General features: G+C 32.9%; 10 protein-coding genes, 3 non-coding genes and 1 pseudogene across 18 annotated transcripts; 6 read left to right on the forward strand and 8 right to left on the reverse strand.

Annotated features, from left to right (window-relative positions):
• Positions 1-14,162: 14,162 nt before the first annotated feature.
• On the reverse strand, positions 14,163-15,312 carry LOC133682269 (uncharacterized). The gene is made up of 2 exons (XM_062105553.1): positions 15,153-15,312; positions 14,163-14,970 (listed from the first exon to the last, which is right to left on the reverse strand). Exon 2 carries the CDS (start codon positions 14,920-14,922, stop codon positions 14,365-14,367), a length of 558 nt encoding a protein of 185 aa, XP_061961537.1. The 5' UTR covers positions 14,923-14,970; positions 15,153-15,312; the 3' UTR covers positions 14,163-14,364.
• Positions 15,313-21,107: 5,795 nt separating this feature from the next.
• Positions 21,108-31,332, reverse strand: LOC133682954 (uncharacterized; annotated as a pseudogene).
• Positions 30,957-34,118, forward strand: LOC133682688 (uncharacterized). Its single transcript, XM_062106163.1, has 2 exons — positions 30,957-33,102; positions 33,618-34,118. The coding sequence occupies exon 1, from the start codon at positions 31,366-31,368 to the stop codon at positions 33,064-33,066; it is 1,701 nt and encodes a 566-aa protein (XP_061962147.1). The 5' UTR covers positions 30,957-31,365; the 3' UTR covers positions 33,067-33,102; positions 33,618-34,118.
• Positions 34,119-51,433: 17,315 nt separating this feature from the next.
• On the reverse strand, positions 51,434-53,320 carry LOC133682264 (clathrin coat assembly protein AP180-like). Its single transcript, XM_062105548.1, is given in 2 exon segments — positions 51,434-51,756; positions 51,934-53,320. Coding segments are annotated over 2 exon segments (1,710 nt in total).
• A 9,519-nt stretch (positions 53,321-62,839) lies between these two features.
• On the reverse strand, positions 62,840-65,569 carry LOC133682589 (glucan endo-1,3-beta-glucosidase 12). Its single transcript, XM_062105993.1, has 3 exons — positions 65,076-65,569; positions 63,678-64,997; positions 62,840-63,128 (listed from the first exon to the last, which is right to left on the reverse strand). The coding sequence occupies exons 1-3, from the start codon at positions 65,131-65,133 to the stop codon at positions 63,094-63,096; spliced, it is 1,413 nt and encodes a 470-aa protein (XP_061961977.1). The 5' UTR covers positions 65,134-65,569; the 3' UTR covers positions 62,840-63,093.
• A 9,058-nt stretch (positions 65,570-74,627) lies between these two features.
• On the forward strand, positions 74,628-76,230 carry LOC133682758 (small ubiquitin-related modifier 1-like). The gene is made up of 3 exons (XM_062106272.1): positions 74,628-74,824; positions 75,713-75,862; positions 75,979-76,230. Exons 1-3 carry the CDS (start codon positions 74,738-74,740, stop codon positions 76,051-76,053), a joined length of 312 nt encoding a protein of 103 aa, XP_061962256.1. The 5' UTR covers positions 74,628-74,737; the 3' UTR covers positions 76,054-76,230.
• A 788-nt stretch (positions 76,231-77,018) lies between these two features.
• LOC133682757 (uncharacterized) lies at positions 77,019-82,799 on the reverse strand. Of its 4 annotated transcripts, none has more exons than XM_062106271.1 (10): positions 82,257-82,799; positions 82,015-82,097; positions 81,050-81,181; positions 80,673-80,954; positions 80,447-80,594; positions 78,687-79,625; positions 78,344-78,582; positions 78,182-78,255; positions 77,687-77,798; positions 77,019-77,341 (listed from the first exon to the last, which is right to left on the reverse strand). In XM_062106271.1, the coding sequence occupies exons 2-10, from the start codon at positions 82,045-82,047 to the stop codon at positions 77,309-77,311; spliced, it is 1,992 nt and encodes a 663-aa protein (XP_061962255.1). In that variant the 5' UTR covers positions 82,048-82,097; positions 82,257-82,799; the 3' UTR covers positions 77,019-77,308. The 4 variants fall into 4 exon arrangements, with proteins under 4 accessions (XP_061962255.1, XP_061962253.1, XP_061962254.1 ...); XM_062106269.1 differs by having other exon boundaries at positions 81,050-81,191; XM_062106270.1 differs by having other exon boundaries at positions 82,194-82,799.
• Positions 82,800-94,258: 11,459 nt separating this feature from the next.
• LOC133681726 (AUGMIN subunit 2-like) lies at positions 94,259-98,407 on the reverse strand. 2 transcript variants are annotated; one of them, XM_062104844.1, is made up of 6 exons: positions 98,154-98,407; positions 97,897-98,016; positions 97,698-97,802; positions 96,951-97,019; positions 95,500-95,613; positions 94,259-94,803 (listed from the first exon to the last, which is right to left on the reverse strand). In XM_062104844.1, the coding sequence occupies exons 1-6, from the start codon at positions 98,274-98,276 to the stop codon at positions 94,462-94,464; spliced, it is 873 nt and encodes a 290-aa protein (XP_061960828.1). In that variant the 5' UTR covers positions 98,277-98,407; the 3' UTR covers positions 94,259-94,461. The 2 variants fall into 2 exon arrangements, with proteins under 2 accessions (XP_061960828.1, XP_061960827.1); XM_062104843.1 differs by having other exon boundaries at positions 97,897-98,022; positions 98,154-98,405.
• A 6,749-nt stretch (positions 98,408-105,156) lies between these two features.
• LOC133684403 (small nucleolar RNA U49) lies at positions 105,157-105,220 on the forward strand. Its single transcript, XR_009837904.1, has one exon. It is a non-coding gene; the product is annotated as a small nucleolar RNA U49 (small nucleolar RNA).
• A 189-nt stretch (positions 105,221-105,409) lies between these two features.
• Positions 105,410-105,556, forward strand: LOC133684402 (small nucleolar RNA snoR2/U65). Its single transcript, XR_009837903.1, has one exon. It is a non-coding gene; the product is annotated as a small nucleolar RNA snoR2/U65 (small nucleolar RNA).
• Positions 105,557-105,675: 119 nt separating this feature from the next.
• LOC133684398 (small nucleolar RNA snoR77Y) lies at positions 105,676-105,761 on the forward strand. The gene has a single exon (XR_009837899.1). It is a non-coding gene; the product is annotated as a small nucleolar RNA snoR77Y (small nucleolar RNA).
• A 321-nt stretch (positions 105,762-106,082) lies between these two features.
• Positions 106,083-111,933, reverse strand: LOC133682579 (nucleobase-ascorbate transporter 1). The gene is made up of 14 exons (XM_062105975.1): positions 111,579-111,933; positions 110,590-110,687; positions 110,157-110,333; positions 109,513-109,613; positions 109,352-109,427; positions 108,788-108,847; positions 108,514-108,701; positions 108,343-108,439; positions 108,011-108,097; positions 107,743-107,801; positions 107,552-107,643; positions 107,119-107,196; positions 106,866-107,026; positions 106,083-106,671 (listed from the first exon to the last, which is right to left on the reverse strand). Exons 1-14 carry the CDS (start codon positions 111,655-111,657, stop codon positions 106,459-106,461), a joined length of 1,566 nt encoding a protein of 521 aa, XP_061961959.1. The 5' UTR covers positions 111,658-111,933; the 3' UTR covers positions 106,083-106,458.
• A 1,912-nt stretch (positions 111,934-113,845) lies between these two features.
• Positions 113,846-121,036, reverse strand: LOC133682580 (uncharacterized). 2 transcript variants are annotated; one of them, XM_062105977.1, is made up of 11 exons: positions 120,704-121,036; positions 119,905-120,058; positions 118,234-118,408; positions 117,738-117,853; positions 117,572-117,631; positions 116,660-116,810; positions 116,414-116,480; positions 115,262-115,333; positions 115,050-115,115; positions 114,490-114,652; positions 113,846-114,323 (listed from the first exon to the last, which is right to left on the reverse strand). In XM_062105977.1, exons 1-10 carry the CDS (start codon positions 120,896-120,898, stop codon positions 114,518-114,520), a joined length of 1,191 nt encoding a protein of 396 aa, XP_061961961.1. In that variant the 5' UTR covers positions 120,899-121,036; the 3' UTR covers positions 113,846-114,323; positions 114,490-114,517. The 2 variants fall into 2 exon arrangements, with proteins under 2 accessions (XP_061961961.1, XP_061961960.1); XM_062105976.1 differs by lacking the exon at positions 113,846-114,323 and having other exon boundaries at positions 114,424-114,652.
• Positions 121,037-136,721: 15,685 nt separating this feature from the next.
• LOC133681698 (endoglucanase 11-like) lies at positions 136,722-140,392 on the forward strand. Its single transcript, XM_062104805.1, has 5 exons — positions 136,722-137,271; positions 137,364-137,576; positions 137,690-137,890; positions 138,234-138,488; positions 139,516-140,392. The coding sequence occupies exons 1-5, from the start codon at positions 136,975-136,977 to the stop codon at positions 140,176-140,178; spliced, it is 1,629 nt and encodes a 542-aa protein (XP_061960789.1). The 5' UTR covers positions 136,722-136,974; the 3' UTR covers positions 140,179-140,392.
• The last annotated feature ends 2,753 nt before the right edge of the window (positions 140,393-143,145 follow it).

The raw sequence follows: 143,145 nt of genomic DNA on the forward strand, positions 1-143,145 counted from the left end.
GAGCCCTGGGGGGTATTAAAAAGAATAGCGTCCTTTGTATACGGTGGAGGCGCAGCATCCTTGTCAAATTTATTTCCCTATACCAAACTATACTGGTGGCTATAAATTTAGCCAAACTATCTTCTGATTCCTTAACTTATAATTAATAGTTTATTAATTAATTTCCTTGGTCACAATTAGGCATTTAAATATAAGTTTTGATGATATTCTAAAATCTAATATATATAATATTATTTAATGTTTAAAAGAGTAGTTAATGAATATATTCACATTCACGTACTTGAACTTTTTTTTTTTAATCTAAGGAACTCCAAGCTTATAATAGAAATTTTAAGTAACTGTAAAAATAGTTCTAATTAGAGGGACTTAAAAACTTCTCCGATGATAAAATTAATATCTTTATGAGAAATGTATTAAATATATTAAATAATTTAAAATAGCCTTAAATTTTAGGAACAAAAATATTTGTTCTTGAGTTTTAAGTTTGTTAATGCTCTGAAATCTAAGTATTTTTATCTTAAGAGATAAAAAAAATTATGAAGATTTTACTTGGATGATTCAAGGGGTGTTTTTTACCCTTTGAATCTTGTTGTTTCCATAAAACAAAAAACTTGGAAAGTCTTTTACTTTTGGTGATATTAATGGGAGACAAATATCTTTTACATTACATTAATGAGATTGTAACTATGGTGGATCTATATAGATCTTATATACACTTATAAGTATAGGAAAATTATTATTTTAATATGAACAATTATTCTAGATGGAGAGACATGACAATTTATTATGTCTTTAACACTTATTTTGTAGAAGATTGTCTAGGATCAAGCATAAAGCCTTATAATTTGGTAATGTCTAAGTTCTTACCTACGTTACCTTAACCGGTTTATTTAAGCCATGAGAACTAGGTCAATATTTCAAAAATTCTAAAAAAATCTTTTTGACTTCTTTTAGTATATGGGATTATGAATTTATACGTAGAACGTATTCCTGATTAAATATGTTTTTTTGCATAGACGTTAGAACGGTTAGGCTTTACCCGATAAGATAAGGATCTCCTTATTGAGGAGGACTTTTCTTGAACCATAGACGGACTTGGCTGATTGTCAAGTTCAAGTGCCTTGAACTAGGCAGATTATAAAGGTGAAGTGCTTTAGGTTTGACATGTTTGCTAGATCCACATTACCTTAGACTCGGCTGACTTCCAAGTCTAAGTACCTTGGGTCTTACATGTTGGTCAGACTCACGTTACCTTGAACTTAGCTGACTATCAAATCTAAGTACCTTGGGTCTAGTATGTTTCTCAAGCCCACATCATCTTAGACTTGGCTGATTGTCAAGTCTAAGTGTATTGAGTCTCGCATGTTTGCCAGACCCATTTGATTTAAAAAGATTTTTATTTATAAAAATCTTAACAAAAAGTTAATTCATCAAGTTTTATACTTCTAAAAAATATACAACAAGCTAGTTGTTTTAATAATGGAATGAGTTTTTATACTAGCGGTTGTGGATGAATACTTTTAGTGATGGTAGGGTGAGCTAATACAAGAAAAAAGAAAAAAAAACTTGTTTTTTTCTATAAAAACAAACATATTATTTCAAAAACAAATGTAAAAATTAATCTTCTCTTATAACTATTGAGGATTTTAGACAAGGAGCCTTCAATCAGGGTATTGAGACATTTTTTACCCTAATTAGTAACGTTGAAGAAGGGGTCTTCAATCTCTTTGTTCTTTACTTCCATCAATAGACAAAATGGACTTATAAAAGATACCAATTTGGGGTTATACCCACTATAGGAGAAAACCCCTAGCGGGTGTAAATGAAAAGCCTTTCCTAGGCATAGAGGATGAAAGGGTTTGCAATAGGTTGGCCAACCTTCATACTGAATATGACATCAATTGTATGGTTAAAAGGTTATATGGCATTTTAGGTAATTTTGATTTCATATATTTGTTTTTTGATTTCAAAATAATTTATTCCCTAATTCTTTCCTTATTCAAGGTCTTTACGTGGGACTGCTGGATCCAAATACAGTGGATCTATCCCATCAATGCCTAGTTACGTCACTATGCCTTCTCCTAGTAACGACTCATCTTTCAAAGAAAATCAACTATTAGAGCGAAGATAAATGGTTAGGTCTTCTATACAAATGAATATTGAGGAGATTTCTATAATCCAATCCAAGTTGAGGATGTCTTCGAAGACATCCCTGTAACTAACCTTCTTGCTAACAAGATTACTCAAAAGACAGCAAGGGAACCTTGCTTCTTTAGAGAAGAAAAGGGTCATGAAGGAGGTCATTGAGTAGTATCGAGCTGACAAGTCTAAAATACGCAAACTTAGAGAAGAAAAGGCTACTCAAGATGTTGAGATAGACTCTTTTAGAACTGTTTATTCCAGGCTACAAGGGCATATGACAACTTAGACCTATACCTTGGAATCAACTGAACAACAGCTAGCCGAGGTATATAACCATATTGATCTCTTGAAGAGAGAGATGACTAACTTAGAGAAAGAGGTAGTTGGGCTTAACGGTTAAGAGATACCCTAAGAGAGGAGCTAAAGATAACTAGGGAGGGGGTTTAGAAATCTTGTGCAAGAATGGAAAACCTAAAGAATTCTTTCTACGCTTTTTGGTTCGAATATGGGGGAGTCTATATCTTTAACGGAGAAAATAGGAGACAAGCTTTTCTTAGCCATGTCAAACCTGTATTTTTTTAACTTGTCTAGATGAATACAAGTTAACTTTAGTGAGAGTTTTCCAGATGGCCAAGTCCTAAACTTTACTAATGTTTTTCGTATTAAAGATGCCTCAACCAAGAGTAGAGTCTTTTTGGCCTAGAAACTTGGCATGAAAATGTAGGTTCCCGAGCTTTTCAAGCCTTAAATTTGGTCGTGAAGCCTATGTTGTATTTTTAGAATTATTAAAATTTATGATATATTACTTGCATATGATTCAATATTTATATTATTATTGTACTTAAAGTGATAACAAGTTATGTTATACATCTATAAATAGGTCCAACGCCAAGTATTAAAAGGAGTAGATCTCTCATACATAGAAAAATCTCTTATGAACCAATCTCTAAGAAGAACTATATTGAAACAATCACCACATTAATATCATAGGTGTTCATCATAGTTGAGATTATTATTCTTAGGGAAATTGCCGAACAATCCCTTAATGTGAATGTCTTGGGGTAGAATACATAACATCTTACGGTGAGTGGTGCATATAGCACTTGAGAGATCATATCTCATTTGAAGAGTGCTCATGAAGAGAAAACATAACATCCTTTAAAAAGTAATGTATATAGCACTAGGGAGACCATGTCTCCATTGGGGAGTGCCCATATGGAAAACATATACTATCTGCTAGCTGATGGTGCATATAGCACTAGGGAGACTGCGTCTCCCTTGGAGAGTGCCCACATGGAGAACACATACCTTGAGTGGCATTTATTAGGGCTACACAATGATAAAGAAATGGAAAATATTTATATATAAAAATATACGATCCTATCCATTATGATACATTTTTAGATGATTTAAATGTCAGGCATAAGGAAGATTTTTCCCCTCCATATCTTATAAATGATAAGTATTGACTTTGATAACTTTTATAATTTTAAAGGAGTTATCTTATTTTAAAGCTAATTTGCTTGCCCTTATTCTCTTTGTTGCTTATTGCCTTTAATTTTTAAAGTACCAAGTCTTTAAGTTTAAATCTTTTATTCTTGACCTTTATGTTGTGATATTGAGTATTTTGAGCCTATAGATCTCATTCCTAACTGTAACTATCAAACATGATTCTTTTAGGATGTCGAGATTGGTCCTAAGACCTTGTTCACTGCTTTTAAGGTATAGTGAACTACTCAATGACAAAGACACTTAATTTTAGCTAGGATCATGACTTCTATCCTATATGTGAGAAGAAATAGGGTTTCACCAGTTGATATTTTTTGAGTTGTTCTGTAGGCCCATAAAATTCCACTCAACAATTATATCCACTTTGACTTGGCTTATTTTATCTTTTTCTTAAGTCTATTAAGTAGAACCCTGCAAGTCAACTCGACTTGACTATTTATCTAAGGGTGTGATACTAAGGAGAAACAATGATCTATATAAAGCCTCTAACAATGTTCTCTCATTTTATAATTATTAAACTACGTTCTATTATCAGTGATCAAAACTCCGGGGAGCCCAAAATGACATATGAAATTCATCCAAAAAAAATAAAGGACTTTGTTAGTAGTTATCTCTACTAGAGCTTCTACTTCAACTCACTTGGTAAAATAGTGTACGACTACTAGGACAAATTTTCTCTTACTTATAGCCTTAGTGAATGGACCTAGAATATCCATTCCTCATTGTGAAAATGACCAATGGAAAGTCATAGCTATCATTTCTACAAATGGCTGTCAGGTAAGGTTGTAGCAAATTGACCAGGGTTTTCTTTATTTTGCTTAGGACGAGAATCTTTCTTTAGAAATTAATGAAGATAGCCCTTAGCTATAAGTCTTTTAATTTTATTTTTTCAAAACATAACAATCATTTATATCATGTCATTTGTCTTTATGAAAAAAAGCAATATTTTTTATATGTGTGTGTATTGGGAGGAAACTTCATGAGCAAAGGATATTTGACAAACTCTTTACCTTGGATGGATACAAGGACTTCAGTGAGAAAGGCGTTTAATGGAGAAGCACGTGCTTCAGGATAACTCAGACATTCTTTGAGTGGTTTCTTTTAGTTCCTATTGAGATTGTTGTCTCTTCTGAGAGAATGGTCTCCCTTTCTAATTGTTTGTCCTTGGTAAAACGGGGAGGATCATGGCGTAGTGTACTCGTCTTATCTACTCAAATGTGACTTTATATAGCTTATTTTACCTTCAGTAACCTTGTATCTAGTAGAGCGTACAATTCTCTCCACAAGGTTTTTTCTCTTACCATACTAATAAGGGTTTCAGAAGCTACCTGTTCAGTCAAGTCTTTGACCTTAAACATTTCGCATTTCCTCATTAAATATTTTAAGGTATGTTCTTGTAGACTCATTCTCCATTTAGGTGATTCCAAAGAATTTATTGAAACTTTATTTGGTTGAAATACTTGTACTAAAGTGTCCTACTAGCTTGACATAGAGGTCATTGAAGTTGGCGATTGAACCTGGTTCTATATTGTTGTACCATGCTCTTACTACACCTTTGAAAGTCATCGAAAGGATCTTCCACATAGTATGGTTGTCTTGAATGACCAACTCCAGACTGTTACATACATTTTGTATATGTTTAGGGTTATTTTAGTGGGGATATAATCTATAGGTATGCGTGTGTTCAACATATGTTTGGAAATAAGGGAATCTATGATCTGATGATAAATGTAGACATCCTCATGGATGAGTTCTTCTTTTAGTTGTTTGCCACTATTATACCTATTAGGCTTAGGGGAACTTGATGTCTATGGTGTAGGATGATGTGATAAATGAACCACATCTTTCTTATGTTGTCCAGATGGATGCTTAGAATAACCATTTCACGCCTGAGTAGCATAAGGTCGTGTATGCTCTTGGTATGGATTGAAGACCTTTGAGGTTAAGGGTCCTCTACTAGATTATTTTGTTCGTATCTTTCTAGATAATGTAGATGTCTATGAACACTAGGTGGGGCCTGTTGTCATGGAAGTGAGTGTAAAGATGCAATAATTTGCTGAAGATGAGCTGAAATTTGAGGTGGTGAGCTTTTTCTAGCTTGTTGATTCCCCCAACACTACCTAGGCGAGGAGTTGTATTTGTTTCATTAATTGCTAAAGAATTGGTTGTGCAGGGATTGGAGTATCTGTCGCGACAGGAAGACTAGTTACTGGTCCTATTCCATAAATGTTCTAATTATTTGCAATTGATAATGATAATAAGGGAAAAACAGTTATATAATAAAGCTATATACAACTTTTTGTAAAGTTTCCCACAGACAGCTACTAATAATATCTTAAAATCTAATATTATAAATAAAAGGTTATTTAGTGTATGAGATAATGATTAATCAATCACATAGTTGGATTTCTTTTTCTTCTTAATTTAAGGAACTCTAGGCTTACAATAGAGGTTTTGAGTACCTGCGGAAACAGTCATAATTGGAAAGACTGAAAGACTCTCTGATGATAAAGTTAATATCTTTATGAGAAAGATATTTAAAAACTTAAAAGAGCCTTAAATTCTTGGAGCAAAGATGTTTTTTTTTTTTAAGTTTTAAGTTTGTTAATGCTATGAAATCTAAGTATTCTTATCTTAAGAAATAAGAAGTTGTGAACCCTTTACCTAGATGGTTCAGGGGATATTTACACCCTTTAAAACCTTGTCATTTCCATAAAAAGGAAAAGTCAGAAAGTCCTCTACTTTCAGCGATATTAATGAGAAACAAATATCTCTTACATATTATTAATGAGATAGTAAGTATATACACCTATAAGTATAGGGAAATCATTATCTTAATATGTACAGAGTTATTCTATATGGAGAGGTATTATGTCTTTAACACTTATATTGTAAAGGATTGTCAGGATCAAGCATAAAGCCTTAAAATTTAGTAATGTCTAAGTACTTTGGATCTAGTATGTTTATCAGACCTATATTACCTTAAACTTAACGCACTACCAAGTCCAAATGCCCTGGACTCGGTAGATTGTCAAAGTCCAAGTGTCTTGGGTCTTGCATGTAGGTCAGACCTACGTCACCTTAGACTTGACTGATTGTCAAGTCCAAATATCTTGAGTTTAGCATGTTTGTCAAATCTATTTAATTTTTAAAAATTTTATTTATAAAAATCTTGACAAAAAATTAACTCATCAAGTTTCATACCTTAAAAAAAATGCAAAACATGCTATCTTTTTAATAATGGAATGAGTTTTTATGCTGCTGTCATTGTTGTGCTGTCATTGATGAGTACTTTTGGTGATGACATGGTGAGCTATTATAAGGAAAAAAAAAAGAAAAAAAAACTTGTTTTTTTTCTTAAAAAAAACAAATATATTATTTAAAAAAATATAAAAAATAATCTTCTCTTGTAATCATTTAAAAGAAATAATTTCTTACAAGGACAACACGACCAAATAAATCCTAAACGCCATTAACAAAAAAACAGGCTTTATCACAAAGGTTTGGTTGCATCCTCTTTTTTCTTTTTCGGATTACGTGGTTTGCACTTACTCTGACCACAAATTAGTAGGAGAATCTAGCGTTCTTACCTTGCAACTTCTCCTGTCACATTGATCATCGTTGGTATTGCGTATCCAGTCGGTCAGATTAGGACAGTCAAACATTTGAATGGATTTTCTTTTCGTCTGTCAATGTGTCGAATTTGAATTTACTCGGAACTTTTTATCACGACATTTGAGCTACTATCTATCCATCGTCGAGAAGGTGATGAATAAGAACACAATGGTTCTTAATTTAATATTCCACCGAGCTTTGTTTTTAAAATATTTTTTATTTTTTTAAATTATTTTTAATCTTAACATATTAAATATATATATATATATAAATTAATTTTAAATAAAAATTTTAAATTTTAAAAAATGCAATTTGAACCGAGTTTTCAAACATAAAAGGAAATTTAAACACCTATAAGATTGTTGAATTGAATATTCTCCCCATATTTAATCATGATTTTTCAAGGTTAAGAATACATAATAAGAGTTCTCATATTACATATGCATTTTCTAAAAAAATATTCATTGTCAAGGCATTCAAAACTGGGGACAAATTAGGATTCAACATCGGGGACCAAATTAAGAGCTTCAGCCTTCAAGGAAAATACAGATGAAGATTAATGCGATAGTTACTCTAGTGATGGATCCTTCCCTACTTGATAGAGAAGCAATGTGGAGGCTATGGAGGCATTATTCACATTCGGGACCATATTTCGATTATGATCGTTCATAACCACTTGTTTTTTTTTTCTTTTTTTTTCTCGTATTATTGTGTGACTACTGAAATTTGAAAAGGAAATTAAAACATTCCTTTTCCTTCTTCCTTTTTTTTTGGATCGGAGATGGACCCGAAATATTAACGCATATCCATTTCAAGTCCCTATTGACACCGCCATATCAATCGGGAAGGGACATGAACTTTAACCAGTGCATGGAGCAGTAAAAGTCGGGTGAATTCTAGCAAGGAATTTCCTGGATGTATCATGTGCGAATCATTAGTCCTCCCTTCTACGCAAGTTAGATCGGACAATGTGTTTTTCATGCAAGCAAAGGTTAATGCGTGCTAATGGGTTTTGAAAACTACTACACTATTCACGATCATATACATATATATATATATATATATATATATATATATATATATATATATATATATATATATATATATATATATATATATAGACCAATTTTGCTATTTCCAGCAAATATTCTTCAAGTCTTTTCGTAGAAGACCCCGCTCATCACGGCTTCTGGCAAGGACCACGCCTTGAATTATTGCTTCTTTACCAGCAATGTTTGGACCTAGATAGCTGGAGACGACGTGCGTGAATCGTTCCATCGACTATGATAGTCGGTCTGTCTTCTTCTCATGAATGATTTTAAGAATAGTCAATTATATATACAAAGTCCAAGAAAACCTAATTCGTGAAAACCCACGTTAAATATCGGCTTCACAGCCTCCATCCAATTCCAAGTCCTGATTGGAAATCCCTGATCATCATTAAGAGAGTTGATGATCTGTTAATCGATTTTTAAATGATCTTTTCCTCTAGAAGTCTCAAAAGTAATCAGCAGTATTTTACTCCTTTTAAACGCTGCATTATAATTTACAGTGAAAGGGGAACAAAAAACATCCCAAATGAACTGAGCCAATGGGATTCCTAAGATTTGCTGACAGTTGTGAGTCTGGCAATTTGGATCTACTGAAAAAGTAAAAAAAACTGACGGGAGTGCTGGATTAAGAAATCGTGTTTTCAAAAAATTTAATTTTTTTTTTGTTAAAATTTAATATAATTTATATGTTTTGGATCATTTTAACATGCTGAAATCAAAATTAATTTTTAAAAAATAAAAAATTATCCTTAACATGTATTTCAACACAAAAAATCATTTAAAAAATAATCGTTATTATATTCTCAAATACACTTTAAATTGCTGTGTACAAGTGGCTCAACATGAATTGGTTAATACCATAAGCCCACAATAGAAACTTGGATCGTGAAATGGAAGGCTAAACCCATTGAACGAGATTGAGTTGAGCCGATCTCCAGAGAAAAGATGACCCCATTTATACTTTGCCCAATCAAATTGGATCAAGCACTTCCACTCAGATCAATGGCAATTTGGCAAGTGATTGTTTCCATCAAGCATATACTATAACAGTCCCGAGTCTTGATTAGGCTTGTTGTAAAACTATATAAGTGGATCGTACCATATTATTGTAAGTTATGTTATATTAAGATATTATTTTTAAAGGAGTGCCTCGCGCTCTACTAACTTAAATTACTTTAAATATTAAAAACAAAATTTAAGCGAAGTTATTATTTTTAAAGGAGAAAGAAGAATTTAAGACTCATTTAAATGAGTTTAATAAGTTTAGTTAATTTAATATCATGATTATTTAAAAAACCAACTACAAAAAAAAATATGAAACTCAATTACCAACAAATCAAACATTAAAAGATAGATTGAAATTGTTTTAAAAAAAATGGATAACAAACCCTAACTCGAGTCAGTATGTCAAATTTGCGCCTTGATTATGAGGTTAAGATGACCCCATATAAAAGAAATTAAATAAAACAATGTAGGTTAACTCGAAAAATAATGAAAGCTAAAAATGAAAAAAAAACCTCAACTCAACCTGAGTTAACTCGACTAACATGCCACTCAGGATATAAGAACAGAATAACTCCATTAAAAAAAAGCAACAAAAAACATGAAGTTGAAGGCCTAATAACCAAATTAAAAATTAAAGGATAAAATTAAAAGAAAATCAAATTTAAAAAATAACTTTAAAAAAGACCAAAGTCAAATCAGGTTAATCTTCAAAACTCATGACCCGAATCATGAGATCAAGTTACCCTATAGAATGCAAACCCAAAAAAATCACGAAGTAAAATTTTCAATCATCTAAAATAATAAATAAATAAATAACTATTAAAAGAATGAGGACCAAATATGGTATTAAACTAAATGAAATAAAATAATGAGAGAACAAATTGAAAAATAAAGTAAACCAACATAAGGATAAAAAATTAAAAAATAGCAATAAACAAATAAGCACCAAATATGAAAGAGGAAAAAAAATTAAAGAATGATGAAATTGAAAAAAAAATTCCAATTTCGTAATTTATCTCAAATAAAATAAATAGTAATAAAATAAACATGGATGAAATTTGAACGAAAAACAAATAAAAGGACTGCTTTGAAAAATTACAATGGTAGACGAGGAACTCAAGAGGGAGAGAAAAGAAGGGAAAAATAAGAAGAAAAAAAGATCATGGATGAAATTTAAACCAATGGTCTGTTGGTCACACACCTCACCCTGGGATAAAGGACCGTCAAGACGATTCAAATGATGTCTTAGAAGCCATCGCCAGGCTGCCAGAAGACACTTCATACACTACCTAAATGACCAAGGCCTCTCTCACCCCAACCATTTTTCTTTTTAAATAATATTTATATAAAATATTAAATTGTTTGTATTTCAACTTGATTATAACTAAAAAAATAAGTTGAAAATACAAAAAAGCTCTTACACATCTATCATTTCACTATGCGTTTTTTAAATTAAAAAAAAAACAAAGGGATGAATAAGCCCCTAGAAACTAATTTATTCCCTTTTTCTACATTTAAAACTAATTATGTAATTTTATTATGCTGAAAAAGATGAAAAAATTGATTTGTCCTAATCATTTTGGTAATGACTAATAAGTCACAGGAAAAAAACCTTACTACCCTATCAATAAGACCATTAGTTTTTATAGAGAAGAACAAAAATATTATTACATTATTTTAATTCATAGTGTTTTGTGTCTTCATCTAAAATGAAAACCTTATCTTTTTTAGGGTTTTATTAAATTTTATGTAATGCTTGTACTCTAATTCTTTAGCTAATTTCAATTTCAAGGACCATAATAAGTTTGAACTCAATTGCATATAAAAATTCATAAATTAAGTATCATTTTTGTTTTATATTCTTAAGAATTAAATTTAAAAACATAAACAATTTTTTGTATTTATTTTTTAAGAAACGTAAATAAAAAAACAAAACTGATTATCCAAGATTTTCAAAATCCAACAAAGTGATTTTAAAAAATTATGTTAGTTGTTGTTGGATTTCTTTTATATATATAATAATCAAGATTATATATACCATCCAAAAGTTCAAAGATTTGACAAAAAACTCCTCCATGTTTAAGAAATATTACAAAAACATTTTTGTATAGTCAAAATGCCATTGATTATTATTTGAAAAACATAATTAAATTAAGAACTTTAAATGAAATTACAGAAAGAATATAAGAAAATAAGACATGATTATATTTTAGACATGAACCATATTAATTACACCATTCAATTTTAGTCAATTTGTTTTTTTAGTTTCCTTTTTAATATTCATTTTCTAATCTTTAAAATATCTTAATTTTACTTTTTTTTCTAAAAAATTAATTTTGAGTATTTTGCTTACAATTGAGTATTTTTGTTATTTTTTTTAAAAATTGAATGATACTAATAATTTCATAATATCTTAGAAAGAATATATTGTATTTGGCCAAGATACATGATGTATTTCATGTATCAATGCTAAAAAAATCTGAAATAGATCCAATCTGGGTGTTACTCCAAGTTCCGATAGAAATTGAATAAAAATTAATTATGGAGGTAAAAACTACAAGAGTACTAGATTTAAGTGAAAAGTTACTCAAAAACAAGAAGATTTACATAGTCAAGGTGTTATAGAGAAACTCTTAAATAGAAAAAAAAAACTTGGGAGAAGGAGGTGGAAAAGAGGAGCAAATACCCGGGGTTAATTTTAGATGCCAATTAGAATTTAAATTTTGAGGAGAAAATTTTTGTAGAAGGAAAGAATATAAATTCTAAGTAAATTTCTTGTGAACTAGTTAAATTTTTGGTAAAACAACAACAACAATAATTGATTGAATATAAATTTTTATTTAAGAAGTTAAATGATGGACAAGGATAAAATTAAATAAGTCAGAAATTGAAAAAAACATTATATAAAAATGTGAGAGAACTAACAGGCTTAATTGTTCAAACAAGAAAAGGAGGTTTATAAGTGAAATAAAAGGAAAAATTGTTAATATTTAAGCATGAATAGTGTTGAAAATTTGGCTGGCCATTCTAGGGTTTGAGAGGGGGAGAAGATTGAATGAAAAATCCTCCAAAACACACCTTAAAATTCATTAAAAAAAAGGATAGATAAAGTGATTATAGTGTGTTAGGAGGGGATTTGAGCAAAGGAATTGCAAAGAAATCACAAAGAAATCAAGGAATTTCTTCATCAAGAGGCATGACATTGATAAAGGGAAATAGGGGAAGGAAGAAAATAATTTTTGGGGTGATTTCAAAGCTTTCAATCCTTTATTTTTTTGAGTTAGAAAGTGACAAATCATCTTCTCCTAATTAAATTAATGTATTTTTGGTGTATGGTGATTTATTGCTTGTGTTAGTAGTGATTGTGATGTGAGTTATGGTTTCAGTATGTGTTACTTCATGGAATTGTGATGAATTAATGTCTATATAGATGAAATAATAGTGGGTAATGTTTCCATTTGTGAAATAAAAAAGAGAAAATTTAATCCCTTTTTCTTGTGGGGTTTTGAAAAAAAAAAACATTGGATGTTCTTTTTTATGCGCCTATCCTATTATCCAAATCTGGCATAAAAAAACATGTTAATGCTACTTTGGATGAACAAGTTGTTTTTATCCGAGATGATGAAATTCAACAAATCCTAACATATGAGCTAGGCCACCAAATTTAGATTGTACTTAGATTACTAGAGTGACAATCAACAACTTTTTCCTTATCTTTAAAAGCGTTACTAGAGCTGCCTTAAACTATACTAGATGAGGTTAAGTTCTTTTAATCCTGAGAGAGTTAATGGGGATATTAGACTCGAGATATCGTTCACACACTCATATGATATACTATGATAGAGGATAGTCCAACCCTTGTATTATTTGATTTTATTTAGGATTATTTGTTGGGTTTAATTTAATTATTGGTAAATATTCTATTTAGTGAGCTATATTAGATTTTATTTATATTTATTTGTTGGGTTTGATTTATTTATTGTTGGATATTTTATTTATTAAACTATAAACCTAATTGTTTATTATAGTTAGGATTTTAATATTTATATGGTATATTTTATGAATGTTAGAGAGTTCGATGAGGATGATGATTTGAATCAAAATCTGCAAAGTTTGCCAACTTTTCTAACCAATGATTTTCCTTTTTTCACCTTCTTTTTTTTAGTTCTTGTTTTTTTTTTCCTTCTTTATTATTTATCTTAGATGTTTCTTTTGTTCCACATCAAAACGGACCCTAAATCTCAAATACATAATGCTTATTAAATAAGTTTGAGTCTCAATCTCTCGTTTAAAGGAGCTTTATTAAATTCAATCAAACTAATCTTGAGTTTTTAAAGTTTGAAAATTTGAGGGCTAGCTCAGATTGGAGTCTCCCTAGTTTTAAATCATTAAAAAACAGCCAATTGTCTAAACCAAAAGGAAAACAACAAATTTTAAGGAAAAATAAAAGAAACAAACGAAATGTTGCCCTGTCTCCCTTCTTAATGAGAAACGATAAAAAGCAGAGCAGTTTAACAAGTAGGATGGCCTGTAAATAGAACCGCAGCGGCTAAATTAAATTAATGTGCTGCTGCATGCATCATGTGTTAGGCACTTGACACTCGGCAATTGACTAGATTGCGCACCAAAGGCCAGCAAATATCAAACTCTGCCGGCTCATCTCTTAAGCATGCCTGCTTGTAGCAGCTACATTAATTAATACAAGTTTCGACTACCACCCCAACATTTTGTTTTCATTAAGAGAAAAAGATTAAACATGCTTGTGCCTGCTTTCATAGTTTCATGAATCTTCTTCGTTCTTGATTTCGTTATAAGGGAAAAGAAAAGAGATTTGGAAGATTGGAAAGAAACAATCTACTAAATATATATTCTGAACCTGTACCAGGCAAGAAACATGTTTTTCGTACGTTATCCAGAATCATGTATCGAACTTAAAGCTTAGAACACTTCCTTAAATGAATGCAGTAAATGATGGAGCTCAAACCTGGGTTTGAACTCGAAGACAAGACATTGAAAGAATCTTCTCTGCCTCTGCTGATTACTAGAAGATATCAAGGATGTCGAGAATGGAACGGTTGCAGATAGGACAGCACCCTCGATTAACCCACATTTCTCTTGAACAAACCCTACAAAAGGTGTGTCCACATGGAATAAAAGCCGCGCCTTTATTTCTCTCCATGCAAACGCAGCATACCCAATCCTTCTCTTCTTCCTGCTTCTGTTCCTGTTCCTTGTCCCTCCTACTTTTATCATTACTGTTATTCTTCTTCCTCCAATCAACACCGTCCGTTTCTTCGATCAAACTCATCAATGTCTTGACATTTGAATCCCCTAAATTGCGCTCAGCAGCTAATGCCATTGCCAGATTCATCCCAGCACCTGGCGCTGCTGCTGCTGCTGCTCCTCCTCTTTGAGCTTGGTTTTGCATGATGGGCTCTTCCTCTTCTTCTTCCTCTATATCGATAAAGGGCATGGTTTGGGTGGTACTTCTGGAAATCCAGCTTGTGCTCCCGCAGCAACCACCCAGGCCCTTGAATGAGAGCCGTTGTTTCAGATTCTTCCACGCCGTCATTGTGATCTCATCCAAGCCTGGTTGCATCCGTACCTTGTGTAATTTAATTCCTGCCAGCCAAGAACTGAAAAACCCCTGCAAATGCAAGCTCAAATTCTATCATTTCCCAAAAACAAGCAAAGATAGAGTGAAGATAGTGTATATTGTTTGACTAAGACTGCACGAGTGGTCGAAAGCATTATATGATATTCAAGAAAAACAAGGGACAAACCAAGCAAAATCATGGAGATTCTATGGTTAAGTGCAGCTTCACTTACTTGGAAACCACTGATAGATTGGGGACTCTCTTGATTACAGAACTCTTCGAGGTTTTCTCGTCTGGTCTCTGTCCTAAATAGACACTCCCAACCTGAATTAATGGAGTGTCAACAAATACTATAACAGAGCAACAGCAGAGATATTATTAAAAGCTGAATAATGTTATTACAATCATACATTTAATGGATGTGTTTTTTTTTTATAGTTTTTTTAAAGATATTTTTAGATATTTTAAACATATTGATATTAAAAATAAAATTTTAATTTAATCTATTTTTAAATAAAAAAATATTTTAAAAATCAACTACATTACTAAACACAAGTCCATGTCCAAATAGTTGCCTAGAGAACCAATATCAAAATATCAAATGATGCCATTTTTTGCTTACAATAAATCGCGTGGGACATGAATACCTCATCTTTTTTTCTTTCTTATATATATATATATATATATATGTATATATACATATATATATATATATATATATGTAATTACTTATAGCTTAAAGGCGATGAACATAAATAGTTGTAAATGCTATTTTACTATAATGTTAAGCACATATTCCCCGATTTCAAGCTAAAATCTCATTCTAGAAGTTTGAACTTTTTAACATCATGGCAAGCAGATAGTGATGGCATGAACTCTCTCTCTCTCTCATAATTAATTAGGGATTTCTACAATACTAACGCTTTATCAATGTCAATGATCATCAAGATTATTAAATTTGACATTTTATTTAAATTTAGTGACTTGAATGGCTATTGATATTATTGTTGGAACACTTTTAAACTGTTTTAATATTGTTATTCATTCAATGATTTAGTTTCTATAATGCATAAAACATGTATATATAAATCAACATATATAAAAAAAATTAATTTTCAATACTTGTTTACAAGAAATAAACTTAAAATATAGATAACAAGGATTTTTTTTTTTTTGATATTATGAGCATTTGGAAATGCAAACCAACCCGTATTTTTAAAAAATTTAATTTTATTTTTACTAAAAATTAATATTTTTTATGTTTTGAATCATTTTGAAGTGCTGATCTCAAAAATATTTAAAAAAATAAAAAAATATCATTTTGATGCATTTTCAATAAGAGAAATACTTTTAAAAACAACAACAACCACACTTCAAAACAGACCCTAAAACAATTAATTATCTGCTTTTTAGTGATAGCAATGTCATTACAATAATTTTTTAAAAAATTTGCTCAATCTCTCTTTAGTGCTAGCAATTGTTTATTAATGCTAGCTTACTTCTAAAGTCAAAAGACACAACTCTATTATAAACATATATAAATAAAAGATAGTTTTTCCATGCACTCCAACATATATTATACTATACTCAAATTAAAAAAAAAAAGATATTCTAAACTTTACGAATTCACAATGCAAGTCCCTCACTTTAGTGGCATTGTTATCAAAACCCTTGAACCTTCGCCTTCCAGGGGAAGACAAAGCTGCAATGGCCAACTAAAGACTGCTCTCCCTTTGTTTTTGTATCCCAAAATGTAGCCAGGGCCAATGGTAAGTGTTAGAAAACAAAAACTCAGTATGCTCCCTCCAATTCGATTTGAAATATCTTGAGAACAACACTCATACCTGTTGGGTTAATTGGCAATTTGTCATCAAAATCTTTGCTAACTTTACAGTTCTGCTACATCTACAAAAGGAAAGAGAGAACCTTTGATGTGTTAAAGGACTAAAATCACGAGTTAATACTTTCTCTCCATGATGAAGAGGCCCACCAGCGATTATGGAATTGTGTCCGGTGGGTGATATTAATTGAGTCAAAAGCCATGACTTCCGGCAATCTCGAGTTAGGTATGCACCTAGCTCTCACTTTTGTTAAAATCTACATATCTCGAGCTTTCTTCCCTCAATGTCAAATTTGAATTTGATAACTCATCTCTCTGATTTTACATCTTAACAATTGACCACAGAGAAGAAAAAAAAGAAGAGGAACTCCTTATGATTCTGTTCCTTCTTTTTTGTTGGATTCCCCGCATGTCAAATATACATAACAAGAACTATAGGGTACCAGTAGTTGCCGTCACCTGCCTGAAATTCGAATCCTGTTCATAAAGCAGAAGAGCATCATTTTCTTTTCCCAATTCAAATCTAAAGAATCCCCGATGAAATGTTAAAGCTGAGCTCAATGTTACAGGGCTTAATACATAAAGAAGAACACTTGACTACATTGCTAAAATAAAGAAGGCTGAATGCGATCATGGTTACTAAGATCCTCCCCTTTGACACAGTGGATCTACCGCCATGCTCACACTAGACATGTCCTCCGATCGAAACCCGGTGGGGTGGAGTTGGGGGGCGACTAGCCGCTAGGCTTTTAGATAAAAATAATTCCCGGTACGCCTGTAGGATGATACCATCTGAACAGCCTTGAATACCTCAAATCCGATGAGAAATCGTCTTTGCACAAGATCATAATAAAACCAGGATCTTACTCGGATCTTATGGGATTTTACATCAACTGAAATTATGAGCTAGTTTCTTTGAATTGGGCTTTCTTTTTCCCCTTTTCAAATCTTGTATATCATTGATGATTACCACTACCACACTTTAAAATTTATCAGCTGAGATGGGTCTGACTAAGTAACATGAAGCTTATATCATGATCTTTTATTTGACTCGAGTAAAAATCATTGAACCCACTTAACTGAAAATATTGCTGATACAAAATTTAGCTTTTGGTTACAAGTAATAGCCAGCAAACATGATTAGCCACTCCATGTAATGATGATCATTAACATGGGTACGTGGACTTTGGATCTCCACGAGCCCACGCCAGGTGTATTATAAAAATAATGTTTTATATTCAATATTAATTATTTTTTAAATTATTTTTATTTTAAACTATATTAAAATAATATATTTTTTAATTTTTTAAAAATTTATTTTTGATATTATCACATTAAAATAATTTTAAAATATAAAAAATAATTTAAAATAAAAAAATAATTCTTTTAAAACCAAGTTAGCCACATCGATAAAAACCAAAATCACATACTCCGGTGGCTTATTAAGTAGTTACCGAAATATAAATCATGACCAAGGGCGGAGGTATGTTAAGGGCTATGGTGGGCTGTAGCCCAAGTGAATATTTTATTAATACTTTTTGACTAGTTTTATATAAAAAATAATTTTTAATTCTCGATTGAATTATCAAAAAAATTTGAAAATTTGGGTGAAGCTTTCTAATATGATGTTTTAGCTTGAGTTAAAATTTCAGAATTTTTTGAGAAATTCAGAAATTTAATTAAAAAAAATCACAATTTGACCAATTTTATATATGTTATTGGGCGTAATTTTCAATCCGACCATTAGATTGAGCTGAAATTTTACGAGGGATCTTAAAATATATTAAATAAAATTTTAAGATGAACGAAACTTGTTAGTGCTAACAAAAAAAAACCATTAAATAAAAGCAAAACAACTCATTAAGAGTAAAATGGTTATTTGTCATTAAAAAATAAAACAAATCAGCTCTTCCTTTCTTTTATATGTTGCCGACTAGGCAGAAGCAAAATAGAAAAAGAAGGAAAAGAAAAGGTTAGAGAGAAATAGAGCAAAGTAAGGGGAAAATATAAAAAAAAAAATCAAAAAAAAAAAGTGAGAATAACTTTATAAACTTACAAAGTCCAACTTATAAAACACTAATCTAAGAAAGAATCAAGTGAAGGAAGGAGAAATTGAGAGAGAAAAAGAATTTAATTACTTTATTTTCCAGTTGACATGAGATTGTTATTTTATCATGGTTGAAAGATTGTTACAATATTAATTCAGATTCGATTATAAATGAATTATATTTCACAAAACATTAAAAGATATAACTTTAATAGTGAGTTTATTTTTACTTTCACTTCAATTTTATATACTTTCAAATTTATTTTTTAATATTTTGGATAGTGTCTTTAAATTAAAACTTTATTGTTAATTTTAAAAATTTATATATATGAGTTAATAATTTATCTTAAAAAATATTTATATATTTATTTAATAGCCAATATAAAAAAATTACTGATTCCGTCCTTGATCATGACAGTCCTCCAAAATCCTGATCAAGAGATTCTATTGATGCATGCTCCTCCCCCTCCACATTCAAGAACAAGGATATATTTTTATGAAAGTTTTAAGTCTGTTTGGCTTGACTTTTAACTCATGACTTTTTATTTTAAATTATAATTCAAAAGCTTTTCATGAATAACTTATAACAAATATGAGTTAAAATAACTTTAAATTAAGAATATATTTTATAAAAATGATTCAAAATATATATTTTCTTTTTTAAAAAAAGAATCAATGCAATATAAGTTATAATCCACGAATCAAAAATTAAAAGTTTAAATTTTGATTAAATCAAAATTTATCTTGAATCAAAAGTCAAGAAAACAACTTGAATCATCATACTAAATATAACCTTAGTTTCATGAGATAAAATTCCAAACCAGACCAAAGAAGATAGCTGGTATTCACACATGTACGTGAAAAAACTACACTAACTATATTGTAACATGCATTTGAAAAATTTGAAAAATATTATACGTTAGAAAATAATATAAATTATATTTTAAGATTTTATTCAATAATTTAAGTTTTTAAAATTGAATTGATTTTTTAACATAATATTAGAGTTTTAATGACAAAACAGTCATGAATTCTAATCTTATTATCTTTATTTATTTGATAAAAATTAAATACAAAATAATATATACATGTGAAAATTTATAAGCTTAAAAGACTTTTATTTAAAAAAATATATATTAAAAAATAATATAAATTATATCTTAAAATCTTATCTAATAACTTAAATTTTTTAGTTGAAAGTAATTCTTTCGAACACTACATCTTCTATCTTCTATGAATATTCGAAGAGTTTGTTGGCAAGTTGACAGCTAGTTCATATAAACATGAGAGCATCAAACACAAGTAATTTATATATGCTCTTGCGACGAGTAAATCTTTTAAAAAACATTCCAGGTGACAGAACCGTGCCATCCATAGGCGGAGGTATGGCAAAGGCTGGGGTAGGCTTTAGCCCAGGTCAAGATTTTATCAATATTTTTTGACTAGTTTTATATAAAATAAATTTATAATTTTCAATTAAATTATTAAAAAATTCTGAAAATTTGCATGGAGCCTTCTAATATAATGTTTTAATTTGGGTTAAAATTTCAGAATTTTTCGAGAAATTTAGAAATTTAATGAAAAATCACAATTTGACCAGTTTTATGTTATTGGATGTAATTTTCAATCCGACCATCAGATCGAGCTGAAATTTTATGAGAGATCTTAAAATATGTTGAATAAAATCTGGTTAAAATTTTAGAATGAATGGAGCTTGGTAGTGCTAATAAAAAAAAGGACCGTCAAATAAAAGCAAAATAACTCATTACGAGTAAAATGGTTATTTGCCATTAAAAAATAAAACAAATCAGCTCTTCCTTTCTTTTATATATTGCCGACTGGGCAGAAGCAGAATAGAAAAAAAAAAAAAAGAAAAGACGAGAGAGAAATAGAAAAAAATAAGGGAAAAACATAAAAAAAATCTAAGAAAAAAAATAAAAAAAGTGAAAGAATAACCTCGTAAACTTACAAAGTCCAACTTATAAAACACTAATCTAGGGAAGAATCAAGTGAAGAAGGGAGGAAATGAAAGAGGGAAAAAATTTATTTAGTTTATTTTTCTGTTAACATGAGATTGTTATTTTATCCCGGTTGAGGGGTTGTTACAATATCGATTCAGATTCGATTATAGATGAATTATATTCCACAAAATATCAAAGGATGTAACTTTAATAGTGAGTTTATTTTTACTTTCACTTTAATTTTATGTACTTTCAAATTTATGTTTTAATATTTTGAGTAGTGTATTTGAATTAAAACTTTACTGTTAACTTCAAAAATTTATGTACATGAATTAATAATTGATCTTAAAAAATATTTATATATTTATTTAATAGTCTAGGATAAAAAAATTTTCTGGCTCCGCCCCTGGTGCCATCTACTCTACCATTTGTCCACTTTGCTATCGAATACACTTACATACGATCATATGTTGAGAGAAATTGAGAGGTGCTAAATTGTTCAACCGAATAACTAGGGTACTCCATGAAAGACGAGATGATCACACTCGCCTAGCTCTTCATATAAAAATGTCGACAGACAATTCTTCATTCGCCAGATGTATCTGGATAATGGATTCTTCAACACCAGTCAAAGCCAAAAGGGTTGTTCCAGAGCAACCTAGCAGTAAGAACTTCACTGATAAAATATAAAATCATTTTATGAGGGGCGTGATGCTCAAAATTGAGCTGTGTTTATCTATTGAACTTGTAACACAATTATCGTGCTATCCAAGAAACATAAACTCCCAAATCAAGGCATGAAATGAGTGGTCATCGTAAATACATGACTAGAACTGATAAATTGTCAAATGGAGAAGAATCTTACAGTTTTATTTGTTTATGCTATGTCTCTCTTGGAATCCAGAAGGCCATGATTGCAACCAACATCCCTCATAACTGAGGCAAGAATCAAGATAAAAACAACAAAAACAAATGAAAAACATATATTGTTTTGCTCACATTTGAACTTGAGATATATCTGTGGTGCAGCGGATGTCCACCACCTACGTAGGTAGTGTAATTAAGGTAACAGCCTCTAGAAAACTCAAACTTGCAGCAACTGTCGCAAACAAGTATTTCCTAAGCACCAAAAATTCAAAATCAGTCTCTGGTTCAAGATCCCATACAGTATTTGAAACTGTGCCAATCCCCTTAAGCACTCAGGTTTTTGAATATCTGTTGTTGCACAAAATTTAAACAAACATAGGAGAAACGTTGATTTTAAGGATAACACATTCTGATGACCTTTTTTGGTATTTGTAGCCCACTTGAAAACATCAAATGACGGTAACTACGGCCACGTATAATTCGCTGCCACAGAAACTGGAGCAGGTTCTGTAAACTCATTTTCATGTGTTCCTGGACAAGCCTGTGAGCCGACATCAACATATGCAAACAAACAACAACATTTTCATGCTCAATTTGGGTGATAAGATATAAAGGGAGAAGATTACTTACCATCTCACAAGACGTCTCTGAATACCTTCAGATATGGGACGAATGAATGATGGGTCGCGTTGAGCATAGAGCAAACCAATCCAAGGAATTATGTTAAGTGAGCTTATCTAAAAGTCCAATATGGGTACTAAAAGTAAACTAAAGGCTAACCAATCCATGTATTTTAGCTGTTATCCATGAAGAAAATTAGCAAAAATTGAGTGACAAAACTAGGGAAAATACCAAAATTAATTATTTTTTCTGAGCCACTAAGCATTCCACAAAAGTTTTCATCGGAGTGGTAGATCAAGTTATGGTTTTATAAACGTGTTGAAAAGTATAAGAGTAACTGTTTTAAAATATTTTTTGTTTGAAAATACATATAATAATATGTTTTTTTATTTTAAAAAAATTATTTTTTATATCGATACATCAAAATAATAAAAAAATATAAAAAAATAATTTTAAATAATATTTTTTAAAAAATTCATGAAACACGATTTCAATATAAAAATAAACAGCTCCAAAATCTTTCAAAGAAGATTTTAAAATGTGGTCAGCATCCAGCAATTAAAAAAAACAAAAGAGCTCGGAATGAAGAGCAGAATCATGGATGCATAATTAATATTAATAATAATAATAATAATAATACCACCTCTAATAATGCAATAGTGCATGGATCATCAAATATCTCAAAGCTACAATCACCTAGGTAATTTACCCGCATCAAGTAAGAGAAAAAAAATTAAATTTAACATTAAACAATTAATAATGGATGCATAATTAATAATAATAATAATAATAATACCACCTCTAATAATACAACAGTGCATGGATCATCAAATATCTAAAAGCTACCATCACCTAGGTAATTTACCTGCATCAAGTAAGAGAAAAAAATTAAAGTAAACGGAGAATGTGTTGCCCCAAATTCGGTATTTACCAGAGACTGAACAAAATCCAGCAGTTGAAGCTTTGCCCTTTGCTGGCACAGAGTAGGGTCGTCTCTTTTTGAAGGATGCCTCCAAGGAGAACCAAAACATAATCTGTTTTTTGGGATTTTTCCATTTCTTGCATCACTGGCAAGCTTTTGCAGGAATTCCAGTGCTTTATCCATGGCAGGATTCGCCACAGTAACCTACAATGAGTAACAAAGGACATGGTGAGGCAGAGCATAGCACAAAATAAAACCAACCGGTATTACTTGTGGATAAACACATGCTGTCGGCTACTCAAATAATGTATTTCATCACTGATAAAAGAAAAGGAAAATTACAGTTCAAAATGACAGAATAATTTGGTGCACTAAGATTTACAGTGAATTCAAAGTCATCTGGGCAACCTCTCACATTTCTTCTTGACGACTAAAGAATGAACTAATGGAATGAGAGGCTGAGGCAGAACGAGACAGGTAATTCATTTTACTCATTAAAAATAAGTCATTGGTTACTCAAAATAACATAGTTTCTTGCATATAAAAAGCAAATTAGCCAATAGTAACAAAATGAGAAATGTAGAACACAGAGGTACAGGAGAAAAACAGTCCAGTGTTCAGAGATTTCAAGGAAGAACATCAGATAATAGTCAAGAATAGGCAAGCTAGACCTATAGTAAGCCAAGTTAACTAATTATTAGCTTCAGTCCTTTACTAGCCAAGATAACATGAGAAAACAAGATGAGCACTTGCGCAGATGTCATCACAAAGCTTACCTGCAAAAATGCTAAATATGCATCGACAATATCCTCGAATGTGGTATCCTTTTCTTCGAGGACCCTGCGGATGAAAATGCAGAAACAACTAAGTGCTTAACAGGCACTAAGGTTGAGTAATCATGGTTTTTCATCCAATCAACGACACTTCCATTTTCAATGATATCATAGTCGGCATTGACGCTGTCCATGTTTGAATTACATCAGTAAATGTGAGAGTTAGAATCTTGCACAACATAATAATGTAAAAAAAAGTACCCTTGATTGAAGCATCAACCACTGTTTATAGAGGAAAGAAATTGTCAGAAAATAAAAAATAAATGAGTGTTCTTACTTCTGGTACTAGCTGCTTTGTTCGAGTGCGTAAAGTTGAAACAGATGTCGAGGGTTTGGCCCGAGCACCTCTGACTGACTGAAGTAGTCGGTAACCATATGCATTTTAGCTTCTTGTGGATCCCATCCAAAGTTCTGCCAACAAAGAATATTGAAAGGAGTGACATTCGCCATACTCTAGATGTTTTCTACATCCACAGGCACGACAAAGGAAAGATTCCATCTCGCGAAACAGAAGTAAACTTCTTTAACAATAATGCATTAAAGCCACACAAGTGAAACAGAGACCCATCTAGGACGGCACCAGACACAAGTAACATGTTTGTGAGCATCTCTGTCTGTTATGGCAGTTCTTAAATTATCTCAGGCTGCGGACTTGCTATTTGGCTCTCAAAGACTGAAATTACAAACCAAATACCTCTTTCCCAAGGGAATGGACCTCTGAGCATTCACCGTTTCAACATAGCAGTAAGCAACAACTATTTCTTGTCAGAGAAATCAAAAGAAAATAACATGCAGACAAGAATGCAGGGGTTTTTTTTTTCAGCGTAGTTAAAAAAAATAGTAAAGTAACACAATGATAAAATAATATGAAATTCAGCACAGTTTTATGAGTCATATATAATTACGTGATTTAATTTGAAATTAAAACTCACAAAGCCTATTTCTCTCTCACAAGTAACACAAGAATGCAGTTTTATGAGATCATGTTTTTTAAGAGCAACATCCGATGATTGATATAGATACCTATATCAGATGATATATATCCATTACATGTCGTTTCATTCCACCTACCTAGTCATGTTTTCTAAGACATCCACGCAATCCAATGCCTTATATGCCTCGATATTTGAGATAAAATTAATTGATATGCAATATTGTTTTACATACAATATTTATTAAATACCAAATTAATTTTATTTTGGATGATGACTACTAATTGATTTTTAATGTATGTATATAGATTAATTACTTGGTACAAGAGGCTTAAGAAACAACAACGACTATCTGTAAAGGTGTTGATGAGAGGATGTATTGTGGCCAACATTATACTTAATTTATGTCATGGTGGGCTTCAAGAGGTTAGGCAGGCTAAGCATCTTGAAACGTTATAAACAGAAGATAAAATTGCTTATCATGAGAGTGTTGGGAATGTTAGTCCGCCCACAAGCATCCCAAACCCATTATCAAGTGTCTCAAGCCCATCTACGAGCATCTTAGGTCCATTCACAAGCTGGGATGATATTGGTTTTCCTCACACCTATATAGATATTATAGACTTGTCTTAGAGTTGGATGAGTTTGGGTGATACTCCAAACTCATCCTTAAGTGTTTTAGACCCTTCTATAAGCTGGGGTGATTATTAGAAATAGTTACATATTATCCTATGTCATAAGAATTATAAATAGATGCATAGTTAATTTAATTTAAATAAAATCTTATGTTATGTTAATTATTAGTCTAATTTTGTTACTTATGATTGAATATATTATATGATGCTTATGTAAATTATGTTTTGATGTTGGAAAATTTATTATTTGAATTATGCGACTTGTTTTTTTCTTTTCAAGGAGTTAATGGCAAAAGAAATTGTCACAAGGTAAGTCTATTAAAAAGTCACAGATCCTATATGTGACTCGAGTCTCACCATTAACATCTACTACACTCGAGTCGCAAACATGATCTATAATAATCAAGTCGTAGATGGTATATGCGACTCGAGTGTTGTAGATACCAATAATGACTCAATCAAATGTGTTAAATCTCTAAATATTTTTTAACATGTGTTATTTTACTAAAATCTTTTTTAATTGTGCTAAGTTCCTAAAAAACTCCTAGAAAGCACAGCATACCTATATACAAGCAACCAGGGATAGAGCCATAAGTAAGATGGGCTATTGGTTATGGAAAGGGGATTCACTCATCTGCTTGTGATAGTTGGAAGGAACCTTCACTTTCACTTGAACCCTCAATTTTTAGTGAGGAACAACCAACATGTGAATACGATTTGAAGGGTTTTTTTGCTTGCTATCAATCTAGTGAGCTCTTTCAAGCCCATAGTAGGGCTTTAGGTCTTATCCCACTCCTTGAATAAGTCGTTTCTTAACCCCCAGTCCTTTACAAGAGCTTTACGACATGATCAACTATAGGAGAAAGGTTAGGGAAGTTCGCTGGCCCAGAGGTGTTGGTTCAAATCCAGCTCATGACAATGGCTCGAGAATTCCCTGCGAGAAATCCTCCCACTGCTATTATAGTGGCTTAACCTTTTTCGATGGCAAAAGCATTGGATGCCTCTTTTTTTTTTCTCCAACACGCTTGATCTAGCCTACTCTTGGAACTAGATCCCTAGGTTGGAAAGAAAATCTTGTATGAGAATGAGACAATTTCCCTTTTATTTCTTTTAAAAAATTCATGATAGTCCTTAATAATTTAATGATTTTGATTTTGCCCTTTTTTCCTAGACATTTGCTCCTTCTAATTTAAGATTTCCCATTACTTCATGACATATCTACTAAAGAATAATTTGTTTAGAATAATGCAATATGAGATTATCATTTAAACAGTATTTTATGTTTTATAATTCAACTTTGATGTAATATTTTTGCTTAAATCCAATATTACATAATAAAAAAAATGCTATTTGTGTGATCATACCTATAGAAATAGTGTTTTTTATTTTCGCTCCCTATAATTATGAATCCTAGCTACTTAATGCATGTTGCATCATCGATAATAGTAGTAGTAAAAGTCTAAGTTTTGATTACCTCACGGGAAATGAATATATCTGGAAATCTAAAATCCCAGTAAGCTTGGTATGAGAAGTAGCTTTGATAACAAAATTTATTAGAATTCAAAAGCAGTGGAACGAGGAAAATCTTGCAAACTAATGTAACAAACACTAAGTGAAAGGTTAAAAAAACTTCCAAAATGAAAAGAAAAAAAAAGAAAATGGTTAGTTTTCATCATTATGTTGTAGGAGAGTTTTCATCTAATAATTATGAGGTAATTGTGATTCTTATTTCACAAGATTGTTGTAAATTTTCTAAACTTCAAGCAATTATACATCATGCCAAAGCCTAATCCAACATGTTTACTCTTGTTAAGGGGTTGTTTTTGTCTTTGATGAGGAAGAGCTTCTTGGAATTAACAACTTTAACTTCAATAGAGTAAGATTATAAATGAATAAGGTGTATTCTAGAAAGAAGCATGGGGTTTGGGCTCACACCTTTTTTTTGGTAAGTGTGTAATTTTAATTACTTCAAAATTAAACTTATAAAAACCATACATTATCAATTAAAGAATTGCATAATTTATCAATATGGTGCAAGGAACAAGAAAATAAAAGGGATATCTAAAGTGAAATGGACTAGCCTATCAGATGTCACAAACATAACGAGCAAGTTTCTCTCATTTGCAGCCAAAATAATAATTCTCCATATCAAACTATCATGATACATTGCAGGGGCGGAGCCAGGATTATTTATTAGGGGGGACCAAAATTAATATAACAAGATATAATAATTATTTTAATTTATTGTACATGAGTTGTAAAACAAAACCTGCATAATTTAATTTTATTCAAATAACATACTACAAATATATAATGACCTTTGTATAAGGTAAATGGTTTGGAGCAATACCAAATCGAGTCAAAGTAATGAAGTTAATTTCATCTTCATAATACATCCATCACTTTAATGTTGTTGGTCTTTATACCTATCAAATATAAACATATAAAGTATATAAGAAACATTAGCCAAAGCGAAGCATTATTTATGTTTGATAAACTTTGAAATAAAGAAAAAAATAAAAAAGAATGATTCTTACATATTTATTTTAATTGTGCTCATCGTTCTTTCATAAAATAGAAATAATCGATTATCATATCAATTGTGAATCTTTCAACAATTTTTTTTTCTATATAGACAATCAAATAATTTGCAAGAAAATCATCATCCATCTGATTGCGAAGTCTTGTTTTAACAACTCCTTTGCTGAAAAAGCTCGTTCAGTAAGCTGTGTTGTTATCAATATTTTTTTTTCAAAAAAAGAATCAATTCTTCTCATTTTGTTAATGGTTTAACCTAAAATCAAAACATATATCATAAGAAAAAAAATTGATAACTTTAGTGGCTCTGATAAAAACAAAACATAAAAAAAATTCAAGTATAATCAAAACAAACCAATAAAATATATCTAATTAATTAGAAGAAAAAAATCACTATAACAAGAATTTAAAAAACAATTGGTAGAACTAGCAGATCTGAGAAAAAAAAGGAGAAAAAAATGATAGAATTATATATAAAAAAACCTCATCAAATTATTAACAAACATTTCAAAACAAAACAAAAATAAATTTTAAATTTAAATTATCTTGTTTTGTTTGATAAAAGATAAATTAATTGGTGGCTCTACTTTAATCTTTTTATAGAAAAATTTTGCTCATGATTTATATTTATATTTTTTTTTTATCGGCTGCAGAATTTAAATTAGAAAAAATTGATGGCTCTATTTTTTATTTAATAAAGAAATGCTCTTATATTATTATATTATTTTTTTCTATGTACGTCAATAGTAAATTTAAAGGAAATCAAAAGTAGAGTCACAGGCCTACCTCTTTAAAATAACAAATATAACTTTTCCTCCTACATAATTACCTGGTAATTAAAGAAAATTAAAATGTATTGCAAGGGGGGGCACGGGCCCGTGCTTGCCCCCCATTGCTTCCGCCCCTGATACATTGGTCCATACACTATCGAATCATCCACTAAAATTGTATTTTTTAGAACTTTTATATTCTTTATAACAAGCTTCGTGATGTGTTCAAGCTTGAGATAACAAGTGATTCTAAGTAGTCAGGTATGAATTTGCCACAACTAAATGGTGATCTCCCCAAGACATGTTATATAAACGGTCTAGTAGATGCATTTATAGAGTAGTGGAACATGTCTAGGTACAAAATGAGGTATGGTTGCTCAAAACCAAAATGATAGCTTAAAAGGCTCCTAACTTTTAATCCAATTGTTAGATCAAACTTGAATTCTTATAGGAGTTTTCAAATATTGTTTTTCCTATATAAATACCTACTATATTACTCAGATCGTTAGATCTTGGAGATATTAAAAATCTCACCCTAGAGCTCCACTTTGGGCAATTTTGTTATTTTCCCTGGATTTCCTACTTTGTTTCAGATTTTATGGTTATTATCTTTATATTTTTTAGATTTTTATTTTTTTTCTTAGTTAAGGTAGGGTTTGTAACCTATTTAATGTTTTGTAAACCCCTTAAAGAGATAAATTTGATCGATATTTTTTAAAAAAAGAATAAAGTTATGAATTTAAGGTTTACATCGGTAATCCCTTTCACTCATTAAATTTCTATGTTATGTGTTTATGTTATTGTCTTTAGCTTTCATCTGTATCGGTTGGTATTAGAACCCAATGATTCTTGGTGGTTATTTTGCTTTGTTATGTGCTACAGAACAACCATGGCTAAAAGATGTTATAGAATAAGAGGTGCTTATATAAGAGGGAATGAGAAGGTTCTCCCTCAAGAAAAAAAAACATCTGAGAACTAGTGTATTGTTTCATTCTCTATTAGTTTTTATCATCGAAAATCCTAGTGGTATGATCAATGATGGGACGAATTATACAAAAGTGTTATGTTAAGGATCCATGATGAAGTTGCTCTCACAAATATATTATATTAGGAATCCATGATAAGGTATTCAGCAAAAAGGTGTTAAAAACCCACGATAGGGTGACTCACACATAAAAAAATGTTCTTGATGGAGGATAATTTCTAACTAAATGTTGAACTCGAGGATTCTTCTAACCTGAAGAGACTGATATAAGAGCTTTTAAAAATATATATATATTTTTAGTTATTTTTTTCAAATAAATAAAATTGCATTTTATTTTGTCAAACTAAACATTAATCAAGGACCTACAAGTTTTTGGAGCACCACAAAAACCCAAAATCAATCCAAGCGAGCACAGATCATGAAGTCCAATGCCACTTCAACAATATATAAAAATGATCAAATTAAAAAAAGGTTGAGTTATGAAATGAGGGCTAAAACAATTACTTTAATTTTAAATTCAGTCTCTAAAGTTTCAATTATTTTAAATAAATGAAATGAAATTATAATTTTTTCAATTCGAGCACTAACCAAGCTCTAGAGTTTTTTTCTTTTGACATCATGATAACCTATCCCTGAACCAGCCAAAATAAATCATTAAATTTAATTTTATATCAACCTAATATAAAAAGATAATATTAAAAAAGATTAAGTAATAAGAAAAATCATAAAATTACAATTCATTTTGTGTCTCCAGTCCGTTCAAGGAACAGCAATTTTTAAAACTACTATTAGTTATTATCCTAGATTATTTTCAAAAACTATATTAAAAATTACAATATAGAAGCAATAACTTTCCTAGATTATGCTACAATAAAATCACGAGATCTTTTTAGTATCTTTGAAGAGGATGCGGTGGAGGGGAACTGTTTACTAACCATTAAAACGACGTCTGTTTCGGCAGCTCACAATCACGGGACATCTCTGCAGTTGCCACCTCATAAGTACCCGAGATAAAATCCACTGTTTTTAAGTTAGGGAAGGAAGGCTCCACATTCGTCACCTAGTCTGCACTGCAGGCAGAAAAATAACCAACCCTATTAATGTCTTGACTTTTATTTTTATTTTTCGCATAAATTGTGGAAGACTTTCTGCCATTTAAACTATGATAGTAATTATCCTTCACAATTTTCCTAAATAATGGCAGGGTGGGACTGTATAGAATAGATAGATGCATGTTATTCTTATTTTATTCGTCGGAAAAGTAAGTAGAAGAAAGCAAAGGCTAATTTTAATAATTAGTAGCAGAAAAGGATGATGTGGTGTGGAGGTCCCGAAGAGATGGCCTGAAAGCTGACCGGTAGAGCTCGACTCCAGCCTAACTGTCAGACCACCACCACCTCTATTTCTCCTTTCCTTTCTCTCAAAGCAAACCCACTCTCTCTTGTCCTGTGTTCTCAACATTATTTGACACGGACCAACCCAGACCCAGGCCAAATGCATCCCACCACCACCAACGAACCACCGCAAACACTCCTTGACCTAATAACAGACGTCCTCTCCCTCCTCCTCCTCTCCACCATCACCGTCCAATCCTTCATCGGACGGTGGCAAGTTCTTCGAACAAAACTCACCTCTCTCCAGTCCTCTCTTTCTTCTCTCTCCGAATCCCCTCTTTGGTCCCAAAACCCTCTTCTTCACACTCTCCTCCCTTCTCTCCTCTCCACTCTCCAACGCCTCCTCTCCCTCTCCCGCCAATGCTCCTCTACCAGCTCCTTCACCGGCGGCAAGCTCCTCTTCCAAAGCGACCTTGACATCGCCTCCTCTTCCCTCTCCAATCACCTCCACGACCTTGATTTACTTCTCAGATCCGGAGTGCTTCACCACTCTAATGCTATTATTCTGTCTCACCCAGGTCCCGGTTCCGACAAAGAGGACTTAGTTTTTTTTATCCACGATCTTTTCACCAGATTACAAGTCGGTGGCATGGAGTTTAAAACGAAAGCGTTAGAGTCACTTCTTCAGATTCTAAACACAGACAAAAAATCAGCCAGTTTAGTTGTCAAGGAAGGAAATGTTGGGTATTTGACCGGTTTGCTCGATTTTAACGATCAGCCGTTGATTCGAGAACAAGCTGTTTCGGCTGTGTCGATGCTGGCTGCGTCCAACGATGAATCAAGAAAGATTATATTCGAAGAGGGTGGATTGGGACATTTGTTGAGGATTCTTGAAACAGGGTCAATGCCTTTAAAAGAAAAGGCTGCCATTGCGATTGAAGCAATCACCGGCGATCCTGACAATGGGTGGGCTATTTCAGCATATGGTGGTGTTTCAGTGCTGATTGAAGCTTGCCGTTGTGGATCACAAGCGACACAAACACACGCAGTGGGTGCCATTCGAAATGTTGCTGGAGTAGAGGACATCAAGATGGCTTTAGCAGAGGAAGGCGTTGTTCCGGTTATTATTCATTTGATTGTTTCAGGTTCAAGTGCTGCACAGGAAAAGGCAGCTAATACCATAGCAATACTAGCCTCTTCCGGGGGGTATTTTCGCGATTTGATAATACAAGAGAAGGGGTTGCAGAGATTAATGCATTTGATTCAAGATTTGTCAAGTTCAGATACAATAGAGCATGTTCTATGTGCAATTAGCTCTCTCTCGGTCTCAGATTCCACAGCTCAGGTTCTGTCATCATCAACTGCTCTAATCATCCATCTCGGCGAGTTTATAAAACATGGAAACATGACTTTGCAGAAAATTTCAGCATCTTTACTAGCTAATTTATCCATTAGTGATCGCAACAAGCGAGCTATAGCTAGCTGCTTGGGTTCATTGGTAAAGCTGATGGAGTCGCCGAAGCCAGTGGGTCTACAAGAGGCAGGAGCGCTTGCGTTGGTGTCATTGTTGACAGCCCGATGGAACAAGAAAGAATTGGTGAGGGATGAAAAGAGTTTGATGAAGCTGGTGCAGATGTTGGATCCAAAGTATGAGCTCATTGACAAGAAGTTCCCGGTGATGCTCGTGAATGCATTATTGAGTGGACGGGGCGGCGGGTGTAGGAAGCGGCTGTTGGACGCCGGAGCTTGCCAGCATCTACAGAAGCTGGCGGAGATGGAGGTTTCCGGTGCTAAGAAAGCATTGCAGAGACTTTCTGGGATTAGTCTCAAGAGCATGTTCTCTAGGACTTGGAGGGAATAAACACAAAAGTAACTAACCTTCCCCGCCAAACAAAAGGTACGATTTTTTCTTTTAAGCATTATGATGGAAATTTGAGTTTTAATGACCATTCATGTCTTGCCAAGTGGCTTCCCTTTTGATAAATGGGTATCCTGATTGCGCTGTTTTATTTTCTTGTTATCTTAGTTTAGGTTATTTTTATTTTTTTAATCAAATCAGTGGGACCACTGAGTGCTGTGTCTATAACTTTTGATGCCGTCGAGGTAGTTTCCTCGACGTGTCACAGTCTCACGAAAACGGAGACCAGGACTAGTCCACGCTATTCCATTATTGACGGCATTGATATCGATTGATTTTTCCACCTACGGTTAGAATATCTTTGAACCAGAATCGCGATTATAGCATTTTTAAAGTATTTTTTATTTAAAAATATATTTAAATAATATAAACTTAATTTAAAATTAAAAAAAAAAATCAACATTTGCATAAACTCGGTGCAAAACGCAGCGTTAAAACAACTCGTGACATACAATTATATTTTCATAGTAAAAGTGTTGCTATCCTAACTGCAGGAGTCTGTGTAACTGTTCGAGGAGAGAATCACTTTGGTGGACGGGCAAGCACTTAGACCACCACGCACATGGTAAACCCCAGCCTTTATTTATTTATTTATTTATTTATTTTCACTTTATACACGAAATATACAATAGTATTGTATGACAAGAGCATAGGTGGATGCGGTTTTTAGGGAGTATCCTCCATTGCTTGTCTTTCTAGGGCGTGTTTGTTTAAGAATTACACCACATCTCATCTCGTGAAAAAACATGTATTATTACATGCTTTCCGCGGCGGTGCGCCGCTCACAAACAAACAAACAAACAAACACAGACTCTTAATCTTATTATTAATTGATTTACTCATGTAATCTTTTTGATAATGGACGTCTTAAGAGAGTCTTGTGTGTTCTTATCTGCAACAGCCGTTGCCTGGATTTTGTACAGAAAGTGTACAATGGGTTGTTTGTCGTGCTATTTACTTACCAAAATATATAGAAATCTCTTTGATTTTCCCTTTGTTTGTTTGGCTTCTGCTCTGAGCTTCATCCTTCCATGCATAATGATGATGGTAAATGTTAGTTCTACCCTGAACTATATACAACAGAGAGAGAGTATTCTTAAATTACATTTTAATCAAATAAATTAAAATTGTTGATTCTCATGCCTATTTAACCCAAAAAAAAACGAAATGATATACAGAAATAATGTGTTTTTTAAAGTGTTTTTTATTTAAAAATATATTAAAATAATATTTTTTTATTTTTTTAAATTTGTTGTTTTAAAACGACTTGAGTACATAAAAAAAATTAATCTAAAGTGAAAAAAAATAAGTTTTTTTAAAATGTTTTTAAAATGTAAAAGCAGCAGGACAAATAATAGACTATGCGCGCCCTTAGCATCCACTTCTCTGGTCCCAAAAGCTTCAAGGAGCTACAGGTCAATTATGTCACCTTTTTTTTTTTGTTCATTTTATTCCCTCTTTACAAGTAGCCGGGTGATGGGAATCAATGGTAATGATGAAATGTTCCCCATCGAGTACGTACTATGTAGTCTTGAGCTGGCTCTTTCATCAGATTTGGTGGGTGTGGGTCCGTTCACTTGATAACTGCTTGATGACCTCTTTAATACTTGGAAATCGAATGATCATCAAGTTAAACAGTTCAAGTCAGTTGGATGTGTTTGACTTGCTATTATGCCAGGTGATTTTCACACAGTATGTTTGGTATTGTAGTAATTATTATAGTTGTGGTTTAAAAAAAATTATTTTATAAAAGGTATTTTTAATTGAGATTGAGTTGAAAAAATAGGTGTTTTGTTAAAACTGTAGTTAAAATTGAGATTAAAAAAAAATAGTTTAATATGTTTGATTACGAATGCTTTTGAAATTGAGGTTATAAAATAATTTTAAAAAATATATATTAATGTTGATAGTTTTAAATTTAAATATTGTAGAATTAACTACTCCTATTACATTATGAAATAAATAATACTTGATATAAAATATTTTTTATTATTTCATTAAATTATTTATAATTTCATTACGTACAAAATTCAGCTGATAAGAACTACAGTTTTCATAATTTTGTGAGCGTGTAATAAAATTAGATAAAATATTATCAGGTATAAAATTAATATTACAGTGCGAGTGAATTTAATTCATTCTATACTAGTTTTTTGAGAAAAAAATATTGTTCACATCATAATGCGAGTGAATTTAATTCACTCAAAACTAGTTTTTTTAAAAAAAAACTGTTAAAAAATTAACGCACTGAAAAAAATAAATAAATAAAATGTTTGTGTGAACAGTGCAAGTGAATTGCACTGTTCACGTGAACATTGTGTGTTTCACAGGTTGAAACTTGTAAAAAAACAATATTTTACTGCTTTTAAAAAATCATGGTTCTGCATCATATAAATGGTAGGACCCATGTGTTTTGATTGTTTAACCAGTCATTTAATACGTTTTTGGAAAAACAAAAACGCTAATGCCTTGCCAAACGGGCTCTTTTAAGAGTTTTTTTAATTTTATATATATATATATATATATATATATATATATATATATATATATATATCACTACTATGAAAAAACACTTATAAAAGTATTAAGAAAAACAATTTAAGCAGGTTGATTCATAATATTAAATAAACATGTGTTTGATATTATGTTAATTTTTATGGTTTAAATATTGTGTAGTTTTTGTAGTTATGATTTTAAAAAAATACATTTAGTTGTGATTTTTAAAAAAATAGCTTTTAAAAAATATATATTTGAATAAGACTGAGATATATATTTTATATATATAATAAATAAGAATATATATATAATAAATAAGAAGTATGTTTCCATGAATAAAAAAATTTATTTTTCTTATATAAAATCTTAAGATTTAGTGTTAAAATAAAGGTATTTCACTAGCTAAATAATTTATTTATTTATTGTAAAAACCCAGAAGTTACCAAACTGCTGTACTGAATTTGGGATGTGATTATATAATAATTGTAGCCATTCTTAGTTCAGGGCCTTTTCATGGTTCATATGATTTTGAAACAGCATTTGATAATATTTGTTGTTAAAATATTTTCATCACAACAAATTCTATTATAGTTTATTTTATTTTTTAAAAAACAACTTTTGGAATGTTATCAAACAATTTTATCTTAAAAAAGTTCCGAAAGCTTAAAAAAAAAAAAAAAACCCAACAAACGGGCTCATACTAACCGATTGACCAAATAAATGGTCTTGAATCCAAGTCTTCTTTAGGCAAGCATACAATTTTGAGCATCGGGAATCTGGAAATTACGAGTAAAGAAGACTTGGGAGGAGTAACCCATTCCAAGTTAAAAAGGAGAAGAAGAAGGTTCAGCCAAAATGCCGGGAAGCAGGGGGGGTGGGAAAAAAAAGGGGAGAGGCGACTGGCAAAGCAAAAACTGCAGGTCCCTCCGACCAAGAGCGACCCCGCACAAGAAAGATAAAATACGATGCCACAGTTTAACTTTAACACGTTATTGCTTTCCAATCTTGCTCGGCGCCCGACCATACAATTTGCTTATTTGCACCAGACACCAGTAAAGAAAAGTGTTTGCTGTGAGTAGTTCTCTTTGAAGCTACTATGCTATTGCCCTAAAGCCTAAACAATCCTGTAAAGTTCCACGCTTCTTCCACCGCCGGAGCTTTTCGACTTTCTCGTTATTTCATGCCAATCTTTGACAGCTAAGATGGTTTCTGTGTTGCGAATTCATGTATTTATCTTGCGTCTCGACACCAAGTGAAGTTTGTATCAGCGACCAAGTCAACTCAATATTTTAAATTTTTAGGTGATATTTCAACAAATAATTTATATAATTTTTAGATGAGATTAGGAGATATAATTTATATAATTTTTTAATAATTTATTTCTCTTGTTGTTATCTCACATCTGAATCCAGAGCAGGTTGTGAAGAGCAATTTTTTTTTTTTTTTTTGTGGTGCACTACTATATATCAAAATCCAAATGAAAAGAAATATATTTCAAATACAAATTTGAATCATGAATCTCATGAAAAAATAAAAACTATCCCTTGGATTTTAGCTATAGACTATCAATCTATCTATATAAATTCAAAATAATTAAAATCACGTTTAAAGTGACTAGTGAACAAAGTTTGGTTTTTGTGAAGCCATCACCATCTTCAATTTATTGAATTTAGGGTTAATTATGAGGTTGTCTTCCCCTTCCTGCCTTAGGTTTGCCTTCAATCAAACCCTTTTATAGTCTAATCAAAAGAAATTAGGCTTAAAAATATGATAAAAATACAAAATTGAAAGATAGAAAACTAAAATATCGAAAACAAAGAAAATATTTGGCTAACCCCACATTAATGACAATTTTCATTTTTGTCTAAATATTTTTTTTTTAGTCCTTGAATTAAAGAGAATAACTCACTTTAAAACAATGAACAGAGAGAAAATGTTTGGTTTGGCCACTTTTGATTACTAAACTCGTCATTTTTGGTGTCAAAAGGTTTCCATTGATAAGAAGAGTTTTATTGTTGTGGGTTTATTCTATAAACATACCTAAAAAAATGATTGGTTCCATTTTGATTATTTTGATTCAGTTGATTTTATTTTTTTTAATGATTTGAGGATGTTTTAGTGTTCTTAGATGGTTTAGTCTAGTTTGTATGATATTTATTAGGTGTTTTTAAATAAAAATAGGTTGAACATTTTCAACCCAAAAAACTCATCCCTAAATTTCCAACTACCACAACAATGGCAAAAAAACACAAGGCTCAAGTGCATTGGGCCTGCCCTAGGCCCTTGCGCTTAGGCTTTTTTTTTGTTTTTTAATTTTTTTTAAACTCTATCCTTCAATATATGGTTAATTTGGAATGTGTTTTCATATTTCATTCATCATATAATAAAATAAAGAAATTTAATTGAACCCGAAGGAGTTTATAACATTGATCACGGGTTTGACAAGTTTACTCGAGCTGTTTCTTTTTACTTTTTCCTTCGATTCTAGTTTTCTTTGAACCTATCAAGTCAACAAGATCACACTAGGACAACCCTCATACAATTTTATTTAAAACTTAAGCAGTGCAAAGAGTCGGATTATGAGTGTTCAAGTTTGACATGCTTTATTGAATTTAATGACAATACCAAAAAGTTTTCTATAGCCTTAGATTTTATTTTTCTTACATTCAAAGATTTTTTGGTCAAACTTGCAAAGTAGTGCGAGAAGTAACCTAGTATAACTTGAGGAATTAGCTCAACATATCCTTATATTTTTAGGTATAGTCTTCCATCTATCATTATAAATCTAATTATTTTTAATTTGCCCTTACATTTTATATCATTTCTCAATTTATCCTTCTAATGTATCTTTTATTATAATAACAAAAATATTCTCACATAAGAAACTTAAACCTAACAACATTGTCATATGATGTTAAATTTTTTTTTTCATGTTAAATTTTTTAAAAGTAAATCAAATTGGATTAAGTTTCTCACGTAAGGGTATTTATCTTAGTTTTGATTAAATTTTCTAACTAAATAATAGATAAAAAAAAATGACCATATAGTTAGAAATAAATTGAAAGCAATTAAACCTGTAAAACCATATTACAAATTGAGTTTTAAATATAAGAATAAATTTATCTCACTTGACATCGTGGTGATCCACTCTCATAGTTTTTTTTTTTATGTTGTGAGGGGAGAAAGAAGGTTTGAAACTTATCAAAAGTGTAAAGAAATCACCATCTAATATTATAGTCATTGAAAAACCCTAACTGGTTTGCTGAGTTCTAAGATAAATGATTGATTATGCTAAAAAAAAATATTATCATCCTAAAATATCCTACCTAAGGTAAACTACATTGCTACTTTTTTTTTATTCCAAATGTTCTATTGCCCCTAATCTACCAGTGGTCTATCTACATGGACGAGAATAAGTCTACCGTAATGAGTTAAATCCTAGGTGGTTGGTTTAAACCTAACCATTTAATTTAAGGTCTTGTTCATTTTTTGTCACTCCTAATTATTACCTTTTGATAATACTTGGTGAATTAACATGTTTATACATGTATAGCTAGCTGTGACTAATACCTATTAAGTTATGTCAATGAATAACAAATGATATTATATTGAGTTCATGAACTCATCTCAAATCCTATAAAGGATTCATAAATAATATCTTATTAAGGTTTATCTATCTTATAATATCTCAAGTTCACTCACAATATTTGTTGAATGGAGATTATGTACTCCACTCCTATTCAAACAGTGACCTTCATGGATTCATCTACATGAAAATGAGATATAGTGACATATAAGTTCTTTTTTAATTTAAGTTTTACAATTACCTATCTATATTTTAATTTGTGTTGTCTTGTTTCTTCTCATTAGTGTTGATACATCAATGTTATAATTCGTATATATGCATCCATAACAAATGAATAACTCATCAAATTTTATTATTTTTATTGTTAATGATTATTAACATGCATATGTGAGAACTTATTAAAGTGATCATTACTCCTAATTATTTAGTGAATATTGGAATTGGACATTTTTAAGACTTTTTTTTTATTATTGTTTGAAATCAAAAGGATGAATTACTACTCTTTTTTATTAAAGGCAATAACTTATATTAAGTCCATTTACCCTAAATACCAAGAGTGAATAGCAAAACATATTTTTTTTACATGGCTTTTAAGAAAAAAAGACATGAGTTTTAAAAAGCTTGGAATGTAGACCAAATAGGTCTTTTGATGTAGGCTGAAACCTCAAAATAATGTTGAGGGTTTAGAATGGATCTTCTAGTTGCTAGAATAATAATGGTGGTAACTAAATAGTGGAGCGTGTCTTTAACACATGCTTAGAGGGGTTGTCATGGTTGATGTGTTGTTAGACACACCACTAGTGTATGATCAATGCGTGGATGGATCCTTATAGTGCACCGCTCTATGGTCTTTCTTTTGGTTTTGGCAATATTGTCCATCGCCATCAGTGGAGAGAAATCAAAGGTGTTAAAGGTCCAATAGTCTTTTTTCTCCCTGCTAGTTTGTTTTCTAACTTTTAGGTTTTCTCACACCGAGGTTATTGGTTACACATGGCTTATATGGCTATGCATTACTCATCAAAGGGAGAATAATAATGATGGTCTCGCCTTGTTTAGAGGTTGTAGGAGAGAGAAATCAAAGAAAAAAGTTTTGGTATCTATTTTCTCTCTCTCCTTGATATGCGTTAGTGCATGGGTATTTGGTTTCAATTGATTATAGGGTTTTGTATAGCACTTCAAGGTAAAGACAATGGTAATGATCTCATAAAAAAAAAATTAAGAGGTAAGTGAAATCAATAAGAGAAGTTTTGATTTTAGATAAAGAAATATGAGGCCATGGTTTTTTATCTTGAGGGAGAAAGGCGAGAAAGATGCATAATGTTCTTTTTGGTTTGTTTCTTTAAATTTTACCTTATTTTTTTCAATTTTTTTATGGTAGCTCTCTTCTATTATGGCCAGGGGTTTTAATTAATGTTTTTGAAAGAATAGAGGAAGAAGATGACAAATAGCCCTTCCTAGTTTTTTTTTCATTTTTATTTATAGTCTAACTTTTTTTTTACTTTCTCTCAATTACTTAGTCTCAAAGTGATCTGGGACGATCATTGGTTGACACCTGGATTGGCCATGCAGAAAAAAATAGTCCCACTAAAGAAGATTTTCGGCAGGAGACTAGCTGTCAGTTTACTTAGTATCCCACTTCCCCCATATAGTGGAGAAAGACTAGTTCCATAGGAATTGGTCAACCTGATTTGTAAGACTGGCCCACTATTGTAAACTGGAATCTATATATATATATATATATATATAGAAGTGGAGGGGGGTGTAATCGGGGAGTTATTAGAAGGAAAATAATAAAAACTCTTCTGTTATGCAATTATATTCTGCTTCAATATTTTTCCTTCTAGCTATAGTTCATTTAACGGATCAAGTTTGGTATCAGAGCAATCGTTCCTCACTGTGGCAAAACTTATGGTTGATGGTGCTGACCAAGTCTGGATATCAGACAATTGATGAGTCTCTCTCTGTTTTGCAGCTCTATCGACGATCAGCAAGGAAGGCTGGAACATCATCAAACATGTCCGTTGAAGAAGAAGTTACACCAGATCAGTCTGACCTTTCAGATAAGGTTGATAGGCTAACCACGCAACTAGAGACCGTTCTAAAATGGATTCAAGCTCAACTGTCATCATCGTCGTCCCCGGGACTAATGACTGTTGGTGACGGGATTTCTCCTCCACGAGCTCGTTTGACGACTGAAAGGGATAAGGCTCATAATGATGCCAACTACCTATTAGTCACAGGAGCACGACCTCAACCTTTCAAAGTTGAAGCCAGGATAGACATTCCAACATTCAATGGCACCATAGATGCAGAGAAGTTGGACTTTTGGGTGGATCAGTTGGAGACCTATTTCACGCTCTATGGATTCAGTAGTGGCGAGAAAGTTGCATTCGCACGATTGAAATTAACTAGCCATATATTGGCTTGGTGGAATGCATTCTTGAAGACCAACGATGATAAAGAGATAAGCTGGGAGGAATTTACTCAACTTTTACGCCAAGAATTCTACCCGATGGGGTACTCTCAAGACCGATGGTCGCGTTGGCACAATCTAAGGCAGAGACAGAATCAAACAGTACAAGAATACACTACAGAATTTCGTCGATTAGCAGTAACACTAGGAATTGGCCTTGACAACAAAGACATTTTCACCAAGTTTGTGGTTGGCTTGTATCAACAAATCCAGAATGAATTACGCTTATACCAGGCCACTAGTGTCTCCAATGCCAGTAGCATTGCTATGGCCATAGAACAGAAGAACAAACCTAGCGGGCAACATACTACAGACAATGGCAAAGAGAAGAATGGTGGCAACCAAAACTCTAAGAAGTACACCCAAAAAGGTATCTCATCGTTTTTTTCCAAATCTACTAAATTTTGTGAGCATTGCAAAATTTCAGGACATGAGAAGAGGGAATGCTGGAAGTTACATCCTGAACTTTTTCCCACAAAATGGTAAAAGGACGACAAAGGCAAACGCACAATGACAGCAGCAATTTTCGATGATCACATTAAACTTGGACAGGTCGAAAAGGTATATATGAGTTTGTCTTTGATGGCAATGCCGAAGCAGATAACCTTAAATCTGCTGACCGTATCCGACGAGAAAGGGGAGCTATTTACACTATGGATTCAAGTAAAACACGAAATCATTGAAGCAATCGTTGACACAGGTAGTCAAAAGAATTTGATCTCAGCAAGCTTGGTTAAAAAATTAGGACTTGAAACAATTCCACATCCATGACCATACCTACTTGGATGGATACAGAAGGGCGTGGAACTCAAGATTGATCGTCAGTGAAAATTCCGTTTTGCCATCACTAATCAATACATTGATGAGGTAACTTGTGAAGTGGTACCTTTAGATATTTTCCAAATGACTTTTGGCAGTCCATATTTGTGGGAGCGAGATGTTATCTACCACCGACGTGCTCAACAGTACCAACTTGAAAAACATGGGAAGAAGTACATTGTCAACAAAGATCAAGCATGCCAAAAAGTGGACTTAGTAACCGTCTGCCAGGCAAGAAGAATGATAAATGCTTCTCAAAAGTTTGTCTTAATGATGATCCGACCAGTAGAAAATGAGAAGTAGGAGGACTTCCTCCAAAGCGAGCAGTAGAGCATGAAATCCAACTCATCTCCGACTCTACATTACCTAATCTTTGCATGTATCGTGTTAAATAATATTTATGTAATCTTATTTATTAAGGGTAGAATAGTACCTTCAGTTTGACCTATATATACTTTATTTGTATTTAGGTTAAGACTAAGCATTCATAATATACTGATTATTCAGAATTCTAGCCTCCTTTCTCTATTTGATTTTAATTAATTTAACATGGTATCAGAGCTAGTTTTATGAAACAAGGCTTAATCCCAAGCACAAGTTCGCGGATCCAACTCTTTGTCTTCCGCTTCTGCAAAATTTGGTATTTCGTCAGTTTCTGCAATTATTTTGGTATTTCGTCTACTCTTCAGCTTTTGCAATTTGGTATTTGCATTCAGTTTCTGCAAATTGGTTTTGTGTTTTGGAGTAATCGTATAATTTTGAGAAGATATTTGTTTAGTTTCTGCAATCTCTATTCAGTTTCTGCAATTTGGTATTTTGTTTTCCGCTGCTTTTGCATTCTGGTTCTCTGTGATTGTTAATTATGGCTACTGAAAGAGATGATTCGCTTCAGTCTGTGAGTGTAAGGTTGAATGGGAAGAACTATTCGTATTGGAGCTATGTAATACAAAATTTTCTTAAGGGTAAGAAGATGTGGGGGTATGTTAGTGGAACTTATATAGTACCTAAGAATATTGAGGAGGGGGATGTTGTTTTGATAGATACATGGGAAGCAAATAATGCAAAGATCATTACTTGGATCAACAATTCTGTTGAGCATTCGATAGGTACGCAGTTGGCGAAGTATGAGACAACAAAAGAGGTTTAGGATCATCTGCAAAGGTTATTCACGCAATCAAATTTTGCAAAACAGTATCAATTAGAGAATGACATACAAGCTCTTCATCAGAAGAATATGAGTATTCAAGAGTTTTATTTTGTTATGACAGATCTTTGGGATCAATTGGCTCTTACAGAATCAGCAGAATTAAAGGCATGTGGTGCCTATATTGAGCGTAGAGAGCAGCAACGATTGGTACAGTTTTTAACAGCGCTTCGCAGTGACTTCGAAGGACTTAGAGGTTCAATTCTGCATCGTACTCCATTGCCTTCTGTTGACTCTATTGTCAGTGAGTTATTAGCTGAAGAAATACATCTTCAGTCTTATTCTGAAAAGGGAATTCTTTCTGTTTCAAATCCTTCTGTACTAGCAGTACCTTCTAAGCCATTCTCTAATCATCAGAACAAGCCTTACACAAGGGTTGGCTTTGATGAGTGCAGTTTCTGTAAGCAGAAAGGTCATTGGAAGGCTCAGTGTCCTAAGTTGAGACAGCAGAATCAAGCTTGGAAGTCTAGCAGTCAGTCACAATCTAATGCTCATCGACCACCTCAGGGTTATAAACCACCACACCACAATACTGCAGTAGTAACTTCCCCAGGCTCTATTACCGATCCTAATACTTTGGCTGAGCAATTTCAGAAGTTTCTCTCCTTGCAGCCACAAGCAATGTCAGTTTCTTCCATAGATCAGTTGCCTCATAATTCCTCAGGTATGTCACACTCTGAATGGGTCTTGGATTCTGATGCTTCCCATCATATGTCTCCAGATTTCTCTCTTGTTGTCTGCCTTTGTTCCTAGTGAGTCTTGGGGAGAAGCTGTTTTTACTGCTGTAAGTTTGATTAATACAATTCCATCTTCTCATAGTTTGGGTCTATCTCCTTTTGAAAAGTTATATGGGTATGTCCCTGATTATTCCTCATTTAGAGTCTTTGGTTGTACTTGTTTCGTTCTTCGTCCTCATGTAGAATGCAGTAAGCTATCCTCTCGATCTGCTATTTGTGTCTTTCTGGGTTATGGTGAAGGTAAAAAGGGGTATCGTTGTTTTGATCCAATAACTTAGAAACTTTGTGTCTCATCATGTTGTCTTCCTTGAGCATATACATTTCTTTTCTATTCCATCCACTACTCATAGCCTGACAAAATCTGATCTTATTAATATAGATCCTTTTTCTGAGGATTCTGGTAATGATTCCTCTTCCTATGTTCGATCAATTTGTACTCATAACTCTGCAGGTACTGGTACTTTACTCTCTGGCACACCTGAAGCTCCATTCTCATCTACAGCCCCTCAAGCTTCATTTGAGATTGTGGATCCACCTCCACGTCAGTCCATCCGCATTCGTAAGTCCACAAAAGTACCAGATTTTGCTTATTCTTGTTATTCTTCATCATTTACTTCCTTTTTAGCTTCTATTCATTGTCTCTTTGAGCCCTCTTCCTATAAAGAGGCAATTCTTGATCTGCTTTGGCAGCAAGCTATGGATGAGGAACTTTCTGCTTTGCATAAGACAGATACTTGGGATTTGGTTCCTCTACCTCCTGGTAAGAGTGTTGTTGGTTGTCGTTGGGTGTATAAGATCAAGACTAATTCTGATGGGTCTATTGAGCGATACAAAGCTAGGTTGGTTGCAAAAGGATACTCTCAATAGTATGGTATGGACTATGAGGAGACATTTGCCCCGGTTGCAAAAATGACTACTATTCGCACTCTTATTGCCGTAGCTTCGGTTCGTTAGTGGCATATTTCTCAGCTTGATGTTAAAAATGCATTCTTGAATGGAGATCTTCAAGAAGAAGTTTATATGGCACCCCCTCCTGGTATTTCACATGACTCTGGATATGTTTGTAAGCTTAAGAAAGCATTATATGGTCTCAAACAAGCACCTCGTGCTTGGTTTGAGAAATTCTCTATTGTGATCTCGTCTCTTGGCTTTGTTTCTAGCAGTCATGATTCTGCTCTTTTTATTAAGTGCACTGATGCAGGTCGTATCATTCTGTCTTTATATGTTGATGACATGATTATTACTGGTGATGATATTGATGGTATTTCAGTTTTGAAGACAGAGTTGGCTAGACGATTTGAAATGAAGGATTTGGGTTATCTTTGATATTTCCTGGGTATTGAGGTAGCATACTCACCTAGAGGTTACCTTCTTTCTCAGTCGAAATATGTTGCAGATATTCTTGAGCGGGCTAGACTTACTGATAACAAAACTGTAGATACTCCTATTGAGGTTAACGCAAGGTACTCTTCTTCTGATGGTTTACCTTTGACAGATCCTACTTTATACCACACTATTATTGGGAGTTTGGTATATCTTACCATTACTCGTCCAGATATTGCATATGTTGTTCATATTGTTAGTCAGTTTGTTGCTTCTCCTACTACTGTTCACTGGGCAGTTGTTCTTCGTATTTTGCGATATCTTCGGGGTATAGTTTTTCAGAGTCTTTTACTTTCATCCACCTCTTCCTTGGAGTTGCGTGCATACTCTGATGCTGATCATGGTAGTGATCCCACAGATCGCAAGTCTGTTACCGGGTTTTGTATCTTTTTAGGTGATTCTCTTATTTCTTGGAAGATCAAGAAACAATCTATTGTTTCTCAATCATCCACCGAAGCAAAATATTGTGTCATGGCATCTACTACGAAAGAGATTGTTTGGTTATGTTGGTTACTTGCTGATATGGGAATTTCCTTTTCTCATCCTACTCCTATGTATTGTGACAACCAGAGTTCTATTCAGATTGCTCTTAACTCGGTTTTTCATGAGCGCACTAAGCACATTGAGATCGATTGTCATCTTACTCGTCATCATCTCAAACATGGCATCATTGCTTTGCCTTTTGTTCCTTCTTCCTTGCAGATTGCAGATTTCTTTACCAAGGTGCATTCCATCTCTCGTTTTTGTTTTCTGGTTGGCAAACTCTCGATGCTTGTAGCTGCCGCATCGTGAGTTTGAGGGGAGATGTTAAATAATATTTTTGTAATCTTATTTATTAAGAGTAGAATAGTACTTTCAGTTTGACCTATATATACTTTATTTGTATTTAGGTTAAGACTAAGCATTCATAATATACTGATTATTCAGAATTCTAGCCTCCTTTCTCTATTTGATCTTAATTAATTTAACATATCGCAATTCAGTAATGGAGAATGAAGAGATCAAGCGGCAAGTAACTGAATTATTGGACACAGGTGTCATTAAACCAAGCAGCTCTCCTTACGGCTCACCAATTGTGCTTATGCCGAAGAAAGATGGAGGTTGGCGTATGTGCATAGATTACAGAGCTCTTAACAAAATTACTATCAAGAATCGATACCCTCTTCCACGTATTGATGACTTATTGGACCAATTAAAGCATGCTACCATCTTCACCAAGCTTGATTTGAAATCTGGATATCATCAAGTTCAAATTCACAAGGAGGACACATAGAAGACAGCATTCAAAACACGACAAGGATTATTTGAGTGGCTTGTAATGCCATTCGGCCTCTGCAATGCCCCGGTAACGTTCATGCGACTCATGAATGATGTCCTCCGACCCTTCATTGATAACTTTGTCATCGTATACCTCAAAGATATCCTGATTTATAGCTGCTCTTGGGAAGAACACCTTGTGCATGTACAACAGGTGTTTGGGACCTTGGAAGAACATCAATTGCGCCTAAACCGCAAGAAGTGTGAGTTTGGTAAACAAACCTTAATTTATCTTGGGTTTATAGTAGGTGGTGGCGAATTACGAGTCGATCCTACCAAGGTGCAAGTGATCACAGAGTGGCCACGTCCCCGCTCGGTGACAGAAGTCCGTAGCTTTATGGGAGCTTGTCAGTATCTTCGAAAGTTTATTCAGAATTTTTCTCTTGTTGCTTCTCCTCTCCATTCATTGACTAAAGCCAATCAAGCCTTTGTCTGGACCAATGAACATGAGGACACGTTCCTCTTGTTAAAGAGGAAGATCAGCGAGCGACGGTTCTTGCCTTGCCGGATCTGCAGAAGCCATTTGAGATTGAAGCGGATGCATCAGGATATGCAATGGAGGTAGTTCTAATGCAAGAAGGATGACCTGTGGCATATCACTCAGAGATGTTTCAGGGTGCTGCGAAGAATTACCCAACATATGACAAAGAACTGCTGGCCCTACACCAAGCAGTGAAGCATTGGCGCGTCTATCTCCTTGGTAAAGAAACGGTGGTACACACTGACCATCGACCATTACAATATTTGCAGACACAGGCTCAATTACAGCAAGCTCGACACATGAAGTGGATGACATACCTACAACAATTTCACCTAGTGATCAAGTATAAGAAGGGTAGTCATAACAAGTTGGCAGATATGTTGTCCCGACCACCAGTAACAGCACTTTGTTCATCAGTATTCATGCAAGTGCAGCCAACTTTGCATGAGGAGTATATTGACTGGTATAAGGAGGATCCTGACTTTAAAAAAACATTAGCAGAGGTGAAGTTAGGAAGACCATCTGAGTTCATACTACGTGATGGGCTTTTGTACAAAGGGAAACTCCTATGCATACCACGAGCTGATGAGAGGGTGAGATACATACGAGAGGCACATACATCAAAGATTGCTGGTCACTTTGGGGTGACAAAGACATTACAAAATTTGATTCGCTATGTTTTTTCGCCACGAATACAACAAGACTTGGCCCGCTTCGTAAGAGGATGTGTGATGTGTAACACATCTAAACCTGCTAATCATAAGGTTGGATTATACACCCCACTGCCTGTTCCAACACGTCCATGGGAGAGTATCTCTATGGATTTCTTGGGTGGTCTTCCAATGACCCGGCGAGGAAACAACTACCTGTTTGTAGTAGTCGATAGGTTCTCAAAAATGGTGATACTCATGCCTTGTAAGAAGACGGTCACTGGTGAAGGAGCAGCACGGCTCTTCTTTGAAAATGTATGGAAGTTATTTGGCCTCCCTAACTCGATTGTATCTGATCGAGACAGTAGATTCTTGAGTAAATTTTGGTGTGCTCTGTGGGCAATGATGGACACTAAGCTGAAAAGCAGCACCGCATTCCATCCTCAAAGTGATGGTCAGACCGAAGTGGTTAACAGGACAATTGTTCATCTTCTACGAGGATACAATGCTCGCCACCCCAAAACCTGGGATGAGAGCATCCCATTTTTGTAGTTCGCCATCAACCACACATTGCACAGCTCAACAAACAAGTCACCATCAGAAGTCTGTTTGGGCTTCTTACCTCAGAGTCCCTTTGATTTGGAGTTCACCATTGAGTCAACCTCACAATTAGAAAAAGGTGAAGGTGATAGGATACGAGCACAGCGGTTTGTGGATCAAATCAGGAAGATACATCACGAAGTGGAGCAGCAGCTGCAAAAGGCTCAACAAAAATACAAAGAGCGCCACGACAGACATCGCATACAGAGTAATTTCCAAGAAGGTGACCTTGTTTGGTTGCATTTGGGCAAGGATAGGCTGCGGGGAGAAGGTAAAAAACTCAAGCCAATCCGGTATGGACCCTTCAAAATTATTCGCAAGATTGGAGATAATGCCTGTCAACTGGAGCTACCAGCTTATATGGAAATGTACTCCGTAGTCAACGTTGAGAAATTGAAGCTCTTTGAGCCATCCATGCTTGACGATGAGCCAAATGGCACTCTACCTACGGTGGAAGATTTGGTGACTAGGCAAGAAGTTATACTAGCTGAAGATACTATTGTGGAGAGAAAAACAATTACCACCCGACGTGGTGTAAGGGAATCCTTCAAGATTGGAAGAAAAGGCCAACGTCCAAGAGGGGCAAAATGGTTCTCAAGGGAAGCTGGACAAGCTCAGTTTCCTCATCTCCAATTCTAGAACCAGCAGGAGCTGGCTCGTCCTAGTAAGGGAAGCCATGATCACAAAGTATTTTTCCTTCTAGCTATAGTGCATTGAACGAATCACAAAGTAACCCAATTTTGTTTTGTCTCTCTTTTTCTTGTTCTACACTTTAGCTTCTTGTTATTTTTTCTCCCTATTTTAATTTTTTTTTTATTTTAGTTATTTTAAATAAAACTAACATCTATTTAATAAGAAAAGTAATCAAGAAATACAAAATAGACATGAATGCATCAAAAACATATTACTTTGAATTTGATTTTTTTGAAAAGACATCAATAAGAGAAAAAACAGTTGAAAATTATAAAATAGACGTGTGAATAGTTGAAATGCATCGAAAACATGTTCTTTTTATTTATTTTTGTTTTTTTTTTGGATTTTTAGAAAATATTTTAAAATTCATAAATATTTTAAACTCATAAGATATATTATTGTGATATCCATTTATTTGCCCACACCAATCTTGGCAATATCGAAATACTGCTTCATATATATCCCATGAGAATTTTTCTAATTTCTTAAAACTTCTCACACCATCAAATGACTTTGGTTCTGGCAATTTGAGTTTGGACGTGATAACCATGGTGTCAGCAATTTGTATCTCCACATCGGGCACGCATGTTATGAAACCACAAATGGAACCCACCATATTGTCATTCAACATAATCACATGGAACAACTTACAAATACCATAAAGTCCTACATCTTTAATTGTTTTAAATGACCTTGTGAGTTCTGGGTTACTATATATTAAAATTATATCAACATCCAAATTGATGATATAGTTTTTTAAATAATATAAATACAGTTCTTTTACGTGCATTCCAATAAAAAGAATTATATTTACAGTACTGTTCAAAAAATCATATCAACAATTTAACTTTTCTATATGGTTTTTATTATTCGAACTAATTTCAAAACACTAATCTCATGGATACGTGAAATTAATCCCTCCCATTTTCACCTTCCACTCGTTTGGCGGGTGTCACTTTCGCTTACCTTACTCGAAGTGATCGTTGGTAGAGAGAAGTGAGAATATGATGCTTGAGCTTTGGATTCCTAATCTGAATCTTCAACGGTTGCATGGCTTTATTTCAACTTACATGATCATCGAGCTTTGGATTCCTAATCTGAATCTTCAATGGTTGCATGGCTTTATTTCAACTTACATGCATGATCATCGAGCTGCAGTTTAAGGTTTTTCTCAAGTATATTGAGTTAGTGAGGGGATTGCAATCACTAATTCATCGTTTGAATTATGCCGTTTTGGATGTAAATTGTTGATTTTATTACTTGCATTTGATTTCTTTGCTTATAGGATAACGCAATTATACTTGTAAGAACGAAATCGAACAATTGTAAACTCTTTTTTTGTGTGAAAAACAATTGTAAGCTTGTAGTTAATTAGCTTAACTTGCTAAATTTTATGATAAAAAAAAAAACTTGCCAAACTTTATGTGCATGTAATTGGAAAATGATATAAATTTGTATTTATAAATTTATACAAAAATCTATATATCTTTAATCTATATACAATTAAATTATATATAGGCTAAATTAAAAATACTATTTTATTTTTAATAAATAAAATAAGATAAATATATATATTTCTTAACAGTATAAATACAGAAGAAAAGGCATAGAAAAAGGAATTGGAGAAGGCCAGGAAAAGAGGAACATGCTAATCTGGTCATGCCAACGCAGGAAGTTTAGGAAAATATCAAAATGGAGGGCATGTCTATCAGTGTATGTCAAGAATTTGCCCCTTTTTAAATTATTTACATGATCATGCTATAAATTCTCTTAACTATTTTGCATTTGTGTTTGGTTTTTGCCAAAAAAACTCTTGTTAACTTCACGTACTCACATAGTCGAAGCGGCAATTTATATTCCATGCTTTCGTATCAAATATATGACATTTTCTTCGCTATAATCCTGTCCTGCTGCTGCAGCCACAATTGCTGTTGTTGCAACATAATTTGTTGATCCATGGAACCATTGGATTTATGTCCAGCAGCCATTTTGGCAAGGCATTATGGAAACGGATCGTCTTCGTTGTGTAATCCTGCTGCTGTATCAGATTTCTGCACGCTGAAGGTTGGGGTGGCCTGAAATGTAGGGGCCATTGAAAGCATATCATTCACAGGACATACTGCTTGGCTGTCTGTGGGAGCAACAATTGCTGGTATTTCAGTTGTATCTTGAAGAAATGGATTGTATTGGTGATCTGGCAGTGAAGCTTGATCGAAGGTATTGTTGGCAATCGGAGGCTCTAATTCATTAGCGACATGAGCTGAATCTTGATCAAACAAATTGCACGCGGTGTTGGGCACAAATCCAATGGTCAAATCTGGCGATGCTTGCATTGACTGGCTTGCTGTCTCTGCTAGGACAGCCTCCCAACCATGACTTTGATCGGTGCTGGAGTCCAATGCCGAGGCTGAGGTTCGCTGTCCTTGTTCTTGCTCTTGCTGTTGGTCTTCTGGTGGCCAGCCATCCAAAGATACAAGATCTAAAATACTATTTGCCCCACTTAACGTTCCTTGATCAATGGTGAATGAATGAATCGAATTAGAATCAGCAGTACAAAGGATGTCTTCAAGAGATCGTTTCTCAAACAGCTCCAAGTAATGATCCATAGACATCATAGGTGGGCTTGATCCCATGTCCGTTACACTCATGAGATCCTCCAGTGAGGTACATTGTGAGCCAAATTCAGATCCTCTCTCTGAAAATCTCTCATTTGGTTCTGAAGATTCGTCACACCTGCCATAACTATCAATGCTTGGAGAAGCATCGTCATTTGATGGTGCTGGAAGGAGCAAATGTACTGGTGATCTACCATTTGTAGGGATAGAAGATTGATCTCTTAAGAATTCTTGTAATGTTTCTATAAGATCTTTTGATATCTTCTGCACACATGGGTACTCAGAAGCTCGTCCGACCCCTAGGCTTTTACACAAATCATAAAAGGAGCATAGCTCTTCAAATTGTTTTGAGGCCTTGACACAAGTTTGGAAGGCAGTAACACAATAATGAGGTTGTAACTGAAAGAAACTATCTAGAAGAAGCGCAAGTCCATCAGAAATATCACGATAGAGATCAAAACTCTCTTGTACAATGGCATACAAAGAAACTTGCACCAATCTGTTTGTCTTGGCTGCACCCGCTGGTCTTGTTGCAACTGCTCTATCAAGCAGTTTTTGCCAGTAAGAGAGTTTATCCAGCAACATTGCCGGTTTCATTTCAGAAACTGATTCGTTGGCACGTCTGCTTCTTGGATGGCTATTTTCCCGTTCCCGGTTAGTAAATCTTCTTTGAAGTTTTCCGGTGAGAAAGCAACCCAACCGCTCGTCAAGATATAGAGCAAATGTCCTAACAAAGGCAGTGTAATCCCATGGTTTTGATTTGGAGTCATCTCGAAAGTTGGAAATGTTGAGAACTTTTGCCCCACGCTTCATTGCAATAAGAACCTCTTTAGGGAAGTAGGGATCACCGTCTTGGAAAATTCGGAGAACAAGCATGAGAGACTTAAGAGCAACGATCCAATTTCGTGTCTTGCCTATTCTTTTGGCAATAGCTTGAGCAGAGGAGGCTGCATAAATTTTGTTGGAGGAGATCAGGTTGAGCACTTCGTTAACATAACGTTCATCAATGGGGACGTCATCGTGTCTGGTGGCCTTGAGAATTACAACTTCAAGGTTTGATGCATTGGCGGTAGAAACCTTGGCAAGGCTAATGCTGGTTTTGTCTTTCACAGCACCGATAGCCTTCCTTAATTTGCTAGGCATGATGTTCAACCACAAATCTTTTTCCAGTACAAACCTTAATCTGTTTCACTTTTCACCTTCTATTTTCCTCGAGTAATTAAAATTCTCTCTTCTTTATGACTTTCTTGAAAGGGGTTCTTCAACATGGAAGGAGATTTTGGTTTCAAGGATACTAGGCGTAAATTTTACCAAAATTTTGATGGTGGGGGCTAGAGTCAAATGTAAATGCCTCTGATCCTTGCCGAGTTGTGGCCTTCGCTAATCTCGTAATTTTCGTTGGCCGAGCGCTAAACCTGTTTGCTATTCTAGACATTGCTGACTTTAATCTTGCACTCCATGCATGGTGTTCTATAACAGATTACGGCATATCTTTTTTGTTACAGCATGTCTTGGATATTCTACATTGCAGGTCTTGTTAGCTCGTAGGACTATCCTTCTTTCTTCTTCTTATTTATCCCCTATTTTACATTATGCCGGTATTATAAAATTAAAAAAAAAATTAACTTCTCAGGTCTGTCTCAGATGGTTTCTAGTTCAAATCTGAAAATAGCAAAACACTGATGGAATAATCTCTTTCCATTGAAAGTACAATTATCGACAAAATAATGGATAGAAAAATATCATCAAAAAACATATCATCGAAGATTTTTATGTCATTAATCATTATATCAGTGATATAGTCACCAATAGATTCACTGACATAATTATCACGCCAAACCAAAAAAATTAACGGTAATAGTTTCATTGGTAAATTTATCGATAATTATGGTATATTACTGACAGAATTAATCCATCAAATCATTATATTTTTATGTATTTTACCAAGGAATAAACCAATGGTAAATCTATCGATGATTATATGCATATTACCGAAGAAATTAACTCATAGGAAAATTACATTATATGTATGTTACATATAGAATAAACCGATGATAATTCTGTCAGTATTATATGTTATTATTTACAAAAATAAAACAGACAACATAATTAAAATAAAATAAAAAGAAAATTTGTATAATTAATTTTAAAAAATATTATTAAATACAATTTATCTATCTAGGTAACAAAAGTTAGAGAAGAAGATGGAGATAGATCTTCATCGAAACGAGGAGCACAAGTACCAGGGAGAGTTATGTATACAACTTAAGAGTTACTTGCCACATTTGTAACTACAAACAAATTAAAACCCTAGCCTCATTTCCCTTCCCTTTCTTTTCTTATTTCTTTTCTCCCCCTTCATTATGCCCTTCTCTACTGCTACCCCTACCGTGACCCACCAATCTCTCTTTCCCCCTCCACAAAACCACCAGGTAGCAACCACGACAGTATAAGACTCTCATTTTACACCTACAGATCTCTCTTCCATTCTTGTTCGCCACCAACCATATTCAACACTTAGAGGTATATTACACACTTCCCCTACATCAATTTCATGGTATTTGTGTTAATTATTGATTTGATTATTTTAGGATTTAGGATTTCATTTTTTAAGAAAAAAAATACGATTTTTATGAATTAGATTTAAAGTATGTTAATTATCAATAAAATATTAATTTGAGTAGTTAATTGTGTTATTTATAAAGAAAATTGATTAATTTGGGTTGTTGTCGATGATGAATTAGGGTTAGGGTTTTTTATGTTAAATTATGAATTTTATTGAATTAGGTATAAAATATAGTAATTAGCTACGGAATACATCAATTGAGTTGATAATTTTTTTATTTATAGAGAAAATTGATGAATTTAGGTTTTTGTCGATTATGTTATGGTTTAGGGTTTCGTTGAATAAACTTTTATTAAAATTATGTACCTTGATTAATTTATGATATTAATAAATTAGACTTGAATTTTGTTGTGTTGTTTAACAGAATGTCTCATAGTATTGGAATACCATGCATATATAGTGATACTATTGTCAAATATGAAAAACAATATAAGTATAAGCATAGCAAATATTCAAGTTACTATATATAGGTATTATAAGCATCACGTCTCATATTATAAAGCATGGGTAGCTAAGCAAAAAATACTGGAGCGGTTGTTTGGTATGCATAAAAAGTCTTTTTAAATATTGCCTAGAATGTTATTAGATCTTGAAGAATCAAATTTGAGTATAGTTATTGATTAGGATCATAAAATAGTTTATAGCAATAAAGCAATCTTCGAGAGAATATTTGAGTCATTTATTGCTTCAAATGATGGGTTTCATTACTATCATCCTCTAATTGGTATTGACAACATTTGCTTGTATGGCAAGTACAAGGTTAAGTTGTTAATTTTAATTGCTTATGATATAAATAATAGGGTTTATTTGTTGTGTGTTTGCTATTGTTGAAGAACTTATGAACAATAATTAGAGATGATTTTTAGATTTACTTCATCAGTATGTAACTGAAATGCATTGGGTTTGTATTGTATCATAGACTTATGGTGATTAATAATTCCATGGCACGAATATTTTTTTAGCCAGTTAAGTATCATCATTATTATTTGTTATACTTTGTTAGTAACTTTAACACTAGGTTAAAAATGTTGCCTTGAAAATTATGTTGCATAAGATAAGTCGAGAGCATTCAAAATAAGAGTTTGATAATTTATATGATTATTTGATTGAGATGGATGATACAATCAGATAATGGATAAAAATTGAATCTAAAGAGAAATTGACACTCTTATATGATTTTGGTGGTTATCATTATGACAATATAACCACCAATTTGTTAGAGATTTTTAGTAATATATTAAAAAATATTCATGGTTTACTATTAACAACTATAGTGTAGTTGACTTTTTAGGTATAATAAATATTTTATTAAGCAAAGAGGCAAAGTGGAAAAAATTTTAAGGTACAAGGTAATGTGGTCTCTAATTGTTCTTATTGATACGGTAATATCTAGAACACATGTAACAAGTGTAGTTAATCTTACAAAAGTCTTATTTCAGGTTGAGACACCCTTAATAGTTGGTGTTCAAGGAGAAGTATGGGAAATAGTTGACATTGATGATGGATGTTGCAGTTGTGGTAAATAGCAATATTATCATTGACCATACTCATATCATATTGCATCTTGTACGTTGTAAAATATTAACCATGTATAATTTGTTGATCCTTTTTTCTCTAACAAGTAGTATAAAAATTACATGCAAAAAATTATATTAATCTTGTGGCTTGTCATGTCAGATGGTGTGGGACTAGAAATTTCACTTTAAATCTTACTCGCATCCACAAGTTTTACAGGGACAAGGTGGACGCAAAATAGCCTCACCAGGAATAAGTTACAAATTTATTTATTTATTGTTATTTAAGAGTCCATTTTTTAGTTTGGAATTGTTTTCTAATATATTTATTTCATGTATTGATAGGTTATATGGATGTTATGCTCCAATGGCTTGAAATTTGCAGCTTCATTGATATGCTAGTAAGGAGAAGATTTATGGTTAGCACAAGTCTCGTTACACCGCTTTGATATCATTGAGATGTATTACCCTGATCAGATAGTGTGGCAATTTGGATTGTCTTGGCACATCCTGGCTTATGTTGAAACTGGTGACGAGTTGTATAATATCAGTTATTAGGGTAAGCAAGAAGGAAATTGATTGGTGATTCATACAACTTATGTGGATCTTTGGCATGCCATGAGAGATTGGATATTTTTTAAGCAATATCCGATAATTGATATAGACAACTACAAGAGATGGTATTTTCCTATAATGCATCAGTTTACTACACCTACATGGTTGTGCTTTCCGGAGACGTACATGTAATATGATGCATTACAAGCGTCGTCATCCGAGACAAAATCGATTGGTACACAATATTGTTTTTACATAGCATTTATTAAATATCTTGTTCATGTTATTGTTGTTAATGAATGCTATTTTTTATGTTTTTATTAGATGCATTATTTAATATGGGATGCTAGGAGAGTAGCGGTCGCATTTCATAAAGGAGTCGATAAGATGGTATCATGACTAACATCACGCTCAATATATATCATGGTGAACTTGAGGAGGTTAAGCATCTCAAAGCAGCCTTAGCGGGTGTTAAGGTTGCTTTTCATGAACGAGGACATGTATTTAGGGAGGTAGGTCTATTCACGAGCACTCCAGACTCATATATAATTTATGGTGATTTTGATGTTGATCTCTTCACGAGTGCTATAGGTTCGTCCTTGATTTAAACGAGTTGGGGTGGTGCAGGCTTGTCATAAGTATTACAAGCCTTTCGATGAGTTAGGGAAAGTTTTAGATATAGTTATATTGTATGTTTTAATGTTACAAGAATTATAAATTTAGTTTAAATTTAATAAAGTATTATGTGAATTGTTAATTTTAATGAATTGTAAATTAAGGAGTGTGCTGATTTTTTTTAATTGAGTGTTGAATTGTAAAATTTGTTTTGTACTCAAAATTGTGAATTGTTGTTTTTATTTTTTATTTTTTTGTAGAAGAGAGTTGAGAGGCCGGAAAAACTTTTGAGGAGATATTTTTTTTTTTGGTTGAGTTGCATGGGATGCATACAACTATTATTTTCCTGAATATTTTTTTGTAATTTTCTTATACTGTGCAAAATAAAAGAGGAAAAAAAAAAAAAGGCACTCCTGCAAACAAGCCTGCAACTAGTACAAGATAGCACCAGAAGCTGGGCTAGATAGCTGCGTAGCACTCCAATAGTTTGTCCGATTGATGTCGGCATTTGACTGAATCCACGAAGAAATCCTGATCTGAGCAGAGAGCCCTACCACACTGGAAAATTGCGAAATAATCACGGCAAGACATGTCTTTATACAACAGGCCACTGCATGCAAAACCAAAAAACAAAGGCTGCTCCTATTTATACAGCCCAGGAGCTACTAGGGTTTCTAAATGAACACAAAAAAAAAAAAAAAAATATATATATATATATAAGAGAATAAATTTATATAAATGTTGATCTTAGATTTTAAATTTAAAAAAGTAATAAAAATCAAACTTACTAATTATTTTAATAAGTTAATTTTAAAACAAAAAAATATATATATTTATAAAAACAAAAAAAAACACATTAAAAAACTTCATATAATACAATCCCAAACACTCCAATAATGCCTCGGCATTTCATCTCCACAAATGACAATGCTCAGAAATAATTCTCCAGTGGTAGTGGAAGCCATAAGACAGCATGTGACCAAGCAGTAACAGGGGCAAGAAAGAAAGAGGCAAGGAGAATCTCTGCTACTAGCTGTATCATGCTTGCTGACGTGGGAAACCAAGCCCGACATATCAGGTGGTCCACCACATGCTGACACGGTTACCCTTACTTTGTTGGCCTCTGCTTTTTCGATTATAAAAAACTTTTTACTTCTTTCAATATTCCAAAATCGTTTAAAACATTTTAGATTTAAATTTACGGGTGCTGGCAGTAAAATTAGATTGTCGGCATTCTAAACAATTTAGGGCCAAACTTTTATTCGAAAGTAAAATGTATTGAAAAACAATTATTTATACATTATTAATAAGTATATTTGATATCGATTTAAAAATAAAATCCATTCACATTTACATGTTAAGACTTTATTATAAAAAAAATATTCTTCAATATAAATTATATAGCATAAATTATTTACACGGCAAAACTACACTCATTCGACTTTGCTTGAATTGGAGTTAAATATAAAATTACTTTTTTACAAAAATATTATTTTATCTGTATATAATTATTGATCCATCTAGATTTATTGAATATTTTATCAGTAATTGGCACCTATAAATATATTTATTTAAAATTTAATGTCTAATCATATGGTAAAATATAACTTATTATTATTATAATTAGAGTAATCATATGCTTTGAACCCAGACATTAAGGATTATACATTAACATTTATGGATATTTTTATTTAAAATTTAATGTTTAGTCATAAGAAGAAATATGACTCAATGTTACTGTGGTTAGAATAATTGTAATATCATTTTACTTTGAATATGAGTGTGCAATATATATTTGTGTTTAAAATAATTGATTTGAATTATTTAAGTTTGTTAATGGTTTATAAATATATTTTTGGAATTTTAAATGTTTGAAGTAATAATAATTTGGTTTAATAAATGAATTTATTATAACATTTATGTATTGGTAAGTTTTGACATGCTTGGTCCCAAGGACGGAGGCATGTTAAAGGTTTGGGTGGGCTATAGCTCATGTTAAGATTTTATTAATATTTTTTGATTAGTTTTATGTAAAACAAATTTGTAATTCTTGATTGAGTTATGAAAAAAAATATGAAAATTTGCGTGGAGCCTTCTAGTATGTTACTTTAGCTTGAGTTAAAATTTCAGAATTTTTGAAGAAATTCAGAAATTTAATGAAAAATCACAATTTGACTAGTTTTACGTTATTGGACGTAATTTTTAATCCAACTATCAAATTGAGCTGAAATTTTATGAGGGATCTTAAAATATATTGAATAAAATCTGATGAAAATTTTAGAATGAATGGAGTTTGGTAGTGCTAACAAAAAAAGAGACTTCAAATAAAAGCAAAACAACTTATTAAAAGTAAAATAGTTATTTGCCATTAAAAAATAAAACAAATTAGTTCTTCCTTTATTTTATATGTTGCTAACTGGGCAGAAGCAGAATAGGAAAATAAAGAAAAGAAATGGCGAGAAAGAAAGAGAAAAAAATAAGGGAAAAACATAAAAAAAATACAAGAAAAAAAAAGAAAAGTGAGAGAATAACCTTGTAAGCTTACAAAGTCCAACTTATAAAACACTAATCTAAAAAAGAATCAAGTGAAGGAAGGAGGAATTGAGAGAGAGAAAAAATTAATTACTTTATTTTCTAGTTGACATGAGATTTTTATTTTATCTCGGTTAAGGAGTTGTTACAATATCAATTAAAATTCAATTATAAATGAATTATATTCCACAAAATATCGAATGATGTAACTTTAATAGTTGATTTATTTTTACTTTTATTTCAATTTTATGTATCTTTAAATTTATTTTTTAATATTTTGGGTAGTGTATTTGAATTAAAATGTTACTGTTAACTTTAAAAATTCATGTACATAAGTTAATAATTGATCTTAAAAAAAATTATATATTTATTTAATGGCCCAACCTTATGTGTAACTTGTATTTTGAAGTTTGATAACGGTTGTTTTTTAAAGTATTTTTTTACTTAGAAATGCATAAAATAATATTTTATTTATTTTTAAAAAATTATTTGTAATATCAACACATCAAAATCATTTGAAAATTCTAATAAAAAATTAATTTAAAATAAAAATATTTTTAAACACAAGACCAAACAGGATTAAAGCAAAATAATTGTCCGTTGACTAACGTCTCCCATTCCCATTGCTGTTATCAAGAAATGGTAAAATTCACTGAACAAACGAAAAGTGAGGGTGTGTTTATACCGAATCAGGATCCAATGTAACCACTATGTTTTAATCTTATCCAAATATCCAAGCAGGACCTACCATTTACTTTTCACTGTTCATCCATTTATGGAATGGGAAATGGGAAGACTCTTGTTCGCGTCAGAAGGAGTGCCTGGAAAGTTAATTCTGAGCTCTTTGCGACAACTCATGTGCAGGTCAAATCTTAAGGACCTGGATTGGTGATTAAGTAGAGGTATTTCATTTTTTTGATTTTTTTAAATTAAAATTAATATTCAGGACAATTTATTATGTGTTTTTAAATATATAAAATCAATGTGAAGAATGTGACTATATAATTGTTTAAAAATATGGTTCAAGAATATTTTTATTTTTAACAAGAATAAAAGGCCTTTATGCGCTCCATATGTTTTGCTGTTTGTGCCCCAAACAAAACTGAAACTAGACCCACATGCTAACATCGATTTTACTGCGTCTTTTTATTAGACTAATCAAGGACATATTTGTCTCCTTAAATTCACTTTTTTAAAAATTATTTTTTAAGTTTTTTCGTATTTATTTGATATTAAAAAAGTTAATCAATAAAAAACACTTTTCGATCAACAGAAAATACTTTTCAGTCAACAGAAACACTTTTTGGCCAACAAAAAAACACTTTCCAGTCAAAGAAAAATTTGGTTTGGTTTTCAGGAAAGTGTTTTTTTGTTTTGGCTGTGTTTGTTTTCCAGAAAGTAGTTTTCGAGAAACCACTTTCCAAACTTTCTTGTGTTTGTTTGCCATTAGAAAAGTTGGTCAACTGAAAACACTTTCCAGTCAAAAGAAAATTTAGCATGGTTTTCAGAAAAGTGTTTTTCTGGAAAATTTAGGCGGAAAACACTTTCCGGAAGTTGTGAAAAATTTAGAAATGTCATTATTTGCTGATTATATCAAATTTGATCCTTAAACTTTTGATTGTTATATATAATTTGTTTTGAATATTTATTTTTCAATTTCATCTCTTAAAATTTAATTTTTATATTAATTTTTGTCCTTATTTTTATAATTGTTATTTGTTTTTTTCTTATCATTTTTTTATTGAAATTTTTTATCTATCAAATTTGGTCCTCATTCTTTTGATTATTACTTATTTTATTTGAAATAATTTATGAAATGTTAATTATTATTATTTTAATTTCTTCACCTTTTATTTTTTTTATTTTTTAGATTCGATCTCTATTATTTTGATTATTATTTATTTTATTTGAGATAATTTATGAAATTATATTTTTTTTCAATTTCATTCTTATTCAACTTTTTAATTTGTAAGATTTGTTCTTTATTATTTTAATAAACTTGAGAAAAATAAAACATTAATAAATTATTTTTCAGCTCATTTTTCATGATATAATCAAACACTGGAAAGTATTTTCCAACTTATTTTCCATTAAACTACCAAATATCAAAAAATACTTTTTTAGAATTCACTTTTCTGAAATTCACTTTAAAAAAAACCTATTTTCCAGCAAACAAACAGGCTAAAAACATCTTCATAAACATCTTCATATTGTTAGCCCAAATAAAGTAGATTTTGATTGAAAACTTCTTAATTTGCGAGTACAGCAATTTCTTAATTTCGATTTCCATGGAACCATATTACGAACAAGTTCCCCGGACCTCCCATCTTACAAAGCAAAGCAATGATTTTCATAATGATGACGCAGGACTCGTCCTCAATATGCAGCAAGGTGGAGTCATAATCTTTTGTTTCTCTTCCAAAACAAGGGATTCCTTACTTTCAATTATTCAGTTCGCTCGTGAATCAATGATCGCTTGGCCGCATCGAAGGCAACAACACCTGCAACCGGGCACGAAAACCACACGTTGTTCTGCTCGCTGTAAAAATAGGTCACTTGTGACACATGCAAGAGGCAATTATTAATGACCATCTGCATGTCTTCTTGCATCCCCCATTTAGTGTTCTTGAAACTTCTTGTTTTTTTTCTACTATAATCTCACATCTACCACTAGGTTTTTTCAGGAAAATATCTTTCATTGCCGTGATAGTATCGGAAAAAACCACATTCCGATTCATGTGGTGGTGTTCAACTTGGAATCTTAGATTATCTTTCCCGATGGTGGAGGGGGAAGAAGAGAGTTAAAAAGCAAAGCATGGATGAGAGTCGTCAAATAAACAGTAAGCATATGATGAAAAAGTGAGTAGGAACATGATGGACTATAATTACAGACAACCCCACCTTGTCAAAATAATTGTCTAACAACTCCCAACTACTCCCAAATTACATTAAACAGCTACAAATTACTATATAATAATAACAAAAAAAAAAAAGTGTTCTCTCTGAGTCCCTTAATTTCACCTAGTCTTGAGTGGAAGCCAACCCCCTCCTCCTCCTTGTGGGCATTTTTATATTCAATATCCCGTTGGAAACTCGCACTCCCCAAACTCTGCAAAGACGAAAACATCCTCCATGTTAGTATATACAGTATAATAGTGTATGAAACTGTAAGCGAGGGTATCAGTAAAACAGCAAAGGCCACAATTTTTTTACACTCAAAACTCAAATGTCACCATTCCTTTAGACAGATTTTACCGTCAATAGCCCCTATTAATTACCCTGGTTGATGTAAAAACAGACCACTTAATGCCGCCTCGGTAACAAACACCGACCCTCCACGGTTAAAAACAAAGCTCCAATTATTGACTAAAGATTTACGGAGGTCAGAAATGGGGGGTCCATGGTCTATCTCAGTCACGTGGTTTCTTTTCTTTACCCTTTCTCTGACCTGGCTGGCACCAATAGTCTATCCTTTGTGGACCAGCACTAACTTACACACGGTGGTCGCAACCCCAGTACCCCCCCTCCCCACCCCCCCACGCTGTAGCATGTTATCAAGTTTGGGCCCTCGTTTTCTAAATTAAGCCTATCATGCGCAAGCTAGCAAGCAATAACGAAAATAAGCAAGATATAGAAGAGATGAGGCTAAAATACGCACTGGGTTCTTGGGTGACAACAAAAGCTGCTCCTCCGAAATAACAGTCCCCCATCCCACGTCCTTTCTTCTGATAATAACTGTTGAAAGCAAACGAAGAGTGGGCCACCAGAGTGTTTGGACTATAACACGTAGCCTCAGGCTGGATCGGACGGCAATCAGCACCTCCCTCACCACAAGCAAAGTCCAGAGCCGCCTGTAGCTTTTCCTTTCCCGCATCAGGATTCGCGACGCACCACGTGTTCCCTGTAGTGCTCTTGGAAACACCTCCACGAACAGGAGCAGAAACCTGTTGACCGCCGGAGACCGGAGAACGGCTAGGAGCCTTGTAACTCTTCAGCCCCTCCACAGTAAATGGGATATCATACACCTTCTGCTGGTCGGGGTAAAAAAGCCCATAATTTCTCTCCGATGTGGGCCCATCCTTCTCGTTTTCGTTGAAGAGAGCGAAGAGATATACGGTTAGATCTGCCTGTGGTTTTAAAGGGGTCCCACCACCAGTGAGAATCCTACGGACAAGATTGCCGTTGTAAGCAGCTGCATTTTCCACGCTGGCACCAACCTCATTTTCATCGCCTTTGGAGGGCCACCCTGTCTCGGTGACAACCATTTTGACGTCGTCATACTTCAAAGCAGACAACGCTGCAAAAACGGCGTCGATTTGGGCATCAAAGAGATTAAAGTATTTTAACCCGTTACCCGAATCCACAACACCCGGGTTTTCTCTAAACAAAGCGTAATCTAATGAAATGACATCAGAGTTGGACTCGTAGGCGAAAAACGGGTAGGCATTGACCATGAGGTAGGACCCGGTTTGACGGAGGAAATCCAACATGGGCTTGAAAACTGGTTCGATCAATTCGGGTCGGAATGATCCGGCAGAAGATGGGTAAGAGGATTGAAGAGCGCTTAAAGCTATAGGAGAAGAAACTTTAATGGAAGAGTGGAGGTTAAACTTGACCAAAGCTTGATGAATATTTTTCATGGCTGGAATGAGGAACTTGGTGGTGTTATGAGGGTCAACGAAAACTTCATTACCAACGGCAATGGATTCGATTTGAGTAGAAGGGTGGTAAGCAACGATGTTTTTCTGTACCCAAGAGCGGGCAAAGTTAGGGTACTTAGCAGCAGAATATAGAAGTTGGTTTGGTAAATCGACGGTAACTTTTATACCGGAACCAGACAAGGCTTTGAGCACAGCAGGGTCAGTGTCGTAAACCTTGACACGCTCTAAACCTTGAGATTTAACGAGGTTCACCACTTTCACAGCTGATGGCAAGTTGTTTGCTATTCTTCCATAGTTAACCCCGACCGATCCCGCATCTGCAAAACGAACAGCACATTGTCAAAAAAAGAGAGAGACGAAACCAACAAAACAGATACTGCATTAGTTACTCATACCTGCAAAAGCGACAATGCAAAGAAGTAAGATAAAGCAGGGGAGGAAGTTAGGATCCATGCTCTTGTTCTTAGGGAAGCAGAGCAAGCAAGAGAGAGGGTGTTATAATAGAAATGGTACGTGGGAGAATAAAAGGGTTTGAAGGTCGAGTATAAAAAGAGAAGGAGAAGAGGGAGGGTGCGCTGAGGAGACCTAGCTGGTGGGGTGGGTCCCAATTTCCTGCCAATTGACAAGAACAAGAGGCAGAGAGGAGGGAGAGAGATGCAGCCGCTGCACGCACCACGATCCAGGCTACACTACTGACTTCACTACCCACGTGGCCCCACACAAAAACTCGACCGTTCTATTATCAACAGAAAGCTAAAGAAAATAAAAAGATCGTGTCCGTTTAAGACGGCTAAGGTTCATCGTTCACGATGTGGTCTTGACCTGTGTTTTCTTCACGTGTCGTTCAGAGAGCTGGATGTTGAAATTGAGAGGACAAGAGGGTGAGGCTCATTGATGATGGTGGTGGTGTGCTGCACTGGATGAGGGAACTCAAAAGATACTGCTATGTTTCTTTGCTTTTATGAACGTTGGGTTTGGGGAAAAAACAAAGTTGTGATTAACGGGAAAATCAAAAGAAATTGGGTCAATAATAATGATTTAAACAGGAAATTGAGTAGGTCCGGTAATCAAACATTAAACAACGTTCAGTTTCTTCCTGCGGCCAGGTTAATTCTTTTTTATAGTGTAAATAACGATACTAAAACGCTGTTATTATATTTTAAAGAATAAAAAAATTAATGACAAAAGGAAGTAAAAAAATAATAATTATCAAACCCTAAAAATCAAACTTTGAAAGAATAAAATCAAGAAAAAAAATATTAAAAAATAAAGCACCAGTAAAATTAGGTGAGGTTGTCAAAACCAGCGAATAATATCATGTGAAAAGGATAATCTAATAAAAGTAAAGATATATATAAAAAAACAAAGTTTAATTTAAAAAAAAATTGAATTTTGAAGGACAAAATAAAAAAATAATTTCTAAAAAAACTCGAGCTACCCGGATAAACTTTTCATATAAATCATGAGATATAGATAACCTGATTGAAAAGAAAATTGAAGAAAATAACAAAATTTATTTTTTAAAACAAACAATTTTGAATGATGTAATTGGAAAAGAAAACGACGTCAACCCGTATTAACTTTTTAAACTCATGACTCGACCCAACGGGTTGACCCGTGTCCTAGGTGACCTTTGGTTTAGACCGACTCGAGTTTCAAAAATAATTAGAGGAGAATTGATCCAGTGTAAAAATTAGAGAAGGGAGATTCAAAACCTTCTTACTAAGGATTCTAATGAGCCTTTATAACTCATCCTTTCTTTTGTCAAGAGAGAAAATTCTCTCTAACTTGGTAAGGGAGAAAATATCTCTAGCTTGATTAAAGGGAGAATATCTTTATACACTTGAGTTCAGCGTTTGGTTAAGCCTTAGAAAGATGGATATGACAGATCACCAAATCCATATATGATTGGGCTCAGCATTTGGCTATGCCCATGTGAGCTAAGTGTGGCAGATCATCAAACCCATTCATGCCTGGGTTCAGGGAGAGTCGGGTCTAGTAGATTGCAGACCCGTATATATATGGGCTAAGAACTAATCGATCATCAGACCCATACATGATTAGGCTCAGACATTTGGTTGAGCCTAGGAGAATTGGATCTGGCATATCGCCAGACCCATATGTATAGGAACTCAGCGCTTGGTTGAACGCAAAGGTATTAGGTTATCACCTGGTTCCTGGTTTCTCTAAATGAGAATACAAAATAAAAATAAAAACTATCAATCTATTAGTAGCCCCCAAGTCTTTGTGTATTTATTACACAAATAGTGAGAAGGTTATTAGTAGTAAATAATAGCCTTTTTTACTTTCTTCATAAGATTTGTCTGTCCCATAAAGGATTGTTGGGATTCCTCATAGTTAGATGGCTCATTTCTATTTTAAAGAGGTGTCTCTTGGAAAGCAAAATGACGGCATGCATTTAATGCAATAATTGAGTCGATTTTTAGAGATTTTAGATTGCATGAAAAAACATTCATCTAACAGTAAGGGTAGAAAGATGTTCCTTTATAACCCTAGTCGTTCTTGCATCTGTCTTTTCTTTTACTTTTTATAATTTTTAAAAATCCATTATGTTGAAGATCCTGAACTATTTTAGTTTTAATACACGGAGACAAACTTATTAATAAAGTATTTTTTACTGTCAACTTCTTTCTTTCCCCATTTTATACCAAAATACATGAAAAAAAAAAGTCAAAATTGTTTCTAAAAAAAGGTGTTGCTGCCCTTGAAAAGGAGTTTAGGTTCCAACCTGAGGCTAAAAGAAGTGACAGGGGGTAAGGGTCTATCAGACTAGGCCACATACCCACATAAACCATGAAAGGGACTCTATGTGGGAACCTTACATATGTCAAAAATAAAGGTGAAGATAGCTAATAGTAAGGTATAGTAGGCCAATCAACCCCATAGGTGGAATGCAATAAATTTAAAGTTGTTCTTATTATTGAAGAGTTCCCTCTAATGTAAACTACAAGCCTCATTTGAGATTGGACGAGGAGAAAACATATGATTTGTTGTCCTCGACTTTGACATAGTATGAAATCAATAAGATAACTAAAAGATATTTTATAATTGTTTTACAAAGTATATCGCTTACTTATTATTTTTTTGCTTTGTTGCCAAGTTGATTGATGACTTCTTTTTCTTATATGCAAAGCTAACAACAGAAAGAGATAGAGAAAATTCAGCTAGGTTTGCAGAAGAGAGTTCACCAAAGAAGTCTTCATCTCTTGTTGTGGTTAAAGGTAGGGTTGACAAAGAGTGATAAACTCTTTGTTCCTAAAAAAACACTAATGGGAGTTAGAACTCCCATAAAAAATAAAGTTGAGGGTAGTTGCACTCCCCCTAACCAAAGGTCAAATAGATTTCGTTTCCTCTAAAGTGATCACAAATGTTGCCACCCACTTTAAAAGGATGCAGGTCTCCATCCCAGTAGAGCCTGGTGTTTCAACTTTGATTGTAGAGGTTTCTATAGTGGCATTTCTTCTGCCTTAATTTCTAAACTTTCTGACAGAGGCTGCAACAACTAGGCCTTTTATTTGGGTTACTCCTGAGGGAGTTGAGTTTGAGGATGCTTTAGCTGAACTTGGTAGGTTGAGCTCCTTTTAATTTCCTCATCTTGACTAATGAGGAAAGGCAACTTATGGAAGCTATTATTGGTAGAATGTTATATAATCATCATTTAACCGTAACAGGTCAAATTACATTTAATGTAAGGAACCTTCTCATTCACCTTTTGTTTAGTTCTATGACTATTATTCCTAACATTTGTTTCTTGACAGATTTTTATGATATGCAACCATTCTAGAAGGCGTTAGGTGACTGAGAGAAATTATATAATGGAGGTTATTTCCACTAATAGGGCAAACTAAACTGCCTTCGAGTAGTCAAAGAAGGAAAAAATTGTTGTAGAGGTTAAATTAAAGAGCCTTGGAGTGGCTTATTTAACCTTGATGGAACAAATACAAGACATTATTCTTCAATTGGGATCTAATGACAAATAGTTTCGCGTTGTCTATAACCAAAATGGATTCCCTAAAATGAAAGATCCTTGAGTCAAAGACCATCTAAGATGATCTGAAAGGTGAGCTTTTTACTGTTAGGAAATAAGCCCAGAGTTTTTGGATTTAATTGAAGGCTTTGAGAAACTCTCATAGGGAGTTTTAAGAATTTTTTAGGGGTTCTATGACTTTGATAGAAACTGTTGGAGACAAGATATTTTTTTTCAATTCGTATTTCTTCAATCAATCAAGAGGAGTGTAGATGGATATTAGTGTCGCCTTTAATCTAGTATTGGTGCCTGACATCGCAGATGTATTTCCAATTAGAGTTGTTGCTACCCAACATGGAGAATATTTAGCTAAGGAGCTTGAACTAGATATTTAAGCCTTATTTCCCTTTTTCCCCTTATCAATGTACACACCCCTGATTTTAAAGGGTTTATTCATATGATATTTTTATTTTATATCATTTTTATTCTTATTTATTTCTCCATTTACTAGTGTATATAGATCTCACGCCTATAGTAAATATTCCACACAGAGTTTAAGACCTTTAAAAAAGCTTTGAACTTTTATATGAGTCCAATGTCTGCACATATAAAAACATTTATCAAATTTGAACTTGTATAGGTCCAACACCGATATTAAAAATTCTATACAAGTCCATAAACCTTTATGAAATTGTTAAAATTTCTGTCGGTCCAATGCTCGCATAAAAGAAAACATTTATGAAATTTGAACTTTAAATTGTCTAGCTTTAATCAAGATTTAGAAGGGATCTACCTCTACCTGGAATTAAAAGAAAATCTTGGTTTCATGTATATTCCTGTGAACCTGGATGAATCTGTAGTAGATTGTTAAAAAACTGATAGACGTGGGGATTGATGTTGTTATCCTTTAGTAAAGCATCATTGTGAAGGTAGTTTAGCCAATCCTTTAAAGGTGATGAGGTTGTTAACTTGGAGAGATGTCGTGTCAATCTCATCCTTAGAGAGTTGTTCAATCACACTAGGGAGGCTTCAAGTACATCCCATTTAAAGTAATTTGTGCAATCGCTTTAGTAAAACTAACCCGATCCTTTCTAGGGTAAATTATCCAATCGCACTAGGTAAACTAAGTCCATCTTATCATTTAAAGGTTATGAGTTCGTTGCTTTAAAGAGGAGTCGTGTCAATCTCAGTCTTGAAGAGTTATGTATGTGTACTAGGAAGGCTTTAGATCCATCCCTTCCAATGCAATTTATGCATTCGTATTAGGAAAACCGAGTTGATATCTTCTAAGGTAAATTGTGTAATCATACTAGGGAGACTGAGTCTATCTCATCCTTGAAAGATTGTGAGGTTAGTACCCTAGAGAGGAATCATGTCAATCTCATCCTTCAAGAGTTGTGCAATTAGGGAGCTTCAAATTCATCCATTCTAAGGTAATTTGAGCAATCACACTAAAAAGACTGAGTCGATCCCATCTAAAGTAAATTATACAACCGCATCAGGAAAATTGATTCCATCTCATCCATGAAAAGTTATGAGGTTGTTGCCCTAGATATCACTTAAAGGAAAGAAGACATCGTTACTGTGAATAATTTAATTCACATATAAAAAACTTACATTGTTGTTGAGGTCATAATCTTATCTCTCAAAGAGGAGAGAATATAGTTTTTTTAGTAGATATCTTCTAGATAGTTGACAAACAAATTTCACATCTTTTACGGTTTGAACTACCATTTCACTTGTACTTGAAAACTTTCCAAAATCTCGAGGATTCAACTGTATTCATAAATATGGCAAATGCCTAGCCCAAATTTAGTCGCCTCATTAAACCCATAGGTAAGTATAAAAACCTTATTGACCTAGGGCATTCAAATTGTTATATAACCTTTCCTTCTTATTAAAGAGTTGTTGAAGCTTTAATAGAACAGAAGTGCCAACATCTGTAAAAAGGTCTGTGATACGTACCATTCCAAGAGTGTTTTGATTTCTTGCCATTGATGGTGAATGGGGACATCGATAAACTAGTTTTGGAAGAACTATCGATGCCTTTTTTATTAATTTCCTATAAAAAATGCCATTGATAATGTCCTAAAAAATCCAAATAGCTTGAGAACAAGGTTTAGATGTTGGATAATCGGTTAATCTCTTGATTCGAGCAACCCCATTCATTCTTCCTTGTCAAAGTGGCTGGTGGTTAATGCTTGATATCTGTAAAAGGTCATCTTTTATGACCATAGGGACTCTTTTATGCTTAAGTAAGTATTTTTTTCAGAGAAAATGTTATGATATTTTAGAGAGATACTCTAAAAATAAATATGCTATGAAGAATGGAGATTCAAAACCTTTTTTATAAAAATTTCAATGTGTCTTTTTAACCCAACCTCTCTTCTCACTTGTAAAATAGAAAAAAAAAACTCTTTGACTTGTCTAGAGGGAAAATATCTCTTACTTGATCAGATGGAAAATATATTTATACACTTATGCTCAACACTTGACTAAGCTTAGATGGGTTGGGTCTGACAGATTGCTAAACCCATACATGTCTAGGCTTAGTGTTTGACTAAGCCTAGATGAGTCGGGTCTAGCAGATCATCAGACTCATTTATTCTTGGGCTCGACGCTTGACTGAGTCTAGAAGGGCTAGGTTTGGTAAATCACCAAACTCATACATGATTGGGTTCAGCGTTTGGCTGAGTCTTGGAGAGCTAGGTCTCGTAGATCACCAGACCTATATGTATGTGGACCTAGTACTTTACCGAGTATAAAAATGTTAGGTTATTACATAATTTCTAGTTCCTCTAAATGAGAATCCAAAATAAAAATAAAAATAAAATATGTTAATCCATCAATAGTTTAATGGCGATTGTTGATCCAATTTTTTAGAGATGTCATTTATACTAGTGCTCCATGAATCAATTTTTAAAGTAATATTTAAAAAGGACAATTTGTTAATTTCGAAGGAGAGGGATTATAAACAGTAAGTATATCTCTGTCTAGGGATGTTAAAGGAAGTACTTTTTTTGTACGTGCAAAGCTTGGACTATGGATACAAAAGGAGAACATGGATGTGAGAGCTAAGAATTCCACTCATAGTTTTCAGTTTTTAAAGAGCCAAGGACAAGGTTTATATTAAGTGATAGGAGGATGGACTAATGAAAGGACTAAGATTATCCAAACTTGAACAAAACTAGTATAAGAAATGTGAAAAACACTTTTTATCTAAAAAAAAGTGGTTAAAAGCAATAAAGTTTGACATAAATACACCCAAAGATTCACCAACAATGAGTCGAATGTAATATGATCCTTCTAATGGTAACTATTATTATAAGATGAAGATATAAAGAGTAGGTACAAAAAAATTATATTTTGACCATTAAAAAAATTAAAAATATATTTTTTTTCCTTTTCAAAATACATTTATAAAAATGTATATTTTCTTCTCAAGACTATTTTTTTAATTAGTATCTTTCATGTTTTTTTTTCATGTTTATACTTATCTCTCTTAGTTGTAATTATTAACACAACTTAAGCATAATAGAATATTTCCTTACAAGGTATGTCATGAGCTCATCTAGGGATCTTCTAGTGGTAACTATTATTATATTATGAAGATATAAAGAGTAGGTACAAAAAAATTATGTTTTGACCATTAAAAAAATAAAAAAATATTTTTTTTCCTTTTCAAAATACATTTATAAAAATGTATATTTTCTTCTCAAAACTATTTTTTTAATTAGTATCTTTCATGTTTTTTTTTCCTATTTATACTTATCTCTCTTAGTTGTAATTATTAACACAACTTAAGCTTCATAGAATATTTCCTTACAAGGTATGTCATGAGCTATCTAGGGATCTTAAGTTTGCTAAAAACAAAATACATTTCATTTCTTACACAAAAATGCATGTGTGATTGTATCCTTGAAATTGAATATTGAGTGTTTATAAAGGTAGGGTTAATTCTCCATTATGTAACAAAACCTATTAGATCTCTCTTAATTAAGATAATAAAAAGTTTTTAATAAAGACTTGTAATAATCAAATATGATTATCGTTGATTGCAATCAATATTCAAGTTATGAGTGAATAACGACTTTGTATTTTTTTTAAATAAAATTTTAATCTCCTTAGTTAAAAAATTTCATTTTCAGTCCTTATATTTTTCATATTTGCTTATAACTTAGTTATTTTTTCAATTTTCAATACCACAGCACTAATTTATGCTTTTCCACATCAAATTGAAATGGTAACAATTTGTTAGCGAGGTAATAGTAAAAAGTTATCAAAAAACTAACTTATAATTCTCTAATATAAAGAGACTAAAGTACTGGTTTCTTAAGAAAACATCAACTAACTTGACATTTATTATTTAGTTATTAAAGTAGTGTTTTTGGTTATTGATATGAGACAAAAAAAAAACAGAGAAAACAAGACAAAAAAAAAACAGAGATAGAATTATGTTTGATAGTGGTGTACAAGACAATAATTATCTCTCTACCTTGTTTGGTTTTTATGGACAAGACATGATAAAATATGAAAAACTCAATAAAATATGAAAAGCTCTATTTTACTCTTAATATGTATTATTGTCAAATTTGTATATTAAAAAAATAGCTATTATTTTTCTTACACTAGTTTATATTGAGTGTTGAAATTAATAATACTATAATAAATGTGGTTATAAAATCAGGACTGTCTTGATTAGTTGACTTGGAAATGGGTCGGCCTGAGACCTGAACTGGTTAAAGTTTAAGAAAAAAAATAGAGAAATGATTGACTCAACCTAACTTAGTCAAAAACCTAGGTTGATTTAGTATAAAACATGGGTCAAAACCCCGTTGAGTTTTTTTTAAAAATTTCTTTTGGTCAAAACAAGATTGCTTAGATTATTCTTATATTTTTTTGGTCAACCAAGTTGGCCTTCTTGACCTATAAAGTGAACCTTGCCTTTAATTTACTCTTAAATCTAGTTTTAAAACTATAATAATAATCATTGTTATCCATACATTGACTCAGATCAACCCGAATTGATCATCCCGTCCCATGACTCGAGCCTTGCCCCAGTCAACTCCTGAGTCGGGTTTTAAAACTATAATAATAACAACCTTTATCCTTATTTGACCTGAGTCAACTAGGGTTCCTCTAATCCATGATCTTGGCTCTTCCTCGGGTTGACCTTGGAATTATGTTTTAAAATCATAATAACAATTATTTTTATTTTTATGTTAACATGGATCAACATCCGACACATGATCCGAACCTTGCCCCTGATCAACCATTAAACCAGGTTTTAAAAATATAATAATAACCATTTTATTTATATGTTGACCCGGGTCAACCCGAGTCAGCCTGACCCTTGACCCAAGTTGATTTTTAAAACTTTGGTAATAAATATTTTTATTTTTAAATATCTTAATTGAATAATTTTGAAATTGAGAGTTTTTAAAGAAAATTTTAAAAATTAAAAATAATAAATATTATCTCTAGAAATAGGTTCTTCTATTTTGAGAATACAAAAATTTATTTTAAAATTATTCTAAAAATAAATTTATTTTTATATTTATATTTTTATCTTTTCAACTAAATATATTTTTATCTTTATCTTAATATTAATCAAACGCTAAGTAACACAACTAATTTAGAGTACGTACGGATTCAGTAATTGGGCATGCTCACCAGTCACCAGCAGTCACCAACAATGGGCCTTACAGCTCTGTCCATTACCTAATGGGCCTCTAACCAATCTCCCTTAGTAAATTACCATGGTTATCAGGTGTACTCTAGTCTACGCAGTCCTTCCACAATTCCATTCCTTACTGGACAGAATCCGAACTGTCAAAAAGAATTAATAAAATCAGAACACCAAACCAATCAACCATCGACACATACTCTTAAAGAATTGACCACAGAGTTTCAGAGAAAGTCGTCGGGAGCAGAATATAATAAAGTGAACATAAATAAATAAATATTACAAACACTTAGACAGTCGCAGCGAAGGTGAGGAAAAGAAACCCTGATTTCTTGTCTTTTCCTACTCGAAGAAAAAGAAGAGAGCGAGAGGGCGAAGAGAAAATGTCCGGGGTGACAGGTCAGCCGCAAGAGGAAGATAAGAAGCCCAACGATCAGTCTGCTCACATCAACCTAAAAGTGAAAGGCCAGGTATCTTTTTGTGTTTGGTTGATGTTGTGATTTTTCTTTGTTATGGGGGTTTGTTTCCTTTTCATCTTTACATATTTGTGGTTTTAGTTTTTCTCTCGCAATGTTTTTATCGATCTGTTAGGTTTTAGCTTTGCGCTTAGGTTGTTTGACAGTGTTTTGTTTGGGGTTTCTGTTATTTATTTATTGTTTTGGAATTTGTTTTGCGGCTTTTTGCTACTGCGAAACTCATATGGGTTTATTGGTTTGTGAATGTGTCTATTGTGTCCATGAAAATAAAGGGGTTGTGGGTTTTCAGTACTTGTGCAGTGTTTGGAGAATGATAGTGATCTTCACAATCTCTTTGAGGTATAAATTGTTTCAGTTTTTATTAAGTGATCTGCTTCTTTGTAATATTTTGAGTTCTTGATTAAAAATGGGTTATGTTTAGGGAAAACTCCGATGAAACTGCACGTCGTCGTGCCACTGTTATTTTGGCTTCTTTAGGACAGTTTGGCAGGGGTTAAAACGGTTTGGATAAGAATAAGAATGCAATTAGTCTTATGTGAACAGAAATTGTGTTGGAGAAAATCCATGCGAGTGTCAAAGACGAGTGGAAGAATTTGAGAAAGTTATGCTTTTAGTAGTTGCTCATCTTGTGTATCTTGGTCATTGCCCCTGTGAATCGTGGTTATTTTCGTAGATTGGGGAACTTTGTTGCTGAACCCTTCAAAATGCTGAATTTCAAGTTTCAAGTTGCGTCTTTAATTGAATTTTCATCCTGGGGTCGTTCATACTTGTCTTTTTTTTTAATGATATGAGTTGTTAGAAGTTTGTTATCTGTATGGATGTTATAAGAGTCCTATTTTCAAGAACATGCTGGTTAAAGTCTTTTTTTTACTATGATTGTAGGATGGAAATGAAGTATTTTTCAGGATCAAAAGAAGCACACAATTGAAGAAGCTGATGAATGCCTATTGTGATCGCCAGTCTGTTGAGTTCAACTCAATTGCCTTCTTGTTTGATGGTCGTCGTCTCCGTGGAGAGCAAACTCCTGATGAGGTATCTCTCTCCATGCTTGTGCATGCACACAGTCGCACATTCATTGATAAATAAAAGCATGGATTATAGATAGCAAGTTAATGCATATATTGATTTTCATCTTTTTCCTTATGCAGCTGGACATGGAAGATGGGGATGAGATCGATGCTATGCTGCACCAAACTGGTGGTGCTATGAAAACAAGTAATTAAATGCTGATGGAAAGATAATCTATCTAGTGGATGTAGGTGGCAATAGGTTCTTAGGATTGTTTGTAATGAACATCGATACACTGGTCTTGTTTTGGTATAAAAGCTCTCACCAAGAGCTTTGACAGTAACTATGCTATCTGCTAGGATTTGGATTTGCAATGTTTCAGTTTTCTGGGATATGGCTCCTCTCTCATTCCTTGCTCTCCCCTCCATTTACTTCTCCATGTGTTATTTGTTGTGTTGGTTGAGGGTGCTACCAGAGGGAATGTTTTATCTGACCTCCTTGATTGTATAGTTAAGTAGATCGAAACCAATCACATAGTGGCTTGGGGGATTTCTTTCGGTGGGGATTGAGCTACATAAAAAAGAGTCTCCCACCCCATCAACGTTTTCGAATTCGAATGAACTTGATTTCGGAACTCTGAATTTGTATTTTTCAAGTCCTGTAAGTTACACCAGGAAGACGGGCATGGGAAAACAACCTTTCACCCGTTGAAATACTCTGCTTGGATGTCGAAAGTTTTTGACCCAACGCAGACCGTGTGCTCTAAGAACATCTAAATTCGGGATTTGTTCAGAAGGAAACGTTACAACAGAATCCACTCTTGCAGTAGCTATCATTAGCATATCTCAGCTGCACCTGTAAATGGTCTGAAGCCTGAGCATATAGTGAGGCAATGAGTGAACAGATAGTTTCCTTATCTGGTCTCTTGTTTTAACAAAAATCTTAGTACGTTCACTTTCCCAGCCTCTAGGATCCATGGTATGTTTGCTGAGATGGAGACGCAGTGCATTCCCATTACAAAAATTTGTTTCAACATAATCAGCAGAGACACCAAGTCACGAACAGTTGCCAGTTACATCGTGTCATCTCTATTAACCTTGTTAGACTGACTCTTTGATCACGTCTGAGATGGGGGAGAGAGTCTCATTCTGCGGTACTCCGTCAACACTTAGAGGGAACCTTACAGCTTAAAAAAGCATTTTGATATTTGATAACTGTACAAGCTGTCTATACATGCTATTTACATCTAATTGGAGCATGAAAAAGAAATTCATACAACACGAAACAAACAAAAGAATAAAGCTCTTTCTATGATACTTCTGTAACTAGTTGCAGAATATGCTGCCCTGTTTAAACCATTTTGGTTTTAGCAGTTAGTTTTTTTTTGTCGTCAAATATATTTTGCAGCGGAAAACTGGCTCTGCATCCATTTGTATAGGTTCCTTTGGACCCCCAAAAAATTGCTCAGCTTCATCTGATGTGAATTTTCCTACTCCCTTCAGACTGCAAAATCAGAAGCAACTGTCAGGCTAAAAAATATGCAATTAGGTAGCTGAATCTAAAGCAGAGAACTGAGGTCTAGACGTTGACACCATTATAAGAAGCGCCGATTTTTTTTCCACCAGTGATGTGGAGAGACTAATAAGACAATTACTAGCACTAGTTGCATCTAGCCATTGATGTCTCAGGTATAAACCGCAGTATCTCCTAGAACTCTCAAATAATCCCTACTGATTTCCTCTTCTATTAACTTTTTTTCTTTCCTCTTTCTAAAATCACATCTTTTATGTAACAAATCTATCATCGGATGTTAGATCCATAACATCAGAAAGCATTTTGACAACTTACCGCCAGACTTCGAGTCTTGGGTGTCACCCTACTGTTCCTATAATCCGATGGTTGTGACCTTGGCGCCTGGCCAAGTAATCTCTGGATGAAATCCTGTATGTGATTATAAATGCTGTACACCAGCACATCAGAAAAGAAACATATAGTAAGAAGCGGAGTTTATCAATTAATCTGTAGGCTGGAAAGCAATGAAAAATTCAATGATAATTCCAACACAGCAATTAGAAGGGAATCTTAGCTAAATCCTTGAAATATTTCTTGTTTTATAAATCGTTCTGCAAGGATATATAATATCTTCATAAAAGTTCAAAAGAATGAAATCTCCATGCAACTGTCTTGGATCTGAAGAGAATGGTCTTGAAAATCTCTTTTTTCATCCATTATACTGGCTTAAATTCAGATATTTTATACACAAACCAATGATAATCAAGCACCGTATTATCCAGAAATAAAGCATATAGAAGCTGGGTTTTTTTCTCACTAATGTGAAATTACCTTAGGCGATGCCTGTTGCAGGCTGTGAAGAAGGCAACAAAACCATTTAATATACTCCTAACAGCACGAAAAACCTGAACAAGTAACAAACATAAATACCATTGACTTCATAATTGCATACTTGTGATGAAAATGCAATTAGCAATTACAGTGTCTTCCAACCTGAGAAAAAAGGTCATTCCAAAGCGAACGCCACACTGAAACTTCATATGTACTCACTGTTGCCTTAGAAACTGAAGCAAGCTGGAATATTCCACTTACAGATTGCCAAAGATCCCCAATCATTTCTGATATCCACCCACAAGTGAAAGCCACAAAACCAGCTAGTGCAAGGACCACGCGAATCGGAGCATAAAGTATTTCCCAAACAGTCCAGAATATGGGATATATGATGGAAGTTGCTGCAGCACAAAAAGCAACAAACATATAATGGAATTTGTACAACCTAATAAAATAAGAGTATTGCTTACAAAGTAGCATATGACCAAAACAGCTGAGAACCTACCAATGCTCCAGAGAAACCATATAGGCCATGCAAAAATCTCTATTAGGTCTCCTAATACACTGCAAGATGATTCAATCACAATCCAAACAAAGGAATATGAGCTCTCTGCCACTTCAATGAACATATTCCACGCTGGGAGAAGAAAGCCTAAGATCTCAGCAAGCGGTTCAACCAGTGGCTGCGTGAAAACTGAAAAGAAGGATCTAGTGGTGCGTGTGACCATCAGAAACCAAGTAACAGCTTTCTCAAAGTTATGTAGAAATAGCATTGTTCCCAGGTACTTGATCCTTGAAACCATCTCCCAAGTCTCTATCCAGTCAAAAAGTGGTCCACACAAACTAGATGCAGTTGCCTTCAGAACAGGGACATTTTTGTACAAGTCATAAAATCCAATGAGAACAGTGATAATTGAGATTAACACGTACAAAGCTCTTGCTAGAGGGCACATCCAAGGACGATAAAGATGGCAAAACCCTGGATATGACTGAAGAAAGATAACCCAAGATGGAAGCCCAGCTTCCAGTAAAGTTAGTAACCGCAGGTCAGACATTACCACTTGCCTTAGTTTAAATGGCAGGTCATGATCATTGAACCTAAACAAAATCAAAACATCCCTGTATTGCTTAGCTTCAATAGCATTTTCACAAACACTCGCATCAGTCTCTGAGCTGTCTATGAAGTCTTCATGTCCACATGGTGTTTCCTCAGTATAACAATCAACTTCAACCCCAGTCCCAATGGACTTCATCACTCTTCTTCTCTTATAAGGCCCAGTGGGTGGTGGAGTGTGTGGCTCACTTGCTATATCATCCAGGGTTCCAGGACATACATCAAAACTGCCACCAAGGCAGTATGAAGAATTATCTTCCATCAACGGATCATCATCATCAATAGGGGATGTCATTGAGAAATTTTCTTCAGCGTCATAAAAGGTATCTCCTGAAAATTTCAGGCAACATTAAACATGATAATTTTAAGCTCATTTCACTCACTGAAAAGAAATATGTAGCCCCATCAATATATCAACATAATAATTACACCAGCAAGATGTTAACATGTCAGTTAGGTTGCACCTCACCTGAACCGGCAAAAGATGCAATAATCAAGTATCAAATGTCAGTTGTTAATGCCTGGAAAGGTCCTACTTATTGGCCTAAATTGAGCTTTTATTCATGAATACCATCTAAACAGTAAGACAGTGGTGATGGTGGTGAACCAAACCACCGGAAATTTGGACTTCATTTATTTTCCAATGTGAAAAGAAGCTCTACAAAAAATCCAAATTCTAAAGGCAAAGCTTCAGACCTCGTGCATGCTAACCCCACTGTTCACTTTACAGACACAAGACTATGCATTTTACAACCATCACACATCAATTTGGATGCCACAAGTTCTACAATTTATGACCATACCTATTGGAACACAAACTGCGTTTCTCTATGAAAAGTGACTATACTTTAAGCATTTCATATAAAAAAATCCCTCAATCCCCACATGAATATAAGAGACAGTCCTATCAGTTAACATGCTAATTTATCCACATGGGGCATGATCCTTGCATTGGAGAACCAGATAAAGGCAGTTATCAAAATTAGTCACTACCTACATCCAGCAGGTAGTTTCTTTCAACACAAATGGAGGCATGCCCCAATATCTATCTGTATTCATCATCATATCCTTCTTACCAATCCAGAATTCAACAAAGATAGTTGCTTTCTTCTACTATAGTACAATAAGGAATCATGCATGCAACAGAATACCTGTAGCAGAATCCAGAAAGTCTTTCAATTTTAGCAGCTCAGAGAGAGTTCCTGAGAACCATGAAGATAAACAACTTGCAGCTTGGGCTACACTATCAAATTCCCATCTTCGCATAATCTTAGCTTCGATTGCCAGAGATGTGTCAGTCTGCAATTGAAATGATAATCGTTGACCAAATCAATGCTCAGCATCAAACAAAAGATGGAGCATTTAGAAAGGCAGTACCTGAAGCTCGTTTAAGTAGTTAATACCCCGCACATCTTTCCATGCAACTTCAAAGACAATAAAACCATAAAGCGTCCTGTGCAATTCACTGCTTAAGAGCAAAGAGTTCCTTAATTTATTCACAGGTGGCAAACCCTTCTTCCGGGACAAAGTTGCCACTTCAATCAACGAGAACCATCTCTCAAATTTCTTTGATTTACTAGGATTACACTGAGAAGAAGCCCCCTTTCCTTCTTTTATCCCCCTCTTTGCCTTGGTGTTTGCAAAAGGAGATAACCTGGACTGTAGATGAATAAGAAAATGACATTAACCACAGATGGTTAAGGGCAAACTTGAAAAGGAGAGTTTTTGACAAAGGTAATTCAAGACTTAACAACCTTGGTAACCATCAATTGCCACAAGTGAGCTGGGTGTGAACCTAGGTTTCTCAGCCATGGCCGATTGTCCACCAAAATATATAATTTGCGACTTTCAAACGCAATGAAAAGGCTAAGATCTGAGAGATAAGACTGCAAGTCTCTAAAATCACAGGAGGCAAAAAAAAGTTCAAAAAGAGCTAGCATTCAGTAATCATAATCAACACACTAAAACACTAACAGTCCTCCCATGATTTTAACACTACAAGGTTCCCAACCATATGATATATTCTAAAAAGGGAAAGAATTAAAAAGAAAAATCTGCAGCATTTCAAAGCAGGCAGATCCATCATGTACTTAGATGCGATCAAACACACCAACGATAACGGGTACCCAAAACATTGGTTTTGATAGTCATGCTACAAGTTGCATGAAGTCATTTAGGGACAAGTGAAATTTATTCCAACATCAAATAAAATACAAAAGATTATCAAAACAAATTAATTATAAATCATAGACTACCATGTTGGCCAATATAGACCATGTCTTCCAAAAACTCTTAAGTGTTTTCGACAAGAGAACAAGATTCCAAAATAGCAATGAAAAGTCACCAGGGTAGATTCTCATTCATATGCTTCTTAATCTGAAATTGTAATATTAATTTTGTCACACTTTTTCCTCCACTTTTCCCCTTTTTATTCCATTTTACCTAGAAAGAAAGTACTCCATTAGAATTGCAAAAGCATAATACCATGTACGAAACTCACACTTCAAGTTTGGAATAACGAATCAATGATTGATTGGCATTCCAAGTATATCAGACAAACAATCAAATTTAATAACCTTTTTTCCTAAAAATAACAAGATATTCCTTTTTACTAAAAAAAAACAGAAATCGAAAATTCCGAGTTCTTTCCCAGATGAAATTCAAACAAGTTTGAGGTACATGAAAGTTACAGGAACTGATGATAAAAGGCAAGAAATACCCAATCTGGAGACTTGTCAAAGGAAAAACGCATTTAGAAGAATCAGCTTTCCCCATTAGAATTTGGTCCAAAATCACAATTCACTGCACAGCAACACATGCATTTCTTATTATTAGCCTTGGATTAATTCCATTCATTAAATTAAACACACAATATAATTAAATAATGTAAAAAAGGACCTTGAGAATGAGGATTAGAATTCCATGAAAATAGTGAAAGAGAGGAGGAGAGAAAAGAATCACCGGCGAACTTCATAACAGGCGAGAGCAAGAAGAAGAGGAAATCAATGGTTGTGATAATTGAAGGACGGCAATGATATCATCATCATCATCATCATCAAAACATCAACACAATAACCAACGACAAGCACATCGAAAAAAAAAGAGAGACAAAGACAACTTCTGTAACCGAACCGCCAGATTATATTGATTCGATTTTAACCAGATGGCGGGGGAGGAGGAGGAGGTTCTCGTGCCTTTGGAATAGAGGAGCTTGCTTGGCCTGGAAGGGGAGTCCTAAGAAGGTTCGCTGGTAGGTTCGACGCGTTTATATATAGCTAGTTAGAGGAGGAGCAGGAAGGCGGGGGAGGAGGAGGAGGAGGAGGAGGGTAAAATGGGGAATTAGAGAGAGATAAGGCATTCGGATCTGATTCTTTGCCGCTACGAGATCGTCGTTGTCTCTGTCATTTTCATTGCCAGGAAAGAGTTCCGCGGAAACAGAGTGGTTAAAGAAGAGAGAGAGAGAGAGAGAGAGGTTTGGGGAAATAACGAAACAAGCGCGTGGGGTGCAGAGCAGAACAGAGCTGTATTGTAGTGTTATTTTATTTATGGTTTGGTTACTTTGCCACGTCATTATGGAGAATTGTTTTTAATAAATTATGTTAAATCTTAAGTGGGTGGTTTGGTAAAACATAGATTTGTTTTCTTCTCTTAATTTTCAGACTTAAATTCTGAGATCGGAATAGTAATTAAATTATTATAGCTGCATCACACTAATATAAAAATAATGAGAATAAGTTTTGATGGTCTCGAAAGTCAGAGACCGAAGTTTCTAGCCGAATGAGCCGGCCAAAGATAAATCAAAGATTATGATTAAAATCATCGCCTGAGTCAAGACGCGAGCACCCAGGCCAGTAGGCCAGCTAACCTTTTTTTTTTTTTACAATTTTAAAAAATAATTTTATATTTTAATTTCATTCATTAATTTTAAATTATTTTTCATTATTTTTTTGTTTTATATATTTAAATAAAAAAATCATAAAAAATTATTAAATTAAGTGGAGTTATCTAGAATCTCCGATTATTTAATAAGAAAAAAATGATATAATTGAAGGGTTGCTAATTTTGGATAATAATAAATAACCAAAGATTTTCGACATTAATTTGAAAATCTAATTGCGTGGGGAGGAAGGAAGTCAAACTTTTGCATTGCATCTGTCTTTTTATTGGTGGAAGATTTGGAGTTCAAATATATACGCGAAACTTTAGCCGTTTAGGATTACAGTTTTGATTGTTTTTAAATTGTATTTTACTTAAAAATATATTAAAATTATTTTTTATTATTTAAAAATTATTTTTTATATCATCCCATCAAAATAATTTAAAAATAAAAAAATATATTAATTTAAAACAAAAAAAAATTATTTTTTTAAAAATATTTTTAAAATAAAAAAATAAACATGACCGATTCACGTGGATAAAGACAATAAAGGATTATTTTGAGGATGAATTAAAAAAAAGAATTTAATTAAAGTATAGGCTAATTGAGAATAAATAATTACTGAATGAAATATTATATAGAGTGAAATAAGATAACACTTAAAATAAATCGATCAAAAAACATTTATGTTTTCTCACTGGCCAGCCTCGAAGAATCTGACCATGCGTGCAGGTAAATTAAGTTCTAGAACGTGCTAGTTGATTGTTGTAAATGATTACTGTTTAATGGAGACATGGTTGATTTCCCACTCCACCTAGTTAATGCGTCCTTTTCTAGACGACTAGGTAAACTTGACCTGCCTTAATTGCTAAGCATGCTTTTTTAATTTCCAAGATATTGTCGCATTAAAATTAAAATTAAGAAAAAAACTAAACATGTTCAAAAGAATCATTTTGAATTGTGAGGGGAAACCGTTCTCAAGTGTGAGGAAAAATCATAGTTTTGAGACCCGGTTCGGCTCGGCAGGTCGATTTAGAACTCGACTGATTCGAGGTTAGAACCGGACCAAGTTAAAAAAAATAAAAAAAGTCATGACTTGGTGTGACTCGGCCGAGCTGGCGGGTTGACCCGGTAAACCCGGTTGCAACCTGTTGACTTTTGTTTTTTTTTTTTTTTACTAAAACAACGATGTTTTAAATTTTTTTAAATAAGGATTGACCCGGCCGACCCGGTGACCCAGTCAAAACCCGGAACTCGAGTCTTGGATCGGACCGGGTTTAAAAACTATGGGAGAAATATTGGGTGTTTTTTTTTTCATTCTAATATTATAATTACTATTTTTTTTTCAAATTCGTTCTTCTTCTATGCTATTTTAGTTTGGAATTAAACACTATACTTTTATTTTAATTTGCTTGAGGTTATTATAATGTCAAGAAAAATCCAAGAATGGATTGATATTTAATTTTACGAGAAATAGAAAAACAACAATTTTGTTATTTGTGAAAAACATGGATTAAATTTGACAAGTCAATAACTCATGTTTTTTTTATTACTATCTAACCCACACTTTTCTAAAGAATTTTACCTGAGAAACACTTTCATTTTGCCAAAATTTTTGTTTTGATAAAAAAATTTATTTTATATTTTATAATTTCAAGAGAAAAGAGAGAGTTATCAAAAACAGTGAAAAAAAAAAGAAAGGTGGCTTTCAACTACATTCTAATAACAAAAAAGTTTGTTCTTGTTTTAACGATTTCATTCAATAAGAAGAGTTCTATTAAAGTGTTGTTTAGCCTTTATTTTTTCAAAAAAATAGACCGATGCTCTAGAAATTTTTTGAATTCAAGTTAATTTTTTTTCTAACCAATTAAATGCTGATTTTAGACTAAAAATGAATTTATTGAGATCTCTATAAGTTTTTAGGTATTTTCAGTTCAAAAAAATAATTGTTAGTACATGAGATTTTTTCCTAACATATGATTTACATATTTACAACCATAATGTTTTTATGTGATCATTAAATTTAGATGAGATTGTAATTTTTCTAGAAGATTTTAGAGTTTTTATGTCTCGCATGGTTAAAATTTTGTAGCCATGAGATTATTATTCAACATTTCCTATAATTTTTTGGTTGGTTTATAATCCCCTCTTTTATTTGGTTTTTTTTTCATGTTTTATTTATGATTTTTTTTAATTTAAATATGATTGTTTGTCTTGTATTTTAAAAAATTATTTGTAGAGAAATATTTAAGATTGTCGACACCTAAAAGTCAAAAAGACTTGACTTTCCGGTTACCTCAAGTGACCGGAGTTGCACGGTGGAGGAGGAGTTTTACTAGTTGGAATAAAATCAAGAAAGTCTGCTCTTTCTCTTCCTTTAGATATGCACATTTTGTAGGCATGAGAGGCAGAAGACCTTCAAATAAAATATTTCTTAAAGAAAATCTATGTACTCAAAATTGATATATCGCGTCAAAATTAAAAGTAAGACTGATAGCCATAGTTCATTCATATTTTTATATCTATGAGTTATTTAAATTATATCAATTATTAATAAACCAACCTGAATCCACAGGGACAAAAACTAATTCGTTAATTATTTTTTATTTTAAAATATATTATAATAATATTTTTAATATTAACATATTAAAAAATATTAAATTAAAATAAAAAATATAATAAATCTCATGAGAAACCGGTGCAATGACATGGGCTAAATGTAGACGAGTGCAGGTTTTTAGACACCATTTGAAAATGTGATGTAAATCATGTTTTGTAAAAATTTAATTTTTTTTGTTAAAAATTAATTTTTTATATGTTTTAGATCGTTTTGATGCGTTGATCTTAAAAATAATTTTTTTAAAATAAAAAAAATATTATTTTAATATATTTTAGTATAAAAAATATTTTAAAAAATAACAGTAATCATACCTTAATAATAAAATATTTGAAATTATAATTTAAATTATTTTTTATTTAAAAATATATTAAAATAAGTCTTAAAAATAGGAGGAAAGTTGCCACTCTCCATGTCTGCAGATGGAAATGTGGATAAGAATAATAAGATGCCAATCCGCGCAAGGCGCACCTCTTCGAGGTGCAATCATAGACTGTGGAGCCCACAAAAATGAATTTTGGACTCATCTGAAAACGCCCCGAAGATGGTAGGGCCCAAATAGCTGCTGCTGTGGATTTTATATTAAAATAATAGCAGAGGACAGACATAGAGTATCATCATCACTTGAGGCTGAAACGGGGGGCAAGTGGTACGCGTGTCAGCTTCAGTTATTTAAAATAAAAAGACAAAAGCTCTTCATGCGCATTTCGCAAAACGGGCGTGTTTTCCCTTCGGATTGAAAATAATTTTACTTTTTTTTATTTTAAATTGTTTTTTTTTAATATCTCAGCCTTATTTATTTGTAGGGCCCATCAAACACAGGGGCAGGGTTAGGGATTAATTCGATGATTGTGATGTTTTTAGCAGTGAAATTATTGCTAATAGATAAAATAATTCTCAAGTGTACCACTTGCTTGTGTCGTAATTAATTGCTAACCCACCAGGTTATTAAAAATATCTGGTTTAGTAAGGGAGAGAGAGAAAGTAAGGTTATTAAAAACACAAATACAAAGTAGATTTAAATTGGAAAAATAGATCACTAAATTATAAATAATTTTATTACTACATAATATAAAAATAAAATAACAATTAAAAATCCAATTTTATAGATTTTTATTTATTAAAAATTAAATTAAATCTAGTTTTACCGCTTTCATTTTCTTTGTTAATAATGAATCTCCATTCTCTTTGATCAATTATGCCAAACAATGATTGGTGCAAATTATTAGTAAATTATGTAGAATTTCTCAGCTGAAGCCATACTGGAAATGCAAAGTGACAGTTCAAACCATGTATTACAGTCATGGATGTAGCTCCGGTCCTCATGCATTTAATTTATTAATGAGTAACAGACTCATTATGTTTTATTAATTTTTTACTTCTGATCTTTTAATTTCATGTATATATATAAATTTGGAAAAAATGATTTAGTAACAGGATGCTTGAAGAAAAAACTGAGTTTTGACCTGAGTTTTCAACGAAAATTTGTTGTTTTTTTTATTATTATTAATATAGGTATTTGAATCAGCTTGCACACATATCTTAACTAATTTTATGGATTCTAAAATTAACAATCATATAAATCTTTAATAGGTTTAAAATTTATAAAAATCAAAATAATAATTTTAAAAATTAAATTCAACATCTAATTAGCTAAATTACATTTTTTTTTTTTATTATTGCTTTTCTCTACTGTGCTCTGGTTGGTTTGGTGGCATCAGGCATGTGTGGAAGAGAGTAAGAGCCCACTGCCCAGAGGTAGCTGAGGTTGATGATTTTGATGCAAATCAATAGAACAGAGCATTGAAGGGATGTTTATTGCATTGTACTTTTAAAGCAATGTTCTTTATCTCTTCATTTCGTCTGTTTCTCCCCTTCTTTATTGGCTTTGGAAAATAAAAAACAGATAGCGTTGTCTCAGCACAATATGGAATCCCAATAAAGCATGTTTTCGTTGAAATTTGTGTGGCGCAGTCACTGTAGTTTTGGCCTGCTTAAAAAGTGTGTTTTTTTTATCACAGTGAAAAAGAAATCAGTAAACTAAGAAAATATTAGATGATATAGCACAGTTTCATGAGCAGCAAATAATAACTACAATATGCGAGTTATATGTATTATTTATGACCCTTTTTTTACAATTTGTTATCTATGATTTCATTCAAAATTAATATAAGGGCCCTTTTCTTTGCTTCACTCCCTTATTTTTTTCTCCCTATCAATGACCTTCCTCTCTCTATCTCTCTTTTCCCACCATGAAACACAACCAAAACACCACAAGATCATACATCTCTCTTTCTAGGCCAAGAGTGTCGTACCCTCTCTCTCTCCCCACCGCCGTAGGTCAACCAATTTCTAACCAAAACAACCATAAACCGATCACCATCACCACCCATATTCTATACCTAGAGGTATATTGAACACTTCCCCTCTATCAATTGACATAGTTTATGTTAATGTGTGTTAATTTAATTTTATACAATGTTAAGGTTTTGAATTAGAATTTTTTTTAAAAAAATCTAGGGTTTTTTGTAATTGGGTTACTTAGATATAATTTGAGTTGACAATTATGTTATTTTATAAAATAATTTAGGTGGTTGTTGATTGTGAATTAAAAAAATTATTTTGTTAGAGTTAGTGTTGATTTAGGTTAAATTATGGAGTATACCGGATTAGGTATATAATAAGATAATCAGCTATAAAATACATGAATTTGATTAATAATTTTGTTATGGTAGTGAAATTTGATGAAATATAGGTGTTTGCCGATTAATTTAATGAATTTAGGTTTTAACTTACTATGTTACCATTATGGTTTTTTTATATAAATTATACACTTTGATTAACCCCTGGTTATTAAAAAATTAGAATTGTGTTTTGTTGTGTTGTTTGACAGAATATCTGGTGATTTAAGAATATTATGTTTTCATGGTGGTATCATTGTTAATACTGATAATGGTATCACTTGTAACGGAGAAAGCCATGAATTCCTAACTGTTATATTAGACATGTTTCTTAACGAGTTATCTACAATGTTATGTGATCAATTTGACTGGAATATGTTTGAAATGGAAGTTGAAATTTCTTAGAGGACGTTGCAAACCGAGGTCAGTTAAGCTCATTATGTTGATATACCAATCTGTAGTGACGAAACTATGAATTCAATATTTGGGTTTATGAGGATTAATGATATTAATATGCCAGAGCCCTATTTGAATAGTAGACCTAAACGAGAAAACTCTTCTAGTATAGAATTGACTTGAGCTTCAAGTAACTCTTAAAGAACCACAAAGGTATTATAAGTAGTTAGTCCATCTAGGTTAGGTGGTAATGCAAGTAGACAAATGTTGGTATATGAAATTGTGATTATGAAACCTTAGTTGAGTATGACATCTTCTTCATATTGCCACGGTGAGTCTGAACCAAGTGATGATAAAGATGATCGTTCCTCCTGCTCCTGAATTTAAGGTTTTGAGTGTAGATGACTAATATGGATGCAATGACAAGACTAATAATCATAGGCATTTAGGTTTATCATTTGATAAATTGAAGGATAGAAAACAATTCAAATACAAGTTTGAATGTATTAGTTTAGTAAAGTGGTGACCTATAAAGACTTTACAAAATGTTGCATGTTGCTCCTCATGAAATATGGACTGTGTGCATTTTGTTGATGACTTCTGCTTCAACTTGTCATATAAAAATGCATATGGTTCTCGTTTCCAACCATTGCCTGATATGTTATTGCGGCATGCATATACAGGTCCAAATGCATATGAATGTCCAATTAGATAACGAATGGATAAGGGTCGAAGGAGACCCTCTCGTCTACACAGTGAGATGGATGCTAGAAAGGGTCACTCAATTAATAAATGTAGTATATGTGATTAAAGAGTCATAAAATAAAAACTATTGAAACTAGACAACATATGTTAATTGTTTTCATTTGTTCCAAATTATGTTAAATTCAATTATTTTTTTTAATCTACTACATGGATGTTTAATTATATTACAATGGCTAATAATTTATTGATACAGAACCTCAAGGGAGGCATTGTTCGGATAAGAGAATGTTATACTACTTCTAAGAGTGTTAACAAACAGGACCACCTGATTATTGAGGAGGTCCTGATGATAGGTTGGTTCTATATATGTAGGATTAGTATCGTTTCGATGATATCTGGAATAGAGAGGTCAAATATTTAGATTATTAAGTATTGAAAATTATTTAATAACTATTTTAATAAGTTTTGTAAATTATTAGATTTTCATTATTTTAATTGTTTAAATAACTACATTCCTTGATTTTCAGGGCGATAATCCTGTAACAACTTGACAACATGCATTGATGAAGTTGAATGAATGTGTCTGTCCATTTGTTATCGAGGCTTAGTTTTTTTAGACTAGTCAACTATATGACATGTATCTTGACCACACATTGATTGCAGCTTTGGTGAAGCGATGGAGACGCAAGACACACATCTTCCATCTAAATATTAGTGAGATGATACTCATATTACAAGATATAACCATGTTGACTAGTATTCCGATAGACGGGGCCCATGTGATAGGACGTGAAGGGTCAATTGAAAAAGATGCTTTATGTGGTCATTTATTAAAACGAGTGCCTCCAACCAATGCTTATAGGGCAATTGCATAAAATTGACATGATTGAGCATAACTTTTAAGATCCCCTACCAGATGCGATAGAGAACCAGTTAATTATGTATGCTCGGGCATACATATTACATATGTTTGGAGGTTTTGTTTTCACGAGTAATGCTGGCAATGCAGTACCATTATTGGGTTATTTTTAATTACAGCTGGGGGCAAGCTTGTATATCTCTATCAGAAACTATGTAAAACATGTTTGAAAAGAAAAAGATAAATTATCAGGTGTCTACTATTTCTTCAAGTATAATTATTTTGGTCACGAGAGTATATTCATACTGGACATCCAAAGAGTTAGGGTAACAATGTTTGACATTGTCATCTAGAGGCCACTATCCATTGGTTCTAGGTAATAATAAAATAAAATTGATTTTAATCAATATTTTATTTATAAAAATTGAATGCAAAAAATATACTGACTTTATGGCTTGTCATGTCAAATAATATGGGGCTAGATATTCATAGAAAATCTCACTTATATCCATGAGTTCTATCGGGATGAGTTGGACGCACAATAACATCAGGTATAGGTTACAAATGTATTGTATTTTTTTGTTATATACATGTAAATTATTTAGTTTTGATTTGTTATCTAATATAAGTTTTTTTATATGTTATGATGGTTTATATGGATGTCATAAGGACTTGATACTTTCAACTTTGTCTATATATTGTGAGGGATCTAACATCTAGTTAGCATAGGTCTTATTGCATTGCTTCGACATTATTGAGATGCATTGTCCAGCTTGGGTAATCGATAATTTGGACTATCTCAGTATATACCGGATTATGTTGATATCGGTGACGAGCTACATAGTATTATCCATCGGGGTAAGCACAAAGGGAATTGATTGATGATTCATGCATCTTACCTAAATCTTTGGGATGCAATGAGAGATTGTATTTTTAAGCAGTGACATCCGACAATTGATGTAGATATCTACATGAGATGATATATGTCTGTTTTGCTTTGTTTTATTACACCTACATGGTCGCGTTTCTCGAGACGTCCAAGTGAACTATAAGATTTTGCATCTTGATATATGAGACAAAATTGAATGGTATGCAATATTGTTTTACATATAATATTTATTAAATATTGTTAATGTTATTATGGATGATGACTACTAATTAGTTTTTAATGTATGTAGATAGATTCATTACTTGGTATGGGAGGCTTGGAAAGGAGCAACAACTATTCATAAATGAAGTCAATGGGATATGATGTTTTATGACCAATATTACGCTTAATTTATGTCGTGGTGGACTCCAAGAAGTTGGGGAGGCTGAGCATCTTGAAGTGGCATTAGTGGAATATAAGATTGCTTATCGTGGGAGTGTTGGGGATGTTAGTTTTTCCATAAATGTCCCAGGCTTGTTCACGAGCGTCCGAGGTTCATCCACGAGCTGGGGTGATATTGGTCATCCTCACGTCTACATGGATGTTACATACCCTTCCTCGAGTTGGACGATTTGGGGTGCTGCTCTAAACCCATCCAAGATCTCTCTAGGTCCTTCCATGAGCTGGGACAATTATTAGATACAGTTATATATTATGAGAATTATGAATAAATGTATAATTAGTTTAATTATAATAAAATGTTATATTATGTTCATCGTTGGTCTAATTTTGTTATTTATGATTGAAGTTGTTATGTGAATTATATTTTAAAGTTGAAAAACTGGTTATTTAAATTGTGTGAATTGTAATTTTTCTAGTTTGAGAATCAATGGCAAAAGAAATTATCTCAAGATAAGTCTTTGAGCCGAGTCACAAATAACATATGTGACTGATGCATCGCAATTGAAATTTGTGACTCTCAAGTTGCAAATAATGAATACAAATCTTATGTCGTAAATGTTATATATAACTGTGTCACAAAAACTATCTACAACTTAATAAAATGTATTATTTTCCTAAATGGTTTTTTTGGCTATGCTATTTTACCAATTTTTTCCCCGTGTGGCTCCGTTGTCGTAGTCATGGCCTGCTTTATTGCTGTTAAAAGGTTGCATTTACCAATAACTGTTTAGTCCCTCTAATTTATCAAAATTAGCTAATTATCCTAATATAATAGCTCATCCCCAATTTCGTTAATTTCTTTCTACAAAAAACTGGTTTCTTTTCTCATCAAAATTTTATATCTCTTGAAAGAATAAAAAGGAAAAATAAAATTGGAAAATAAAATCAATTGATCGTTTATGCTATATTTGGTTTTTTTTTAAAAAAAAACAATAAAAATCGAAGAGAGCCATGAAATGAAAACTCGGCGTTCATCAGGGGCATTGCCGGTATTAGAAAGTTGAAATATCACGTCATTCTGAGAACTTACTGGATGCTGGCATTAACCCTCAAAATGACCAGGCAGCTGCTTGCTTTTAAGCAAAATTTCTCTTTAAAGGCAACGCTAGCTTTTTTCACATCACTCAATTTTTTTAATAAAACAAAATAGCATATTTTCAAAAACATTTCAGAAATATTATCTTAATGAGATACTATAGTTGTCAATCTAATTTTATTTAAAAAATATATATAGATTTTTTAAAACAACTAGAATTATTTTATTCTCAATAATAATCTATTTAAATTTTTCAAAAGAATTCCTTAACTTATTAGGTTAATTAATAATTATAAACAAAAATAATTAGTTGTGGTCAATTTAAAATTAAATAGAATTTTATAATAAATTAGTTGTAGTCAATTTAAATTTCATTATGATTCCTTAACTTATTAGATTAATTAATAATATATATATATATATATTATGTTTTTTATTCTTAATATTTCTTTATTTTTTAATTAGTTATCTATCATAAGTTTTTCTTAATGTTTTTAGTTATCAAAACGCATTATTTTATTTTCAATATTTTTTATAATTATTAATTAACCCACTAAATTAAGAAATTCAGCTGAAATTAAAATTGATTAAGACTAATCTATTAAGGAATCTTATTGAATTTTAAATTGATGACACCTAATTATCTTTATTGATAATTTCCATTATTATTAACTAACCTAATTAATAAGTTAAGAAATCTTATTAAAAATTAAATGGATTGGTATTGAGAAATTGGAAAATACAAAAAAACTCAAGAAAGTAATTTAAATTACTTTTAATTTTAAGAGTAATTTAGTTATTCATTTTGAAAAAACCAAAACGATTAAAAAACTCTTGGACGCAATGCTAAATTATTTTGCTTTTAAAAGTGATAAACTTATTTTACTATGCTAAAAAAATAAAAAAATCAATTTAACCCCAATCAATTAGATAATGTTAATTGGACCTATAATCTAAAATTTCCTACAAGGGAGTCTGCTTATGTGGGCAAAACTAATCTTTGAAGTCACCCCGTATCATTGTGGAGAGCTTGGATTCAACACCTCAAACCCTTGAAGAAGTGGGCTCAAAACCGCAGACGAGCTAGTCTCTTGATGTAGTTTACCTGTTCTACTATGGTCTCCGAGAGAAAGGTGGCAAAAAATAAAAGAACAGAAAACAAACAAGAAGAAGAAGAACACTGTCTCTGCACCCTTGGCGGACTCAATAATCAGCTCAATGCATAAGGTTGTCTGGGCCTCTGTCAGGAAAATTAAAATGTCTTGGGTTGATAAACACAACCTTCACTACTTTCCTTTTGTGGAACAAAAGAGTAAGGTCAAAAAGAGCCTTGAAGCCATCGTAATCATTTGACATCTGTTTTATTGAGGATCATAAACTTGGATGGACACCATATTGTTTACCAAATAACAGTATTTAGCTCGATATTTCCAAGTCAAAGCATGGAAGAAAAGGTGACACCTTACAGCAAATGTAGTTCATAACGATATAACGATTGAGAAACAAGCCAGAATGACAAATTGTGTGTGTTTTCATGGTCTAATGAATGATATCAAGGAGGATTTCCTTGCAATGAAAATGCTCTGACGTAGAATACAATCTAAGAAAACTTGTCATGAATAGAATACAATCTAAGAAAACTTGTCATGAATGACATTGTTTTGATTATATACCATTGTGTTTAACAGATGGAGGCCAAGATAATCTCCTATGGCTTGTGTCATCGACTTGATGAACGCCACCTCCATCACCACCTCCATCACATGCTTCTTGCCGCTCAAGTTCTTGTCTCCTCACAGTTTTGATTGCCAAGTCATCAAAGCTTGAGTCATTTCTCCAGGGAGGAGTCACACAGTGTGAATCCCCAAATCCTCTCTCTGAAGAATCTTTACCTAAATGGCCAACTCTCAAATTTTGAAGGGTAGCAAATGATTCTCTCATGGCAGACATGGCTTCAAAGAATCGAGTGCAGGATGCTAAAGCAACGGGAATAGGACGTAACATTTCCTGCATGGATATAAAAAAAGAAAGAACGTCAGATTGTGAAGCAAGACCTTCCCATAACTTTAACATAGGTTTTGACAATTCTGAGGAAAATGCTCATCACTTGCAAACCACATTAAAATGAAGTCTTAGGATCTCGAGTTTCATGACATGTAAAATTCACAGGTAGCAGCAATGAGATCCTATCCAAAATTACGAAAGTATCATTAGAAATATTGCTTAATTGCCAACAGCTTGGCATTCCTATTAAAATTGACTGAAGAGCACTGACGTTTCCAGGAAGCTCAACAAGATTAAACACATTCAACCTTCCAATAATTTATTAAAATATGTGGTCATTTCATTCTTGGAAAAAGATTCCATTCTTAAGGATGGATTTTGCCTTCAAAAGCCATTCACAAAAGCAAAATCCATTAGCCAAAAAAAAAAGAAGCAATAGTAACACATCAGTGTGGTCCCTAAGGCTATCAATTAACACTTCACTGAATGGTTATCAAACTCATATATAGCAATATGGCAGGTTTATTTATTTATTGCTAGAAATATTATTGATTCACTTGATAGTTAAAAAATTGTGAACTCCAACAAAAGAACAAAGACAACAGGACCAGAGAATGGCGCACCAAAAATGTTCAAAAAGCGTAAACAAATATCAATATGCAAAAGGTTAAACTATGCCCCGTGTTTCTATGAGCATACCCCCCACACTGAAGGAGACTCCTTAAAGTTCTGGCTCCATTGGAAATCTGCAGCTGAAGCTGTCAAAGCACCATAATCACCAGCGGCCTTCATCAGCAATTCTGAAAATTGTTTCTGCACCATCAAAGCAATAGATGTCATAAACAGTCAGAACTGCTGATATAGTACTTACAAACTCAACTCTTAAAAATATACATACACACATATAAAGTGCATTCACAAGCTCCAATACCATCAATTTTCTTTTATCCATAGCTTCGAGTGGCTAGGATGCTCTATTCTGCACTGAAAAATCATGGTGCAGCAACATTGAAACTTTTGAACTCAATACTATAGATAAGTCTAGAGTTGAAAGAAACCAATGTACTCTATCCATCTTTCATTAATATTCATTCCCCAGAATTTGTTCAGTAACCGTGTATCTGTTGAGACAGAGGAAAGATGCCACAAGAATCCATTAGGCACTAAATGTCACTGTCACCGAGGTCCACTTTAGCAACTGTCTAGTTTTCAGCATTGATCTGCTATTTAATAATTGCTCTCTTTAGATCATTCCTTGCTTTATGAACAGGGTTTAACGAAAGAAAGTCCACTTTACTCAATCTCTAACTCTATGCACTTGATGTCAGCATTAAGGACTGCTGCACCTAGATCACAACTGTGCAGAAGAGTTCTCATCATCTCATGTCATGAAGCTTAATGGACAAAAAGTTGATACAACAAATTTTTGTTCGTCTTTTAAATTGTCAGAAACTGCATCTAATCTGAGATTTTAATCTTGGATTGAAATTTAAGTTCATGATATTTTGTCACAACTTCACAGTAAGACTCCAATACAGAAATTCACAATACATCAAATCAAGATAGAGAAGCAATGTAAGATGAATGCATAGAAAGCGTAAAACCTCTAACTTATGTTTTTCAGGCTGATATGCAATGCAACCATCACTCAGATGCATAGAAGTAACCTAAAGTTGCCAAAGTTTCATTGAACTGTTGTTCTTCACTATCTCAGTCGGACGCACCCATGACTATTACATAAGAACAACCCTAAGCTTTAGCCTTTGATAGAGAGGTTATTGAGTTCAAAACTTTAGTTCTCACTGCGGAGTCAAAAATCATCCCCATGATCAAATCTCAAGTCACTGAACACAAAAACCCAACACCCACATTGATGACAACACATCAATTTGTGTGAATGCAGCAGCTGTCTTGGTTTTTGGGGTTTTTGGTTGCAAAAGTTCCTAATCGCTACTTGACAAGAAAAGGTGTTTGCTGCAGTTGACGATTCTGATTTAACAGGAATACAATATAAGCTGCTCTTATAGCACTCAATGCAAGTGAAAATTCACACATGGAGTGAACTAAGTTTCTGAAAACAACAATTACAAGGAAAAAAAAAAGTTACGGTCTACTGTGTTACAAAAGCACACTATCATTGAATGACCAACCTGGTATTCTGCTTCTACTGGTATGCAATCCAGTGAATATGGTTGTTGAAGACGAGCTATAATGCGATCCTGCCAATATTTGCAAAAGACAAGCATAAACATTAGACCATCACGACAAATAAAGTTATTGAAAGAGAAGAGCAGAATACGAAGAAACCCATGCAAGTTTAGAAAGGAGAGATACAGAAGAAGAAAACCAAATATTATAGGGAAAAACTCAGCCCAGTACTTCATGGGGATGTAAAAGTTATCCCACATAAACCAGCATACCAACTACAATACTAGAAACAAAAGAGCTCTACAGCATGGGTGTCGCAAATAAGTTACAAGAAATCCTCCAGGTTCAGAAACATTTTTTGCGAAGTCTATCTGCATATAGGCTCAGTTTGTCAGTTGGAATTCGGAAATTGATTGTACATGGTTCCCTTCCCAACAGAGGCAATGGTATATAATAGTCAAGAAAGTGAATTTCAGCACCACGACAGATGACAATTAACGTGAAACCAAAAGCGATATTTACGACCATTCTATAAGTTTTAAAGTAATTTATACATTTAATAAATCATATGGGAAAGAAAAATTATCAGGGATTGCGAAGATTGTTCACATCGACAAGAACAAGCAAGAAAAATCATGTCACTAAACAAGCATATGGGCTCATGGAATTCTGCAATGCATCTTGCTTCAGGCATAGAAGCATCAAATATCAGTAACGCGCACAGTTAAAAAAAAACCTGGATAGATCACCTTATTATGAATGACATCCTTCAGTATGGTAGTAATCCTTGATAATGTGTCAATCTTCTTTTCCATTTCACTGACATGCGTCAAATGCGCCACATTCTTGTCATCCTACGAAAAAGTTACATCACAGGTCAGTTACAATTAAACTATCATGGAGCAATTAAACTTTCTACTGTCAGAAAAATGAACGAGGATGCTTCACCTTGCGACCCTGAAGTTCTACTTGTAGATCAGCTATCTTTCTTTGGACTGCAGTTAGTTCCCTTAAAACTCTAATTAAGTCATCACCCTTTTCGCCACTTGTGGTGGATAACTTCTCAAGCTGTTCCTGAATAACGATGAGCATGTGAAATCTCAAGATTCTTGTCTTTTAAGCCCAGAATTGAACAACACAACATCAATAAAAACAGCAACGCGGGTCGGGTAGCTAGATGGAGAAATGTAAGAGAGGAAGCTGACCTGAGAAGGGGGAGAGGCAACAGAAAATCCGAGATCGGCAGCGATGGAGAGGGCATCGGACATGCCACCGATGCGTCTGATGGGCTTTTTACCAACCCAGGTTGTATCGTTGCCCATGGACATAATAATATTTGATTTGATTTACCCAAACGCGCCCTTACTGTTTTTCTGTTTTTGAAAAAAGGTCACTGCTTTGTAACAGAGGCATCGTGTCGTTGGTGGGTGCCCGTGCCACAGTGTTGTGGGTGGAAGGTCAAGGACGGTAGTTTGAATTTTTCAAGTTTCCTCTGGCATAAAAAATAATAAAAAAAAAAGTGGTGAATTTTAGAATAAAACTAGATAATCGGTCCGTTGCTTCGTTATGAGTCAATTAAACTTTTTTAAATATAAAAAAATGTCATGTTTTCTAGTAATATTAAAAAATTAATTATCAATTTAAAATTTAATGCATATATTTAAAATAATAAATTAAAAATTTTATATGTTAATAAATATTAAAAAGAGTTATTAATATTAATTAAAGAATATCTCTTGAAATTAAAATATATAATATTATATTGTGGAGAGCTTGTTGAATGTTTTATTTAATTATATAGTACTAATTTTCTTATAAGAAGAGTACTAATCTAAATTCTATACAAACAATCAGATTGCTGATCCAAGTCTTTTTTTCTTCTTCTTTATATATTTAATTTCAATAAAAAAATGAATTTTTCATTCTATATTATTTATACAATAAAAAATAAAATCAATCAAAATACATAACAAAAATAATTTGGATGATTTAAAATAATGATAAAAAATATATTTCTCTAACTAAAATCCATTTATTTTATCTGAAAGTGCTAAGTGAACATAACTGGGTAATCATTCTAAATAAACAACTAAAACAACAATAAAGATAAACTTAAATACGCATAAATTCAATAAACATTACAAGACAATCATAATAAATAAGGAGATACAGATAAAAGAGTGCACTATAACATTTATAAAGGTTTGGAAAATCATATACTCCTCATATTGAATTATCGTTCAAGAGTTTCATTAACACTTGCATAATTTACTTCACAACCGAGATCAAATCTTTATACAATCTTTTTTGCATGTCAGATTGAAACATTTCTTAATCCTTTTACAGAATCAGGATTAAACTCAATCCCTTTGCACATGTTAAGGATCAAATATACCACCTAATATTTTTGACGGGTACAAGATTAGCAAACTTTTTCTCTCCGTTACTTGTAAATATAAATGTATCGAACAACTTAAAAACCTTTTAGGAGGCTTCCCGAGTGTTTTAATTGTCACTTATATTTTTCACAATATTACTTTGTCAATATAGTTGAATGGAATACAAATAAAGCACTTGGAGAAATTTTGCCAGTAACATTTCAACCTTGTTTTTTAGAGTAATAAAAAAAAACTAGGGTTGTTAAAAGTAGTTTAAGAGTGAAAATATGATTAAAATTTTGCCCTGGATAATCTTTCTTATTTTTTAAAGTGAGGGGTATTTAAAAGGCTAAAAATTAAACTAGTCGTTGAACACTATTTTCAAAATATTTTTGCCCCTTAAAAGAATTGGATAGACTTTTGTTGAAGTCAGTTAGATCATTTTAATGTTACTGAGAAAATTCTAAAATTTACACAAATTGGCTAGATTGTTTTACCCAAATAGTTAGATCATTTTGAGAATCGACAAATCATTTCTTTAAATCAGTTAGACTAGTATAGTTGTTGGAATTTTTATCATGTTTTATGTGTTATGATTTTTTTTTTGTTTTCTTATGTTTTTTTGGATTCATTTAGGTTTTGTAAGTGTAGAATAATTTCTAAACAGAGTAAATATTATTTGGAAAACCCTAATTACAATATCTTTATTTTTAAAGTTGAAAACCTTTATTGCAACAAGTTCCTTGTTTTTGAACTTTATATATATGAGGATATATTTGTTTTAATTTAAATTTAAAAATTATATTAACCCAAGATGTTTTTTTTTAATATATGTAAGAACAAAGGCAAAGTGTAAAAAAAAGTAAATCATAAGATGTTCAAGGTAATTTTTTTTAAAATCACTCTTGCATAGCCTTCTAGGTCTAGTAGTGCTTGTCTTTTTTGTTGAAGGCCACACATAGAAGCCTAACCTTGTAAGTCCAAACACGCTTGGATTGTCCTTTGAAACTTGACAAGTTTCATTAACGTGGTTGTTATTTTTTTTAATTTTAAAATAAAATTATTTTAAATGAATAGTTAGAATGATATTTAAAACAATTATCCAACTATGTCATTTTTTCTAAACAAGATTAGAGATCATAATTGTTTATGGTAATATTTTCAATTAACTTATGAGTAATTATACATAGATTTAATATGCAAAATTTTCTTAAAAATGTTGCACTTAAATATTCAATGAAAATAAAATATATATTTTTTCAGTGTAAATTTTTATATAATTTTCACGAATTAATTATTCTTTTATTCTTCCATACAAGGGTATAGAGAATATCAACACATTATTTTTTTTATTGTTGAAACTTGATTTTCAAATCATAATAAGTTTTTATTAAAAAAAAGCTCTCAATAAAAAATACATGTTTTTGTTAAAATAAAACAACTAAATGAACAAGGAAAATAAGATTTTGACTATAGAAATATATATTTTTTTCTCATGAATTTAAATTATTAGAATCTTGTGAGTATTTATTTTAACTACCTTATATTATATTTTTATTGAAAAATCATGTTGTTAATAAAAACCACATGTTTTGTCTAGACAAGGAATAAATGCATAAATAGAAAATGAAGATTTTAATTTAGAAATATATTTTTTTCTCTTGAATCTAAATGCTTCAAACTCTTTTTAATATTTAGTTTAATTGTTATATAATTAAATAAAAATTATCTTTGAAAATGCTTCCATGGCCTTTTCTCTTTCATGTATTCCATAATTTATTGCATCTATATTACCGTTAACTAGTAGAGTTTTTTTATAACATGCAATTATAAGATATTTGCTTATATATCTATGTTTTATTTTTTATTAGAAAAATCAACCTTTTGTTTTAGTCTTTGATTAATATTCACACTCTTTTTTAACTATTTATCAAATCATATATTTTTTAATTCATTGTATTAAGTATAAATATTAAATTTTCATTCCTCGATTAACAAATTTCACGATACTAGAAAACAAATTTACATGGCAAATACCTTCTTCTATAATGTTAGAAATAGGTAAGATAACTAGTATGAACTAAAAAGAAAAATTGAAAAATTTAAGAGGGGCAAATCACTCCCTTTAGACAAGGTAGCTCTGTCCCTGGATGCAAGTATTGTTCAGAACAATTTTGATCAAATTAAAGCATGGATAAAATGTTTTCAGGCTTTAGAGTATGATTGCAGTTGTTTTTTAAAGTATTTTTTACTTGAAAATATATCAAAATAAAAATCTTTTATTTTTTAAAAAATTATTTTTAACACTAGCGTATCAAAATGATCTAAAAACACTAAAAAATATTAATTTGAAGAAAAAAATTTAAAATATTTTTAAAAACATTTTTGAAACACAAAAACAAACAGGCTTTTAGGGTTTGGTTAAAATAAATATGATTAATGATTTAATTAAATATATTTATTTGATTTATTAGTTGACATCAATTGGATGTAAATTTAAATTTAGCTAACAAAAATATTTGATTGGATCTCCAATTTGATTAATAAATTATTAGCAATGCATATTGTTAAGAAGTTATTAGCTTTGATTGTTTAAGAACTGGATGTCATTTAACAAATATTTTATACTTTAATTTGAGCTATTAGACACTTGAAAGTTTCTTTATAATCGAGTCATCAATAAAGTGCAAAATATATAGCTTAAATTTGATCAAAAAAATATATTTTCAAGGACTTTTTCCCGAACTATACAAGTACAGAAACATTGATCATATTTTACAAATGCTTCTTTTATGCCACACATTTTTTAATAAAAATCCAATGCACAATTTTTACCCTAAAAAAATTGTTGTCTTGTTGTCATTTGACCCCAACCTAAATTATTACACTCCATACCACATTTTCTATCATATAATTGTCGGTGCAAACATGCATTCATATTCTATACAATTAAACATTTTCTTTTTCAATCAATGATTATTTCTAGCCAATATATCAATAATAATCACCAATCTTACAACCAATGAAGAGACAGATACTAAAACCAATATTGGGTGCCAATATATTCACCAACCAATTGTCGTGCAACTCTCCACATCTCAAAACGAGCTAACATAACTTAGGTTTATAAATACTCTGGTTATCAAGTAAATAAGAGGGTTTATAATTTTTTCAAACTCAACATTTCTCTAAGCTTATATTTTTTTTAATTTTCTCATATATTATTTCTTAAATACACTTATTGACATAAGTATTTGAGAGTTTTTTATTCCACGAGGAACTTATTTTTTCAAGAACCATTAAGCTTAGACACCAAGCCTATACATCTTGGCCTAAGATCACAAGCCAATTTCTGAGTGAAAGTTTCTCACGACTTCATTAAAATCCATTGCATTTATGTTAAAGCTAAAACTTAGAATATCTCGCTTTAAATATATCACATAACTAGCAAATCAGTAACATAACTTAAATTTAAAATTATATATTGAATAGATTTTTTTTTATCATTTGAACCAACTCCTTGTAGGCCTGTTAAGAATGTAAAAAAAAAATTATTATAGAAAAAACTTATTGGCATGGAGGATTCACTATATACCCTTTCACATATTATTATAGATGGGAACACAAGGTTTTTTTTTCTAGGTGTTGCATGCATGCATGCATACATAGAGAGAGAGAGAGAGAGAGAGAGAGAGAGAGAGACCACAACGACAACTCACCACCAACACATGTTGTCCTACAAAAGAGACACAACCATGAAGATTATAACATCGTCTATTACGACCATGAATAGAGCTCGAACAAAGCCTAATGCATCGCTTGAATGCAACATGGCTTCCATATGTGCTAGAGCTTATAGCACATGTGTCAATTTTTTTTCTGGTTTGGTCCATGATCAATAAATTTGTTTTTGAGTTGGTTTTTATTTTTTTTATTTTGGTCCCTCATTCTTAGATGACTTTTCAAATTTGTCCTAAATTTCATCTCACCTAAGCCCATACAAGGTCTAATAGAGGAGAAAAAAATGGAAGAGAGATAGACGTGATGGATTTCCATACCGAATTGGTTCATCGTGGTCATTTCATGACCAAGGTCGATCTAATATTGCATTGCCTTTTAGTTTTAATCCCTTAATTTCCCCCTTGATTTTATGCTTTAATGGCTCATTGTTTCACAATTGAGCATGGTCAAGTTAGGCAAGGGTTAAAAAAAAGCAACGAATTGTAGTTTTTTTTACCTTGATTGGTTTTGAAAGGGGTGATTGAGTTATATTTGGGCTCGCTTTGTCAAACAAGTCGAGCCAACTCTAATAACGAGGGGAGAGAGAAAAGAAAAGAAAGGAGAAAAAAAGAAAAAAAGCAACCAAATCCACAACTACGACTCGTCGCCAATAAGCGCCATCTTACAAGAGAGGTCCAATTGTGACAATTCCAGTGCCACTCAATAAGACCGTGAATGGAGTTCAAATAAAGCCTCATACACCGTTTGAACGTGGTGAGGCTTCCACACATGTTGACTTGTGTGTTTTTTTCTTTGTTTAATCCGCGAGCAACCCTTTTTTTTATTTGATCCATGATTCTTTAATAACTTTTTTTTTTATTTTGGTCTTTTATTCTTGGATGACTCTTTAAATTAATCTGAAATGTCATCCCTCCTGAATCCAATTAAGGCCTAATCGGGAAGAAAATAAGGGAAGAGAAATGAATGAGGCTAATTACCATACAAGGTTAACTCATTGTAGTCATATCATGACTCGGGCCATGAATTTAAAAGGTTAACTAAGGTTGATCGAGGTTGATCTAATATGACGTTGTTTTTTCATTTCAATCCTTTTTTCTTTTATTCTTTGATGATTCATTGTTTCATAGTTGAGTCTAGTAAGGTTAGGTAAAGATTAAAACAATAGTGAACTGTAATGTTTCTATATTAAACCAAATGAGTTGACCAGATCGCATTTAGGCTAGCGTGGTCAAACCGGCCATGTCGGGCAAACTCCAATTCAAACGAAGTTGAAACCTGAACAATATAAAAGACCATGATATAGTGTGAAGCTGGAAATAAAAAAAATACACAAATTTATTTAAATAGATTTTTGTTTTGCGGTTTAGTTTTTATTTTTTTAAAAAAAAAAATATTGACACGTGATTAAATAATGATGCTAGATGGCCTGATGCATCATAATGTTTTATTATTATTATTATTATTGTTTATCATTAATATTTTTTTTCATTTATTAGCCTATATGATAATCAATTAGTTATATTGAGCAGAGACTGATCGAGTTTCAATTAGGCATTTGATATTTTCCATCATCGTTTTAGTTGATTTGATCTGGCCTTTTCCTCTATTATCCAAATGATAAAATAGAATCCATGAAACCTTTAGATGATTGACTCGCCAAACGATATGTGGGTTTTAACTGTAGTGGTTTCGGAAGATGGCTGAACGGCACCACCTGCCGGATCTTGTATAAGCCTAAAATGATAGATATATGGATAGCTGACTAAAAAGCTACGAAAAGCAAAAACTATGGATCCATTCTCATCGAGCCTATAATATTCGAGCAGGCCTGAACACAAAGTAGGCCCTAATCCATTCGCCGAATACTCTTCCCTGCGAAAAATTCAGCAGCAGCAGCTAGGGTTACTCTTCACCTTCCTATATAAACCCCTCGATGCCCCTCTCTCCTCAACTCAGACTCAGTCTCCGCTCAGCAATCTCCCGAGTAGAATTCTAGGGTCTTACAGTCGCTGTTTCTTCTTTGAGTTTTTTTAAAATTTCATTAGATTTAATCATGGTTTTTAGGTTTTTTGTTTTCTTCAAATATAAACCCCTATGAGGAAGCAATCCCATAGATAGGAAGTGCCGTATGACACTTTATCAGCAGCGGATCGCTCACGTACCCACGTTTTCCTTCCACCAATCGCAACCCAACAGAAACGTTTCCTTTCCGGTATTCGTCTTCTCTGGGTCTGCTCGTTGGTCGGGATCGCGTGGACTACCGTGCGTCGTTGTGTGTGTGATTTGGAACGGGTCTCTGAGGGTTTTTATTTTTTAAATTATATTGATTTCGGAGTGATCAAGGTCCGATGCCACGTTGCTGGTAGCCAAAATGGCGTTGACCGGCAATGCTATGATTGGACCGAAACAAATTCCATGTTTCGCTTGCTGATAGGAATCTGTGGACCCTATTCTGTTGATCCATGGAGCCGTTTTCGGCGATTACATTTTTCCTCCTTATTATCACTTTTTTCTTATATATATATATAGTACTTGTCATAATTTATATGTTTTTGCCATTAATTTTAAAAGATAATTGATTTATTGGGCGCAGGGAAAGAATGTTATGGGGCCGATGATGATTGTTTATTTATGTTGGAATTACCGGCTGAATTTCACATTGATGTCAATCTTACTGGCTGTCTGAGGCTTCATAATATTTAAATTCCTCCCTTTGGAAAATTTTAAATCATAGAAATAATTTTGTCACCGGAATTGTCACCGGAATCAAACACCTACAAAGGGCACTGTCTTATGATTATGGAATAGAGATGCTGGACCAAAAAAACCCATAACTTGGTCGTCTACTCGAAACCAAGCTCTACTGGTGAGATGGAAGGCAGAATCAGAAAACAATTGAAAATCATGAGGGACTTGGACGAAAATGGCGTTTTAAGAACTAGCAATTGATGGTATGATAAAATATACTCGAAATCAAGCTCAGCTGCTGAGAATTTTTAAAGCAGAAGCAGAAAATAAACGGGGAATGATAATGCTACATGAAATTTGATTTACTTGACATGACGGACTTGGACGAAAATGGCGTTGCCAAGGTCTTGAAAGGAAACTTCCCGATGGGAGCTGAAGCAAATTTGCCTCACATTGGAGTTGCAATTTATTTTCCTGCAACATCTAAAAGATTGAGCGAGGCTGAGAACTAATTTCCGTTCTTATTCCTTCTCAAGATATCAAATGCCTACAACCTGGACCTTGCGGTCCACAAAAGAATGTATCCTGCTAAGACACTTGTCAAATGATCTCGGATGTACATCTCTAAGAGAAAATGGAGCTTGATAATGTTAATTGAATTGGACAAGAGGATCATTGGCTCGGGTTACTCTGATGACTGTCCTTAAGTAGGTGGAAAGAACCTGTTGAGATTGAATGGCAGAGTGTAGAACTCCTCATTTCTGTTATCTCCCCTGAATGTTCTGAACTTTACCCACCATTGCATTCCTCTGTCTTTCTTTGACCTCTCCACCTCTAATGTGTTGTCGAGAAGCACCGCCACAATCAACCCCACTGTCGCTGGAGATGAGAATATGGCATTCAAAAAAGCATTAAACTGCAACAAGGCCAGATCTATCGTTAAACATTTGACACCAGTGGCTAAAAGTTTACAATGTATAATAAAAGGCAGGAAACAATTCGGATATCATGACGGAAATGCTCGTGTACCCAGATTTTATATGTCAATCTGTAAATGATCCTTGAATATATTTTCTCAAGGATACTCAAGTTTGAGTAAAGCATACTCACCCATCCAGCATGAGTATGGACGAGGCCGTTGTGTGTGGGATTCCAATATTCATTGAAGAACTGGGGGATAGAAATCCCAAGGAAGAGTGACAGCCCGGTAATAATGAGGTTTCTCATGGAATTCATGTTTGTGAACTGAAGAAATGACAGTCCCACTGAAGCTGAAAACAACAAGCTTGCGATAAGAATAAAACAAGTCCGCTAACAAGACAAAATACAATAAGATAAACATACAAGTGAGACAATGGCATACCAACAAGGCCAAAGAGAACGCAGTACAACGCTGCAAATATTGGGAAGGGTATGGATGCAAACACAGCTCCGAATTTCCCTGCAAGGAAATAAACGATTGAAGGAACCATTTATAGTGACAATTTAATTTTAATCGAGAAACCATCAAATCATAAACCAGTATAATTTCAACTTGCAACACAAAAACTGTCTTGAGCTGAACACTGCTCTCGGATTATGATCAGGAGGAGGCTTCATAGGAGTTGACAAAAAAAGAAACATAAAGTTACGGACTTAATTCCTAAAAGACGATTTAGAAAATGATTTCAAGATTGAGTTGGCTTGACATCTTAGTCTCTCATTAAAACTCCTCATGGATTCAACCAGAAAGGCACAGCACTCTTTTCCACAAGCCATGCCCAAAATATATTCATGCCTCAGAAGGTAATACAAACCTAAGATAGAGAAGAATATCATGAAGCCAGCAGATATTTGAACTACTCTGCGACTTCCAACTCGAGTTAGTCCAAGGAGTCCCACATTTTCTCTGAAAATCATAACCAAGTTTCCAGTCAATTTCCAAGACATGCTAAAACCAACATATGGATCGAGGTACTGTTCCAGATGGCTCATTCAAGTATCTTACACAGAAACAGTGGAGCCAGTGCCTGTTCCAAACAGGCCGTCAAGCAATATGCCAATGCCCTGCCAAAGCAACAGAAAAATTGTTCAAGTCTCCAATAAAAAAACGACAGTTCCAGCCAGGAAAACAAGTTTGCTGAAGGTGTTACAAGATTGTTCAAATTGTTATCAATATTGTTGGTGATACCATTTCCTAGATGCTAGATTGAGCAAGCAAGAAGTTTCGATGACAGAAGATGCAGAGAGAGTAATATCTGTGCCAAATAACTCACTTGCCAGCCAATTCCTCTACTCAATACATATGCAGGAGGTGGAGTAGCAATAGCCAAACGAGATGCTGCCTTGTATGCACCTGTTGACTGCAGCATCAAATTTAAGAATGAGCTTGAATTTGTCAGGAGACAAGGTCAGTAATGGAACTATATGATTTGATGTACAATTCAATGTTTTTCTACTTCAGTTTAAATTTCAAAATGCACCCGAGCATTTGAACGGTGACATGATAAAGAACCAAACAGTAGTTCACATCAAACTATTCGAGAATGCAATATAGGGTACCATAAAGAAGATAATAACATAGCACTTTCCAAAACTAAAGATATACCTCGACCATAGACACAAGAACTGCAGACATCATGGCAAATGAGTGACCTGCTGAAAATGTTGGTGGGCCCCACTGCAGAGGGTACGGGAACTTGAACCTGAAGTAACATAATTCATTAAATTTCAAACCAAGTAAAAACGCAGTAAGTTAGAGGAGTTGAATCTTTAATACCATGGGGCAGTAGATATAAGATTTTCCCTGTCTGTACGGCAACTATTTTGAGTTATTAATCGCTTCTCCCGGTAAGCTCCACTGGCAGTTAAAATGATAGCATATATCCAGACAAATGCAATGCAAATCAACACTGGAAATCGTTCAAATATTGGGAAGTTTCTTGATAGTCTTACGTGCTTCAGATACTGCAATTCCCAGAATCCAAACAATATGAAGGGAGGGAATGATTCATATTGAAAGAAAATTATTCCAGTTCTAAAGGACAACTTACTTGTGACAATCCAATAACTAACAACAGCATTGGGATCCCAATTTCCACACAATTACCCAGCTGAAAAGTAGCATGGCAAAATGAAAACCATTAATTTTTCCAAAAAAAAAAAAATATGGCAAAGAAGAAAAGCATGAGAGGAATGAGGTATCTATCTAGTATCATAACAATGAGGAATAAAGGTGCATAATGCTATCCTTAATAAGAATAATGTTGGATCTTCCTAGTTGAAAAGGAAATGTTGCACAAAAAATCTGGAAAAGTCTTTCAGGACTTCTATTGATCAAGGAAGATTCTATACTCTAAAATTCCAGAATGTTACCCTCATCAATAGGCTCTATAATAACCCAGATGCCAATAGAAAAATATAGCTTCTATGTCATTGAGAAAATGATTAGCTGGATCTTGACAACTACAAAAAGGCAGCTTACATTTGCTATCCATGATAAATTAAAATACTAAATTAGCCTCAAGAAATGCAAAAACATCAAAGAGAGACACCTTCATGGCCAAACCAATCAATGCCAACTAAAAAAATATATAAAATTTCATCACTATACATACAGCAGGAAATCCTCTTTGAAACAATCCTAAACCAACCAATCCAACCGCAGGTGCCATGCCAAGAGGACTGAAGAACCTGCAATTGAGACAACAATGGTGAACAAAAGAAATGGTAAATTGGTAGTTCAGTCATCTCACATTTTCAAATTCTACCAAAGTACCTTGAAAACAAACCCCAAACTTGGCTATAACCCAGGATGATTTGTATGCTAGAGGCTACAATTAAAGCTCCTTGGATGGCTCGCATCGTTTGAATAAATCTCTGCAAACCAATCACATGGGAAGATCTCTTTCAATTACCCTACCAAGTGAAAGAGTTATAAGTTTAACTTCTGCAAGGGAATGAAATTGTGGAAGACCTAGGACTTCAACTACTATCAAGGTGACATTCATTTGGGCCCTCACTGCAACATGATTATGATGATTAAATATGAGGCTTGTATCCTTGCTCATTTTGTGAGAACCATTTGTTTTGTGACTTCGTTTATGAAAAATGACATTTCAAACATATGACATGAGGGATTTGGCATGGTGACTTCATGTAACAAGGCGGGTTTGCACTAACACATCTTCCTCACAAAAAGGTCAACATTTTTTTGGTGGCTCGATTCCAAAGTTTATTTAGCTAAAGACCCGAGGTAAAAGACAGCATTTAGCTCTCCAGGTTTATCAGTGTAAATACTTCCTAAGATTAGTTCTCTGCATTTCCAAATGCCAACGGCATAAAAAGTTGATCAACTGCTATTTTTGACATGGATCCCAACAGCGTGCAGACAAAGAACAAGGGGAAAATTGAGGAACTTACTTCATGACCATCTGTAATACGTTGCAAAGAGGTGTCTCTTATAATGTAAGCAATCGGAACCACATAAGCATATGACCCTCCCACTACTGCCGGTAACCTCGTACCGAAAAGTGCTTGAAGAAGTGTGTTAATGCCAGCTACAAAGAGCAGAGTCTGTATAACCCGAGCTTTGTCACCCTGGTTGCATGAACAATGATAAAGTTCAAAAAGTCAAAACATAAAGACAACAGCTCAAGATCTACAACATTGACCAGTACTCCCACCAACCAAATCTTCTAGGTTAATATTCCTTCATGTAAGATTACCAAAGGTATCGAGGGAGTAGGTCCATCACCACAAACATCCATTTTTGAAATAGCAAGTTCCTAAACCAAGAGTGAATAACAAAAGATGCAAGTCAAGCTGAAGGTAGTGTAATGGATAACATGCTTACATCAGTGCCGCCCATTGCCGGAACGAGTACAGAAGGGATCATTACGCTTGTGCCCAGCATTACAATGTAGTTTTGAAATGCTAATATGATGGTTTCAGCTGCAAATGAGAAAGTAAAGAAGACAGCTTAGCACATGAACATCAAGAGTTTCCATTCAAAAACAGAGATTCAACATCAGTTTCAATGTTTCATGCTTCAGTCAACATTTAAACACACTGCACAATTTTCAGCAAGTGTGCCATTGGGTTTTGCTGCGGGACCTGGTTCCATTGCAACCCAAATGAAACTGAAGTACATCCAACATTGAAAAATGAGATTGAATTCCGGCCAACCAACGTTTTAGATGGCTGCAAAAATATCCCATTCAGAACAAAGTATTATTTCAAGATGGATATGCAACTCCAGGTTTCCAAGTTCTTTTCCTAACAAAAACCAAAAAGGGTCCCACTACTGCGTTTTTTCTTTCCATTAAAAACCAGCAGCAGCTACCAATATTAATCACTTGGTTTCATGGGACCAAAATATTAAATAGTAGCTTTGCTTGCTAATTAACTATTCAATCTAAGGAGTTTCTGGCTAATTGCAAAGAAACTCGTTCACAGCTTCACTTAAGCAACCAAATGCAGTTCTTCCCATATTGGTTTTTTTTTTGTACATCATCAATGCCAAGGAAAAGCCATAACAATCCCATTGAAAGAGAAAAGCGCGGTTGTTTGATAGCTACGAAAATCATCGGAAATTTAAAAAAAAATACAGAAAGAAGGAAGCTTTGAAACGTCGTCTCATGTATATAGTTTCATCATCGTTATCATTAAAAAAAAATCCGTTTTCTCCACTCCCACGTGTTTTACTCAAGTTCGTAATGCGGCAGAGAGTTATCTCAACTCGTTTGTATTTGTAGCTAAGCCATATCTTCATGCTACTCCAACAAACTCCTGAAACAGAAAAAAGCTAAGAGCACGAAAAACAGAGGGGGGGAGGGCACGTACCCCAAGGAGGGTTAGAGTCTATGCAGTATTCAAGGTCCTGAAGTTGATCCATGGGAGGGTGACTAATAATGTCTGCCATTATCGAAACCAGAACTAAGACTACAGAGATAAAAGATAAAGCAAGAAGAGAGGAAAAGAAGATGGATGATCAAGAAGAAGAAGTCGAAGGAAGGAAGGAAGAAGGAACTTAGAACAAAGTAAAAGGACAGATATAAAGTGAACAAAAGCTAGCAAAAGTGAAGCAGCAGCAACAACAACATAAAAATTATAAACCCAAAAACACTCGGCGAGCCCTCAATGCGTGTGCACAGTAGTGTGCCTGTGGCACCTCTCAGCCCAACCCTCTCTTCCTTTTTCTTCTGAAGTCCTACGTAGCTGGCTTTGAGGGAGTTGTGTATTGTTTTTTGAATGGGTCTTTGTAATTTCAAATCACCCTTGATTTTCTCCTTTAACTACCAGATAGCCATCCGGGACCCCTCTTTTGCACAACAGTCAAAAACACTTTTACCAGCTGGGTGAAACGGTGTCGTCTTAGATGAGAAGGACAATGATAGCCCACCCATCATTTCCTCCTCTCCTGTACGGCAATGCCACAATAAGATTTTGTGACGACGGTGGTGGTACCACTGCCCCTCGCCTACTGAGTCTGTCAGATGTGATTTTCGCAACCCTTCAAGTTACAAGTCATCAGTGACCCTCTCGTCAGGCCTTAAAAAAACTAGTAAAATTTGGTGTTTTTGTTTTTGAAGTTATGTTTTTATATTTTTTAAAATTTATTTTTAATATTAAAAAATATAGTTAAAATAAAAAATATAAGAATTTTTATTTGTTAAATTGGTAGGGTATGGAGTTTACTTTCTAATAGTTACGAGTTTAAATTTTTTTATAATTATTAAAGATTTATATCATTGTTAATTTTAATATTCATGAAATTAATTAAGTTAGATGTAAGTTAATCCATATATATATATATATATATATATATATATATATATATATATATATATAGGAACTGTGATAATTTATGGACTGACTACAAAAACAGCAAATGGGAAAGTAAAAAACAAGAAACGGAAGGATGAAAAGAGAGTAAGACCTAGCGGAAAATGGGAAAGAAGGTTGGCAGGCAGCCGAAATGAAAGCTGGTCTTAATTGTTAACAGGGATGTAGTTGACGGGTATTAAATGACACACTGTAACGTTACTTAGCTAGCATTAAACATCTAGCCTGTAGCCTTCTCCGGTAGGGAATCTGTTTACATTGATTTTTTTTTTCTTTTTAATTTTGTGGTGAGAGGGGGGAGGGGGGAGGGGTATGTGCTGAGCAAGGTAAGTGGCAATATGAAGATTAAGTGGAAGAAGAAGGGGTAGATTGGTCACGAAGAAGGGTGGTGGTGGGGGCTTTAGCTTTCGGTTCGGACCAACATTCTTATAGGCATCCCGCGATCGCGACACGTCCCCAAAATCTGATTCCCTCCCTTAACAAAAACTTTATTTATTAATAAAAAAAAATAACGTTATTCTTTTACACGTGTTATTTCATTTTCAAACCTCACAAGATAAGAATCTGCCCCCCTCTCTCTCTCGTCGCTCGAAAGGGTACCCGTGGGGCTTTTTTTCCAATCTCTTTTTTTCGAAAAGTAAATAAATATGCCGAAGCTCTTTCTATCTATTTTTTTTTATTTTAAATTGGATTCATCAATTAGGCTTTCGTTTTTTTTCCTCCAAAACTCATTTATTCCCTTTCAAATATTATGAGAAACATTTTTTTAAAGAAAGATATAAGTTACGGAAGGATAAACCGAACATCCACAAGTTTTGGCACTTTTTTAGCCGTATCCTTCAAATTTGACGGAAACCTAACAGAAACACCTCATTTCGAAAGGAAAATTGTTGCAGGAGATCCAACCCAAAATTAAGGGTTTTGACACAAATTCGGAGATTTGTACTGTTTGGCCTCATTAATATTATTGTTATTCTTTTTTATTTTTCCTGATCGACTTCAACTCCTACGGCGACAGCCACCCCAACCGCATCGGATTGCAGTAAAGATATAATCCTCTGAAGGGTGTTATGAATGCCCGCATGCCGAGAATTTACGAGCCAATCAGACCCTTCGCTTTAAATATGCTGCACTCGCCAATCACGTTCAAGGAGCTTACGAGTTTCTGCTCACAAAGGAGTCTTGCCTCCTTTAAATGGTTTCCATTCTTGCTGGAAAGGGGAAACCAGCAGCATTTTTCCCTTGCAAAAACTATCGTTATATCATTTGAAGAATACTAATTCCGAACCCTAGTTATCGGTTAACTTCGATTAATTAGATCACACAATCGACAACAAAAACAGGGAAAGAAAGAATAGAAACCATTACACACTCGCAGCATCACCCCCGATTTATCTGGGTTCAGGAGGGACTGCATCCTCCTTGATAATGGGCATTCCAACTCATCCCAAAAAGGAAAAAACACCCTTACACCCCTATATTTGCCAGGAAATGATGTAAATACTCTTTTTATTTGGCAGAAAGGATAAAAAAGATCCTTTTAATCCTTCTGCAATTGTAATTTCCCATCCTCCCAATTTCTGGTCTGTAATTTTCAATGCTCTCGATTGGATGTGGATTGACTCTCTCGTCTTTCCCCTTTTTTATTAGTCAGATAACTAAATGAATGCTAATCCATCCATTCTTTCACTTTACTTCATTCATCCCTCCTAACAAACATAGCTTTAGGGATAAGCTCCTACCCTATCATAAGCAGATGCATAATTATAATTGCAGGTTAAATCTATCAATGGGCACGAAAAAAAGATGCTTACAACATAGCCAGAAAGTACTGAGGCAAAGATGATAAAAATAATAATCAATAAAAAAACTAGATTGAAATTCAAGCTTTCAAAACTGGTGAGCATACCTTCCAGAAGACAGAAATGTTCAATCTTTCACTCCATCTCTTTTTCAGGTCCAATATATATGGTACAACACACTGAAATTAAGATAAGCAAACATCCAACCAATCCACCAAAAGATGGAGTTATCCTCCACGAACCAATCCCCCATAACTGTGATAAGGCAACCTGAAAGATAGGAGAACATATAGTTAGCAGACAATCATTTTTTACCTGTTGCTCAAATGTAACTAAATGAAAACCGGGTGAAATTCTACGTTCATGTCTATACACATGTTGAACAACTAGGAGGTGGCATTTTATATTTTGTTTACCAGCCAACATGACGGGGGATAAGTTTGAGTATTATTATTTCAAGCAAAAATGTTTCCTGCCTTGGATTCAGAACTCTGAATTCAGCATAGCATTTGTATCCTGTTTGCCATGGTGATATATATATATATATATATATATATATATATATATAAATATATATATATATATAAATATATATATATATATATAGAGAGAGAGAGAGAGGAGGAGGAGGCGGGGTTGGCGGGGATAACTTTTAACAAAACAGTACCTCCATGTACAGGACATTTGCAGCTTTGCTGGTCTTCTCAAGCTGAAGTCCGCGGGCAAAAAACACCTAGAACAGAGCACAAACATATGAAGCCAGTGCCAAAACAATCAGAAATCTGAGTTGACAAGCTATGCTCTACTCTTGAAATTACAGGACCATTGTTTGGGTGCTAAAAGGCAAGCATGAATATGAATTAGAGTTTAAAGTCATACCTCTGCAGAGAAGGACAGAAGACCGAGTATAAGCATAAGAAAAAAAGTGTTAAAATTTGGGAGCACGAATTCCTGCAATATGAAAATAGAACTCATTATTTACAAACAACCAAATGTACAAACATGTATAGCATAAAGCTGAACAGATAAAGAGGCAATTGCTTGCTGTAATGGTCTCTTGTCTTGAGCATGCAAGCTCATGTTCAGTTATTAAATGCAGCTACTTCAAGCAAATATGCATTTTGATGGAAATTTGAAAATTAAAAATGTCAATTCTTTTGAAATCATTAATATTTATTCTATTCATAGCCAAAATTTGTTAATGCTTACCTAACACAGAGTAAGAATAATCAACATAAAAGGTCGGCGGGTCGAGCATGAATTTGATAAATAGATTAGCTTGGGAAAGCCATTTAGAAAGAAAAAGATTAGCTAGGGAAAATGGAGGAATTCTAAGACACTTATAAATCATTAAGCACTCCCTCAACTAGATGCTAAGAATTTGTGTGACAAAATTATGTCTTTTATTCTTTTCCTTTTGCATGACCTGGCGGCTGTGAAGATTTGAAAAATATGCTGTAACGTGTGTTATTACAAGCCATGCATTTAGCTAGATAATTACAGGTTGATGACCTCTCTAGTCAATACAAAGTAGCTCTGGAGAATGATTCGTTTCCTAAATGGCATTTAAGATACAATATGTATCATTATCCTGTTCACTTTTCACAGGGTTGAGAGTAGGCAGAGTAAATGCATTCATCAGGCTTTGCACATAGCTCGCCATGGTGGGCTATCACATCAGTGCCTCTACTCAAGAATGGTTCATGATTACATATCTTCTTAACTAAAAAATTCCAACGTGCAACTATCTAGGCTATTGGGTTAGGACTACTTTAAAAGAAATTTCAAGTACATGTTTCTATAATAATAAACTTCAATAGTGACCATCACAATTAGCAAAAGAGCATATGTTTAATGTGAAAAGGTAATGGCAAAACGCCTGCAATGTTACAAGCAGCCAAGGTAATGTTGGGATTTTAGGCTGCAAAGCCCATTGTGAAGGAATACAATGACACAAATAAGCCGGAGGAATTTCAGGATTGAAACACATAAGCAAAAACTTGTGTATATTAAGAATGTCATGTAACATACCTCAAAGGCAAATGCACACATTCCTGTGGCAGGGGTAGCCAGAATGCCAAATGAAAAAACAGTGGCCCTAAAATAGGAATAAAGGAAGACAAAATAGCAAGGTTTAATACAAGAGCAAAGTACATAACTAATTGCGTGGAAAGAAATGAAATTACTAGGTATGAAAAGAGAAACAGCTGGACTAGAGTTGCAGAAGGTAAAACATGAGCATCATCTGAGATCCATAAAACAAGTCGGTAATCTTACAAAGGTTGATCAGATGCCTTTGCACCTGCCTTTACAAGGCAGTAGCTGATTCCACCAGTTATAGATGAGAACAAAGCAACCAGCACTGTTAATACATGGTTCCTGCCCATGATGGCTATATAATTTGTTTCCCCAACTCTAAGTAATGCTCCTGTCACAAATTGAACAAGTTAAATAACAGATAAGTCAATAAACAATGACTAACAATTCTATCAAAAGAGAAGCAATTGAAGGATAAACTAGCGGCCTCATTGCAGAATGCAACTATGTCTAAAACCCACTGCGCATAAAGCTACAAACAAATTTTAAAGGACATGGAATCAAAGAAGAGGGAAGGAATTGTTTTGTTCCCTGTTACATGACCATTTCTTATGCAAGCAATGGACCTGCTAACATTGGAAGAACATTGGAGGTTATCTAATACACCAGCTTCATTAAATGGCCTAAAATGTTGCCATCAATAAATGCATTAGCATGCCTTTCCGTTATAAAAATGCACATTCAGGATTGGCAGAAATCAAAGTTGGGAATGGCCTCACGGATTATTATCCTTCTGCATCAGAAGCATTATGATGTCCTCAGTACTAGGAATGGTCGAAAATAAGTAATAGATGGAGAGACAGAGAGGAGGGGCAAAGAAAAAGTGGTAAAGAGAGAGTTAATGACGCAGTACACATTCCATAGTCCCAGATTGCTCTCCTTTAGGAATACCAATACCATCTGCATGGAGCATGCAGCAGCAACCTATGCATGAACAGAGGAGAGCTTAAAATGAAAAGGCAAGGGAATTTACTAACATCATTGAGATTCCTGACAAAATAAAATAGTGAAAATAATTGATTCAGTCCCTAAATATTTAACACATCCATTCTCGGCACAGGATAAGAGGTTTTTGTTAACTCACTTCTCTACCTTGTGTAGTAAGTATCTGTCTAAAAATGAAGAGCACGCCAAAGAAACTGCACGCAAGACCTGCAAAATGAACAGCAACAAGCGAAGAAATTACCTTGCATTGCACACATAGTAGTTTAATTTTTCTATTGAAAATAATAAGAAAAATGAAGAAATACTGCTATACCTCCAACATCAACAGTTTTCAACTTCTCATGCAAAATTATTCTTGCCACAATTGAAGCCATAATTGGAGTTGTGAAGCTTAATACAATAGCCTGGGACAAAGGTAACCTTCGAATGCTGAAAGGACAAAAATAGGTGGTTAGCTAGTAGTTTATGCACAAGTTTGTGACTTTAAGAGCTAAAGAAGAATGTTTTAAAGCACGGTAGAGCAGGCAATGCATTGCTTCTCTAGCAACAAGAAAACATTCAAAAAAATATCTCTTCTATTAAGCAAATCTGTCATTAACACCTCATGTAGGAAGGTAATTTTGCAGTGAAACATCTATGGTCATCTGATCTTAGCAATTAGATTGCATGATTAGGAAGAAGAAAGTACTCTGACAATATATCTCATCAAGAAATACAAAACTAACATGACGCAAAGAATTCATTTCTAATGAGCAACGAAAATAAGTAGTAAATTACAAAGAGGAGCAAGGACATGAAGTGAAACTTACCAATAAATAAAACTCAACAATGAGAGGCATCCAGTTAAGGCTCTTGAAAAGAGAAATTTCCTAGCATATGCTGGTCCAAATATTGGCTGTCCGTTTCCTCTCAACCACAGATATGACAATATCAGGGTTATTGTACATCTTGCAAATGCAGTCTCATACAACGGAATTGACTGAGCTGCCATTACAATTTATAATAATAAAGAAAAGAATCATTAAAACTAGAATAAAAATGATAGCCTAATAAATTTCCATATAGGTGGTATTCTCAAATTGAAAAGCTTTAACAACCACACAACTTCCATTCCTCCAACCTGCCCCAAAATTTGACCCAGGAATCGCAAGAAATCACATGTGAAAACTCAAATATATTCATATTGAATGTAACTTGTATACCAACCACAAGTAAACTATGTTCAATGAAAAGTTTGCCATGGTTCTGTGACCATATGCTATCTGTGGTCTTGCTGAATGCTAGAAAATTTAGAATAGCTTAAAATTCCCTTCCAAACTCGTAAAACACTAAGAGCTCTCCCAGCAGGTTCTTCATCCCATAATCTCATATCCCAAATGCATTGTTATGGCATCAACCCTCATTGATATGACATGACAGTTCAGGATCCAGTTATTACAATCAAACTAAATACCACATTGTTGCAAAGAAAAAGAAGCGTGTACCCCAAGTCAAGGCATGAATAGCTAATTTACTGCCATCATTTATTCTTGAAACTTTGAACATCCTGTGAGGCTCACCTATGAGCCAAAAACAAAATATCATGACTTACATCTATTGTTCTAACTTTTAGGTCAGTAAAACTAAATAAATGGATTTCAGATCTAAAACCTAACTCTCATATCATGACTTACATCTAATGTTCTAACTTTTAGACCTCACTCTCATATCATGACTTACATCTAATGTTTTAACTTTTAGGTCAGCAAAACTAAATAAATGGATTTCAGATCTAAAACCTAACTCTCATTTAGTTTCATTTGTAGAACCATCCAGTGTAGATCATTGTTTCAAGAGTACTTAAGAGAAACTATTTATCATTAGAAGTTCTCCCATTTATAAGGAATCAAGACCACCATTCACTAGTTACTTTCCCTAGAAAATTAATAGTTACATGTAATTTAATGAAGTAGGTACCAATTTAAAAGGTAGGTACATGTTTTCTTTATGGATAAATCCTTAAAAACTTATATAAACAAGCAATCTGAATAAAAATCAGATCTAACCATGGAAGGAAAAAAAGAAAAAAAGATTTTCTTCAAATCTTTTTTCGTGTACAATGGAATTGGAAGCATGCTCTAAGAATGGAGGGTCATTCTTACATGTCATACTAAAATTCTTGTGAAAAACATGCTGCCAAAACTTGTTTTATGTCAGAGATAAGTTTCAAAGGTTTCACAGCAAAAAGATTTAGAAAACAGTACCAGACAATCCCAAGATATTTGGTTCAACCATACATACATAAGCTCCACGTCATGTACAATACATAAACTGAAGTACAATTACTGAAAAACTATTCTCCTTCCATTTTGTCTAATAATTCTCCACTTAGTCACCAATTTTTGACTCCATATAAAATTCTATTACATTAAAAATGCTCAAAGTATGTTCTTAGAGCAGAAACTCATGTTCAATTATAAAAGGGTAAATAGCTTACTCACCAGAGAAAAAATCAGAAAGAACTTCCATGACAAAGTAGATGGTTGATGATATGGCCACACATAATAGACCAGAGTATCTCGATCCACCCCATATCCACAAAACAAACTGTGTTACCGGAAATGTCTCTATATCAGGTATTTTTGTCCCTTGCTCCTGCAAAGAAATACAAAATAACCATTGTTCACTTCTCTAATTTTTTTCCCCTTTCATTCATACTTCAAACACTAACGAAAAGAGCCTATGAAAACAGATGATGAATTACTCCAAAATGTCCGAAACACTTTTTTCCACGCATATTTTTTTGTCTAGTGTTTGCACAAAAAAAGGACTCAATTGTTAATCACAGTGGCCGATGCGTGTCCCAATAATCTTCAGCCATAAAAAACACCACTGATTCCCCAGTTCATTTCCTGCTGCTCTGTTGATAATATCAGCTTTAACTTTCTTTCTTTCTATCCTTTTTCTTTTACGAGCCAAAAGGATGGGGTTACTCAGCTAATTTCTTGTACTAGTCCTCCTTCAAATATGGGAAAAGTGAAAAATAAAAACTCTTTTATTTTGTTGATAAATGAAAACTGCTCTTTTGCCTAAATGGGCGACAAGTAGAATCTGAAACAGCGAAGTTTGAAAGTTTCTGTCAAAAATAAACAACACACATCTCCAGCATTCTACTATAACTCCACTTAAATCGTTCTAAATAAAAAATCAAAACATTGAAATCAAATTTCCACAAATCACCAACAAATTAAAGAATGGTTACAAATTGAAAGAACGAAAAGAAATAGAGAGTAAAAATACTCTAGGTTTTCTGCGAGAGTGAGACACGGAGAAGATGTTGATCTTAGGCTTCAAAAGAGGAGCTATCTCCTCTGAGGCCAAGACGGCACCATCGCCACTGATTTCATCGGGAACCAGTTCTGATGCTGAAGCGTCGCACACGATCAGCTCCACCGCATCGTGATCTCCGTCGCTGATCTCCGCGGAAGCCGCCATCAATTTTAAACCCTGGCTAGAAATCGATGGAGCCAGCGAAAGCGAAGAGAAAATGGTTTTTCTTCTTCCAGTCGCTTGAATTGAAAGCTGAACGTGATGCCTAAACGGTCAAGTTGGTGTGCATCGTTGACGTGTCCCTTGGAAACTTCTGTATTGGAATTTTTAAACTTTATAACTAATTTTATTTATGTATGGCTAAATCATACGAGTCCCTGAACTTTTGGTCAAATGTAAATTAGTCTATTAACTAAAATAGTTTTTAAAATACTACCTTGAACTTTCGTAATTGTTTCGGTTAGTCCTTATGTCAAGAATTCCGTCATGGATCCATCAAAATATCTCTTAAATTAAAGTTTATTTTATCCATCTTAAAAGCAAAATATAAGGAAAAAAAACGTATTTAAGAGCAAACTTGTGATAGATGGTTGGTTCTTTATTTTCCCATTTAAAAATTCTTGACTCCCCTTTATATTCATAATTCCATGATTTCAAGCGTGCTAGAGTGTGGTTATGGTTTTCAAAATATTTTTTATTTGAAAATATATTAAAATAATATTTTTTTATTATTTTTTAAAAATTATTTTTAACATCGTCACATTAAGATCATCTAAAAACACTAAAAAATATTAATTTGAAGCAAAGAAAAAAATATAAAAAATTCAATTTTTTTTAAAAACACTTTTAAAACACAAAAACAAACAGGACCAAGTGTAAAAATTTTTAATTTTTTGTAGAATGTTTTTAAAACGCAAAAACAATTTTAAATTTTTTCAGAAAACTTTTAAAACGGAAAAACAAACAGGACCAAGTGTTTTGATTTTTCAAATTCTTACGTAAGAAAATAATTCAATTTCTCCATCTCATGTTTTTCCATCACATATTTTTCCTATATACGAATTTCATTGTGATTGAAATATCAATTTCAATTAATTGACAATAAATCGTTTTGTCAATTTACTTGGTCCATATAAGATCTGAGCCAACTCAATCAAATTATGGTTACCATTATTTTCTTGACTTGGCTCATTAAATTCGACCACACGAGTAACAAAGTTCAATTTATATATAAACAAAAACAAAACCCAGAAATTCGACTACACCATGTTGATAAAAGTGTGGTCAAGCCGAAGTATTGTTTAAACCTCAAATTCATGGGTCCAATGTAACTAGTGACTAGACATTGAAGAAAGCCAACAAAAGTAAAAAGATTCAAAAAGGCTTCAACTAGACTGAAAGGTGAAGAAATATTTTTAATTAGAATTGTTAAAAAACTCTAAAAAATTATTGTTTTCTCAATGTTGTTATGAGTTTGAAATGGTAGAATATTAGATTTTAACGATTGAAAACCTATAAAAGCAAGTTTTTGAAAAAAAATTCAAACCTAAGAGCTTGAGAGAATATTGGAACTGTTTGAGATTGTAGTTGCAGTTGTTTTTTAAAATATTTTTTATTTTTAAATTTATTAAAATGATTTTTTTTATTTTTTAAAAATTATTTTTAAGATCAGTGTATCAAAACGATCCAGAATATTAAAAAATTAATTTTTAGCAAAAAACAAATTGATTTTTAAAAAAACACGGGTTGACCTGCATTTGCAAACGCTTTCTGTATATATGTGTTTAGTTTGATTTTTAGCAAAAACAAATTGATTTTTAAAAAAACTCAGGTCGGCTCGTATTTACAAACGCTTTTTGTATATATGTGTTTAGTAATAAAAAACACTTGAATTTAAGGGAGATATCATAAAATAACTTACCTTGAAATTAAAAGTTATTTATATAAACCATTTAGGTAGTGATCCAGTAGTAAAAGTTTGGGACTAAAAGGTTTGCTCTCTCCGTAATCTCAGGTTCGAGTCCTGTGGTTGCTCATATGATAGCCACTGGAGGTTTACATGGTTGTTAACAACTTTAGGGTCTGTGAGATTAGTCAAAGTACGTGTAAATTGGCCCGAACACTCACATTAAACTAAAAAATAAAAATTATTTATATAGCCTTAACTCATGTGGGCGGTGTTCATATAAAAGCAACATGGACAATGTGCCTTGTCACGTATAATCTTGAATTAATGGAGAATTAAAGCTCGAAGAGACAATTGAGATTTGCAAAAGCTTTCCTAATATCGTGTGCATGTGTGTTGTAGTAAATAGACCAACCTTGATTAGAGAAAAGTGTATTCAAATACAGTAATTGATCAAATCATTTTTTTTTGGATTTATTGGGCTTTGGATGTTTTGGACTTATTGGGCCATCAATGTTTCTAGGAGCCCAAAAGGATCAAATCGTTTTTTAAAAACGTAATTGCTTCGAGGATATAAACCTCGAGATTTATAAAGGATATATAAGAGAGTGGTTGTGATTGTTTGTGGTTATAAAAGCATGGTAGAGGTGATGACCACTCGCTTTTGAAGATGGTTTTTAGCTTCTTTGTTTCTTTTTTATATTTTAAAAATATATTTTTAAAAATTTTAATTTATTTTTAAATTAATATATTTTAATATTTCATATCATTTTAACATGCTAATTTTAAAAAAATAAAAAATAATAATTTTGATATATTATCAAGCAAAAAATATTTTAAAAAACAAATATTGTTACAATCTCAGTCATTCATTTATTAATTTTGGGTTTTAAGAGAGAGAGAGAGAGATGAATTTGGGGATAGTATTTTAGATTTGGAATTTTAAGATCTTTTCTTTCATGTTTTTTATTTTCAATTTTTTTATGTTTTATGTTTTAGATCTCTAATAATTAATAATAATAAATAAAAAAAAAAACATTGTGTTGTGGGGCCATAATGACATGTGGCATGTTTGGATGATAAAGTGCCATAAATGCTCAACACTAACCGCGTTATAGCAGAGGGACGGTAACAAAATGAAAAGTAGAGGGACCCAAACAGCATGAAGAAGAGTACAAATTCTTAATCAAAACAATATGAAAAGTACATGAATCATCAAATTAAAGAAAAACTCATACCGCCACTTCCAGTTAAGCGCGCTCTATATTCCTTTAGAAGTTTCACACCAAGTTCACTTTCCAGTTCGACGGAAACCAGTGAAAACAGCCGGGGAAGACGAAAAACTTGCTTTTCAACATAATGATTCAATGGTTTGGTTGGTGAGGGGCACAAGTCTTCGAAGCTCTTTTCATGTTATTAGGGTTTTGCTATAGAATAGTATTGACAGCAGTGGTTAATTTCAAGCAGCAGTGAGCTTAATATGCTTTTAACTTCGCTCTTGAAATTTGCTAGTACAGACAGACACTATATTATTATGTCCGTCGCACCACAGATCTGTGAACTAAAAAAAGCCATAAAGCTTTTGCCGGTCCACATGAAGTTAAGGCTACATGTGCTCGATCGCCTTCTCGTCAAAAATCGCTGTTGGAGACTAGCTGTGGTGGATAGTTTACGAGCAAGATCTAGCAAAAATCCTCTCAGACACAATACTAGCTGTGGTGGATAGTTTACGAGCAAGATCTAGCAAAAATCCTCTCAGACACAATCTATCTATAGTAAATGTAGATGGTATACCAACCAGCAATAATAGATTTGGTATGCCCGTAAGTATTAATTCCTAGGAGCTTGGACGTAACATCTCCAGCTGGTTCAAGCACTTGATGGAAGGAATTGCATCCCATGTTTAGGTGGCAGAAAATATTGGCTGGAAATTAACATGAGAAAACCCTAAGATAATCAATTTCATAAGCGAATGCATTTCTCACCTGGCTCCTTAATTCGGATTACCAAATTACATAAAGTAAAGTGTTCAAATAGAGGGTTTAGAATAAACTAAATTATTTAATCATATAAAGTATGAAGTATCCAATATTATAATTGTGATGTATATAATGTTTTAGATTTTATTAGTAATATCAAAATAATTTAAAATTTAAAATTATAAAAAGCTACCTATGTGATATTAGTTAATTATGCTAGTTTAGTTATGTAATTATTTGTTTTCCTCCTAACTAAGCACTTAAACCCAAGGTTAATTCTCATGAAAAGGAAAAAACAAATGTTTGTAGATGTGAATATATATATATATATATATATATATATATATATATATATTGCACTCATGTTGATTATGAGCTTAATCAACTAAAGATTAGAAAATCTTTTTATATATATAATTAATGAAAGGTTTCATTAAAGAAATATATTATTGGTAGGTCTCCGGTGAACGGAATCGCAGTTGTATTCCCATGGTAGCATTTTCTATGCATAGCTTAAAAAGTTGCTAAGTTTTTCGAAAACCAAGGATAGCCATTTCAACTGAGAGTTGACTGCTCCACGTGATAATTTCATTTGAGTGCTGCTGAACTGCTGGCAGTTTCTCACAACTCGGACGAGATGCAATTAATAATGGGGCCATTTATTACTTCAATCTGACTTGTGATTTGTGCTGTGTTATGTTTATGCAGTTTTCATTTTATTTTACACAATTTGTCATTTTATAAGATTTTATAAGGCAGTTTCTCACAAATTTGATTTTTTTGTTTAAATTATTATTTTTTATATTTTCATTTCATTTTAATTCCAAAAATAACTTTTAAAAAATATTATTTTTATATATTTTTGAACAAAAAATAATTTAAACTGCATTATTACCACACTCTCAAACATTCTCAATAATATGATTATTTTTTTAGATAACTTTTATGGTTATAACTTGAAAAAAATATGTTTAAAAAAATTTTTTTTAGTTATTGTTAGCTGGATTCAGATACATGTTAGGTAAAAACTATAACTAAAGTTTATGTATAATAAAAAACATAAATATTTGGATAAAATTTTTTTTGTTTTCATATCATGAATATTTACAAACTTAATTTAAAAAACATGTAAAAAGTATTGTATAATACCTGTGTTTTAAACTTAAATTTTTAATAAATCCCGTAATATAAAAATTGGTTATTTTAAAAATAAATTTAATTAGCCCCTAACATAAAAGCTATTGAAAAACAAAAACAGTACTTGGACCAGCGAACAAGAAAAATATTTAAACGCAAAAATAATTTCAGTTCTCAATAAACACTGTTATTAAACCAAAAGTCATGACAACGCTGTAGGAGCAATGATATGTTAATATTAATGTCAAAAGTCAGTTTAAAATAGCTGTTGATATAATTTTTTGAATAGTATAAATATAATTTTTTTATATGCATTTAAATGCAAAAAAATCATTTTAACAATCTATTTATATTTTGAATATATTCAACATTAATAATTTTTACTTTTTTTTTTGAGAAAATCCATTGAAAAAAGTTTATTTGATGAAATAATAAATCTTTAAATAATCTTTTTCAACATTTTTGGCTATTTTAATACATATATAGGATTTTAATTGACGAGACAAATATATATATCTCGTTTTGAGCAGTGATCATGACCTCGAAGAGTTGATGGAGATAATTCATAGGTTTGTTTTTTTGTTTTAAAAATATTAAAAAAAATAGAAATTTTTTTATTTATTTTACATTAATTATTTTTTATATTTTCAAATCATTTTAATTTAAAAAAACCTCAGAACTAATTAAAAGACATCATCTTCAATAGCAAAAGGTACTCAAAAAGTCACGAACGTGGAGGACAATTCAACTGGAAACATTTGAATTTTGAAATATGTTGTAGATTCGAGAGGGAAATATTTCCATGGAAATTTACCGAAATGTCGGCCAGGTAGCAAGGGAGGTCCACTTGCTAGTCGGTGCTTGAAGTTGACTAGCCACAGCTGGTTTTATTTTTGAAGAGCCAGTTAGCTGACATAGAGGAGCGGAACCGGGATAGTCGTACGGTTCAATGTCTTACACGTGGAGCCAGCACCGACAATTTCGTATCAGAGTGACATGGGGACGATTTTTGATAAAGATATCAGTACCTTCTAATTTAAAAACAATTGCATCGCTAAATAGCGTACGCTAAATCGATGGCGCGCACTACGCTGTAGATTTTTTTTTTAATATATATAAAAATATATCTTGCTATTACTAATTTTTTTTAATGAAAAAAATTATATTGTGTGGAGTTTAGTTTAATATAACTTGATTGATTTAATAGATTTAAGGGCAACTTCAATAACCGGTAAAAATACAATTTAATTCATAAAAATTCAAGATAGTATTTTTTATATTAAAACGATAACATATTGAATTAATCCGGGTTAACTCGGATTAACCTGTTAAATTCCCAACCTGAATTATAAAACTATGATAACCCCCCGCCACCCGAAAACCTAGTGTTGGATAATAAAATTTTAAAAAGTAATAATTAAAAAATAATAAAATTTGATATAAGTTGACCTGCAAAACCCGTGATCTACGTGATGAGATCAAGATAACCTCATAAAAAACAAAAAAATAACTTTAATCAACTTGTAACACATGTTGAACTTGTGACCAAGGTCACAAGATTGTAATAACTCTGTAGAAAACAAGTAAAAAAAGATTGAAACTCAATTTTCAATAAACTTATTGTTTAAAACCAAAAGTTTTTTTAAAAAAAAAACACAATAAAAAAACAGGACACAATAAAATGATCTAAGTCTATCTGAGTTAACCCGCAAAATATATAACCTAAGTTATAAGACCGAAAAAACCTCATAAAAAGCAAATCAAAATAAATTATGAAACCTAATTCATAATCAACTTCATGTTGAATGATAAAATTGAGAAAATATCAATTAAAAAAGACAAAAGAAACCTCAAGTTAACCAGGTTAACCCGCTAAATTTGCGGGTCAAGTTATAAAACTAAAATAACCTCACACTAAGCAAATAAAAATAAATCATGAAGCATAATTCTCATTCGAATCAAAGTTGAAAGGTGAAATTAAAAAAAAAATACCAATTAAAAAATATTCGTGTTTACAAAGTTAGCCCGCCAAACCCATGATACGTGTTATAAGATTGAGTTAACCATACATAAAATAAATTATAATAAATTATGAAACTCAATTTCCAATAAACTAAATATTGAAGTATGGAATTAGAGAAATAAATACAGAATTAGAAAAAAAAAAAAGCAAGCTAAAAAAAACTACCAAAATAAATAGTGTTTTGTGAGGTGGTGCATAATAAAAGCACCATTTCTTTTAGTTTATACTAGATATGTTGTGTGCTTATAGGGCAATACATTGTTTTTATATAAAAAAAGCGATAGGGTAAAAAAATTACAAGTTTTGAGTCATTGGTTCTAGTAACAATCTAACTAATACAAAAAACAATAAATAAACTGATAAATAAAAAAAAATGAAAATAACAAAAAAAAATCATATATGAATCTATTTAAATTACCAAACAACCCAATGTTAACCTAATAAAAAAATCACAAAAACTAAAAATTCAAAAAAAGAAAAAGAAAAATAAAGCATCAACTTAAAAAAAAGAAAAAAACTAAAAAACCCCATGCGAACCTTCTAAACCTAGTCTAATTTTAAAAACTTGCAACTCGTTGAATCATGGATCAAAGTTCAATCATGAAGTTTAACTGTCAACCAATTTAGTTTTGAATGATAAAATCATCGAAACAATAATAATAAAAAGAACTTACAAAAGCAACAAAAAAATAAAGAGAAAATTTAAGAGAAAAATAGTTGAGGAAGAATTTCAAGATAAAAACAAATCTAGGAAAATTAAAAGAATAATTATCAAATTTGAATGATTAATAAATTATAAAGAATGAAATTAAAAAACATTTGTAATTTATAGATTATTAAAAAATTAAAAAATAATAGGGATGAAATCGAAAAGCATTTCTCAATTTATTCTATAATAATAATATAATGTTGTTATTAATATTCAAGAGATGAATGCAGACTAGCTTAGTGGATGTGTATTTTTTTCATTAAAACAAGATTTGAGTCTTAGTAGTTATAGTTTTTGGATTATAATTATATAACGAAGAAAAGTTATATTTATAGCTAAATATCCATTAATTTCATTATTTTTCATTGGAGGAAGATCACTAATTAAAATCATTTTAATTAAGAATTTTAATTTAAAAAATATCTAATTATAAAAAGTTCATATTAACCTCTTAATTTTACAATGATGAGGTCCTGTCTGAAAAAAGAAAAAAGAGCAACATAGCATCCCAGTCAAAGCATAACAGATTTCATTCTAGAAAAATCTCTTGATTGGTTTCAAAACGGAGCTGCCCCTAATTTCTTTCTCTTTGATGGAAAATATTAAATTGATTTTTTTAATTTTTTATTGTTAAAATATAATAGTATTAAAAATAAAAAAATCACTTTTGATATATTCTAAAAAAAATGTTTACACTACAATTCCACCAAACAAATTTTTACTTGGAATTGTGATACCGGTTCAAAGTACTTTTTATATAAAAATATATTAAAATAATATATTTTTTATTTTTTAAAAATTATTTTTGACACTAACACATCAAAACAATATAAAAATATAACAAATTTAATAAAATTAAAAAATTAAAATTTTTAAAAATACAATTTACATCACATCACGTTCCAAGCAGACATAAACACAAACAACAACATGAAATCTTAGGTCCAAAAAAAAAAGACAATTATTTCTTGCCGGAAACGAGTTAAAAACTTTAAGCAGTTAATTTTTTTATTTTTTTTAAAAACACATGATGAATAGATGTCACTATCTGTCACCAAATCCATAAATTCTCTCCTGGCGAGCTGTGAACTTGTTAACGAGAATCTCATTTCTACCCGCAGTACGGTACAGGTGAGGTCCCTGCTCCCTTGCGGGTTTAGAAATCACGTCAACTTGGAGGAGGCGTTTATCGTGTTTTGCACATGGCGCGCATTAATCACGAAATTAGGCAGAGAGTGCATGTACTTTCTAGTCAAACAAAGGAGGTCCTAATTAAGCGGAACCCTCAGATTAATCCTCTCCCTCTGTCTTGAAACTTGACCGGTTTGAGTTTGAAGCTGCCTTTGCTATTTGTACTGCTTTTTAGGCACGTGAATGTGAATTTTCAAACATCATTAGTACTGGTTTTTAGGCACGTGATTAGAACAAATCACATTGAGTTTTCAAACATTGTTATTTTAATGACTTTACGGTCATGAATTATATATACTGATATATAACATTAATAATTTTAAAGAACAAAACATTCAAAGCCTGTTATTTTTATTAATTAGATAGTGTTATAAAAACAATAGAAGTTTTTTTTTTTTGAAGTTGTGGATGGATTATTGAACTATGCATTATTGTTTTTATTGCCTATTAAATAAGCTATAAAAATTGGAAGACATGATTTGTAATTTATATAAATAAAAAATCATTTTTCTTTTGTGTTTCAATGCATGTTTAAAATCAAATATTCTTCAATATAGTAATTGATTATTGTTTTGGGATGGAAGAGACAGAAATAATAAGGAAACACATGAGACATATCTTCTTTTCCTTTTTTTTTAAAAAGTATAACATCTCACTTAAAAACTATCCCAACATATTTATTTTATGTCTTCGTCTCTATCTCTTCAACTAAATATATGTTTGTTTTTATTGTCTTTTATCTTTTATTTTAAGATAATAACCAAAAGTTACTCTGTAATATTGTTTGAGGAAAAAAAAAAAGTTTATGGTGATACAAAGGATAAATAACATATTTTCCAATGAATTCTTTTATTTTTCATGGCATCTACCCCAATACAATTTGTTTTTTCAGATTTGACCACTAAACTTATTATTTCGTTAAGGAATGTTACATTCCATCTAACCATGTTAGTTTGAGTTACATGTATCAATAAGTCATTCCTTAATTCATTAGAAAATAAAATGTGAAATCTGGAAAAGATACAAGAAAGAAGAAAAAAAAGAAAAGAAACACATTTCTTAAATTTTTAGATAATAATCATGCATACTGAATGACTTAACTTCCTCAATTGATGAAAAATTCATGATATTAGATGCTAACAACAATGGTTAGATAGTAAAGAAAAACACTTTCTTATTCAAACATACCATTAAAGATCGTATATGTAGATTCATATGTTATGATTATTGTCTCGGGACAAAAGAGGCAGAGGCAATAGGGAAATATGGGATATATCTCCCTGCATGATAGATAATTGCAAGAAAAAGCATAACTGTCTATAGTGCTTCAAGCTTAAACAAGCCGAGAGAAAAAAATAAAAACTCCTCATAGATTATTGTTGTCGGCATATAGCAATCCTCTACTTTCTATATATCGAAGAGTCTTTTCAATGAGATAATTTTGGTTTAACTTTTTTTTCTTTTATTAATAACAATTGGGCTATTAATTTAGGGGCTATTAATTATATTACTAGTATTTATTTCTTATTTTATTCATTGAAATCTGTGTCTGTCAAGTTTATTCAAGCTGCTAATAACGATTTCATGTTGATTACTAAAGCAAAAAATGTCTAAATCCATCATATACTCTTCATGTTTTATGTTTCACTTAATCCTATTATTTCTAATCATCTTCCCTCTATTAATCAACTTACCAAACATCTTAACTATTTGATAATCTTTTATTTTATTCATTATGTATTCCAATATAATCTCATGAAGATGATGATTGGAACTAGTAAGGAGAAAATAGATCTTTACTACTTGAAAAGAATTGAGGTATTACATTATGAGTCCAACCAATATCTTTAAGTAGAGAAATAAAAGTTTGATTGGGATAATTTTTTATTTTAACATTGTAGTCTTAGTCATCCTTCATTTTCTTACATATAATATTATTTTCTTAAATTGTTTTATGGTATTTATATTTCTAACTTAAGATGTGAACCATTTATGCTAAAAATCATCATGTTTATTTTAAATTCAGTTTCAATAAAAGTCTAAATCCCTTTTCATACATTTATAATGATGTGAGAGGTCTTTTTTCTATTCTTTTTTACTTTAGGTCATAAATATTTTATTTATTTCATTAATGATTGTACTAAGGTAATTTAATTGTATTTTCTAAACTCTAAGATTTATGTTATCCATGTTATTCCTTACTTTTATAAAATGATTATCATATAATTTCATCGTGAACTTCATGTTTTTCAGTTCAACAATGGTCATGAATTTGTAAATCAGTCTCTTGCTAATTTCTTCAAGGCTCATAACATCCTCTACTAAATAATATATGCCTCCACATCATAACAGAATAGTATAAAAGAACTTAAGGATCAACATATTCTAGAGGTAGCTCAAACATTATGTTTTACTATACATGTTTTTAAATTTTTATAGGCTTATACTATAATGATTGTTGTTCCTTTTACTCTTAATCTTTATTATAATATTTTTAATTATGTGGTTTATATCCATATTCAATATATTTATAGGTATAAGTTTGACCTTTGTGCTTTTTAGTTTGGTTTTTTTAGCTATTCTAATTTTTAAAACATATATAAATGTTTTCATCATTTTATAAGAAAATACTATATGTTCATTTTTGTGAACAAATGTCTTATTTTTATAGGGATATATCAATAGGCAGCAAAAAAAAAGAGCCTTCATGGTTGGTGGATAGGAGATAATGGATCTAGGTAAGTAGAAAGGTTCAACTACTTTGGGTTAAGGTGAGATCTTTTCTAATCTTATATAAGAAGTTGTATATGAAAACCAAAGAAAGTAAGAATGAAATCCTTATCAGATTGTTATAAAAAGGTTATACAAAAAATAACAAAATTGCAATTCTCGAGCCTTCACATCTAATCCTTCTAACTCCATTACTTCTTTTGATGATATTATTATGCTATAAAATGACTCTTCTAAAATTGAATCTATGGTAAGTGTTCATTTTTCTATAGATATATATCATGTATCTTTAAAGTACATCGACTTAAATTTACAAGTCAATGATCAACATAGGAGATATCGCATTCATGATCATAAAGAGCTTAATATATTTGAGTTTGTCCAAATAATATTTTAATATTGTTTATCTCATATCTGATTTTATCTCTTATCATTTGTCTAAGCCTCACTTATGTTTTACTTCTGGTTATCATTTAATTCTATTCCAAGTTATTTTCAATAAACTCTCACGATATACTTAAGTTACCTTGAGAAAAGAAGGTAGCGAGGTGTAACTAGGTGTTTGCGTTGGAGTATAAATAAGATGGGGTGTTTGATAGGTACAAGGATAAACTGGTTGCTAAAGGTTACACTCAGACTTGTAGGATTAACTATCAAGAGATCTTTGTTCCCATGACTAAGATGAACACTATTCGAGGCACACTCTCTTTTACTATTAACCTAGATTGATCATTATGACAACTTATTGTGAAAAGTACCTTTTTATTATGATCTAAACCTACTAAGAGAGGTGTATTTGGACTCTCATCTAGGATTTATACTAAAAAAGAGGTAAACTATGCAAGCTAAAAAGGACATTAGATAGACTGAAGCAATCTTTGAAGGCTTGGTTTGGTAGGTCGAGCCATTCAATAAAAAAATATGGATTTAAGCAAGACTTGGAAAATCACACTTTGTTTTATAAATGAAAATAATAATATTATATTGTATGTTGTTTAAGTTAATGGCATGATTATTAAAGGTAGTGAAATAAGTAAGATACAAAAACTTCAAAACTATTTGGGTAGGGAATTTGAAATAAAAGACTTGGAAATTCTAAAATACTTATTGGCATTGAAATATCTTGATCCAAGCAATGATGTTTTCTCTTTCTATATAAATACATATTAGATCTTCTGACCAAATAGTATCTTTCCATATGAACTTGTAAATACTCATATTAAGATGAATTATGGTCTTGTTATCTACCATAACTAGGTTCCAATTAATAAAAAAAGACATCAAAGTTTAGTAGGAAAGTTAATCTATCTTGTTCATACCAAACTTGACAAATTATATGTAGTTAGTGTTGTGAGACAATTCATGCATAATTCGAGTAACTAACACATGGATTTAATAAATGATGTTTTGGCTTACCTGGAACTCTCTCTAGGTAAAGGTGATACATGTCTTTGACATGACCACTTAAATATTATGAAATATCCTGATTATAATTTTGTTGAATTTAAATTGGATAGAAACCTATCTGAAGGTATATTTTATTTGTTGGAGGTAACTTAGTAACATAAAGGAGTGGAAAAACAGAATATGGTATCATTGTCTAATGTGGAAGCAAAGTTTTGTGCCTTTTATCATGTGATTATAGAGCTTACTTTGCTCAAAATTTTCTTAATTGAACTTTGACATGGTTTAAAAAACTTAATAATGTTTTTTTATTACAACACAATGTTGATCCTTTATACTAAGAGGGCAAATAAACTAAGATGATATAATGACAAAGCATGTGTAATATTAATGCATCAACTTGACTAGTTGATGGGGGAGAGTTTAATATATTAGTTATATATGATTATCAATTAATTAGCTAATTTTTAGCTTCTAGATTTGAGCCTATTCAATTATTAACTTATCTAAGGGTTGATATGTATCATGTAGAAATATCTTTCATTAATATGAATAAAACTCAACTAATCTCATTCTATTTTTTAATTGATATGATGTTTGTTAATTTTAAAGCAATCAAGTCATTCAATATGTACAATTATTTTGTTTCAATAAGTGCACAAATTAATCATTTTTTCTCTTTAATTACAAAATATGTTTCTTCTTTTTTTCTGATATCCTTTTAAAAAATTTGTGTTATATTTTGATGATTTAACGAATAATTGGTCAACATGTAGTATTCAAATCAACGAAGTTGGACTCAATCCTTAAAGAAATAACAAGTTATTAAATGAAAAAATTCATATTTTTTAAATAATAAATGAGAGTAAAGAGAAAAAACATGTCATTTACCTGTGCTATAAAAAAAAATTAATGGTTTATGAAAATAAATAAATATAAAGTTATACAAGAAAGATGCATGTATAACTATAATATATACGTTATATAGGAAATATGAGATTGTGTATTGGATTGAAAAAGAAAAAAGAATATGAAAAATAGTATCATAAGAAAAACAAAAACAAAAATAAAGTATTAAATAAGTTTATAATAATCATTTAAAAAAATTTAAGATATTAAAGTTGTTCAAGAAATCATTATAAAATTTATAATTACAGTGTCTCCAAATTATAAATAACTTTTATTTATTTTATTTTGAATCAATTAAGTACTTCTATGAAAGATATAAAGCAATTACATTTCAATAAATATTATTACATTAAAAAAGAAAACAATACCATAGAATTTGTAACGTTGAAGGGTACTCATTTATCAAATCATCAAAAAATAATCTTATCGTTTTCAATTTAACTAATTTTACCATAATTGTGATAATTAGTAACGATAAAGTATAATTAACAATTACTCGTATTTAATGTATCGCAAATCTTATTAATTACTTTATAAATTTAAAATCCATTATAATTATAGTGTAAAAGAGCAAACTTTTCTTGAAAAACAAAAAACGATGGCAGAACCTAACTCCCTGGAACTACCTAGCGCAAGCAACCTCTAGCTTGGTTGTTTGCTTCATACGAAAACTAAAAAATAAAACATGCTTTCTTTTAGGGTGTGTTTGGCCATGTTTTTTAACCGGGGTTTTAAAAAATTCTGATTTTTTTTATTTTAAAATTATTTTGATATCCTGGAGTAAGAATAAATTTTTTTAAAATAAAAAAACATTAAAAGCATTGCCAAAATCCTAAACAATCTCTAAATAATTTCATGGGCGACCACTTTAAATCCTGTATAATGATGGCTTGGCGTTGCTTTGGCAATAATTATGTCAATTGCTTTTTACTAAACACGAGAAGATGATTATGACATGATACTCTTCATAACCACCAACCTTGGATTGATTAGGGTAATCAAGACTGCCCCAAAGGTTTTGTTGATTTTTCACCTGCTGGCCTACCGCCAAACTAGTTGATGATGGTGTCATCATAAATTAACGACAGCCAATCGTCAAAGCGTACCGGAGATTTTTCACCTGACGGCCTGGAAACAAAATGGAATTTGAACGGCGAGGCGGAGTGCCGGATCAAAGATGGCGGCACGGAAAAGGACCGAGGAAAAAATAATTAAATCTGCGCCACACACAGAGTCCAGTCAGTGCTCAATTTTCTCCGTTTCAAATATCGTCAGGCCTCTACGTTGACAGCACGTGGACATCGAGCGTCCTTCTTCCGTTGATCAGATAATTTTAGTAGCACTGATAGTTCCAGCGCTATAAAGAAATTGATGGATCAAAGGAACTGTCAGCAAAATCTCCTAATAGAGACAATAGTTTCGGTACCTTAATCGGAACGGCGTTCTTTAACATTAATTATAATTTATGCATAATAGCCGGATTGTTTTACTTCTATAGCACCAGAACGTTAGACATAACCACTCTCGAAGAGACAATGATTTTTTTTTTGAACTTGTAGATTTGTTTATTTTTATGTTTTAAAAGAATTTTTAAAAAAATTAATTTTTTTTAAATTAATAATTTTTTTAGTGTTTTTTGATATTTTGATGCATTGATATCAAAAATAATTTTTTAAAAATAAAAAAACATCATTTTGATGCATTTCCAAGTAAAAAACACTTTAAAAAATAACCTCGACCACACTCTCAAACATGTCAAAATGAAATAACGGATTAGGAATACGTTTAAACCATGTACATTAAAATTTTGTTAACTTTGTTATTGCTGGATTTATTGTTTTTTTTTATATATATATGTATGGATGGAATAAAAAATGTTATATATATGTTTTTAGCGTATTCATATTAATAATATTTTTAACAACACTTTAAAATGCATTTACGAGTCGTAATCTTTCATTAGATCGTGAGAATCAAAAGTCTTCCCAAAGTCCTCCCCATTTCCACATTGAGCACAACGAAAGCAATAAAAACCGTTGCATAAATCACGCTTAGGCGAAGAACAAAATTAAGAAGGGAGAGAGAGGAGAGAAAGCGAAAGCAATTTATAATCTCATGTGAGACTCACATGCATGTGAGACGTACAGAATCCTACACTACACAGATTGAGGACACGACTCCAAGTCACTGCGATCCCTCTTTTCCCATCTCTCCCTCCCTAGCCCCTAGCCCCCCTCTACTCGCTTCAAAAGAATGAAAAGCTCGACAGGGGAGCTGGGAAACAGGGGAGAGTTGATGGCCATGGAGAAAAAGCAGCAGCACCAATGTTATGGAGCAGCTCCAAAACCCACCTTCAGATTTGCAAAACACTGGGCTGTTCTCATGATCTCTATCTTCCCCATCTTGAATACAGGTCTTGCTGTTGACTACGGTGATGCCTTAAAAAAGAGCCTTCTTTACTTCGAATCACAACGTTCCGGTCGCTTACCCTACAACCAGAGAGTAACATGGCGTCACCATTCTGGACTCACTGATGGCTTGGAACAAGGGGTCAGTATCAACTTAATTTCGTTGTCCCGATGAGTTCTACATTTTAGTTTGCTCAAAATAATGAAGGATGTTGTCTGTTTAATTCTGTGTAGGTGGATTTGGTCGGAGGATATTATGATGCAGGGGACCATGTTAAATTTGGACTACCAATGGCCTTCACCGTGACAATGCTTTCGTGGACTGTAATAGAATTCCAACATCAGATTGCCGTTGCCGGAGAATTGGAACACGCATTAGAAGCAATTAAATGGGGAACTGATTATTTCATCAAGGCACATACTAGCCCGAATGTGCTATGGGCAGAGGTAGGTTACATTGCATCCATTACAGTTCAAGATCGTATTACATTTCTCCTTCCAAAACCATAAAAACTAATATCAATTTCAAACTTAATTACTCCATAATTAATATTTTACAGGTGGGTGACGGTGACACCGACCACTACTGCTGGCAACGGCCGGAGGACATGACCACATCACGGCAAGCTTACAGGATCGACGAGAATAATCCCGGGTCAGATCTTGCTGGAGAAACCGCGGCGGCAATGGCTGCGGCATCAATAGTGTTCAAGAAAACAAACCCTCATTACTCTCACCTGCTCTTGCACCATGCCCAACAGGTAAAAATGATAAAATCAAGTCAAATCTTAGTCAATAGATAACTGAGATCCTGTGGGGTTATGCTAACAACTTACAATTGGACACAATTCTTTGTTCTAGTGGTTTCTTAATTAGGGCACCAAAATTTAGTATTAGGAATGTCACTTTATATAGTGGACAACATTTGCTTAGTATAATCAATAAGGATTATGCGGTTGAAGATATGTCCATAAAAAATACATTGAGATCCGGACCGATTCCTCGGTAAGGATTTTTAATTAATGCCTAAGTGTTTTTTTAAACATCTTTCTAGTGGGTTTAGTTGACTAATAAATATATACATTTTTTTTTCCTTCGGTGTAGTTGTTTGAGTTTGGAGACAAGTATAGAGGTAAATATGATGAAAATATGGGGGTGGTGAAAAGCTACTATGCGTCGGTGAGTGGATACAAAGACGAACTGCTATGGGGAGCTCTGTGGCTGTACAAGGCCACCGACAATGAAAAGTATCTCGAGTACGTCATTAACAATGCTCATTGTTTTGGCGGGACTGGTTGGGCCATGGAAGAATTCAGCTGGGATGTGAAGTATGCTGGCCTTCAAATTATGGCTGCAAAGGTAAAGACATCCCATCACTCTCATATGCTTCAAGTTCAAATCTTGGGTTTACTGGTTATTTGGTCAAGGAATATTTTCAAATCTTTATAGGATCTTGCTTATGTCCAGTTTCAAAGATGAAAAGACAACGATTTACTTTAAGAAATCACACTTTTACTTTTCTTTTTTCCCTCCCCCCCTGACCTTTCGGTAAAGTTGAGGGGTGGAGTGAGCCCTAATTAAGGTACCGGGGTGTCATTGCTAGAGTTGAAAAAAGGTTACCCAGAAGCATAAAAACATGTGCAAGTGTTTAAATTTCTGGCAATTTTCAAATCAATCCCTCCATGCAGTGATTCTATGCTGAGTCTCAAAATCACTGCCACTCGGCACAAAACCAGTTGAAAGAGCATCCTAACATGTGATGACATAGCATCACATGGATTTATCTCGTTGATACAAAAAAGGGAGGAGGAAAGGAGGTGGATATCAGATGCCATGTGTAGAAGAGCAAAAGGGGTAGGCCAGTCTAAACTTTAAGGCAGGCCCTGCTTCACAGTTTGTGGGAATGAACACAATTCTTTCATTTATGGGTGCTAGCCTGTTAGATGAGGCACAGCAGCACAAGCTTGTTTTAATTGAGTAGACCCACAGATACTGTTGTGCCACTTATTGCAGTAAATCTCTGTGCTCATGGAACTGTGCTGGATAATTACGTGGGATTTATTATTATTATTATTTTTATTTTTGAGAAAATGATTTCCTAATAAATTTCTCATAGAGGGTAACGATCACTCTTGTTTAGCTATTCATGAGCTCATCTGAGGCAGAAATAGCGTTACCCATCCCTTTTAAGGCCAAATTGAATGGCAAACTCATTTAATTTGACCCCAGAGGCTTGCTTCTTGGGTCATGCGTTTTTCTTTTCACAACTTCAGGCTCTTGTGAATTTTATTCATCTCTAAAGTCCCCTGTTTTCCAATATTTTCAATGGACCCTTGCGCATTTTATCATCAATTAAACCGCATTTATTTTTGTGTTGTAACTGCAGTTGCTCGTGGAAGAAAAGCACAGGGAACATGGCGACACGTTGGAACAATACCGATCAAAAGCCGAGCACTACCTATGCTCATGCCTTAACAAAAACAACGGTACCAATGTGAATCGTACCCCAGGTGGTCTATTGCACATCCGGCAATGGAACAACATGCAGTATGTCTCAACGGCAGCATTCCTTCTCACTGTATACTCCGATTTCCTTCTAAACTCGAATCAAAAGCTCAAATGCCATGGTGGATCTGTGGATCACGAAGAGATCCTCGGTTTTGCTAAATCTCAGGTTGATTACATCCTAGGTTCTAACCCAATGAACATGAGTTATTTAGTGGGATACGGCCCTAAATACCCCGCAAGAGTGCACCATAGAGGGGCCTCGATTGTGTCATATAGAGAGAACAAGGGGTTCATTGGGTGCACCCAAGGGTACGACAATTGGTATGGCCGGGAGGAGCCTAACCCAAATGTTTTAGTCGGAGCATTGGTCGGAGGACCTGATTGTCAGGATAACTTCACGGACCAGAGAAGCAATTACATGCAGACTGAGGCCTGCACATACAATACAGCACCACTAGTTGGAGTTTTTGCCAAGTTATTACAAATGGAGGGCCAAAAGAGCCATGATAATCACAATCAGCCTTTGGTAGCTTCCTATTAGGGATGATACTTGCAAATTTATGGAATATGGTATTGGATTTTCTACAGGGTGCTTTCTAGGCGGATGAACTAAGGTGTCCAAGCCTTGTTCGCGCTACTACCCCTGGCAAAACAGAAAAAGAGAGGAGGTCATGTTGGGTCGTCTCTTCATTTATTTTTTTTTTATAAAAAAATGTTTATAACACTAAGTATAAAGTCAATGTTTTGGTTATCAACGACGGAGCTATGGGACAGGGATGGGAGGGAGCGACCAACTTCCAAAGATTTTGGAACTTTTTTATACATTATGGATAATATTGTGAAATAACTTTAAAATTATGACCGTGTACCTTCAAATGTATATGAGATATTAAAAACAATCAATATCACTCAATTCTGGAGACAATTTCAATTCCCATCAATTCAAAAAACTTCATACTTTTAATGGGTTGGTATCCTCTGCCATGACGTGTGGGCTTTTTGTATTGAGCTTAGTTAAAGGCTTCATCTTTCTTGAAATCCTTTACAAAACAAGAGGCTATCTAATATTTAAGTAAGTAAATGAATGAGAAATAATATATGAGATATTTACCGGGGATTTTTCAATGTTTAAGTTAGGGGTATACGATAAAAATAATATATTAAAAAATAATGAGAAAATATAAATGTAGAGTATGAGAAAATTGTCTATTTTTTTTATATTTAGTGACTCAAAATATTTACAGACTCTGGTCATACTGGCTCACATTAAGACTAGGAGAGTTGCATTAATTGGTTCCCACCATTGGATGTAGAGTCCAGTCCTCCATAAAAAGAAATGCTGGTTAAAAATAATCATTGGTCGAGAAAAAAATATTTAATTTGAATAGAATATTAAGCATATTTGCACTATCAACTGTTAGCTAGAAATTATGTGCTAATATTGCATAAAAGTTTTTATGTATAAAGAAAGTAAAACCATGAAAAAGTTGTGTATACATGAGTTGTGTTGGTGCAATGTTCTAACTCAGAGAAATATTCAGGCCTTAGCCTAAAAGGCATGGCATGGTGCTAGCCAAACGGTTTGGATATTGGCACAAAATTTATCCCTCTTTTTGGGGAAAATGTGCATCATTACTATTAGATAATAATATAAATCATATCATGAAGTCTTACTTAACAGCTTAAGCTATTGAGTTAAATTGATCATTTGACATAGTATTAGAGTTTTAATGACCAAACGGTCACAAGTTCGAATCTCACCATCTTCATTCTCTCTTCTAATTAAAATCTAATTAATAACACAAGATAGTGTGAGCATGTGAAAGTTTCAAATTCAAAGAGCTTTCACTTAAAGGGATGTGTTATAAAATAATATAAATTATATATTGAAATCTTATCTATATAGTTTAAACTATTGAGTGAAATGGTTTGTTGAAAATCACTAGTTATATAGTAATTTCAATAATAAAGTTACTCTAACTTTATTTTCTAAAATGTTTTGACTTAGATATTTTTTTAACTTGAACAAAGTTGTTTGCGATGAATGATTTTTAATGAACAACACATGAATATAAACAATTTATAACTATTCAAAATACAAAGCTACTCATTACGTTTGATCATGATTTATATTTGTTGCATTTTCTTCATGTCATGCAACATCTCTCATTTGTACATTGTGATTATAACCAATTGATTTTAGAGAAACGATTATGAATTAAAAACCCTTTAATTTACAAGAACAACATAGTCAAATAAAGCTTTTTTATATATATATAAATCATACTCGACTTATTCAAAAAGAGTACCCAAATTCACTTTAAGAATGTGCATGCCATTTATTATTATAGGGCTATCCATACTTTTGACCTTATCCTCTCGATCATGTCGGGCCCAGAGTCAAGCTCTTTTGGAAAGGTGATGTCATCATCGAAAAGCAAGGTGTGTTACGCATATAGCTTAACCTCGGATTCTGCACAATTGAAAAAAAAAAGAGGATCATCAGATCAGAAAAGGGCTCTCCACTAATCTCAGAATAGGATCTTAGGCATACGGTGACCGGCTAAGCGAGACCAAAAAAGATAGGTCTACACAAGGCGAAGCTCCATTGGGCGTTGCTTTCTAGATCGACTCTATGAAGAATATGAAGAGGCTTCTTTCTACGCTTTCTTTTCTTATTCAATTGAGAGTTTGAAAGGAAACTCAGTCATTAAGTATTAGGCTGATCGGCTGATAGGATTGACTCGCGGACTGGATGAGACCATTCACTCACGGAAGAATTGCTAGATATTGCTCCTTCAAAGTGAGCCTCTTGAATAGGAATTCCCCCCCCAACAGATCAGGGGGTTCCTATAGGGGCCGAGTACACTCTACCTGAAATGAAAATGAGACAGAAATGAATGCAAGACTTCGAAAGCTTGCAATACGGAGAGTGAGTGTATGATAACGAAAGGCTAAAGTAGATGACATCGGCTAGTGAGCAAACGAGAAGGCCTTTTTATAAAGCCTTGTTAAATTAAATAAACCCTAGATGCATCTTTCGGTTAAGATTCCCTAACAATGTACCAATGAGAAAGCAAAGCCGGACGCTGTAAAAGGTAACTAAGATCCTAATTTACTCTATTATGCCAAGGTTCTCAAAATTATCTATAACTTTACTCTTCCTTTTACTCGCTCCCTTTTTGCTATGGATTTCACTCCAAGCCCAAGGTTTTCGGGAACCTCTAGTGTTAAAGCTTGAAGAGGAAAAAAATTTTCTTTCATATCGAAAATTAGATATTTCGGGGGGCTCTAACCGAATAGGTTTCTTTTAATAGAATGGAAAAAAGAGGAGCATGGGGTAGGTAATCTATATTTTTCACGTTTATACAATAACTTCAATGTTTGAATCAAGGGCCTATACTAGAACATGCTGAGCCAAATCTTCTTCATGTAAAACCTGCTTTATTTAATGTAAAACCTGCTTTATTTAGATCGGGAAAATCATATGCTTTTTTGAAACCATGTG

Source organism: Populus nigra, chromosome 2, assembly GCF_951802175.1.
Source record: "Populus nigra chromosome 2, ddPopNigr1.1, whole genome shotgun sequence".
Lineage (NCBI taxonomy): Eukaryota > Viridiplantae > Streptophyta > Magnoliopsida > Malpighiales > Salicaceae > Populus > Populus nigra.

Bases quoted from the DNA above. Each gene is read 5' to 3' on its own strand.
- LOC133682589 (XM_062105993.1), bottom strand. From the start codon at position 65,133: ATGGATCCTAACTTCCTCCCCTGCTTTATCTTACTTCTTTGCATTGTC. The intron at 64,998-65,075 runs GTATGAGTAACT...TTCGTTTTGCAG, and splicing joins TTGCATTGTCGCTTTTGCAG to ATGCGGGATCGGTCGGGGTT. The intron at 63,129-63,677 runs GTGCGTATTTTA...TCGTCTTTGCAG, and splicing joins TGTTGTCACCCAAGAACCCA to AGTTTGGGGAGTGCGAGTTT.
- LOC133682579 (XM_062105975.1), bottom strand. From the start codon at position 111,657: ATGGCAGACATTATTAGTCACCCTCCCATGGATCAACTTCAGGACCTT. The intron at 108,848-109,351 runs GTATGTATAGTG...GCTACTTTTCAG, and splicing joins TTCAAAGAGGATTTCCTGCT to CTGGGTAATTGTGTGGAAAT. The intron at 107,644-107,742 runs GTAAGATACTTG...TATGATTTTCAG, and splicing joins ACTGGCTCCACTGTTTCTGT to AGAAAATGTGGGACTCCTTG.
- LOC133682269 (XM_062105553.1), bottom strand. From the start codon at position 14,922: ATGCAACCAGGCTTGGATGAGATCACAATGACGGCGTGGAAGAATCTG.
- LOC133681698 (XM_062104805.1), top strand. From the start codon at position 136,975: ATGAAAAGCTCGACAGGGGAGCTGGGAAACAGGGGAGAGTTGATGGCC. The intron at 137,272-137,363 runs GTCAGTATCAAC...AATTCTGTGTAG, and splicing joins CTGATGGCTTGGAACAAGGG to GTGGATTTGGTCGGAGGATA. The intron at 137,891-138,233 runs GTAAAAATGATA...CCTTCGGTGTAG, and splicing joins TCTTGCACCATGCCCAACAG to TTGTTTGAGTTTGGAGACAA.
- LOC133682758 (XM_062106272.1), top strand. From the start codon at position 74,738: ATGTCCGGGGTGACAGGTCAGCCGCAAGAGGAAGATAAGAAGCCCAAC. The intron at 74,825-75,712 runs GTATCTTTTTGT...CTATGATTGTAG, and splicing joins ACCTAAAAGTGAAAGGCCAG to GATGGAAATGAAGTATTTTT. The intron at 75,863-75,978 runs GTATCTCTCTCC...TTCCTTATGCAG, and splicing joins GAGAGCAAACTCCTGATGAG to CTGGACATGGAAGATGGGGA.
- LOC133682757 (XM_062106269.1), bottom strand. From the start codon at position 82,070: ATGGGGAAAGCTGATTCTTCTAAATGCGTTTTTCCTTTGACAAGTCTC. The intron at 81,192-82,014 runs GTATTTCTTGCC...CTGTGATTTTAG, and splicing joins TTGACAAGTCTCCAGATTGG to AGACTTGCAGTCTTATCTCT. The intron at 80,595-80,672 runs GTACTGCCTTTC...TTTCAATTGCAG, and splicing joins ACTACTTAAACGAGCTTCAG to ACTGACACATCTCTGGCAAT.
- LOC133682580 (XM_062105977.1), bottom strand. From the start codon at position 120,898: ATGGCGGCTTCCGCGGAGATCAGCGACGGAGATCACGATGCGGTGGAG. The intron at 120,059-120,703 runs GTATTTTTACTC...ATTTCTTTGCAG, and splicing joins ACTCTCGCAGAAAACCTAGA to GAGCAAGGGACAAAAATACC. The intron at 116,481-116,659 runs GTAAGATTACCG...TTCCTATTTTAG, and splicing joins AAGGCATCTGATCAACCTTT to GGCCACTGTTTTTTCATTTG.
- LOC133682688 (XM_062106163.1), top strand. From the start codon at position 31,366: ATGCATCCCACCACCACCAACGAACCACCGCAAACACTCCTTGACCTA.
- LOC133681726 (XM_062104843.1), bottom strand. From the start codon at position 98,276: ATGTCCATGGGCAACGATACAACCTGGGTTGGTAAAAAGCCCATCAGA. The intron at 98,023-98,153 runs GTCAGCTTCCTC...ATCGTTATTCAG, and splicing joins TTGCCTCTCCCCCTTCTCAG to GAACAGCTTGAGAAGTTATC. The intron at 95,614-96,950 runs GTTGGTCATTCA...TTGATGGTGCAG, and splicing joins CAGTAGAAGCAGAATACCAG to AAACAATTTTCAGAATTGCT.